General features: G+C 46.1%; 3 protein-coding genes and 1 pseudogene across 6 annotated transcripts in view; 2 read left to right on the top strand and 2 right to left on the bottom strand.

The window, feature by feature from the left end:
• The first annotated feature begins 4879 nt into the window (after positions 1-4879).
• FZD9 (frizzled class receptor 9) lies at positions 4880-7219 on the top strand. Its single transcript, XM_008981612.5, has one exon. It carries the CDS (start codon positions 5109-5111, stop codon positions 6882-6884), a length of 1776 nt encoding a protein of 591 aa, XP_008979860.2. The 5' UTR covers positions 4880-5108; the 3' UTR covers positions 6885-7219.
• A 4567-nt stretch (positions 7220-11786) lies between these two features.
• On the bottom strand, positions 11787-94575 carry BAZ1B (bromodomain adjacent to zinc finger domain 1B). Of its 3 annotated transcripts, XM_078355033.1 has the most exons (20): positions 94094-94575; positions 79804-79920; positions 78725-78869; positions 71265-71466; positions 66465-66586; positions 62527-62724; positions 50376-52077; positions 41503-41641; positions 40676-40809; positions 37657-37762; positions 36896-36994; positions 34748-34925; positions 31435-31617; positions 23467-23614; positions 22168-22315; positions 18816-18928; positions 15266-15411; positions 14085-14188; positions 13547-13917; positions 11787-13058 (listed from the first exon to the last, which is right to left on the bottom strand). In XM_078355033.1, exons 1-19 carry the CDS (start codon positions 94198-94200, stop codon positions 13560-13562), a joined length of 4449 nt encoding a protein of 1482 aa, XP_078211159.1. In that variant the 5' UTR covers positions 94201-94575; the 3' UTR covers positions 11787-13058; positions 13547-13559. The 3 variants fall into 3 exon arrangements, with proteins under 3 accessions (XP_078211159.1, XP_035136005.2, XP_035136014.2); XM_035280114.3 differs by having other exon boundaries at positions 11787-13917; XM_035280123.3 differs by lacking the exon at positions 62527-62724 and having other exon boundaries at positions 11787-13917.
• LOC118149254 (ubiquitin-conjugating enzyme E2 N pseudogene) lies at positions 84196-84889 on the top strand (annotated as a pseudogene). The gene has a single exon (XR_013528958.1). The product of XR_013528958.1 is annotated as a ubiquitin-conjugating enzyme E2 N pseudogene (transcript).
• Positions 94576-111684: 17109 nt separating the features above from the next.
• BCL7B (BAF chromatin remodeling complex subunit BCL7B) overlaps positions 111685-121896 on the bottom strand; it is a 24451-nt gene continuing 14239 nt past the window's right edge. Inside the window, exons 3-6 of the mRNA XM_035280105.3 lie at positions 118483-118579; positions 115207-115377; positions 113405-113484; positions 111685-112720 (exon numbers count right to left, since the gene is read on the bottom strand). Of these exons, the coding sequence (XP_035135996.1) occupies positions 112628-112720; positions 113405-113484; positions 115207-115377; positions 118483-118579 (441 nt within the window). The 3' untranslated portion in view covers positions 111685-112627. The remainder of the gene's footprint in view (positions 112721-113404; positions 113485-115206; positions 115378-118482; positions 118580-121896) is intronic.

Genomic DNA, 121896 nt, shown 5'->3' with positions numbered 1-121896 from the left:
GGCGCGGCCGTCACCATGGTGACAGGCCTGGCATTCCATGGCCCCTGGGGCACCCTGCCCACCGAGGCTGCCAGAGGAAGCCCCCCCCCCGACACTTCTCCACCCTGGCAAGGTGGACGCGGGGGCCCACAAAACCTGGCTTTTAGGCCAGCCCCAGCAGTAAGAGGTTGCTAGCAGCCTGAGCCTCCCAAGTCTGTGGGAAGGGAGCCACACCCTGCATCCTGACAGCTGGGGCTCAGGAGGTGGGGTCACACATCACTATCAACCAGGCACCTAGGCCTCTTTGGGGCCAGATACAAAGAGAAATAATATGTTTTATTTGTTTGTTTGTTTTTTGGAGTGAGGGGGTCTTGCTGTGTTGCCCAGGCTGGTCTGGAACACCTGGGTCCCCACCTTGGCCTCCCAAAGTGCTGGGATTGCAGGCATGAGTCATCGCACCCGGCCAATATGTTATTTCTTGATGTTATTCCATGGCCTTTAAACAGTGACTGGCATGGGGCCGAGGGAGGGCACAGATGCAGAGGCCACAGTGTGCTGGACAGATGGGCTGGCCTGGACCCTGAGCCCACAGAGCCTCCAGCCCCGACCAGGAGGGATGGGGGCTGCCCCTGGGAGGTGATGCTTCAATCTCCCAGCATCACCAGATGCTGTGTGGGAGGGGCTGTGTGGATGCCCAGATGTGACAGAAGAGGAGAAAGGCCGTCAGAGCTGGGGAAACAGGCCAGGCAGAGGCCTGGAGACATCACTTTGCTGGGTGTTTCTAGGAAGGAGTAAGAGTGGCGTGTGGGGGTAGCAGGAACTGAAGAGGTGGAGAGGGGGGCTCTGCTTGAAGGAGCTTCCACTGCCATCCCTAAGAGCACACACTTTATTCTGGCCAGCTGCCACTCAAGTGTTGGGACCCACCATTATCATTGCCCAGGTGATCAAAGCTCAGGCTGGCCTGCCTGCCTTCCTTCCTTCCCTCCTTCCCTCCTTCCTTCCTTCCCTCCTTCCTTCCTTCCCTCCTTCCCTCCTTCCCTCCTGCCTTCCCTCCTTCCCTCCTTCCTTCCTTCCTTCCTTCCTTTCTTCCTTCCTTCCCCCCTCCCTCCCTCTGCCTTCACTCCCTTCCTCCCTCCCTCCTTCCCTCCTTCCTTCTGTCCTTCCTTCCTTCCCTCTTTCCCTTCCTCCCTCCCTCCCTTCCTCCCTTTCTCTCTCTCTCTTTTTTTGCCTAGAGACAGGGTCTCACTCTGCTGCCCAGGCTGGAGAGCAGTGGTGTGATTACGGCTCACTGCAGTCTCCAGGCTCAAGCAATTCTCCAGCCTCAGCCTCCTGAGTAGCTGAGACTGTAGATGCACACCACCATGCCTGACTTTTTTGTTTAGTTTTATGTTTTAGAGATGGTGGGGGTCTTGCTATGTTGCCCAGGCTGGTCTCGAACTCCTGGGCTCAAGTGATTCTCCCACCTTGGCCTCCAAAAGTGCTAGAATTACAGGCTTGAGCCACGGTGCCCAGCCTGGGTCCCCTAGGGCCACAGGTACCACACTTCTGCCTTGCCTCCTCGGGAAGTTCAGGACCTCCCACGGCCCCTGGGGGCCTGAGTGCCCCTGTGTGCTGGACACAGGGCTGGCTGCATCTCTTTGGTGAGTCTCCTTGGTGCCCTGTCTCTCAGGTCCTCTTGAAGAGTGAGGAGCTGTGTGGATGCCCAAGAAGGCATGTCCCCTGCCTGGTCCCCTCCCTGCTCAAGCACAGCCTCAAGGGCCACAGCACCAGCACCCACCCGGCCCCCCGAGCACCCACCGGGCCCCCCTGAAGCAGCACCACAGCCATCCCTAGCAGCGGGGGCCAAGGGCAGGAGCAGACCCGGCTCATTCGAGCTGAGCAGTCTCGCAAACCAGTGCCTGCCCACCACGTCTCAGGGTTCTGGCCATCTCTCAGCCACCCACATGTGTCTGGGAGCCCTGGAGGCTTCCACCGGCATCTAATTACAGAGATGTGTGGGAAACGATGGCCCTGTTTTCTTACCATCACCACCACTGCTGCTGACCCCTTCCAGAGTCCCCACCACAGGCTGGGCTCTACGGCAGGCAGGTGTGGCTGAGCTGGGCCGGCTGGGCTGGTGCCCTGCCTCTGGTGGTGATAACAGGCAGCCTCTTGCAATGGAGGAGGCTGGATGCCAACCTTGACCCTTACGAGCTGCATCATCCTGGGCAAAATACTTTGAGTTTGCTGAGCCTCAATTTCTCATCTGTAAAATGGCCACGGGGTTCCTTGCAGCTAAGTGCTCACGTGAAACAGTACTCAGTGCTCATGTGAAATGGTGCTAAGTACTCACGTGAAACAGTACTCAGTGCTCATGTGAAATGGTGCTAAGTGCTCACGTGAAACAGTACTCAGTGCTCATGTGAAATGGTGCTAAGTGCTCACGTGAAACAGTACTCAGTGCTCATGTGAAATGGTGCTAAGTACTCACGTGAAACAGTACTAAGTGCTCATGTGAAATGGTGCTAAGTGCTCACGTGAAACAGTACTCAGTGCTCATGTGAAATGGTGCTAAGTGCTCACGTGAAACAGTACTCAGTGCTCATGTGAAATGGTGCTAAGTGCTCACGTGAAACAGTACTCAGTGCTCATGTGAAATGGTGCTAAGTGCTCACATGAAACAGTACTCAGTGCTCATGTGAAATGGTGCTAAGTACTCACGTGAAACAGTACTAAGTGCTCATGTGAAATGGTGCTAAGTGCTCACGTGAAACAGTACTCAGTGCTCATGTGAAATGGTGCTAAGTGCTCACGTGAAACAGTACTCAGTGCTCATGTGAAATGGTGCTAAGTACTCACGTGAAACAGTACTCAGTGCTCATGTGAAATGGTGCTAAGTGCTCACGTGAAACAGTACTCAGTGCTCATGTGAAACATTCTGTGTCCTCCAGATGTTTCCAGGCCAAGGGAATAGGAACAGATGGGTGGAAGGGGGATGGCCTTCTCTAAAGAGTCCCAGATCAGGGTCCCTTGCCCCTTGTGTGGCCTGCCGGTGGCAATTGGATTTCACCCACGGAGCTACCCAGGAATCGTGGCAATGTCTAAGCAGGTGCCAGGGGTCTCCAGGGGGCAGCCTAGAGAGGGTGATGGTGCCACTCCCCAGAGGAGTGCAGTGGCCGTGTGAAATGAGTATGGGGTCCGGAACAGACAGTCACGAATGGAACACTTAGCAGCTCTGTGCCCTTGGGTATGTCATTCCTCTCTGAGCCCCAGTTTCCCCATCTGGGAAATGAGGATAGCGTGGCATTCCTGGATTGCTGAGAAGATACAGTGAGGTCAAATGTGCAGCATGATCCATCAGACTCAGGCGCCCCACACATGAGTTGTTTATTCTCTTTTTTCCCCCCTTTATTATTTTCCTCAGGCCAACCTCGATGGCTCACGCCTGTAATCCCAGCACTTTGGGAGGCTGAGGTGGTTGGATCAGCTGAGGTCAGGAGTTTGAGACCAGCCTGACCAACACAGAGAAACCCCGTCTCTAGGAAAAATACAAAAATTAGCCGGGTGTGGTGGCAAGTGCCTGTAATCCCAGCTACTTGGGAGGCTGGGGCAGGAGAATCGTTTGAACCCGGGAGGCGGAGGTTTCGGTGAGCCGAGGTCATGCCGTTGCACTCCAGCCTGGGCGACAAGAGCAAAATTCCATCTCAAAATAAATAAATAAATAAATGTTTAACTATTATTATTTTCTTTTTTAGAGATGAGATCTCACTATGTTGCCCAGGCTGGTCTCAAACTCCTGAGCTCAAGTGATCCTCCCGCCTCGGCCTCCCAAAGTGCTGGGATTACAGGTGTGAGCCCCGTGCATGGCAGAATTGTTGATTTTATCAGTAGGATTGTCTGCCTCCACTACAGAAAAGCAAGCTGAGGCTCAGAGAGGAGCCCCAAGTCACATACACCCAGAGGAGAGGCCGAGGCTGCATTTGAGCTGAGTACAAAGCAGAGGCTTCCACTCGTGGGAAGCCTTAGAAATGGACTCCCCTACTGGGAACAGTGGAGCATAACTGTAATCCCAGCACTTTGGGAGGCCGAGGACGGTAGGTCACCTGAGGTTGGGAGTTCGAGACCAGCCTGACCGAAATGGAGAAACCCCCTCTCTACTAAAAATACAAAATTAGCCGGGAGTGGTGGTGTCCGCCTGTGATCCCAACTACTCTAGTGGCTGAGGCGGAAGGTCGCTTGAGCCCGGGAGATGGAGGCCGCGGTGAGCTATGATCGCGCCACTGGACTCCAGCCTGGGAACGGAGACCCTGTCTCTAAAAAGAAATAATAATTAAAAATAAAAATAGTCTCCCGGCTGGGCGTGGTGGCTCACGCCTGTAATCCCAGAACTTTGGGAGGCTGAGGTGGGTGGATCACCTTAGGTCAGGAGTTCCAGACCAGCCTGGGCAACATGGTGAAACCCCATCTGTATTAAAAATACAAAAAAATTAGCCGGGCGTGGTAGCGCGTGCCTGTAATCCCAGCTACTCGGGAGGCTGAGGCAGGAGAATCGCTTGAACCCGGGAGGCGGAGGATGCAGTGAGCCGAGATCGCACCATTGCACTCCAGTCTGGGCGACAAGGACTAAACTCCGTCGCAAAAAAGCAAAAAAGCCTCCCGCCTAGAGTAAAATGAGGAGACCAAGTATGAGAGTGTGGGCACGAGGACTTCCCGCGGCTTCGCCCAGGCAGCAAAGGAAGGGGAAGAACCGAGTGGAAGCAGAAGGCGAGCGGGCAGGCACCCACCAGGCTCCGCCCCTCCCCGCGCTCCGCGGGGCCGGGAGACACGGCGCCTTTAAAGCCCAGCGGGGGCGTGTCCCTGGGCGTGTCCGCCCGGAGCCCCGCCCCGGGGGCTGGTAGCCGCGGCCCCCGGAGGCTGCGCCGGCTCTGGCTCGGCGGCGGCTCGGGTGGCAGCGGCGGTGGCGGCTCGGCGGGCTCCGCGGCTCCTGTCCCTCGGGCGGCTGCCCGCGCGCTGCCCAGGGCGCCCGGACACACGTGGCTGCTCGGCGATGGCCCGCGCCCCACGACGTGGCGAGCAGGCACCGGGGCGCGGGACCGCTCGGCCCGAGTGAGCCGGGGCCGCGCTCCCGCCCTCGGCCCGCGCCGCCCGGGATGGCCGTGGCGCCGCTGCGGGGGGCGCTGCTGCTGTGGCAGCTGCTGGCGGCGGGCGGCGCGGCGCTGGAGATCGGCCGCTTCGACCCGGAGCGCGGGCGCGGGGCGGCGCCGTGCCAGGCGGTGGAGATCCCCATGTGCCGCGGCATCGGCTACAACCTGACCCGCATGCCCAACCTGCTGGGCCACACGTCGCAGGGCGAGGCGGCCGCCGAGCTGGCGGAGTTCGCGCCCCTGGTGCAGTACGGCTGCCACAGCCACCTGCGCTTCTTCCTGTGCTCGCTCTACGCGCCCATGTGCACCGACCAGGTCTCGACGCCCATCCCCGCCTGCCGGCCCATGTGCGAGCAGGCGCGCCTGCGCTGCGCGCCCATCATGGAGCAGTTCAACTTTGGCTGGCCGGACTCGCTCGACTGCGCCCGGCTGCCCACGCGCAACGACCCGCACGCGCTGTGCATGGAGGCGCCGGAGAACGCCACGGCCGGCCCCACGGAGCCCCACAAGGGCCTGGGCATGCTGCCCGTGGCGCCGCGGCCCGCGCGCCCTCCCGGAGACCCGGGCCCGGGTGCGGGCGGCGGCGGCACCTGCAAGAACCCGGAGAAGTTCCAGTACGTGGAGAAGAGTCGCTCGTGCGCGCCGCGCTGCGGGCCCGGCGTCGAGGTGTTCTGGTCCCGGCGCGACAAGGACTTCGCGCTGATCTGGATGGCGGTGTGGTCGGCACTGTGCTTCTTCTCCACCGCCTTCACCGTGCTCACCTTCCTGCTGGAGCCCCACCGCTTCCAATACCCGGAGCGCCCCATCATCTTCCTATCCATGTGCTACAACGTCTACTCTCTGGCCTTCCTGATCCGCGCGGTGGCCGGGGCGCAGAGCGTGGCCTGTGACCAGGAGGCGGGCGCACTCTACGTGATCCAGGAGGGCCTGGAGAACACGGGCTGCACGCTGGTCTTCCTGCTGCTCTACTACTTCGGCATGGCCAGCTCGCTCTGGTGGGTGGTCCTGACGCTCACCTGGTTCCTGGCGGCTGGGAAGAAATGGGGCCACGAGGCCATCGAGGCCCACGGCAGCTACTTCCACATGGCTGCCTGGGGCCTGCCCGCGCTGAAGACCATCGTCATCCTGACCCTACGCAAGGTGGCCGGGGATGAGCTGACCGGGCTCTGCTACGTGGCCAGCTCGGACGCAGCAGCGCTCACGGGCTTCGTGCTGGTGCCTCTCTCCTGCTACCTGGTGCTGGGCAGTAGCTTCCTCCTGACCGGCTTCGTGGCCCTCTTCCACATCCGCAAGATCATGAAGACGGGCGGCACCAACACAGAGAAGCTGGAGAAGCTCATGGTCAAGATTGGGGTCTTCTCCATCCTCTACACGGTGCCTGCCACTTGCGTCATTGTTTGCTACGTCTACGAACGCCTCAACATGGACTTCTGGCGTCTTCGGGCCACGGAGCAGTCATGCGCAGCGGCGGCCGGGCCTGGAGGCCGGAGGGACTGCTCGCTGCCGGGGGGCTCGGTGCCCACCGTGGCCGTCTTCATGCTCAAAATCTTCATGTCGCTGGTGGTGGGCATCACCAGCGGCGTCTGGGTGTGGAGCTCCAAGACTTTCCAGACCTGGCAGAGCCTGTGCCACCGCAAGATGGCAGCTGGCCGCGCCCGGGCCAAGGCCTGCCGGACCCCCGGGGGCTATGGCCGTGGCATGCACTGCCACTATAAGGCTCCCACCGTGGTCTTGCACATGACTAAGACGGACCCCTCTCTGGAGAACCCCACACACCTCTAGCGACACAGGCCTGGCGCGGGGTGGCTGCTGCCCCCTCCTTGCCCTCCACGCCCTGCCCCCCTCCTTCCCAAGACAGCTGACTAGCAGCTGCCCAGCTGTCAAGGTCAGGCAAGTGAGCCCAGGGGGCTGAGGACCAGGGAGGGTACCCCATGAGCCTCATGTCCCCAGCTCTCCTAACATGGGGGCTGGGCCAGGCTGAGTCCCCTCAGGGTCCTAGGAGAGGATATGAAGAGGAGGGGGCAGAGGGGGCATGGTCCAGCCGGAGTTTATTTAATGATGTAATTTATTGTTGCGTTCCTCTGGAAGCTGTGACTGGAATAAACCCCCTCGTGGCACTTGCTGAGTTCTCTCTGGCTGGGAAGTGGGGAGGTAGGAGGGTGAGGGCCCTGCAGGAGTCTCCCTTGTAAGTGGAGCTGGTGGTGGGTACTGGCACCCCCCAATCAGGAGGAAGTCCCCCCGGAACAGCTGCAAGAGTCCCAGACACCGTGCATGCGTGTTTTCCCCTCCCTCCCGTCTCTGATCTTCCAAATGGAGACAGGGACGCTTCGGGATTTTCAGGGAATCTCCCAGGGTGACGCCAGCACCTCTGGCCCCAGGAGTCCAGTTTGAGGCTGTGACTGAGTTTTCCCTCTCTGGGGCCTTGCTTTTCTCATTGGTGTGGAAAGTGAGGGCATCAGCCTGTGTCAGTATTGTCACGAACGCCCCCTCCCTGGGGCCTTGGAAGTTTGCCCATCAGGGCAGCCCCAGCCTGCTCCCTGGCATCTCCAGGTGGGGCGAAGATGAGGCTGGACTGGTCTGTGGCCCTCTGGGTAACACAGATATGTACGTGGAGCTGGGAAGCCTTTGAGTAGAGTGGGAATTGGGCCCCCAGCTCCGAAGCTTGTCATATTTGAGGCGCTGATGGCAGCGGTGGGAATGAGGCAGCCCAGTGTGCAGAGCTCCACACTGGGGCAGGGTGTGGGGAAAGGCTGCATGTCCCATCCGCATGCTGCAAAAGCTTAGGCTCCTAGGGCCTGCCCTGTGTCTGGAGGTGGGTAGCTGGGCATGTGTGGCCATCTGGAGACCCCTACTGGCTTTGGGGTGAGACCCCAGGGCCCCATCTTGGCTGCTGTGACTCCAGCCAGGTGAGGGTCTTAGTTACTGTGTGTAGTAGGCAGCCAGGTCGGTATTTGGTGTCAGTGCCAGGAGATCCCAGAGGTCCAGCCCTGCTGCCAGCTTCACTTTAGAGCTACCAGGAGGCCCCAGAAGGGAGGCGCTCAGGTGTCAATGGTGAGGCAGAGCCCCAAACCCAGGGCCTCTCAGGCTGGAGCCCTGTGCCCTACCCCAACCACCAATCCCACAGGGACAAGAAACATCCAGTGAGAAGGAAACAGGTTGGGTCAAGCTCCCAGGAGACAAGACCATCATGGGCTGAGGGGTTTAAGGGGTATCCCTCACTGCAAGGAGCAGTGCTGCCCCGGGGAAGCTGGCAGCCCGAGCACCTGTTCTTAGGCTATTTCACCGGGAATGCCCTCTCCATCGAAATCCTTCCCTCCTGGCAGAGCATACATTAAGTCCCTGTGTGCCTTTTACCAACAGAGCCAAGTGACCCTACCCCCCTTGTAATGCTGCACGGTTTTTTTGGTTTTTTGTTTTTAATTTGAGATGGAGTCTCACTCTATTGCCCAGACTGGAGTGCAGTGGCATGATCTCGGCTCACTGCAACCTCTGCCTCCCAGGTTCAAGCAACTCTCCTGCCTCAGCTACTCAAGTAGCTGGGATTACAGGCGCCCGCCACCATGCCTGGCTCATTTTTTGTATTTTCTTGTAGAGACAGCATTTCACCATGTATGCCCAGGTTGGTATTGAACTCCTGGCCTCAAGTGATCCACCCACCTCGGCCTCCCAAAATGCTGGGTTTACAGGCACGAGCCACCCCGCCAGGCTGAGTGGGAAACAATGCGCTTGTTGGAGGCAGTGGTGCCCACACTAGAGGCAGAGGCTACAGGGAGCTGGACTCACAGGCAGTGGGAGGGAAGATGGGAAGGGCCTGCACCAGGACGGGCAGCTGGAGCAAGCGAAAGGATTCCAGACTTGGGAAGAGCAAGGCATGCAGGGGGTGGGAAAGGCAGGGGGTTGGGGGGAGGATGAGCGTCCCAGGGTGCCCACCCAACCCTTCTTCCTTACCGTCAGTGGCCATGTCCTGCTCAGCAGACATGAGCCTGGTGCTGGTTTCCAGGACAGCTGAGATGGGAGCGAATAGGGGCAGTGCAGGGTCAGGACAGGCCCCAGGGGGTTCTGCTTTGAGGCCAGGACCTGGGAGGGAGGGCAGGGCCCTACCAGCCTTCTCAACCTTGGAAGATGCTATGGAAGTAAGTCCCAGGCCCTGGAGGAAATGGAAAAAGGAAACACAGGCCTCCCATGTGATCCTGCTCACCCCAAGTTTTGGAAGAAGTGTTTAGATGGCTTGGTCGCCAGAGCTCATGACCAGGCAAGTTTGAGGCCAAGCTGGGAGTTGAACCCAAGTCTGCCTCCAGAGTTTTTGTGATTTCCACACCAGGGATCTGATTAGGTTCTGGTGGGGAAAGGCAGGGTGTGTCTTGGTGAAATTACGTCCCCAGAAGCTGGGCAAAGCAGGTGGGGAGGAGACAAATGCCCCTCCCACTGCCAAACCTCCCCCTATGTCCATTAAGGAAACTTCTAGGGCCAAGCAAAAATACTTTGAAAACCCACAAGCGCTGGCATGTGCATCGCGTGTCTGGGCCGGGGCCTGCCCCTTAGTGGCCCTGGTGCCCAGCATTTGGGTTTTCAGAGAGCAGCACACCACACACCCGCAAGCCCCTTGAAAGGGTGAACCTATCCCTGTGGGGTGCATGGTGGGCCCCAGATCCTCCTGTTCCCAGGAAGTTGCCCCCTCAAGGAAGCAGCTCCTGGACACGGCAGTCAAGGCTGGGAGGCCCAGGGCCGGGATTAGGAGTGTGGTTAACAAGAGATAGGCTCCTCAGTGTCCTGCTAGAGACACCCTGGCCCCTGGCCAGCAGGAAGAGGTGCCCTTTCTGAGTGGCTCTGTTGGAATCCAGATGTCACCTCACTGCCAACCAAGTCCACTGACCAGGTCCCCTCCCCAAAGACAAGATGTAAGGAGAAAAAAACTGTGCGGGTCAAGGACAGGCCTCAGCTGACTCCCAGAAGCCATGACTCAGACCTGTCCTCAAGAGATGCAGTTCCCACACCCCCATTTGCAATATCAAAGTGAAGTGGCTGCCCCACAAGGCCACAGCCCTTGAAGGGAGGCGGCAGCTGAGAGTGTGCTGAGACCAGGACATGACCAGAGGTCACGATCCCAAGGTGGTATCCTAGTGTGTGCCTGGGAAAATTACTGGAGGAGCAGGACTTCACAGAGGAAGGCTGGGAGCCCCAAGTGTTACCGTCGCGATGCAGAAAATGTCCAGCAGGCGCACGGCTCTCTTCTCCAGAGGTGGAGGGCTGGAGTGGATGAACTGGGCAAATTCAATTTGCTGTTGGGGCAAGCCCACTTCCTCCAGGCAGGACGAAAACCCCTAAGTCCCCTGTGTAGGCCCTGGCTTGAAGCCCATGCTTACCAAGGCCGTAAAGCTGGTCAGCAGCAGAACCTGCACCCAAGGCTCAGGCCTCAAAGGCTCTTCCCATTTCGCCAGCTTCACCTGGCTCAGCTGGTCAGGAACTGGCCCTTTCTCAGTAACTGGGCCCAGGACAGTGGCTCAGCAAAATCTCTGTATTTCATCGGCGGGTGGCTGCCAAGCAGCACCCTACGCACATGAACCAGTTGGATTTTTTTTTTTTTTTTTAAAGAGAGGGGTCTCGCTATGTTGCCCAGGCTGGAGTGCAATGGCTATTCACAGGTGAGATCCCACTACTGAGGAGCACAGGAGTTTTGACCTGCTCCATTTCCAACCTATGCTGGTTCACCCCTCCTTAGGCAACCTGGTGGTCCCCTAGTCCCAGGAGGTCACCATATTGATGCCGAACTTAGTGCGGACACCCGATCGGCATAGCGCATACAGCCCAGAACTCCTGAACTCAGGCGATCCTCCCACTTCAGCCTCCCGAGTAGCTGGACTATAGGCACGCGCCCCTGTACCTGGCAAACCAGTTGGACTTTAAAAGATATATGAGTGGCCGGGCGCGGTGGCTCAAACCTGTAATCCCAACACTTTGGGAGGCCGAGACGGGTGGCTCATGAGGTCGAGAGATCGAGACCATCCTGGTCAACATGGTGAAACCCCGTCTCTACTAAAAATACAAAAAATTAGCTGGGCACGGTGGCGCGTGCCTATAATCCCAGCTACTCAGGAGGCTGAGGCAGGAGAACTGCCTGAACCCAGGAGGCAGAGGTTGCGGTGAGCCGAGATCGCACCATTGCACTCCAGCCTGGGTAATGAGCGAAACTCCGTCTCAAAAAAAGAGATATATGAAGGCACAAATAAAACCAGATTGGCCATGTGGCAGAACCATCAAAGCCGAGTGCATGGGAATTCTACTTTTTCACTGTTTCTGTGTGTATATGGAATTTTCTTGAGGCTGGCTGCACCGGCTCATGCCTGTACGTAGGCACTCTAGCCTAAGTACAAGACTCGATCTTAAAAAAAAAATTCCTTGAAAAAGGTTTTAAAATGGCAGGAGATTCCCCTTAGTGAAGGCTTAAAAACTATTTTTACCCTAATTCCTAGTTTCAAATGAAGTTTTTCAGGGTTTAAGATGACGACAAGGCAAGGAGAGGCTTGGAGGAGTCCTTCTTTCTATGGTTAAGAACACTGAGAGGCTCTCTGACTAGAGGCCAAGCCTTCAGAGGACCTGGCTCCAAGAGTCAGTGGGAAAGCAGCACTTGAGACAACACTACCCACCCCACCCAAGACAGAACACGAAGAAACAGCCACCAGATTGTTTCTTCTGTATAAACACAAGTACATGAGGTTTATTTGAAACCAATTTATTACAAGTTCACCCTTTAATGGGGCCCTTCCTCCTTGAAGACAAAAAAAAATTCAGGTGTCACTGAAGTGGGAACATAGGATTCTCACTATGAACAAGAACAGACTGGATCTAGAAGAGGCAGGGGAAGCTGGCGGTGGCAGGGGTTATGAAGCTATGATGTCAGTGCCAACTCCATGCCTGTAGAAGGGACGGTAAACTACCCGCCAGCCCTGAAGCAATCCCCGCCGTCCCTGGGCAAGGAGGACGGGAGAAGCAGGGGCCACACTCCGCAGTTTAAGAGACGCATTATTCTCGTGTTCTAGGAGTTGCAGTCCCCTTGGTGGACTGTATTAAATAGGTACAGAAGAGCTTAGGTGCTCAAATTTTCCAAATTCAAAGTCAATAAAAAAGAAAATTAAACCCTGTTTTGTACTTTTATCAAAATCCATCATAAAAGGGAAAGAAGACTACAAAGTTTTGCCTAAATATAACAACTAGAGCTAGATTTGTTATGGGAAGGGGCTCTCAGAGCTTCTCTGCCGCCCTCTCCTCCCAGCCCCCACCAACACTGACCACTGGAATCTTCAGGTTCTCGCGGAGTTCCCAGTCTGAGGTCGGAACAGGCATGGGAAGCAGCGGACGCAGCACCCCCCGAGCCGCCCCCTGATGTTGCTGCTTGCCTCAATGAGCCTCCAACCCAACTGCTCTGCAGGAGAGTGGACGGGCTGAGGGAGAGGACGGGGAAGTTGGAGCAGACACGTTATCGTAGAAACTGTACTGTACATGTGCCAAAGCGAGATGTCAGAGTATCTTACAAGATGTTCTTTATACAATATCACTGCTGAAACAAGCAACTTTTAATAACTAGAAAAGTCAATTAAAAAAAAATTAAACATTTAAATTCTTCCTGCTTTTCTTTTCTTAAACTCTCCCCTAAGAGCCTGTCTGGTATGAGGGCGGGCTGGGCTCCAACACCCCTCTGGCCAGACCCATCAAAGTGAAGGTAGGTTATATGCATGATTATAAGCAGGACTCCAGTCTCTTACTGAAGTGCCTTCATTTTGTTTTGTTTGTTTTGTTTTGTTTTCGGGGGCGGGGGAGGTTGTCACTAAGAAGGGGAGATATTCAGGAATGGCTCCAGGATATGTCCCTTTACTCTGCCAAGGTCAACTCAAAAAACCACACCTGTTTCATGATGCTGGTGAATACAGAATTCTGTATGGCACTCACTGATACTGTCACCTGAGAGGAAGATGGGGGAAGAGACAGAATATGGGCTTAAAGAAACAAGACTCTATATAAATACAGATTAAAAAAGAAAACTCGCCACCATCTCCCGTCGGCCTGATTAGCCCTGATCTTGCTACGTAACACAGCGATCCCTCCCCTGGAGACCAGAGGGGCTTGGCACTGTGGTAGAAGCCAGAGTGGGAGAGGCCTCAGAAAAGAAGGCAGGAGCAGGAACTGGGTTCACCAGAAAAGCTAGCCCCTCAGGCTCCTCCTGCAAACTCTCAGAAGGGAGGGTTACGGCCCTCTTCATCCCAGAATATTTCTGGACAAAGACCAGCAGCCCACATTAAGCCCTCCAAAGAGCTTTTGGAAATAGCATACGCTTGGGGTGACAGGCGCTTCCGGACTCCCTGCAACCTCCTCCGAGTTTTGGTCTTCCTCTCTGGCCTCCCTCCCACCCTCCCTCACTGTTCCGCTATCCCCCACCTCAGCTCCCTTACCACGGCCCTGCCTCTACTTCTTCTGTCTTCGTCCCCTGGACTGTCCAGCGGGCTCTGGCTCACTGTCCCCTTCATCTTCAGCAAGCCTATCAGGAAACTTCTTGCGCTTCCTGCGGACATACGGGTGGCCAGGAAGGTGTTTATGCAACAGAGCCACCAGACACTGTTCTGTCTTCGCCATGCAGCTCAGCACGTGGCTGCCGCGGCAGTTGTAAACCTCAGCATTGGTAAACACTTGCTTCATGTCAGTAAGAAACTCCTGCACAGAGCGGTAGCTCCCACAGGAACACTTGCTCTGCACGGTCTGAAAGTCCATGGGCTGCGTGATCACATCGTAGTAGTCCTCGGCCTCGTCTCTGGTCACGGGCTCCCTGTGGAGAAGAAGCAAATGGAGAGAATCTGCACAGCCCTGATGGCAGCAGCCCTGTCACTAAGACACGTCTTGATGGGCTTGGCTGAGAGACCCTCAGGGGCTCTGGAAGCTTTCAGAACCTGACAGGCCACTCCTCTCCCCTGCGCCTGAGAATACAGTGCTCACCTGAAGGGCCAGCTGAAACGGTACTTCACGATCTTGTGGAGGATCTCTTCACACTTCTGCAGCTCCAGGCTTTGCCTCCGGGAGCTCCGCTTGCTCTGAAGCACCTGGCAGGAAAGAAAGAACAGTTTTATTACAGATTCAAGACAGGAGAAAGAGTGGACAGGGCAGAAAATGACTGTATCTGCTCAAAAAAGGAAGACAGTTCAACTATTTCCTGAAAGCAGAGGGGCTGAAACCTGACCTTCAAGTCAGGGAGCACCCTCAGCCCATGAGGCCTGCATCTTCCCAGTGGTCCACTCGCCTCCCCTGGGGGCATGTTGATCCAAGCAGCAGAGAGCAGGCAGCAGTGGTCATCGTTCCCACCAGTCCTGCTGGAGGTCTGCTGGAGGGGACCACTGTTCTTCTCAGAGAACAGGTGGACCTGGGGTTACAGTGACACCATGGAAGGGCATGGACACCTGCACCAATTCTGTGGGGGTAAGGTGCCTCTGGGAAGAGAAGCAAGAGGCTCAATTCCCTTCCTGGGCTCTTCCACCAGACATGTGAGGACATGTGAGCGCTAAGTGGCTAAGCAGGAAGGGGCGGGCTCTCCACTCCAGGTAGCCATAACAAAGCTGTGACTCACAGCAGAGGCCACAGAGCCCAAGGGGTGAAGGCTGGGCCAACACGAGCATCCTCTCAAGCCCTTTGATCTCTAGAGTGGCTTGCCTTAAGCCCCCAACTCCAATTTCATCTGTCAAAACAAGCACCTTTTCAAGAGTTTCTTTTTTGTTCTTTAAAGCTCAAGTGAGATCTAAAAACTACTAAAATTACATTGGTTAAGGAGCAGAGGGGAAGGTAATGTCCCTCCCATAACAACTGTTGACCCAACAGTGAGTGAGGCTCCAACATTGCTGACATTCCCACGATGAAGACCCAGCCCCTCTGGGCCCACTGGAGACACATGGATACTATTTTTAAATCCTTAATAAGTTGCGGGCTGCCTGCTAACTAGTCTGTAGGCTACAGCAAGGGAATGCCGGACATAGCTGTTCCTTACAAGCCCACCCATCTGCCTCCCAAGTTAGGGAGCAGGAAGGAGGGGGAGGCTCCCATACCATCTGTTGCCTGATGAATTCCTAATGTTACGGTTGGGAATAAAAAACAGAAAGGTTAGAGGAGGGATGATAAATAATTCTCACCAGCTCATCCACCTCAGCATCATCCACAGGTGGTACCTTCAGCTGAGCCTTCTTGGTAGAGTGTGGCTTCTTACCCGGGCGCCGGCCTGACCTTGCTGGAGGGGGGATGACGCTGAGCTTGCCCCGGATGGTCTTTCGAGGTCTCACTGAAACAAAAATACAGATTCAGCACAGAACAACTGAAGGTGAAGGGAGGAGAATCTTCAAAATAGGGACAAAGGATGCAGGGACGATCTGGACAAGAAAAGCGGTGGCTTCCTTTGGTTTTAAGGTGCTGTTGCTATCTTCTCTTGCCTCACCTAACAGGACACTAACAGGCAGCAGCAGCAGCAGATGAAGAATGGGTATCTTTCATCCACTGCCAAAGCCCTTGAGAAGGCCAGGCCCTTCAGTACTTCTGTCCTGCCCGCACTCTGCACGGTTACTCCCAGCCACGAAGCCCCTGCAGGAATCGACTGTACACTCTGAGAAGTAGAAGCCATCTGCTAATAGGTCAGCCTGAGTAAGTGGATGTATCTACATGTGAGAGGGAACTGGTTTGTAAAATGGACCCTGTGTTGTAACCCCTAGAGTTACTCTACACTCATCATCAGTATATTTTCAGAGAAAAGCTGGTCCTTACATGAAAGGCCACAAGGCTGCCTCATTAAATACAATTTAGAGCTAGTCCCCTCCATAAGAGCCCTGCCCAGGGTACCCAACGAGAGAATAAAGAATACAGGCGGGGCATAGTGGCTCACTCCTGTAATCCCAGCACTCTGGGAGACTTAGATGGGTGGATCACTTGAGGTTGGTAGTTCAAGATCAGCCTGACCACCATAGTGAAACCCCATCTCTACTAAAAATACAAAATTATCCGGACGTGGTAGCACATGCCTGTAGTCCCAGCTACTTGGGAGGCTCAGGCAGGAGAATCACTTGAACCTGGGAGGCAGAGGTTGCGCCACTGCACTCCAGCTTGGGCAACAAGAGCAAAACTCCGTCTCAAAAAAAAAAGAATACAAAGGCAGTGAGATGACTTGTGTCTCAGGTTTACAACAGGTGCTCAACGTCAAGCCAACCAGCATTCCTCAGTGAGCCCGGGGAAACAACACTGTAAGGATTAGCTCCAGGCTTTCCACCACCTTCCCTCACCAACACCCTGGGGAGTGGGCAGATGACACTGGACACAGATAGGGGTCTAGAGAGGCCGTGACAAGAAGAATCAAGAAACACTACTTTCCATTCTATTTCTGGACCACGAGAACCCTTCCTTGGTTACTTTAGGGTCTCTCGCTCAAGCCCAGGCCAGTAAGAAACAGTAAGAAGCTGACGCTATGTGCTAGAGCTTTCAGCTGCACCTGGGAACCACATCTTTGGTGGTCTAAAAGATGGAGCTGACAGAAAGCTCTCAAATACCTAATACTTCCTAGATCCATCTGGCAAGGAGAGGTCACAGAAACCTAGAAAAACAATTCCTTGGAAAGAGAGCTACAACGCAGAAGTGGAAAGCAATCACTAGCTTAAAAATAAACAGAATCAGTATAGTACCGTATTCTATAGTACTACAGAATCTGCTCTCAGAAAAACCAGGCGCAGTGGCTCACACTTGTAATCCCAGCACTTTGGGAGGCCAAAGGCAGGAGGATCCCTTGAGCCCAAGACTTCAAGACCAGCCTGGGGAACACGGTGAGACCCTATCTCTACAAAAAAGCCGGGCATGGCGGCACATGCCTATAGTCCCAGCTACTCAGGAAGCAAGAGGATCACTTGAGCCTGGGAGATCAACTGCACTCCAGCCTGGGCAACAGAACAAGAGCACCATCTCAAAAAAATAAAAAATGTTCCCAAACAAAGGTGTGCCCAAGTCACAGACTCTGACCAACAGAAGATGACATCCTTGAATGCAGGATTGGTGGGCCATTTGTTCACTTACCCTAGGATACCTGAAAAATCAGGCCCAGTCAACAAACAAAAAGTCAGCCAGAATGTGAGAGATTAAGGTGTCCCAAATTACACCTCTGCAGAAAGGGGAAGGGTAGGAGAAAATGTGCAAGCCCAAAGTCATTGGGTTTTAGTAGTCTCACTGCAGTAAGTCTGGTCATGCCAGGCATCTTCTGTCTCACTCTTTGTATCAAGTAAGACCATTCCGAGCTGCTACAATCTTGGGAACTGTACCACTGCTTCAAAACTTCATCAAAATTCTGATCTGTGATCTGTTTTCTACCAACCTATAAAGAAAGGTATATTAGGCTGGGCGCGGTGGCTCACGCCTATCATCCTAGCACTTTGGGAGGCCAAGGTGGGTGGATCACCTGAGGTCAGGAGTTCATGACCAGCCTGGCCATGATGGTGAAACCCCACCTTTATAAATAAATAAATAAATAAATAAATAAAATAAAATAATAACATAAAATAAATTTTAAAAAGAGAAAAGTATATTGGCCCGGCACAGTGGCTAAGCCTGTAATCCCAGCACTTTGGGAAGCTGAGGCAGGCGGGTCTCGCTGTGTTCCCCAGGCTGGTCTTGAACTCTTGGGCTCAAGTGATCCTCCTGCCTTGGCCTCCCAAAGTGCTGCGATTACAAGTGTGAGCCACTGCACCTGGTTTTTCTGAGAGCAGATTCTATAGTACTATAGAATATGGTACTATACTGATTCTATTTTTAAGCTAGTGAGCTCAGGAGTTTGAGACTAGCCTAGCCAATATAGTGAAACCCCATCTCTACTAAAAATACAGAAATCAGCCGGTGTGGTGGAAGGCACCTGTGATTTCAGCTATTCGGGAGGCTGAGGCAGGAGAATCACTTGAACCTGGAAGGCAGAGATTGAGGTAATCTGGGATCATACCACGGTACTCCAGCCCAGGTGACACAGTGAGACCATCTCAAAAAAAATGTATTCTGGAAAGAGGGAAGCTGTTAAGAGAAAGGCTCTGACTGGAGGACAGTAGCCACGAACACGACTCTCCAGCAGTCATGAACATGAGAGAATGAGCATGAACACAAAGGGAATGCCTTTGTTCCTAGCGGCACCTACTGAGAACACACCTGAACTTTCCTAACATCCTCAACTTAAGCCTTCAAAAAAGTCACTCATCTCTTCTCACACCAGCAAAGCTACAGCCCTGCACAGTGCAGGGAGGAGAAAGTCACTGTAACCAGAGAGAAGTCACTCTCTAAGAGCAGCAATACAGCAACGGCCAGAAGAGCTGTTAGGAGACGGCAAGGGGCCTAGCTCTCCTTCCCCATCGTCCCCACACACCCGGAAGCTTAGATCCAGCAGCCTTGTCAAAAACATACTTGGGTCCATGAATTCTACTAAATCTTAGAGCAAGTGGGTTCATGTTACTGAGATCAAGCCACCTTCCTTCCTACCAGGCAGAAAGTTAAACGCCATCTTGAAACCCATTTAAACCCGTGGCAGCTAAGTTACGCCACAGTCACAACATGAGAGAAATGGAAGGGAGCAAGCCGGCCCCGGCCACACTGCCTACTGCCAAGCCGCCCTTTCCAAGCGCTCCAAGTTTAGAAGACTGTGAAATCAACTACAAAGGCAAACAAAATACTTACATCGCAAACCAGCCACCTCATAATCTTCTTCCTCCTCCTCCTCTTCCTCCTCCTCCTCTTCATCACTCTCATCATCTTCACTGTCCTCAGAAGCAGACTCTTCAGTATAATTCCTGTGGGTAGAAAAAATAATAATATAGGGAACACACTTGTAGTCCAAAGTGGTCCTAAGAAGGGCTCTAGTCCCGCAGGAATCAGGAAACTCTCTTCACAGACTAGTTGTACCATATATGATACTACAGGGAGGGAACCTGAATCTAAGCCAGGAGAGTCTTTCACAAAAATGAAAAACCAAGTTTCAATAGCATGCATCCCTCTGACAGGCCACAAACAGTTTGGACAAGATACCAAAGGCAACAGAAATCAAACCCAAAATGCAATCCTACCCTTCCCCACACAAAGCAATACAAAACACTATCTCTTTTGTCTCACAAAAAGAACCAGGTAACACATCAGGTACTAAACGCTGTCCCCACCTCTGAGGTGGATTGAAAGGAAAAACAGCCTAGACAGGTGTGACTTCGCCTTGACGGCCCCTTCCAGGGGCTGGAACAGCTTGCAGATGACCGTAACATCAAAGCAGCGGTAATCCAGCTCAGAGCAGCTGGTCCAAAGCCCCACCATTCAGAGCAACATGTCTCAAAGTGCAGCTGGGATGGACTGGGAAAGATCCTGGTCATACTGTGAAAGTGGGGTCAGGATCAAACAGCCCTGCCCTTTAAAAGGAAGCCCAGGGCTGGGGGTGGTGGCTCACACTTGTAATCCCAGCACTTTGGGAGGCTGAGGTGGGTGGATCACCTGAGGTCAGGGGCTCGAGACCAGCATGACCAACATGGAGAAACCCCGCCTCTACTAAAAACACAAAATTAGCCTGACCTGGATGCTCATGCCTGTAGTCCCAGCACTCAGGAAGCTGAGGTGGGAGAATCGCTTGAACCCAGGAGGCGGAAGTTGTGGTGAGCCAGGATCTCACCACTGTACTCCAGCCTGGGCAACAAAAACAAAACTCCGTCTCAAAAAAGAAAAAAAGGAAACCCAAGCCAGGATGCCTACAAGCTGCCCATTTTACAATCTCAAATTTCCACGTGGAAAATAACAGTATCATCTTGGCAAATCTCAGGTGTCTCCTCTTCACAAGGCCCTGTGTTTGGCCTTACTGAGACTCGAGTAAAGAACAAAGCATCACCTCTCCTCTCTGGACATTAACAATGTCATGGGAGACGGACATGTATAAAACTAACCACAGAGATAAAACACATGCACCAAAATACTACTTCAGAGAATGAAGGCTCAGCTGGAACAGAGGAGAAACCATTAAGCCTAAAGATGCAAGCACGTTTCAAAAGGGCAGTGAAATTTTAGCGAAGCCATGGGCAGTTATCCACTGGGAAATCTGGGCAGAAAATGTTCATAGTTGGGAGACAGGCAAATAGGCAAGGATGAACAATAAACAGACTGTAACGAGCACACAAATATGGGCTCTAAAGCTGATAAAACCCAGACTGGTACTGTGTAAGCCTCAGAAGCAAGGCCAGGAGTCGGCCTTTATTCCAGAGGCAATGGGAAGACTGGAAGTTTGTGATCAGAAATGTGAGCAGATCGCTGCCTTGTGCACAGCATTTTGGTATCAGAACAGCTGGAGGAATAAGAGGGGAGAAGATGTCATGTAAGAAGGAGGAGTTGAGAAGTCACCAAAGGAGCCCAGGTGACAGATTTAGAAGGGACAAATGACAGCAAAGACCATGGAGAATGGAGAGCAAGAAACCAGATCATAAACCCCCCGCTGTGGGTCTCAGCAACTCGGGTGGCAGGAGAAGTGGCAGCGGCCAGGCAGCCCAGCTTCGCAAAGGCATTTGGCACGCCACAGCCCACAGGCACCCGGCACACACCTCCCCGCCGCCAGGATGCCAAAAGGAAGGTCAGCTCCACCCCACAAGGAAGAACCCAAGAGATCGGCGCAGTTGTCAGCAAAACGTCCTGCAAAAAAGGTGGAAGCAAAGCCGGAAAAGGCAGCAGTGCAGAGTCCAGCCCCTGACAGAGCAGGAGAGAAAGAAGCCAGGTCTGGTTAACACCATATGCCGTGTCTTAGCAGTGGTCCCTGTCTCCCTTCTTGGACCATCCAGAGGAATATTTTTATCAACTATTTTGTAAGTGCAAGTTTTTAGTAGCTCTAGAAACATTTTTAAGAAGGAGAGAATCCCACCTCATCCCATTTTTTAAGTGTAAATGCTTTTTTTCAAGAGGTGAAATCATTTGCTGGTTATTTTTTGGTACAACCAGAAAATAGTGTGAGATATTGAATCATGGGAGGCTTTGACTGTCTCAGGTGTCAGCTTAACACTCCACAGATCGTGAGTTTTTATATCCTATGATACAAAGCATATTAATGACGATATGGAGTCAGTCCTGCACTGAACGTCTCAAGTATTTTAAATTACTCCTATTCCCGAGCTGTTTTGTAGCAGAATTGTTTCCTAAAGAAAACCACTCTGACCGCGGCTCTCCCTGTCAGAGCTGAGTGCGCTCTGTAGTGTCTCTGGTGTGGTCGCCCTGTTTTCCTAATAACCGTGTTACTGTGCTGTGAAGATGAAACATTTGCACATGCAGTGCACATGCCAGCCAGTTGTGAACTGTTGGGACGTGTGTAGCAGCTTATTAATAAGACACAGGTACTTGACAGCCTCCTAAAGAAAATTTCCTTCCAAATTGTAAGCTGGAAAGTCACTGGAATAACTTTAAAAGAGAAGTACAATACATGGCTTTTTAGATTTTTGTTATGTATGTTAAGAATTTTGTACAAATTGAAATGTCTGTACTGATCCTCAACCAATAAAATCTCAACTATGAAAGAAAAACAAAGACACTGGATCATAAAACATCTGGGCATTGGACTGATACCATGGCAAATTAACAGAGAAGCCAGAGGAGGGAGAGACATTCATGTCCAAGCTGACACCCAAGTTCTACTCGTGACAGGGAAGAAACACATTCTGTATGGGTAAGGAAGGCAATGAGATTTTTAGTAGTGGGTGATTGCAGAAGTAATCATGAAGACACAGGAAGTGGGCAACAGGCAGCTAAAGGCAGAGAGATTTCATTACTTGAGAAGGAGGTATGGTCAAGAAGACAGAGAAAGTGGCTGGCAGTGAAAACTAGCAATGTCAACATTCAGCTAAAATTAGATCAGAGCCCTCTGAGCTCCTACTGAAGAGCTCAGTGAATGATCAGGCTCTGTACCCAAAAGATGAACTGAAAGCTCCTGAGACTCATTCTGTTTGAATAACGCAAGCTTAATTATAATAGCTATTCATATTTATTCCTTTTCATCATTTTTAAAAGAAAAGGTTCTCACCTGCCACGGGAGTTGCGCCTAGCAGTAGCGGGCTGGCAAGCTGGGCACTGCCACTCACCATCTGGTACTTCATAGAGGGCCGGCCTCAGACAAAACAGGTGGAAGGCTTTATTACACTCATCACACAAGATCAATTTGTCATCCTCACCTGCAAAGAGATAAAGTGAATACAACTGTTGGGAGCACAGCAGCAGTCAATGAGCTGTAAGGAAGAGGCAACCAGCCTACAATTCACGGCACACGAGAAGACATGTTCCATAGAGTGCTACCCAGTTGTTTTGTAAATGCAGTCATTTTCTATAAATAAAAAAAAAAACAAAAAACTAGCATAACTCAGACTACAGATAATTTAGGAATCAGGTCTCCTAAATTATATCCCGAACAAAATCTCCCCATGGCTAAGACAGAATAGTTAGCAATTACGAAGAGGCACAAAAAAACCCCAGTGAGAGCAGAATATTCTGCTGCTCTTTTGACCTCCTCAAACGTTTCCTAACTTATGCCTGACGGGTTCGCACTCTCATTTACTTATTATTTTTTGGAGACAGAGTAAGACTCTGTCGCCCATGCTGGAGTGCAGTGGTGCGATCTCGGCTCGCTGCAACCTCCACCTCCCAGGTTCAAGCGATTCTCCTCCCTCACCCTCCCAAAGTGCTGGGATTATAGGCGGGAACCACCGTGCCCAGCCCCTGATGGGTTCCCTGAAACCATGTGGTTTCCTTACATTTGAAAAAAGGGTCACACGAGTCAATTTAATATGGTCCTTTCTCCCTCCAGCCTTCACTGTAGAGCAACTGAACGCTTTACAGCAACTGGCTTTGTGCAGATCTTTTCACCTCTAACCTAACTCAGAAAATAACTCTAGCCACTCAGAAGCCAATCACTAGGGGGCTTCTTGCCATGAAGTTCCTTTTACACAGACGGGACTGCATGCCTCCCACTGTACAAGGACTGCCCCCTGCTGGAAGCACATAACTTACTTCACAGATGACTCCAGTTCTGAGCCAATTAAAGGATTTAAAACTAAACTAACCTAATTTTGTTTTCCGTAGAAAATCTGAAGACTGAAGAGATCAATTGCTTTTATTTTATGCTCTAAACTGAGGAACAAAGGACCTGCTCTGATTCCCGGGCATGAGATTTCAAAGACTGGGATTTTATAGACCTTCAGGAGAGTAAATCTATACTACCACACTTTCATTCTGTGTACACAAATTCCTTTGGGTAGAAATGAAGATCTTGAAAATAGAAATCCTACTCCCTAATATACCCACATAAGCAAATTTGATCTAAACATACTTTTCTTACGACAGACTTTGCACCTAGCATTTTCTGCCGACATATCCCACTTGATACAGGCATCAAGCATCCCAAGCAGCACGTGCATCCTGGAGAAAGTCTGAGCTTCCCGGATTGCTGTCTTCCATTTCTCCAGTGCAGATGCAACCTAAACAGAGACCAAACCAGGCCAGCATTACTACAGTGACCAAAGACACAGAGAGAGAACTAGGAACAGGTGACAGTATGAGAGAATTCTGAGGACACTTGCCCTCTACGACCTCACCAGTCTAAACCATTTATCTTATGGAAGAAATCCAGGCTCCAAAGGGTGAAAAAAACTTGCCAGAGGTCACGTGAAGATGCGGTGGGAGTGGGTAAATGACTGGGAACAGCCATCTTCTAGGGAAATCCTCTTAAAGACTCAATAGACTTTTAAAACAGGATTGCCTGTATCTGTAAATGTGATGATCCAACAAGTTTATACAGCTAATAAAACTCTGATTTAAAAGATAATCAATAGCCTACCACAACACCACCAATCCAATACCACAGCTGGAGTTCACTGCCCTGCCCTAAGTAAAGAGATCCTTATAAATGAATGAATCTCCTAAAGGAAAAGAGCCAGTTATCCTGGAAGGCCCTGGGCTTTAAAATACAGGTGCCAAGGGAGAAAGAAAGTTGAGTGAGTTCCGAAGCAGGTACTACACAGATTGGGTGAGGGATGAGGATAATGGGGCTGCTTCTTCTCTTTCCTGTAGAGAATCACAGGGAGCCTTGTGTGTATAAATGTACAAATAGCAAGGATAAGTAATATAAACACACACACTCAAATCTACATTTCAGAAGCTGCTCAAGTTCTACCAGAAACTGACTCGTTCCTTACTCCAACCTCTGCTGTAGATATTTCAACATCTGCTTTGAAAAACAGCAATCTCCTTCCTTACTTCTGCAGAGCTCCTCAGTAAAATTAAGGTCCATAATCACAGCTGCCTTGCTGTCTTCTCCCCTGATAAATGGAGAGCTGACAAACACTACCGTAGACTCTTTTCTTGAAAGGGTAACTCAAATATTTTCAATGGGATGTAAATGTAAGAATTTTAGGTTCAGTTCTTAAAAAGTGCTTGAGAACTGGCAGGGAATGATGACAAATGGGCTTTGCTGTCCTCTAGTGGACACCACACGTAGTGCAAACAGTGTGAAAGAAAACAGCCATGGGCAGTCCTGCTTTTTACCTCCTATTTCCTATGAATTATAAAATCTGAGTAGACAATAGCTCATCTGACCTCATTACACCTTTTTTCAAACTTGAAGATATTTTGAGAACAGGCTTATTGAACCTCGTTTTTTAAAAAACCGATTTTCAGTAGTATCATACAATAGGTAGCCCTTTGTAACTGGCTTCTTTCAACTGAGCCTGTTCCTAGGTTCATTCACAAAGCATGTAACAATACTTCAATCAATTTTACTGCTGAACAAGATCCCATTGAATAGATATTTCACATTCTATTCATCAATTCATCAACTGATAGATATCTGGGTTGCTTCCATATTTTGGTTATTTGGGAATCATCCCATCTTAAGATGGTTCAGACCTATGACTTCACAATGGTGCAAAAGTGATATACATTCGGCCGGGACCAGTGGCTCACGCCTGTAATCTCAGCACTTTGGGAGGGTGAGGTGGGTGGATCACAAGGTCAGGAGTTCGAGACCAGGGTGACCAGTACAGTGAAACCCTGTCTCTACTAAAAATACAAAAAGTAGCTTGGTGTGGTGGCAGGCACCCTGTAGTACCAGCTACTCAGGAGGCTGAGGCAGGAGAATGGCTTGACCACGGGGAAGCAGAGGTCGCAGTGAGCTGCGATCATGCCACTGCACTCCAGCAAGGGCAACAGTTCGAGACTCCATCTCAAAAAAAAAAAAAAAAACTGATACACATTTAGCAGGCTCCTCAACTTATGATAGGGTTATACTCAGATAAAACCATTGGAAATCATAAATATGTAAGTCATACAATGGGTTTATTGGGACACAGCTCCATTCTAAATTCAGGAACATCTATCATCAGGTTGTCAGGACAAAGACCACCAAAGTAAACAATCAAACAAAACCCAGGATTTGCCAAATGATACATCGGTCTTTTCTATTTAATTCAATAAAACAAAATAAGCATTAAAAATTGAGATCATCCACTACTACAAAAAGCGACTTGAGAAAGAATCCATTTTTATTAAGGAAACTGAATCCCAGATAAGAGACTGATAAAAACTCATGCAATCGCCTAGTGCCAGCTGAAAAAACTCTGGCCCTTGCTAGGTAGAAACCTTCAAAGCAAAGAGCAGTGGAAAATTTCAAAGCTGAAGTAGAGTTGACCTCTGGTGGGAACCACAGGGCACAATGTCATTTTAATGCATAACATTGCTGAACTACTTAGCAGGCAACCTAGATGTTTTCCAAGAAACTCTTCCATGCTTTCCATTTATGTACTGTGTCTGGACCTGCAAAGTTCTCCTATTTTCCTCTCTAACTAAGCTAAGAATAAGTCTAATCTGACAAATTAAAATGAGTTTACTTCACTGTGGGGCACAGTACTCAAGAAGTTAATGAGAATCCTACAGTGACAAGTGAGTTATCAATGAGAAGAAAGCGCTGTTGCAGGAAAAGAAATGGACAGGACAGATGTGACTCTTGGACAGGTCACATCAAGACTCCTCCGTATTGAACTTGAGTTAAAAAACAAAACCTACAAAGTAGTAAGACTAAAACTTATACCTGATGGGAAGAGATTTAGCTAAGGAGACTAGTTAACTGTTTAGTCTTAAGACATCACCTAAAAGGTCACTTAGGTGCTATTATACAACCATTTAAAATGAACACATGGACAGATGTGGTGGCTCCTGCCTATAATCATAGCACTCTGGGAGGCCAAACCAGGTGGATCACTTGAGCCCAGGAGTTCAAGACCAGCAACATGTTGAAACCTTGCCTCTACAAAAAAAAAACACAAAAAACAACTGGGTATGGTGGCACACACCTGTGGTCCCAGGTATTTGGGAGACTGAGGTAGAAGAAACACCTAAGAGTTTGAGGCTGTAGTGAGCCCAAGATCACACCACTACACACCAGCCTGAGTGACAGAGTGAGACCCTGTTATTCATTCACAAATAAAATAAAATGAACATAGGCTGGACATGGTGGCTCATGCCTATAATCCCAGCATTTTGGGAGGCCAAGGTGGGAGGATCACTGGAGTCCAGAAGATGAGACCAGCCTGGGAAATGTAGGGAAGCCCCATCTCTACACAAGAAAAAAAAAATTAGTCAGGAATGGTGGCAGGCACCCGTAGTCCCAGCTACTCAGGAAGCTGAGGTGGGAGGATCACAAACCTGGAGTTTGAGGCTGCAGAGAGCCATGATCTTGCTACTCCACTCCAACCCAGACAACAGAGTGAGACCCTGTGCCAACAAGTAAAGAAAAAAAATTTTTTTGATATGGAGTCTCACTCTGTCCCCCAAGCTGGAATGCAGTGGCGTGATCTCAGCTCACTGCAACTTCTGCCTCCCAGGTTCAAGCCATTCACCTGCCTCAGCCTCCCAAGTAGCGGGGACTATAAGCGCATACCATCACATCTGGCTAATTTTTTGTATTTTTAGTAGAGATGGGGTTTCACTGTGTTAGCCAGGATGGTCTTCATCTCCTGACCTAGTGATCTGCCTGCCTCGATCTCCCAAAGTGCTGAGGTTACAGGTGTGAACCACTGAACCTGGCAAGAAATTTTTTTTAATAGAAGAAACAGAAGGTGAAAACTAAATCCCAGCAAGATGACATACCACATAGTAAGACTGTAAGCTTAAGTCATAAATTAAACCTTTATCTAAACTGAATTTCCTTTCTCTACACTGCTTACCTCTTACCCAAAATTATCTTCCCCATATCATATACCAACCTCAGCCTCAGAAAGAAATGTAGAGGGAACATGACAACTATGTACAAATATCTGATAAGCTTTGGAAAGAACAGTAGACTCACTTTATGTAAATGTGGAGGACAAACAACCAGGTGTCAGTGACAAAAGAGGTCAATTTCGGTTGAATCTGAAAAGGCCTATGCCGTCCCTCCCATGACCTGATCCAGTCCTACACATTCTTCAAAACCCATCCTCTCTTCCTGCTGGGAAGTCTTCTCTGGGGTGCCCTGGGCATCCCTCACAGTGGGCCTCAGTACTGCTCTTTCTCGTCATTACTGGTCACACCACAGCAAGCATCCCTTGCCTGTCTCTCACACTCAAACTGAGTTCCCTGAAGGCAAGAACTTAAGGCTTTTTTTTTTTTTTTTTTTTTTCAGACGAACTCTCGCTCTTTCGCCAGACTGGAGTGCAGTGGCAAGATTTTGGCTCAGTGAAACCTCCACCTCCCGTGGTCAAGCTCTTCTCCTGCCTGAGCATCCAAAGTAGCTGGGACTACAGGAGTGTAACACCAGGCCCAGCTAATTTTTTTTTTTTTCCAGTAGAGACGGGGTTTCACCATGTTGGCCCGGATGGTCTCAATCTCTTGACCTCATGATCCACCTGCCTGGGCCTCCCAAGTGCTGGAATTACAGGCATGAGCCACCGTGCCATGCCCCGAACTTAAGGCTTTTTTACTCATCTCTATACAGCCTCCAAACTGAGGAGTGACTGGCAAAAGCAGGCCTTTAACAGATCTTTGTGGAAAAAAAAAAGAAAAAGAAAAAAAAGAAGGGAGGGAGAGGCAAATATAAATTTAGGGACAAGTATTCTGTACTAAATAATGGTTAGGAACTCTCCCAAAACATAGTGTTCTCAAATTCTTTTCTTCACAAGTAATCTTAAGCAGAAATCTAATACACAAAACAGGCAAAAATGGAGCTGCTAGTTATTTTAATAAGCTTCACATTCATTAATAATAAAGAAATTAAAAGACCAAATGCAGCAGGGTGAGGTGCTCATGCCTATAATCCCAGCACATTGGAAGGCCAGGAGAGTGGATCACTTGAGCCCAGGAGTTCAAGACCAACCTGGCCAACACAGCAAGTCCACCTCTATACAAAAAATTTAAAAATTAGCTGGGCGTGGTGGCACTCGCCTGTAGTCCCAGGTACTCAGGACAGGCTGAGGTGGGAGATCACCTGAGCCCAGGAGTTTCAGGCTGCAGCGAGCCATGACTGCACCACTGCACTACAGCCTTGACAACAAAGTAGAGACCCAGTCTCTAAAAAACACAATAAAATAAGAAAAGAGCAAATATAACATCATATGATAGATCTGGGTGGACTAACGGGAGAGAAGGGACAGATGCCCAGGATATACTGGTAAGTGAGAAACTGAAGAATATTATGCACAGGATTCCATTTTGTAAAAACTCCAACACATCTTTGTATATACAAAAAAGGACACCAAACTATTAAAAGTGACACCTTGGGCAGTGAAACTAGGGTGGGAGTTACATATTTTACTTACCTCTCATTTTATTTACTTACAATAAAGCATGCTACATTTAAAAATAAAAAGTAAGAAAACTGGATATCTAATATGAAAAAAATTAAGCTGAAGCCTTACCTTCTACCATTCACAAAAATAAAATCAAATGGATCAAAGACTTAAATGTAAAAATCAAACTGTAAAATATTTAGAAGAAAACGAGAGAAAGGTTCATGATACTGAATCTGGCAATGATTCCTTAAATATGACATTAAAAGTGGAGGCAACAATGAAAAAAAAAATAGGTTAACCTAGACTCCATGCAAATGAAACGCTTGTATGCAAAGGACACTATTAACAGAATGAAAAGGCTACCCATGGAATGGGAGAATATATTTGCAAATCATATATCTGAAAAAGGATTAGTATCAAGAACATATAAAGAACTACAAGTCAACAACAACAAAAAACCCAGGTTAAAAATGGGCAAAGGTCTTGAATATACATTTCTCCAAAGAGGGTAGACAAATGGACAATAAGCACATGTAAAGATGTTCAACATCGTTCATTATTAGAGAAAAATCAAAACCACAATGAGATACGATTTCATATCCATTAGCATGGACACTATTAAAGAAACAGAACATAAATACTGGCAAAGGTCCGGCGCAGTGGCTCACACCTGTAATCCCAAATATGGTAAACACAGACATGATGTAATAAATATATTTGGCCTTTCTCACATCCTAAAACCTTAATAGAAGTGTCTTTTGTTATTCAGAGGAGCCCCTTTGGATCATACCTAAATTTATGCTAATGAGGTAGCTTTTGGTAAGACTCCTAGTTATGGGGCTGGGCTGGTCACCAGAAAGACCAGACGATTTTAAAGCTGGAATGTTCAGCCCTAACCACAAGCTCCTGAAAGGCAGGAGGAGGGGAAGACTTGGAAATTAAGCTTTACAAAGATACTGGAACAAGATTTTATTAGCTTCCAGTAACACGCTTGGAAGCTAGGAGGATGGACCATAAGCCCCTGCTCTGCTACATTCCTTGTTCCATGCATCCATTCCACCTGGCTGTTCCTGAGTATAGCCTTCAAAATGACCCAGTAAACCTAAGTAAAATGCTTTCCTGGGTTCTGTCAGGTATTCTAGCAAATTATCAAACTTAGGAAGAGGGGCCATGAGAATCCTCAATTTATAGATAATACGGGTGGCAATGTGGGACTTGTGACTGGCATCTGAAGTGACAAGTCTTGTGGGAGGCAGCGCTTTAACTTGCAGATCTGACACAAACTCCAAGTAGATAGAGTCAGAATTAGACTGAATTGTAAGAGTAGCTGGTGTCAGAAGTGTATGAAAAAGTTTTAGAGACTGAGGGTGATGGTTGCAAAACAATGTGAATACACTTAATGCCATAGAATCATACACATGAAAGTGGTAAATTTGGGCTGGGTAAGGTGGTTCAGGCCTATAATCCCAGTACTTTGGGAGGCTGAGGTGGATGGGTCACTTAAGTCACGAGTTCAAGACCAGCCTGGCCAACATGGTGAAACCTCGTCTCTACTAAAAATACAAAAATCAGTTAGGTGTGTGGCACACGCCTGTAATTCCAGCTACTTGGGAGACTGAGGCACGGAAACTGCTTTTGAACCTGGGAAGTAGAGGCTGCAGTGAGTCAAGATTATGCCACAACATTCCACCCTAGGTAATAGAGTGGGATACTGTCTCCAAAAAAATAAATAAATAAATTTGTATGTTATGCATATTTTTACTATAATTAAAAAAATATCTAAAGCAAGCATGGCTGGGCGCAGTGGCTCATGCTTACATTCAAACTTTGAGAGCAAGGTGGGAGGATAGCTTGGGGCCAGAAATTCAAGGTTACAGTAAATTATGACTGAATCACTGCACAGCAGCTTGCACAAGAGCAAAACCCTTTCTCTAAAAATTAAATAAATACATTTTTAATTGTTTAAAAGACATCACCTCCCTGTTAAAAAAGAAAGTCTGGTAAAGGTGGGAAGGCCACATCCACTGTGACCACCATCTACTGACCAAGAACCAGGGCGGCACTCCACAGACCACTGCAAAAACCAGAGGTGGCAGAAAGTGATTTTTAAAAAGGGGAGGTGGGCGGGGATATAATGGCTCACACCTGTAATCCAGCACTTTGGGAGGCTGAGGCAGGCGGATCACAAGGTCAGGAGTTCAAGACCAGCCTGACCAACATGGTTAAAACCCCATCACTACTAAAAATACAAAAATTAACTGGGTATGGTGGTGCGTGCCTGTAATACCAGCTACTCAGGAGGCTGAGGCAGGAGAATCACTTCAACCCAAGAGGTGGAGGTTGCAGTCAGCTGAGATTATGCCACTGCACTCCAGCTTAGGCAACAGAGCGAGACTCCACCTCAAAAAAAAAAAAAAAAAAAAAAAGAACGCTCACTCAGGGCACACTGCTCACAATAGCTAAAATAAACAGGGTTACATTATTTTAAAACCAAATCACATTCATCTACACAATCATAAACAACTTAAATAAAATACCTTTGCTTCTTCTACCATTTTCTTTTCTTCATCCACTTCCTCAATTTTTGCTGAATCTTCACTTTGGAGTTTTCTTCTCTTTTGCTTGGGAGCCATGAAGCCTTGGAGAAATTTCTTTATGACACTGGCCTGAAGGGCAATCACACACTCACCAAAATCCTTCAATTTCTCCAATGAAATGACCTATAGAAAGGGATTTTAAAACGAGACTGAGAGAAGGCCAAGAGGAAGAATCTATCTTCAATTACATTCAAATCAGTCTAGACTCAAATGCCACATAACATTTATTTAACAAAATCAAGAGCCACATACCATCAATTTAACTGTGCTCTTCAGTTCACTGCATGGCTTATGCATTTAAAACTACTTGACTGGTCAGGTGCGGGGGCTCACGCCTGTGTATTCCCAGCATTTCTGGGGGCTGAGGTGGGCGGATCACCTGAGGTCAGGAGTTCGAGACCAGCTTGTCCAACATGGCAAAACCCCGTCTCTACTAAAAATACAAAAATTAGCTGGGCGTGGTGACACGTGCCTGTAATCCCAGCTACTCCACAGGCTGAGGCAGGAGACTCACTTGCACCTGGGAGGCAGAGAGTGCGGTGAGCATAGATCACATCGCTGCACTCCAGTCTAAGTGACAGAGCAAGACTCCATCTCAAAAAAAAAAAAAAAAAATGGCAGGGAGGGTACCGGGCACAGTGGCTCACGCATGTAATTCCAGCACTTTGGGAGGCTGAGGCAGGCAAATCACCTGAGGTACCAGCCTGACCAACACGGAGAAACCTCATTTCTACTAAAAAGACAACATTAGATGGGCATGGTGGCGCACGCCTGTAATCTCAGCTACTTGAGGCTGAGACAGTGAGCCAAGATCACGCCATTGCACTTCAGCCTGGGCAACAAGAGTGAAACTCTGTCTCAAAAAAAAAAAAAAAAAAAAAAAAACTTGACTATTTCCCTTTTCCCAATGAAGGGATCCACTAAATGTTAGAAGCTCCCCCCCCTCCACTTAAAGGAGTTACATAGTTGATTCATTCAATAATGACTAAGTGTCTACTATGTGCAAACTTCACATCTTAATGCGAAGACACACTATGGAAGTAAAACAAAAGAAACTAAAAATTTTACTTTCTTAGTGTGTCTTTGCATTAAGATTATAGTTTCCAACTTACTATATATATTTTTTACTTTTTTGATATTTGTAACTTGTTCGCAGCATGTAACTGTATGTAAGGTAGTATGTTTTACACACTTGATCTCCTTTTTCTTTTTAAAGAGACATGTCTCACTGGGTCATCCAGGCAGAAGTGCAGCAATCACAACTCAGTGCAGCCTTGAACTCCTGGGCTCAAGGGATCCTCCTGCCTCAGCCTCCCAGTAGCTGGGACCACAGGTACATGGCATCATGCCTGGCTAATATTTTTAAATTCTTCTTAGGGTCTCACTATATTGCCCAGGCTGGTCTCAAACTCCTGGTCTCAAATGATCCTCATCCTTCACTGATCTCTTAAGCTTCACATCTCCCTGATAGATGAGAAAACAGAAGTTAAATCACTTCATCAAAATCATGCACCAAACCAGGTGTGGTGGCACATGCCTGTAATCCCAGCTCCTCAGGAGACTGAGGCAGGGGTTTCAGGCTACTGTCAACTATGATCTGTGAACAGCCACTGCATTTCAGACCGGGCAACACGAAAAGACCTATCTCTTAAAAGATCAATTAATTTAAAAATACAAAGAAATAAAAAATGTCCTTATTAAACACTATCTTGTCAGTCACACAAAACATGCCAATTAGAAGATAACATTCTAATAGTCGCAAAGAAAACAACGAAAAATTGTAACCCAATATCAGCAAGATATAGGCCTGAATTTGGCACAAAGCAGGCAATTAGTGAACATTTGCTACACAAAAAAGTAAACATGTAACATTTGAAACCTACAAGATCCTTTGGGTTCAATAAATCTTTAAAAAAAAAATCATTAAGAACCATAAAGATGTTTAAATCCCTTTCCCCGGCAAATGTACCAAGAATTCATCACGAGATTAATTAAAAATAAAAATATGCATATGTAAGATACACATATAATTTGCTTATTCTAACAGCAAAGGAAAACAGACTGAAACAGTTGAAAAGTACATATAAATTAGTAAACATGGCATGCGGGGGATGCGAATTAGACTGTTTATAAAGTCACGGAACTGTAAGTACACACGTTGGCTGGGTGAGGTGGCTCACACCTATGATCCTAACACTTTGAGAGGCCGCGGCAGGAGGATCTCATGAAGCCAGGAGTTTGAAATCAGCCAGGGCAAAAGAGTGAGATTTTGTCTCTACAAAATTTTGTGTGTTTGTGTGTGAGACAGAGTCTCGCTATGTTGCCCAGGCTGGTCTCGAACTCTGGGGCTCAAGCAATCCTCCTGCCTCAGCCTCCCAAAATGTTGGGATTACAGGCGTGAGCCACTATGCCCGGTCTCTACAAAAATTTTTTTTTTAAATCAGCCAGGCATGGTGGCTTATGCGTGTAGTCCCAGATACTTGGAAACCTGAGATGGGAGAAACACTTGAACCCAGGAATTTGAGGCTGCAGTGAGCAATGACTGTGCCACTGTACTCCAGGCTGGGTAACAGAGGGGACTTCATCTCTTTAAAAAGAAAAAAAAGACAACATGTCATAGTGCATGAGGAATTTGAAAAGATCCACAAATATTAGTATGTCTAGAATTATGTGGACTTATTGATTTAAAGTCAGCAAAATAGTTTACAATAATAACTGATGGATATTATTCACCAATCACTGATACCTAAACCTACCTGATATGGGTTTTGGGGTCTTTTGAACAAAAGTTTCACCCACACCACTTAAGGGTCCCTCTGACCAATAAAGGACAGGACCGTAATGACAGCCCACTGGACAACATGAGTGATGTCCAACATAAATAGGGTGTGAAGAACGGGCAGGTGCATGGTACACAAGCATGCTTCACACCTGACAGCACAGGCATGGCGAGGGCAAGATGTTAAATGATGCTCTATGACTACTGCTCTACAACCAGTTTTCATTCACCTTAGTAGCGAAGTTCTGCTCATACCAAGGTTGTAAGCCAATTATTAACTTTTTCTTGATGCCAGCAAACAATGACAAGGGGAAAAAAAACACAGGTATTTTTGGTTCCATACATGTCTTTCAAGACAAATCCAAACATCTGATTCCCATGGTCATGTTGGGAAGTCGAGAACAACATCAGGGACAATTACAGACTGAGTTTCCAGAGTAAGAACTTTCGAAGGGGATTTTCTACTATTCTTACCCGGGCTTCGAATTCCGATGTTTCTTCCACATATCCAAGTCCTCCTTTTTGTAACCTTGTTGCAACTTCAATGAGATCACTACGAAGAAAGTTTAAAAGCTCCTGGTTGCCATCACAGGATTTTAGGCCCAAATTTGGCTTCCGAGCTAGATGAATAGAGTGAATAATGTCCTGGTACCTAGAGAGTCGGGACAAGAGAAAAGGGGAAGAAAGAAACTTTTGAAGATGTACCTTAAATTTCAATTACTTGAAAAACGTGTTTTATTTCTAGAAAACTTACTTAGGTCTCTTTCACCTCTCCTTGCCTTTTTTTTTTTTTCATTATTTCTTTATTTTTCTCTGAGACAGGGTCTTGCCCTATCACCCAGGCTGGAGTGCAAAGGTGCCCTCACAACTCACTGCACCCTCAAACTTCTGGACTTATGCAATCCTCCCACCTGAGTCAAAGCTGGGACTACAGGCATGCGCCTCCACACCTGGCTATTTTTATTTTTTGTAGGAATGGGGTCTTGCTAAGTTGCCCAGGTTGATCTCAAACTCCTGATTTCAAGTGATCCTCTCCCCTAGGCCTCCCAAACTGCTGGGATTACGGGTGTGCGCCATCACACCAAGCCACTTCTAAGCTTCTAATGGAAGGATTCAATCTTCATATTTAGTGAACAAAACAGGTCCTTTCAGTTGAACACACGCATGTATTAAATATCCTGCCCAAAGAGAAGGAACATCATAGAACTATATTCCTTTGTGGATCTTTTGTTTTTCTTAATTTGCCTAGACATGTATATTCAGACAACACGATTCTGAATACAATTTTAATTAGTTTACACATTAAGCAGTGGACTAACATCAATATAATGTACCTATTTTCCTTCGCAAAAGTCTGGCAATGGTGTAGAGTATGTACTGAACCATATTTTCCTTCTCTCTTCCATCACACCTAAATTCAACCATGAAATTGAGCACAGAGTCAGAAATGAGAGGTGGCATTAAGCCAAAATCTTGTCCTGGCTTTGATAAAACTAATGTCTACAACAAATATGGCAGCTGCAAATTTAGATGGAGTTGATGCTACTGTGTAGACAGAAGATGGTTTTTTGCTTCTTTTTAATTCATACGGCATAAAAGTCACCAACTTGAAGCACGTCCTTCGGTGGTTTTTATGCTGTAGAACCACAACTATCTAATGCCAAAACACTGCATCACCCCAAGCAAAAATCCTTACCTGTTAGCAATCAGCACTCCCAATTCTCCCCTTCCCCCATCCTCTGGCAACCACGAATCCACTTCTGTTTGAAACCGATTTTCCCATTCTTGATGTCTTGTGGAATCATATACCACATGGACTTTGATGTCTGACCTCTTTCACTTAACATAATGTTTTCTAGATTCATCCAAACTGTAGCACAGAACAGTACTTCATTTCTTCTTGTGGCTAAATAATATTCCACTGTTTGAATATACTAAATTTTGGGAGTTTTTTTGTTTCATTTTGTTTGAGACAGTGTCTCGCTGTCACCCAGGCCAGGCCAAAGTGCAGGGGCATGATCTTGGCTCAAAGAACCTCCGCCTCCTGAGCAAGTGATCAACTCAGTTCAGCCTCCCAAATAGCTAAGACTACATACACAAGCTACCACACCCAGCTAATTTTTTTATTTTCTATAGAAACAGAGTTTCCCTATCTTGCCCAGGCTGGTCTCAAAACTCCTGGATTCAAGACATTGGCCTGCCTTGACCTCTCAAAGTGCTGGGATTGCAGGTGTGAGCCACCCCCCCCAGGCCTGGGTATATACTAAACTTTGTTTATCGATCTCATCAGTTGATAGGCACTGCCATTGTTTCCATCCTTTGACAGAACATTTCTGGACACCTATCCATCTGGGCCTACATCTACAAGGCTGTCTAACAACCATGGAGCTCACGGCTCGGTACTGGCACGTGACCTTTAGTGCATAATCCTGCTACTCTCTATACAGATGGCCAAAGGTATATTTTTCCAACAAGCATAATGTGACAAGAAAATGCCAGGCAATATGAACAAAAAACGGTTACACACATTAAAAAAATTTTACTTTAATAACTTTAATGAGTAAGGGGGGGGAACCCTCAGATATCTATATCTAATGCTAAAGAGAAGATGAAACTCCTTACCTCTTCTCTAGTCTCTCTTTAAGTTGACTTTCTCTTATTCCCTGAGGGTGAAGACAGTTTAGCAACTCATCCAGCTCCTTTTGACTATCACATAAAAACCTGTAGGGGAAAACAGACCTGAAACCTCTGAAAAAAAAAAAAAAAACAAACTCAAACACTAAGCAAGTGATCTAGAGTTGGTGGTGGGACTTAGGAGAACAGAATTCCAAATGTGTTCAGAGTCTAATATCCAGAAGAAGAATAAGTAATTTACTATTTCCATGATGGCTAATGTTAATTCTGTCCTAGGTCTTTGGAGCCAAAGTTAATTGGCATACCTGTCTCTTTCTCTTCAGAGAGTAAACCTATACCCAAAATTCAAAACTGAAAGGCCAAGCTCGCTGCCCAAAAGCAGAGTTGCATACAAAGGAAACTATGCATACCATTTTTATTAATAAAATTTAATTAAGGAAAATCTTATATACCTCTATTCCCAATCATATTTAAGCTACATTTCGACTGCTTTGTAAGATCTATCACATAATATACAAAGTTGTATTATGAGGGGAAAAACCAAAATTCCAACCCTTAAAAAAACAAGTATCATCTTAACAGAAAAAATCAGTTCTGCTAATCCAAGAAGTTTTGATATCCAAAATATCAAAGTCACACAAAGCATCCTGAGCACCTAATTATTAACTCGCTGGCATCACCATACCAAAACTTTGTTCCTTAACATTTAAAAGAAAAAGAAAGAGCAACCAGATGAATGCTCACATTACCATAGGTTCTGTCCTTGTTTAGGTGTGGTTGTCTCTACAGCAACTTCTGTTGCTGGTCCATGTTGTGTGTTCATGCTTGCATTTTTACCTAAGTTTGCTTTCTTACCTAAGAAAAATGTAGACATTAGGTTGACTTACAGAAAATACCCAGTTGCTAGTTTCAAACCTAAGCAGTACTCACTGCCAAACTCAACAATTTATAACAACACAGATGCTTCCTGTGAAATGTATCAAATGTATCTTCATGTATAATAGATGCTAATTTCTCTTAAATATCTTAAACACAGCATGTTATCTCAGATATTTGCTCTCTGAAGTGGAATTGTTGCACCATTCCAAAGTTTAAGAGTACTGCAACTTAGAATGACGAATGACTCAATATCTTTATATCAAAGCAAAATAAAGAATTTACTCCTTTTACATGATGTTAAGAGCAAAGGCATCTGTAGTAAAGCAGAGGCAACAAGAATACATAAACACTACAGACTTATCCTTGGAGGTTTCAAGAGTCAAATGACACAACTAACTTTTTTGTAAATCTGTTCCTGTACATTGATACATGACTTTAACATAGATATACCTTAAGCCAGTTTATCAAAGGCTATTTTAAATCATCACAGTATTTGGTTTTTGTTTTGTTTTTTGAGATGGAGTCTTGCTCTGTCACCCAGGCTGGGAGCGCAGTGGTGCAATCTCAGCTCACTGCAACCTCCGCCTCCCCAGTTCAAGAGATTCTCCCTACCTTAGCCTGTTCCGACTAGGCTGGGATTATAGGCATGCACCACCATGCCTGGCTAATTTTTGTACTTTTATTAAAGATGGAGTTTCACCATGTTGGCCAGTCTGGTCTCGAATTCTTAACCTCCACTGATCTGCTCGCCTCCCGAGTGCTGGGATTCTAAGTGTTAGCCACCACACCCGGCCAGTCATCACAATACTTGAAGCCTTACTTCATCCTATGATCGTTTCTCTTCTCTTCCCCGTTTTCCCCACTTTAACCTGAAACATGTCTGGAATACTAACACATAACCTTGTTTAGTCTTTCATGTTGGGTAATTTTATTTTTTGAGACAGAATGTTGCTCTGTCACCCAGGTTGGAGTGCAATGACACAATCTTGGCTCACTGCAACTCCTGCCTCCTGGGCTTAAGCAGTTCTCGTGACTCAGCCCGCCAAGTAGCTGGGACTACAAGCGCCCACCACCACACCCAGCTAATTTTTGTATTTTTTTGTAGAGATGGGGTTTCGCCATGTTGACCAGGCTGGTCTTCTCAACTCCTGAACTCAAGTGATCCACCTGTCTCAGCCTCTCAAAGTGCTGGGATTACAAGACATGAGCCATCACACCCAGCCTCAGTTGGGTTATTTTAAAAAGAAACTGCTATTCTGGAACTGGAAAACACAAAACAACACCTACCAGGACGCTCTAGAAGTAAAGGGTCTGGGTTCTCAATCTTCTCTCAGGGCGCTTTAACTGTGTAGACGTTACTTTCAAGAACTGCCACCAGGCTTTTGGAACACATTATAAAGTAAAATTCCTTCATCCTGCTGGAATGCCTTCCAAATCTAAACATCCAGAATCCACAGATACTGCTCTCCATGTAACTGCCCTCACCTGAGTATTTATAACGTCTGCCAAAACTAGATTCTTCTACTAAGTGACATAATCTATGCTCAATACAACATGAAAACACCTTAAATTTGAAGGAATGTTTATTTTTGTAAATCAGTAGTATTCTTCTTTAACAATTTTGTGAGTTTCAAGTTTGAGTTAGAAATTTCTCTAAAATGAAAAATTACTTTTAAAAAAAGATTTATCAAAGAAGCACAATAATTTAGTCTTCAGGAACCAATTTTCTTTTTTATCTTTATCTCCCACATGACACCAACACATAAGCCATTTTCATTAGGTTACAGACAGCAGAACTGGAAGGAAGCTTATGGATCATTGAACCTAGTGGTTCTCAATGGGGAGGGAGCACTACTGCCTGCCCGGGGAAATCTGGCAGGATCTCGAGACATACTTTGTTCTCACTACTACCACCTACTGGCTATGTAGAGGGAAGCTCCTAAATAAACCACAAGGCGAAAGTCAGCTCCCAGGACAAAAAACTATCTTCCTCATCAGTATCATGGTGGAAGAAAATAAAAAAGATTCATCTGGCCCAAAACGTCAGTAACACTGAGGTTGAGAAAACCCAACCTAACCTAAGCATCTTATTTTTTTAATTAAAATTTGTTTCTTTCTTGAAATATACCCAACATACATACTTTAAGAAAGAATATGAATATATATTCAGAAAATTATTCAGTATAGGTTTCGGCTTCATAAACACTGAATAAATTAACTTTAAAAGTAGAAGAAGATGGTCAGGCATGGTGGTTCACGCCTGTAATCCCAGCACTCTGGAGGGCCAAGGCAGGTGGATCACCTGATGTCAGGAATTCGAGATGAGCTTGGCCAACATGGCAAAACTACTACTAAAAATACAAAAATTAGCAAGGTGTAGTGGCACACAACTGTAGTCCCAGCTATGTGGGAGGCTTAGGCAAAGAATCACTTGAACCCAAGAGGCAGAAGTTGCAGTGAGCCAAGACTGCACCATTGCACTCTAGCCTGGGTGACAAGAGTGATATTCCATCCCAAAAAAAAAAAAGGTAGAAGAAGAGAAAATGTAACACTGCCTTCTTAGCCCCTATACCTCAATTTTAGCAATTCAGGCACCTATGATGGCTTCTAAGGGACAGTTTTGAAAACTTCTATAAAATCTAATACCCAAATACCCTACTATTCAAGCTCTTTATCTTCTCACACTACGCTTAGAACAAAAGTAGTAATCAAATCTGGGTTTCTTTCCTTCTCTCTACACATTTCACATCTACCCACTTAACTCAAACATACCTAAGATCAAAATACAGAAATTTTGCAAATGGAAAAGGGGACAGAGGAAGGGCAGTCCTTAATGCTGAGCCCACTTGAGCAGGGTGAAATAACTCACAGATAGACAGAGATACTCACTGCGGGGACAGTAATCCTCATCAGCAGAGTCTGTGTGCTCTTTACAGTGATAGTTGAATCGGTAGTCAATGCTGTCATGTACCCAACCTTTTTCAATGAATAATCCTGGAACTTCATCAGAGAAGAGCCAGTATCTACAAACCACAACCAGTATTAATAAGAATCAACAGATCAGGATTGCAGGAGAATTTTACTCCTGGAGATTAGAGTATCACTGAGCATTCAAAACCACGTTTACAGAATTCTTCCTCTTCAGAACTCTAGACAGATAAAAACTGTAAGGTAAATCAAAGCATATAAGAAATGTTAAAACTGGAGACTAGTTTAATGTCTGTAATTTTTATAACTGCTCTCTTTTTTTAATGGAAATGGGTGGCTATGTTGGCCAGGCTGGTCTTAAACTCCTAGCCTCAAGCAATCCTCCCACCTCAGCCTCCCAAAGTATTAGGATTACAGGTGTGCACCACCACAACCAGCTGTAATTTGTGTAACTACTAATATTTCTCTTCTTTAGGTTTCACAAAATGTACGCGTTTAAAACCTACTGCCATTTTTAAAGACTTGTATTTGGATCACACTTCAACTGTCACCATCATATAAGCTTCCTACTTGTGGTATCTTCAAGGGCAGGAACATTCTCACTTAACTTTGCAACTCTAGCATTTGGCACAGTTAATATTCAACAATCATCAACAATTCTGTTTCCAAACACAATCGGAAAACTCAAGAGAGAAGCTTGTCTATTCTTGTACTTTAGGTAATTTTCGTTAACTAACAGCATTAAAAATAGTCCTGGAAGAAAACAAAAATTAGGTTTAGGAACTGACCTATTATGGTTCCGATCTGTACCGATAGGAGTCCTGCGCATGACCAGTTTGGCCTTGGCAATCCCTTCCTGGAAAGCTTTCTCAGCAGCTGCTTTGTGCCTCCGTATTCGTTCTTCTTCAGCTTGGCGCTCCAGTTTCACTGTTAAAGGTAAAAAGACTCAGTAAGATATTTTCCTAGTAATTCCCACTTTCAGATTAAATATGGAGTAAAAAGTGCCTCATGTATAGTAGTTATCCAATCCTCTCCCTAACTCTAATCTGTTATAAGAAATGATATGTGGCCAGGCATGGTGGCTCACTCTTGTAACCCCAGCACTTTGGGAGGCCAATGGGGGCAGATCACGAGGTCAGGAGATGAAGACCATCCTGGCCAATATAGTGAAACCCTGTCTCTACTAAAATACAAAAATTAGCTGGACATACTGGCACATGCCTGCAACCCCAGCTACTCAGGAGGCTAACGCAGGAGAATCGTTTGAACCTCGGAGGCGGAGGATGAAGTGAGCCAAAGTTGCGCCACTGCACTCCAGCCCGGTGACAGAGGGACACTCTGTCTCACAAAAAGAAATGATATGTAAGGCAGCAACTTCTACATAGTCCTCCTGCATTCCTTGAATTTTGGTGACATCTCATCCCTCAACTCAATGCAAAATCTTTTAGCTCCAAAATATCGCTTTTTGTTTTTTGAAACACTCTTGCTGGCTGGAGTGTAGTGGGGCGATCTCGGCTCACTGCAACCTCTGCCTCCCAGGTTCAAGCGATTCTCCTGCCTCAGCCTCCTGAATAGCTGGATTACAGGCAAACGCCACCACGTCCAGCTAATTTTTGCATTTTTAGTAGAGACGGCGTTTCCCCATGTTATCCAGGCTCGTCTCAAACTGACCTCAACTAATCCACCCATCTCAGCCTCCCAAAGTGCTGGGATTACAGATGTGAGCCACCACACCTAGCCAAAATATCACTTAATGTATTTTAAACAACCCTGAAGAAACAGTTAACAGCTCAGAAACAGGACTAACTGAAACATCTTCTAGTTGTTTTGAGGACCTACAGGATCCTCAAAACGATCACAATAAATACAACTAGTAAAGTAACTATTTCAAAATAAAATATACTTCAGTCCTGAGGAATCTGACAGGAATTTGGCTTAACAGCCCTGATGACAAGAAAAAAATTCAAAAACAATGGCAGGGGAGTACTTGGGGATAATAATTATTTTACATTGAACACCTATTTTTCTAATTGTTCAGCAAGTTACTGTTAATGATAAAAATGTTAATTTATTTCTGATCATTCATTAATTAGGTTTATTCTATTCAGCAAAAATTTCCCTCAACAACAAAAGAAGCCCACTAATTTTGTCTTGTTTTTCCATAATCGTCACAAACCCTGATACCATAGTGTACAGAACAATGCTATTTACAATGTCACCATTTTTTAAAATTGTTTCTTTTTTTTTTTAAAGATAGGGCCTTACTATGTTTGCCCAAGCTGGTCTCAAACATCCGGGCTCAAGCGATCCTTCTGCTTGGTCTCGAACTCCTGACCTGAGGTGATCCGCCCACCTCGGCCTCCCAAAGTGCTGGGATTATAGGCATGAGCCACCACTCCCGGCCAGTTACAGTTTCTTCATAGGTCTGGGTTTTTTTGGTTTTTTTTTTTTGAGATAGAGTCTCACCCTGTCACCCAGGCTGGAGTGCAATGGTGCAATCTCAGCTCACTGCAACCTCCGCCTCCCTGATTCAAGGGATTCTCCTGCCTCAGCCTCCCAAGTACCTGAGATTACAGGAGCGTGCCACCAAGCCCAGCTAATTTTTTGTATCTTTAGTAGAGCTGGTTTTCACTATGTTGGCCACACTGGTCTCAAACTCCTGACCTGGTGATCTGCCCATCTTGGCTTCCCAAAGTGCTATGGATCACAGGCATGAGCCACTGTACTTGGCCTCTTCATAGGTCTTTAAAATGGTAAGTACAATGGCCAGAGATGGTGGCTCACACCTTTAATGCCAGCACGTTGGTAAGCTGAGGCAGGCAGATCACTTGAGGTCAGAGTATGAGACCAGTCTAGCCAACATGGTGAATCACCATCTCTACCAAAAATACAAAAATTAGCCAGGCATGGTAGCAGACATTTGTTATCTCAGCTACTCAGGAGGCTGAGGCACAAGAATAGCTTGAACCTGGGAGGCAGAGGTTGCAGTAAGCCAAGGTTGCACCACTGCACTCCAGCCTGGGTGACAGAGCAACACTCTGCATCTAAATAAATAAATAAATACATAAAATGTATACATTATATGTGCATACTCAGGCACAGTATACATACATATGTGAAAATATTTCAATGGCCTTAAGCAGTGTAAACTAAAATCTGTTTTAAAAGAAACATACATTTCCTAATGAAAGAACTATTCAAGCCGGTTGTGGTGGCTCAGGCCTGTAATCCACACATTAGAAGGCTGAAGCGGGAAGATCGCTTGTGTTTTGGGGTTCAATACCAGCCTCCACAAATACAAAACAATTAGCCAGGCATGGTAGCACAAGCTTGTAGTCCCAGCTGCTCAGGAGGCTGAAACAGAAGGATCACCTGAGCCCAAGACGTCAAGGCTGCAGTGAGCTGAGACCAAACTGCTGTACTCCAGCCTCGGTAACAGAATGAGACCTTGTCTCAAAAGAAAATTTAAAAGTAAATGTTAAAAAAGAACAAGCTGGAAGATTCACTTTCCTATTCTGCAACTCATTACAAATCAAAGTAATCAAGACAGTGTGGCATTAACATAAAGACAGACATACAGATCAACGAAATAGAATTCAGAGTCCAAAAATAAGCCAACGTATCCTAGAGTCGTATCATTTTTGACAAATGTGTCGAAGCTATTTCAAAAAAATGACACTGGGACAACTGGATAGCCACATGCCAAAAAAAAATAAAGCTGGACTTTTACCTTACACTATAAAAAGTAGCTGAAAATAAAAGACCTAAATTTAAGAGCTAAAACTGTTAGACATTCCGAAGAAAATAGGAGTAAATCTTCATGACCTTGGATTTGGCAATAGATCCTTAAACCTAACACTTCTATGAGCAACAGAAGAATAAATAGATAAAATGAACCTCATCAAATTTTAAAAACGTTTGTGTGTCAAATGATACTAGTAAAAAAAGTGAAAGGACAGGCTGGGCATGGTGACTCATGTCTGTAATCCCAGCACTTTGGAAGGTAGACGGATCACCTGAGGTCAGAAGCTCGAGACCAGCCTGGCCAACATGGTGAAACCCCATTTCTACTAAAAATACAAAATTAGCCAGGTGTGGTGGCGAGTCCCTGCAATTCCAGCTACTCTGGAGGCTGAGGCAAGAAAATCACTTGAACCCGGAAGGTAGAGATTGCAGTGAGCAGAGATCACACCACTCCACTCCAGCCTGGGCACAAAAAAAGCAAAACTCAGTCTCCCAAAAAAAAAGTGAAAGGACAACACACAAAATAGATGAAAATTATCTGTAGACTGGGTATCTAACAGTGAATTGTATCTAGAATATATAAAGAACTTGTACAACTGAATAAAAAGACAACTCAATTTAATAATGGGCAAATGAACTGAATTAGTATTTCTCCAAAGAGATGCCGGTGGGCAGGAGACACATGAAAAGATGCTAAACATCATTAGCCATCAAGGAAATGCAAATCAAAACCACATTGGAATACCATCTCACACCCACTAGGATGACTATCATCAAAGCCAGAACCTTTAATTCACTGCTGGTGGGCATGTAAAATTGTGCAGCCACTTTGGAAAACCGTCTAGCAGTTTCTCAAATGGTTAAACATAACCATATGACCCAACAATTCCATTCCTAGGTATTTACTCAAGAGAAATGAAAGTGTATATGACAACACAAAAACTCACACGCGAATGTTTATGGCAGCATTATTCTTAAGAGCCAAAAGATGAAAACAGTCTAAATGTTTATCAAGTGATGAATGATAAACAAAACATGGCATACCTTTTGGGTTTTCTTTTAAAAATGTTTTGGGCCGGGCACCATGGCTGGCTGGGTGTGGTGGCTCACACCTGTAATCCCAGCTCTTTGGGAGGTTGAGGCGGGCAGATCACCTGTGGTCAGGACTTCAAGACCAGCCTGGCCAACATGGTGAAATCTTATCTCCACAAAAACATAAAAATTGGCCAGGCATGATGACATGCACCTGAAATCTCAGCTACTTGGGAGGCTGAGGCAGGAGAATTGCTTGAACCCGATACGAAGGTTGCAGTGAGCCAAGATCATGCCATTGCACTCCAGCCTGGGCTAAAGAATGAGACTCCATCTCAAAAAAAAAAAAAAGTTTTGGAACTAAATAGAGGTGGTCTATTTTGTGACTAGCTTCTTTCGCTTGGCATAATGTTTTCAAAATTCATTCATGCTGTAGTATGTAAAACATTATGCTAAGTGAAAGTCACAAAAGACTACCTATTTATTATACAATTCCATGTACAGCAAACATCTAGAATAACAAATCTATAGAGACAAAGTAGACTGGTGGTTGCTCAGGGCTGGGGAGGATGGGCAAATGAGTAATGACAGTTCAAGGGTAGGTGGTTTCTGAGATGATAAAAATGTTACAAAACTGACTGTGGCAATGGCTGTACCTTATCTGTGATTCTACTGAAAACACTACATTATATACATTTAATTATACCGTATGTCAATTATTTCTTAATAAAGTTGCTTTTTAAAAGTTCATATTTGATGGTGCCATCAAAGCCCCAAATTTTCAAGTTCTTAAATCTTAAAGGACAGATTACTTACCAGAGTTGGTGACTGTGCTAGGGGCTTCAAATATCCTGTCAGTCAATTTTATGGCAATCTTAGCAAGCATATGAGGAAAGTAAGGCATGGATAAGTAACCAGCCCAAAGGAACACTGCACAGCTAGTCAGAGCCGGGACCTAGTTACATATCCCCCACAAAGGAACACTGCACAGCTAAGTCAGAGCCGGGACCTGGTTACATATCCCCCACAAAGGAACACTGCACAGCTAAGTCAGAGCTGGGACCTGGTTACATATCCCCCACAAAGGAACACTGCACAGCTAAGTCAGAGCTGGGACCTGGTTACATATCCCCCACAAAGGAACACTGCACAGCTAAGTCAGAGCCGGGACCTGGTTACTTATCCCCCACAAAGGAACACTGCACAGCTAAGTCAGAGCCGGGACCTGGTTACTTATCCCCCACAAAGGAACACTGCACAGCTAAGTCAGAGCCGGGACCTGGTTACTTATCCCCCACAAAGGAACACTGCACAGCTAAGTCAGAGCCGGGACCTGGTTACTTATCCCCCACAAAGGAACACTGCACAGCTAGTCAGAGCCGGGACCTGGTTACTTATCCCCCACAAAGGAACACTGCACAGCTAAGTCAGAGCCGGGACCTGGTTACTTATCCCCCACAAAGGAACACTGCACAGCTAGTCAGAGCCGGGACCTGGTTACTTATCCAGCCCAAAGGAACACTGCACAGCTAAGTCAGAGCCGGGACCTGGTTACTTATCCAGCCCAAAGGAACACTGCACAGCTAAGTCAGAGCTGGGACCTGGTTACTTATCCCCCACAAAGGAACACTGCACAGCTAAGTCAGAGCCGGGATCTGGTTACTTATCCAGCCCAAAGGAACACTGCACAGCTAAGTCAGAGCTGGGATCTGGTTACTTATCCCCCACAAAGGAACACTGCACAGCTAAGTCAGAGCCGGGACCTGGTTACTTATCCCCCACAAAGGAACACTGCACAGCTAAGTCAGAGCCGGGACCTGGTTACTTATCCCCCACAAAGGAACACTGCACAGCTAAGTCAGAGCCGGGACCTGGTTACTTATCCAGCCCAAAGGAACACTGCACAGCTAAGTCAGAGCTGGGACCTGGTTACTTATCCCCCACAAAGGAACACTGCACAGCTAAGTCAGAGCCGGGACCTGGTTACTTATCCCCCACAAAGGAACACTGCACAGCTAAGTCAGAGCTGGGACCTGGTTACTTATCCCCCACAAAGGAACACTGCACAGCTAAGTCAGAGCCGGGACCTGGTTACTTATCCCCCACAAAGGAACACTGCACAGCTAAGTCAGAGCTGGGACCTGGTTACATATCCCCCACAAAGGAACACTGCACAGCTAAGTCAGAGCTGGGATCTGGTTACTTATCCAGCCCAAAGGAACACTGCACAGCTAAGTCAGAGCTGGGACCTGGTTACTTATCCAGCCCAAAGGAACACTGCACAGCTAAGTCAGAGCCGGGACCTGGTTACTTATCCCCCACAAAGGAACACTGCACAGCTAAGTCAGAGCTGGGATCTGGTTACTTATCCAGCCCAAAGGAACACTGCACAGCTAAGTCAGAGCCGGGACCTGGTTACTTATCCAGCCCAAAGGAACACTGCACAGCTAAGTCAGAGCCGGGACCTGGTTACTTATCCAGCCCAAAGGAACACTGCACAGCTAAGTCAGAGCTGGGATCTGGTTACTTATCCCCCACAAAGGAACACTGCACAGCTAAGTGAGAGCCGGGATCTGGTTACTTATCCAGCCCAAAGGAACACTGCACAGCTAAGTCAGAGCTGGGACCTGGTTACTTATCCCCCACAAAGGAACACTGCACAGCTAAGTCAGAGCTGGGATCTGGTTACTTATCCCCCACAAAGGAACACTGCACAGCTAAGTCAGAGCTGGGACCTGGTTACATATCCCCCACAAAGGAACACTGCACAGCTAAGTCAGAGCTGGGACCTGGTTACTTATCCCCCACAAAGGAACACTGCACAGCTAAGTCAGAGCTGGGATCTGGTTACTTATCCAGCCCAAAGGAACACTACACAGCTAAGTCAGAGCTGGGACCTGGTTACTTATCCAGCCCAAAGGAACACTGCACAGCTAAGTCAGAGCTGGGACCTGGTTACTTATCGCCCACAAAGGAACACTGCACAGCTAAGTCAGAGCTGGGATCTGGTTACTTATCCCCCACAAAGGAACACTGCACAGCTAAGTCAGAGCTGGGACCTGGTTACATATCCCCCACAAAGGAACACTGCACAGCTAAGTCAGAGCTGGGATCTGGTTACTTATCCCCCACAAAGGAACACTGCACAGCTAAGTCAGAGCTGGGACCTGGTTACATATCCCCCACAAAGGAACACTGCACAGCTAAGTCAGAGCTGGGATCTGGTTACTTATCCCCCACAAAGGAACACTGCACAGCTAAGTCAGAGCTGGGACCTGGTTACATATCCCCCACAAAGGAACACTGCACAGCTAAGTCAGAGCCGGGACCTGGTTACTTATCCCCCACAAAGGAACACTGCACAGCTAAGTCAGAGCTGGGATCTGGTTACTTATCCCCCACAAAGGAACACTGCACAGCTAAGTCAGAGCTGGGACCTGGTTACTTATCCCCCACAAAGGAACACTGCACAGCTAAGTCAGAGCTGGGATCTGGTTACTTATCCCCCACAAAGGAACACTGCACAGCTAGTCAGAGCTAGGACCTGGTTACATATCCCCCACAAAGGAACACTGCACAGCTAAGTCAGAGCCGGGATCTGGTTACTTATCCCCCACAAAGGAACACTGCACAGCTAAGTCAGAGCCGGGACCTGGTTACTTATCCAGCCTAAAGGAACACTGCACAGCTAAGTCAGAGCTGGGACCTGGTTACTTATCCAGCCCAAAGGAACACTGCACAGCTAAGTCAGAGCTGGGACCTGGTTACTTAACCAGCCCAAAGGAACACTGCACAGCTAAGTGAGAGCTGGGACCTGGTTACTTATCCAGCCCAAAGGAACACTGCACAGCTAAGTCAGAGCTGGGACCTGGTTACTTATCCCCCACAAAGGAACACTGCACAGCTAAGTGAGAGCTGGGACCTGGTTACTTATCCCCCACAAAGGAACACTGCACAGCTAAGTCAGAGCTGGGACCTGGTTACTTATCCCCCGCAAAGGAACACTGCACAGCTAAGTCAGAGCTGGGACCTGGTTACTTATCCAGCCCAAAGGAACACTGCACAGCTAAGTCAGAGCTGGGACCTGGTTACTTATCCAGCCCAAAGGAACACTGCACAGCTAAGTCAGAGCTGGGACCTGGTTACTTATCCCCCACAAAGGAACACTGCACAGCTAAGTGAGAGCTGGGACCTGGTTACTTATCCCCCACAAAGGAACACTGCACAGCTAAGTGAGAGCTGGGACCTGGTTACTTATCCCCCGCAAAGGAACACTGCACAGCTAAGTCAGAGCTGGGATCTGGTTACTTATCCCCTACAAAGGAACACTGCACAGCTAAGTCAGAGCTGGGATCTGGTTACTTATCCCCTACAAAGGAACACTGCACAGCTAAGTCAGAGCTGGGATCTGGTTACTTATCCCCTACAAAGGAACACTGCACAGCTAAGTCAGAGCTGGGACCTGGTTACTTATCCCCCACAAAGGAACACTGCACAGCTAAGTCAGAGCTGGGACCTGGTTACTTATCCCCCGCAAAGGAACACTGCACAGCTAAGTCAGAGCCGGGACCTGAAGCTAGCTCAGTCCATTCCCAAGTTCTTTGTTGTTTCCACTATGCCTATTTGTGGATTTGGTCTTTTATTAAACCCAGAAAAGATGCCAATATCACATTAACTTATTAACTAATCAGAATGCCAGGCTGAACACTCCAGCTAAACTATGAAATTATCAACAGAACTAAGAAAAAATAAAATACATACCAATAGGTGCTGGGTTACTACATAGAGAAGTAAGTAAGCAAACAGATTCCACCATCAGCTCAGTAATTTCCTTTCTTTTACCATCTTCTACAGAGCTCCCCTTTGTTCTCGCATGAAATTTTACCTTTCATTTCTCTTTCCTGGATTTCCCGTTCCTTCTTAGCTTGAATGGCAAGCAATCTTCTGCTCTTCACAGCACTAATCATGTCTTCAGCTTCTGTATCCACTTGGGGCTCACCCTTCACAACTTCTTTTTTCCTATCGGTTTTGCCTAACCCATTCTCCACTTTTCCATTTTCTTTATTTTTGGCTTCCATTTCTTTCCGTTTCTGTTTCTCTGCTCTCTTCTTATCATTTTCTTCCTTCAAAACAGCAAGCCGCTCCTTCCACAACTCTGCAGACATCTGCTGTCTGGTCTCCATGTGGTCTTGCACTGAGTATGTCATGAGGATCCGGTGGCACAGTGCTGTCAAGATCTGTAGCTTCTCTTCTGACGTCAGCTCAAAAAATTCAGAGGTCTCCAGCTTTTCTAGGAACTCATCTTGTACCTCATTATCCTCAAATGCAGCTGAATCTTTATTGTCATCCGTGTCTGAGCCCTCACTTTCCTCCTGAACATCAGATCTACGCAAGCAGAGCCTCACCAGCTCTGAAACAGAATGCAGCGTCAAAGGGATTTCTGACAGCTTCATTCCCAATTCACCATAGTCTTCTGCTATCTCATCTTGTAGTAGGGTCTGTAAGAGGATGACCAACACCCTATTAAGATATAAGAAGCCACCCTTATCTGCACTCAAGGCTTCCATAAGGGACACAGCAGTAATAGGATACTGAGCATCTGGTAAGAGTAGCCCAGAATAACAACTCAAGAACTCCACCACCATGGCCACATCCCCAAACAGCGTGTTGGGCAGTCCTTCAGGGGTATCCACCAATCTGAATGCTGGAAGGTTTTTGCCAGTTAACTCTTGGTCCTCATAACGCTTCTGTTTTTCTAATCTCTCAAGCATTTCTTTCTCTCTTCGTTCTTTGGCTTTTTCCTTCAACTTCTTTTTCAGCTCCTCCCGTTTCTTTTTCAAATATTCTTTCCGTTGCTCTTCAGACATAGAAGCCCACCTCTTTTTGTGCTCTAGAAGTTCATATCGTTTTTGAACAAGACTTCGCAATTCTTCTGGGAGACGAGCTCTGTCTTCACTAGAGAGAAGACGAGCTGTTTTGGAGATAACACAGGACAGGGCGCTCCTCTTGTCTTCCCTGTCTTTGTTTTCTTTGTAGTAGGCAATTAGGTGTAGGGCTGCAGGGGGCAGATGTTTATGAGGTTTACTAGAGGACCTAGGTGTACCCCCAGAGTTCCGTGGGGCCCGTGTCATCTTTTGCGTGCCTTTGGCCATATCCAACAAAGTCATCTGCTTCATTTTGGTTTTAGGAGTCTTCAGTCCTTTTTTGGGAGATTTGGAATTCCCTGTGGACTTCTGTCCATTCAGGATGCCTTTGCTTCTGCCCTTTGCCTTCAAAGGCTTGTCACTGTGCTTCCCTGGTTTCTTGGCAGCTGGGCCTTTTTTAGGAATGTGAAAGTTAGCGTGCAGCTTATTGGGCGACATCATCTTCATCACTTCTTCTAGATGGTCTTCGGGAGATCTGGAATTCTTTGAGTTCTTCACTTTGAGTGGTGAGCCACTCAATGACTTTTTCAAGTGTACATGACACCATAACTTAGGGTTTAGTGGTGAACTCAGAGAAGGGTTGTCTGTCTTAGATTTCTTTGAGGGCTTCCTGTCTGGGGATCCAGTATTCTTCCTCTTAGTAGAAGGGTTGAGAGTCATATACTAGAATTTAAGAATAGGAGCAAAATTAATTTGAAAAACTAAAACTAACTTAAAGAAGCAACATTTAAGCATCTTAAAGGCTCTCTTCCCCAGTTATTCAGGTAAAGCTACATAGTCTTATACCTTCACAGAAACTGTGTCCCTGAAAAAAACAAAGAAATAAATGTTAGCTAATGTTTTTGCCATGTCAACACAAAATTCCCTTGATATCCAGACTTGATACTAGACATTTTTGCTATGTAACTAGTTCTTTGTTTATATATATTAATGGTTCTTAAATAGTTTAACAAAATCTGTGAACCCCTCCACCAGAAATAGTAGACAAAAACTATGCATACAGTTTCAGAGAATCCATCCATGGATCCCAGATTAAAGATGTCTGCTCTACATCTTTAAAGATCTGAAAAGTTTAAAAAGCACTGTTCCTGAAACAAGACTAATTTTCATCCTTTCACTATTTGTTCTTAGGCAAGGCATTCTATGCTTTTAAGTAGAAATGATACCATTTTAAGTACTTTTGTCTAAACTCTGAAGCATATTTTCTAATAGAAGCATTGGTGAGCCTAAGAACAACATGAATACTGCTCACAGAAAAAGATGCCTCCTGACCTGGGCCTCCTGGTATCTCAAACTCCCCGCTGTCCTCACCCCAGGCTTTTGAAAACTCATTCTAGGCGGGCGCAGTGGCTTATGTCTGTAATCCCAGCATTCTGGGACGCTGAGGTAGGCGGATCACTTGAGGTCAGCAGTTGGGAGACCAGCTTGGCCAACATGGTGAAACTCCATCTCTACTACAAATACAAATATAGCCAGGCATGGCTTGGTATGGTGGCTCACGCCTGTAATCCCAGCACTTTGGGAGGCCGAGGTAGGTAGATCACCTGAGGTTGGGAGTTAGAGACCAGCCTGATCAACATGGAAAAACCCTGTCTCTACTAAAAATACGAAATTAGCCAGGTGTAGTGGTGCATGCCTGTAATCCTAGCTGCTTGGGAGGCTGAGGCAGGAGAATCACTTGAACCCAGGTGACAGAGGTTGCAGTGAGCAGAGATTGTGCCATTGTACTCCAAACTGAGTAACAAGAGCAAAACTCCATCTCAAAAACAAAAAAGCCAGGTGTGGGGGCACATGCCTGTAATCCCAGCTACTCAGGAGGCTGAGGGACAAGATCGCTTGAAGCCAGAAGGAGGTTGCAGTGAGCCGAGATCACGCCACTGTACTACAGACTGAGGGACAAAGCAAGACCCTGATCTCAAAACAAAACAAAACAAAACAAAACAAAAGTCATTTCCATGATTAATTTCACATCATTCTCTCTTCGAACATACCCTCTTATTTTCCAAATCCACTCCCTCTAGTCCCACAACTCTGCAATCCTTCAATCTCACCAGAACCTTAAATCCATTAATTTTATCACATTTCCACACCCTAACCCCCTTATCTTGTTTTACCCAGATTAAATTTTAAATTTTAGTTAACCATGATAATCAATCTCATATAAACTTATAGTTTCCTTGCCTCTCTCTCTCTCTTTTTTTTTGGAGGTGGGTGGAGACAGAGTCTGGCTCTGTCGCCAGGCTTGAGTGCAGTTGCATGATCTCAGCTCACTGCAATCTCCACCTCCTGGGTTCAAGTGATTCCCCTGCCTCAGCCTCCCGAGTAGCTGGGACTACAGGGTGCACCAACACGCCCGGCTTTTTGTTTAGTTTCACCATGTTAGCCAGAATGGTCTCAATCTCCTGATCTAGCGATCTGCCCACCTTGGCTCCCAAAGTGTTGAGATTATACGTGTGAGCCACCCTGCCTGGCCTTGTTTCTCTTATTCTACTATATCTACTTGGAAAAATCACAACCCTGGATTAACTCACTCTATGTATTCCTGGCCTGCATACGTTCAGCTTAAACATGACTAAAATAAAAGATACAATAAAAGTGAGTGGTCTCACTTTAAATTCATTGCCAGGCACCTCAAACAGGTCCTCCACCTCACGCAGCAAACACAGCGTATTCCCTTAGTCCACCCCAGTTCCCACTTTCCCAGATACACATCTCGCGTCCTCAAACCTCCCACGCCCCATCTCCATCATACACAATCAGTTAATAGGTTACAGTCTAGTCCATCTGTCACGATACCACTGCTTCTCTTTTTAAATGTATATTAAAAAAAAGAAAAGACCAAACTCTATGAGTAGAATGCTTTAAAAAACGTAATTACAAAGAAAACAGCCTGACAGCTGAGATGCAAACTAAATGAAATAACCAAGCAATCCAAAACACAGCCAATTTCAGAGGAAAACTTTTGCTACAAGTGATAAGAGAAAAGACAAGATAAACCCTAGAATACTTGATTTTTATTACCAAAAGCAGCTAAGCATATCAATGCCACTCACAGATTTGACGAACATCCAGTTTTTGAGCAGAAGGGACTAACCAGGAAAGAGCAACATGTAAAGAAGTAGTCTAATGACAAGTCAGTCAAGCTAGTTTGAGATGAGACGACGGTCAAGAAAGCAGCTAAGGACTACTGAATACTCAATTACGAGCCCCTTAAAAGAGGGTACGGGGAAATGGCTACGGTGAGATAAACCCCGGAGATCACACAGTAAAACACCTATGCTCTTGTTAGGAGAAAAGCAAACAGGTTTAGTAAAATTAAATAAACTGTACAGTATAATGCCAATTAAGATTTTTTTCTGAGCAGTCGTCCCGCTCTGACTCCCAGTCTGGAGTACAGTAGCACAATCTTGCAATCTTGGTTCACTGTAACATCTTCGCAGGCTCAAGCGATTCCCCTGCCCCAGTCTTCCAAGTAGCTGGGATTACAGGCCTGCGCTGCCACACCTGGCTAACTTTTGTATTTTTAGTAGAGACAGGGTTTCACCATGTCGGCCAGGCTGGTCTCCTGACCTCAGGTGATCCACCCACCTTGGCCTCCCAAAGTGCTGGGATTACAGGCATGAGCCACCCAGCCAGGCCCCACTTAAGATTAAAACACTAAAGATATACTGAAAAACGAGTCCAGAGAACCATGGCAACACAAAGAGGAAAAAAGTATGGCCTGCACTGAGTAGGATATACCTAACAAATCCCTCTTTTGGCTAGGCTCTCTCACTTTAAAAGGCCAATTGGCCTTTGAAGAGTTCCAGGCAACTGCAGGTTATTGTTCCTCTGCTGGACTTTTTGTTGCCTGATTAAATCTGGAATGTGCTGTTCCCCAATCCCCAATAATCATTCTTAGAGTGGGCTGACAAAGAGGCTTTATAGCTTTACAAGATATAAACTCTGTCCATGACTCCAGGAATACTTTCCCTAGATGCAGAATTTCCTCATTCTAGTTTCCCAGAACTCAACTTCAAAATGCCATGAAGAATAAGCCAAGATAACTTAATTAAGACTCCATTCTCCTCGTGGACAGTTAATACTATCAGTACTCCAAAGACAGTACGTCAGAGGCCATCCTACAAATTACAGAGCAAGACCCATTATTACCCTGGCAGGAAATAAGAAAAAACGTATGCCCCAAAAAGTTAACAACCGTCTTCAGCCAACCTTGGAAAATCTTCAGAGTCTAGACATACAGACTGACATTTTTCCTAATGCTCAGAACAACAGGTTATATAAAGTTATCCTAAAATGAAATTTATCAATTAAAAGGAGACTAAGTTTCATTTTTAGCACTTTAAACAGGTATGTTTTAATAGGGTCTGTTACAGTTACTAGGACACTTCTTTATTTACTGTATAATTCTGTTTTTAAAAAAAATCACTCACATTTTGCATAGGGTTCTTTAAACTTCTTCCACTTAGAAGCATATAATATGAAGAAATGACATAAGAAAGAGGTGGGATGGCTTAGCCATGAGGGTCTAGCAACCCGTTTTTATTCTTAAGATGTGTTTTTGTCCAAGCCACACCATGTTTGTTTTTCTTAAAAATGAAAGAAATGAACTCACCCAACCCCCTCCCAATAGGCCGGCTCCCGGCATGAGCAGTCCTTCAGTAACTGGATCATCTCAGCATGGGGCATGCTGGGCAGTCACAGCCAAATGGGAGCCGGCATGGCTGGACTCAGGGGGATCTGAAAAAGTATAAAACCACTTATATGCTAACAGCGCTCCCTATCCCCAATTCAGCACAGCTTATCTACCAGACTAGCAGATAGAGAGGGAGAAGAAAGGACACCTGGATTACTAGTAGTATAATTTTTGGCAAAGGCCCTTCCTAATTACTAAATCGAAAAAAAATTTATGACTATCTTGGCAACATAGAAGGTTGAAAGGTAAAGAGAGGGCCGGGCACGGTGGCTCACGCCTGTAATCCCAGCACTTTGGGAGGCCGAGGCGGGTGGATCACGAGGTTAAGAGATCGAGACCATCCTGGTCAACATGGTGAAACCCCGTCTCTACTAAAAATACAAAAAATTAGCTGGGCACGGTGGTGCGTGCCTGTAATCCCAGCTACTCGGGAGGCTGAGGCAGGAGAATTGCCTGAGCCCAGGAGGGGGAGGTTGTGGTGAGCCGAGATCACGCCATTGCACTCCAGCCTGGGTAACAAGAGCGAAACTCCGTCTCAAAAAAAAAAAAAAAAGAAAGGTAAAGAGAGTGTACACAATTTTACATTTGTTCCTGGCACTTGAAACACAGCACAGTATCTGTCTGCAACTCCCGTTTCTTGAAAAATCTCATTCAGATGATGAATATGACTTAGTAATAGGCAATGTAGTCTAGGCAGCAAAACCCTACATTAACAAACATTGGCAATGTATCTTCTGACTCTTATCTAACTGTTCTCATTCACCCGGGGCAACATGTTAGAAGTTTGAGGACAACACTCAAATAATGGGCTTGTCTCAATTTCCATATGCCTTTATTAGCAAATTTGCAAAATCTGTTACTAGAAAATATATTTCAAGTGTTTTCAAAATAATATTTACCTTTCATGATTTTTCAATCTTTTTTCTTCTAGCAAACCACTCCTTCAACAATATAATTTACCTTTTAAAGTACTTCTGTTCTAATCCCTAACTCATAAACAAACTTTTTTCCCCCTTCCAAACAGGGTCTCATTCTGTCACACAGCTTAGAGTGCAGTGGCGTGATCACAGCTCACTGTAACCTGGACATCCTGGACTCAAGGGATCACCCTGCCTCAGTCTTCCAAGTAGCTTAGACTACAGGCACATTCTACTACGCCCAGCTAACTTTTTGTATGTGTAGAAACAGGGTCTCAAACTCACGGGCTCAAGCAATCCTCCCACCTCAGCCTCCCAAAGTGCTAAAATTACAAGCATGAGCCACTACACCCGGCCATAAACAACAAAAAAACTTCAAGAGAGAGATGTTATTTAAAGAAAAATCAGCCGGGCATGATGGCTCATGCCTGTAATCCTAACACTTCAGGAAGTCAAGAGGGGAGGATGGCTTGAGCCCAGGAGATTGAGACCAGCTTGGGTAACACAGCGAGAATCTATCTCTGCAACAAATTAAAAATAAAAATTAGTTGGGCTTCGGAGTGCATGCCTGTGGTTTCAGCTGCTCAGGAGGCCAAGGTGGGAGGATCACTTCAGCCTAGAGGTCAAGACTCCAGTGAGCTTTGATTGCATCACTGCACCTCCAGCCTGGGCAGAGCAAGATCCCGTCTCCAAAAATAAAATAAAATAAAATAAAATACTAGGAGTAATGGACAAAATTATGTCATTGCCTTCTTATATGATGCACAGAGAAGAATACATCAATTCTTATGTCCAAATATTCATAACTTGAATGTAATCAAGAAGAAAAAAACAAAATAAAGAGCATTCTACAAAATAACTGGCTTCCATTATTTGAAAATGCCAAAGTTTTGAAAGACAAAGAAAAGCTGAGGGTCTGTCCCAGATTAGAAGAGACCAAAGAGACAAGTAAATGTAACACATGTGACACATGGTAGCACAATGAATCCTATTAAAGCAAAACGAAATTGTTTTTTAGTTAAAAGATTACAGAAGAATTGAAAAAACGTGAGTAAAAACTACAGATCGTAGCATAATTTCAATGTTAACGTCCTGATTTTGACAACTGTACTGTAGTTATGTTGGAAAATATCCTTGAATTTTTTATTTTGTTTTGTAGAGATGGAGTCTCGTTATGCTGCCCAGGAAGGTCCTCGAACTCCTGGCCTCAAGCAATCCTCCCACTTCAGCCTCCCAAAGTGCTAGAATTACAGATGTGAACTAGCAAATATCAGTGTTTTGAAGAAATTCATATTCCAGTATTTTGTAAAACGGCATCCAGTCTGAAAAATTACTTGGCTCAGGAAAAAATAATTCATGTGTGTGTGTGTATAGAGAGAAGAGGCCAGATGCAGTGGCTCACGCCTATAATCCCAAAACTTTGGGAAGCTGAGGCAGGAGGATCACATGAGTCTGACCAGGAGTTGAAGACGAGATGGGCAAGGGTGAGACTCCATCTTTACAAAAAATAAAAAGCACAAAATTTAGTTGGGCATGGTGGTGAGCACCTATAATCCCAGCTAGTCAGAAGCATGAGGTGGGAGGACTACTTGAGCCCAGAAATTCCAGGCTACAGTGAGCTATGATCATTCCACTGCACTCTTAACCTGGGAGACAGCGTAAGGCCCTACCTCAAAAAAGAGAGAGAGAGAAAAAATGAACAAATATGATAAACGTTAACATCTAAGGAAATCTAATTAAAGAATACATGGAAATTCAGTAGTGTTTTGTCAACTCTTCTGTATGAAATTATTCAAATAAAACATTAAAATGTATTAAGAAAAAGAGTAAACTCGTGCAGGATTCCAAATGCCTTAAAGTGTTATTTTCCTCTCAAGTCTCTAATCCAAAGGCTTCCCTACTAGAATTTATCAGTCTAAAGTAAGAGCTCAAACATGAAGGAGAGACTAACAAAACAGGGCTGCAGTGTATCATAACTAGAAGAAAATGAGCGGCAGATTTCGTCTCAGATGACAATCACCACCCAACTGCCTTGGTAAATCATTCCTCCAAATCACTGGGCCTACAAAAATTATGCTACCCCTAAAACCCAAATGTCAGTGGCATTTTTCTCCAACAAATGGAACTTCTTCAAGAAATGAATAGCCAGTTACTTATTATACTCAACATACTATGCTAAACATTGTAAGATATAAAATAAGCAAGACAGTTCTTATTCTTAAGTAATTTATATTCTAGAAAGAATCTGGAAAACCACAATGATTCTCATCATCATCACATCAGGTACTCAAGTAACGATCCAAAATTCCTATATCTTTACATAATTTTCCTCTCTCCCACGTAAGCCCTTCCTATGGGTCCTTTGTTAAAACAATTGCTCAGATCTCTCTCTCTCTCTGAATACAATAAATATTCAGTGCCTGATAGAATACTATATTCTACAAAAACCAAAGAGTATACAGAGAGAAAATATGCCATGCCTTTGGATGGATAGATCCTATGTGATTAACTTTCATCCTCAATAAATTATTTTAAATTTCTTCTAGACAAAGACTCCAAAGCAATGTTTTAGGTTCTACTTAACATCTGTGTAATTTACTGTTTCACCTTGGCTAAGAAGCCAAAAGTCCTGATTTTATAAATAGGAAAAACATAGCTTATATGCAAAAAAAAAAAAAAACAGAAAACAAATCAGTGACATGTCAATAGTAGTGGGAAATAAAAAAATATTATTTAAGGTAGGGAAAACAAATGATAAACCTGAGTATACACCTTTAACTTTGTAGACTACTATACTATTTTACATGAGTCTTAAGTTTTCTGAGTAAAATCAAAGCATTTCCTAGTCCCAACCTGAATGATAGCCAAAGTTCATAACATTAGTAATTTAAGCCCTCAGTAGAAATTTTGAGAGTAGCTAATTCCTTCAGAAATTGCCCTTCAGGTTATGAGTTCCTAGAATTCTAGCCTCTCTCTCCTACAAAAACTGCTCATTAGCTGGGCGTGGTGGTGCGTGTCAGTAGTCCCCAGCTACTAGTGAGACAGTGGGAGGAGAGTCACTTGAGCCCAGGAGTTTCAGGCCGCAGTGAACTATGACTGTCCCACTGCACTCCAGCCTGGGCAACAGAGCAATAGTTTGTCTCTAAATTAAGAAATAAGTGTGGATCAGCTTTCATGTCTTAGGAAACTCAAAAAATATTTTACCCATAAAAATAGTGTTTCACATTATTCACGTACTTGAATCACTAAAAACTAAAATACGTAAAAGACAGTCATAAGATCAGAAAAGAGGAAAATATTTAAGGACTCAAGTATTCCAAGAATTAGTCTAAAACCCATTTAGAGATGGCTTTATAGAGTTCTCATATAGTTAAAATAGTAATGTAAAGACCACAGAAAGCTGAATCATGGTTTCAAACTCTGTGGCAACAAAATGACAGCGAACTCACATTTCTCCTCAGTAAACAAAAACAAACATCTGAGAAAAAACTGTACTTCCATGGAAAATTTAGTCCTGATTTAGAAAAAGTCAACTAATTCCCAAACTCTTCCTTTTAAGCAAATAATAAAACTTTAGACCAGGCATGGTGGCTCACGCCTATAATCCTAGCACTTTGGAAGGCCAAGGCAGGTGGATTACCTGAGTTCAGGAGTTGAAGACCAGCCTGGGCAACATGGTGAAAACCCGTCTCTACTAAAAATACAAAATATTAGCCAGGTATGGCAGCATGTGCTTCTAGTTCCAGCTACTCAGGAGGCTGAGGCAGAAGAATTGCTTGTAACTGGGAGTTGGAGGTTGTAGTGAGCCAAGATCATGCCACTGCACTCCAGCCTGGGTGACAGAGAGAGACTCCGTCTCAAAAAAATAAAAAATAAAATAAAATAAAAATTTAAAGAGTATAAAAAAGACACCACTTATCTTGTTGGTCTAAATAAGAAAATCTGCCAGGTGTGGCGGCTCACGCCTATAATCCCAACACTTTGGGCGGCCAAGGCAGGCAAACTACCAGCCTGACCAACCAAAAATGCAAAATTAGCCGGGCGTGGTGGCACATGCGTGTAATTGGAGCTACTTGGGAGGCTGAGGCAGGAGAATCACTTGAACCCCGGAGGGAGAAGTTGCAGTAAACCAAGATCGCGCCATTGCACTCCAGCCTGGCCAACAAGTGTGAAACTCCGTCTAAAAAATTAATTAATTAATTAATTAAAATAAAATCTGCTAAGTGCTAAAACTATGACTGGAGGTCTCTACTAATATTTTGGAGAAATAAAATCATTTTTCAATATGTTTTGTCACCATAATCAACCTAAGATAATTGAGCCAATTTAGTTGTTATGACTTAAGATGTCCTTATATTTTCATAATTAAATGAAATGGGGAAAAAAGAAATCCTGGAAATGTGACACAGTTCTAATGGATCAAGGGCCCTTTTCTGGTTCTATTCCGGCCCAGAAACCAAGAAGAAAATTATCAACCAGCATGCTGTGTTACATTTACCAATGAAAGAAGCATTAAGTACTTTTAAAGCCTACATTTAAAAAAAACACCTTATCAAATAAAGCTTGAAATGGAAAAGAAAATCCGAAGTCCTAGGCCAGTGTCTTAAGTCGTGTCATCAGTTTCTGTTGGTTCTAATTAGACTAGGCCTCAGATTCCCCATCAGTAAAATGAAATGTATATAGATACCATATAACTTCATAAAAATATTCTGAGGAACAAATGAGATGATTTTTGAAAATTACTCCTTCTCAGCTGGGCATGGTGGCTCATGCCTGTAATCCCAGACTTTGGGAGGCCAAGGCAGGCAGATCACTTGAGGTAAGGAGTTCGAGACCAGCCTGGACGATGTGGCAAAACACTATCTCTACTAAAAATACAAAAATTAGCCGGTGCCATGGCATGTACCTATAATCCCAGCTACTCAGGAGGCTGAGACATGATAATCACTTGAACCCAGAAGAAGGAGGTTGCAGTGAGCCAAGATGGTGCCACTGCACTCCAGCCTGGGTGACAGAGTGAGACTCCATTTCAAAAAAACAAACCAAAAAATTACGCCTCAAGAGGAAAATGCTAGGTTTTCCACTAATCTATCACACACAGTGCTCCTCATTCCAGGTTCTTTTCAAGGCTATCAATACATGTGATCATCTTGTCTGACATGCAAAATCAGTTTTCATTTTTAGTAACAGGTTAACAAAATACTTTTTGTATTTACACCATACCTCATTTCAAAAAGGATCTGAGGCACAAAAGCACATGTATACAGATTTTTTTTTTAAATTATGCTAGCATAATAAAAAATAAATTGAACTGGGGAAGATTTCAATATGGCCTCTCCCCTACTAGCCTCACAACACAACCCATATGAAACCAGATACACCTGAAAATTTTTCAATTCATTATCTGATGTTAAGAGTTCAAAACCTGCTATACATATACTGGAGCCACCAGAGAAATAATATTTTATCCTGCTGTCCAAAAATTAACAGTGACCTTACCTTGTATGGATCAAGTAAAAAGTCACTGAACTTGCTGGGCAGAGAATATTTCTTCACCAATTCATCTTCTACCACCCAAGGTGCATTTTCACCAGTACCAGCTCGCAATGCATTATGCCGTATAAAGTATCGAACTATCTCCTTATTTGGTGGGCGCTCTGTACGAATCAAGCTGTCTGCTGGCACATTACTGATGATCTAGGTTAAAATAAATAAGTAACTCACCACTGGGGTAAAAAGTAATTACCCAAACGGAGAACATGCAGTATGTGTTTCTCTCCACAAAAATCAAATTCCATCTTTATCAAAAGGGCTATAAATTAGAAAGAAGAAAATATAGGCCAGGCATGGTATCTTACACCTGTAATCCTATCAGTTCAGGGGGCCAAGATCTGAAGGTTGTTTAGAGACCAGGCTGGGGAATATAAAAAGACCCTTCATGTACCAAAGTCAAACTATGCCAATAATCCTAGCTATTGGAAGGCCGAGGCAGGAAAACTGCTTGAAGCCAGGAGTCTGAGGCTGTAGTGAGCTATGATCACACCAATGCACTCCAGCCTGGACAACAGTGAGACCCTATCTCTTAAAAAAAAAAAGAGAGAGAGAAGAAAGGAGAATAATTTTCAGAGACAGAATGTCAATTTAAAAATATCCTTAGACAATCTGTCAATATGTATCCAAGTTTTCTAAAAATATGTATACTCTTTAAGGAATTCCTCTCTTTAAGAATTTATCTTAGGAAGTAAATAGACAAATTCATCATCAAATGCTTCTAATAGCAAAAAAGTGGGGAAGGGACTGAGGGTTATCACCTAAAGGTACATCAATAAGGAATTTTAAAATGAAAATATGTACATATAACGGACACTGCAGTCCTAAAAAAAAAAGTTTCACAATCCAAAGAAATTCATCAGAATCATCTGGGGTGCTATTAAAATGCAGATACTTGGGCCTTGATACACGCATAATGAAACTTATGAACCTCTGGAAGCAAAGATTAGGAATCAACATGTTTATCAGCTCCCCTGGTGGCTATCACACACACTAAAATCTGAATACTGCTTTGGAAGAAAATGTAATGACATTACAAATGCTTAGCTTACAACAACAAAAAAAAATTAGTTATAAAATAATATGGATGGAATATTTCTACTTTTAAAAGTAACTTAATACCAGGAAACAGAGATGGAAAGAAAAGAAAAAATTTTAAAAAGTCACTTAGGAGCTAACTACCATTTACTAAATCTATATTCACCAATTATCTCTGAGAATGAAATTAGCTATCAACTCATTCTTATTTGCATTTTCTTTCTTCCTATAACCAACACTTACTATTTATGAACAAAACACTTACACTCATCAATAAGAATACAAGTGAAACTTAGGGAAGTGGTTGAGACTAAGCATGTCTTAATCAGCTACATTGCTGAAGAAGAAGAAACGTGATGAAAACTGTATTTAACGATATCCAATTTTCAAATCTAAAAAACATCCTAGGCCAAGCACACTTGTAATCCCAGCACTTTGGGAGGCGGTGGGGGTGGATCACCTGAGGTCGGGAGTTCGAGACCACGACACATGGTGGAACCACTTGTCTACTAAAAATACAAAATTAGCCAGGTATGGTGGCGCACGCCTGTAGTCCCAGCTACTCGGGAGGCTGAGGCTGGAGAATCAGTTGAACCCAGGAAGCAGAGGTTGCAGTGAGCTGAGATCATGCCATTGCACTCCAGCTTGGTTTCCAAAAAGGAAAAAAAATCCTAACAACACATCCAAGGCTTCTGATCACGAACCATAAAACCAATAGTCAAAATGAAATGGGACTTGTCAACATTCCGAGGCCTGAACAAAACAATGCAAATAAAAAAGCAAAAGACAGCCGGGCACGGTGGCTCACGCCTGTAATCCCAGCACTTTGGGAGGCCGAGATGGGCAGATCACGAGGTCAAGAGATTGAGACCATCCTGGCCAACATGGTGAAACCCTGTCTCTACTAAAAATACAAAAATTAGCTGGGCATGGTGGCGCACGCCTGTAGTCCCAGCTACTTAGGAGGCTGAGGCAGGAGAATTGCTTGAACCCGGGAGGCAGAAGTTGCGCCACTGCACTCCAGCCTGGTGCCTGGCGATGGAGCAAGACTCTGTCCCAAAAAAAAAAAAGCAGCAAAAGACTGGGGTTATAACCCTTCCCAATCTCATTTAATGAATGAGGAACTTTGACAGTTATTAAACTTCTCAGGTCTTAGCTCTTTCTTCTGTAAAACGGTTATGTCTGAAGTGTGCACTGCCTTCCACACCCAGTCCCCATTCACTTCTTTCCATTTATAAGATTCTACACATACGGACGGTGTAGGAATACCCAAAAATAACACTCCATATTTCTTAGAATCTAAGTTCCAATCAGCAAAACCCACTTTTTTTTTTAAGATGAAGTCTTCCTTGTCGCCCAAGGCTGCAGTGCAATGGTGAGATCTCAGTTCACTGCAACCTTTGCCTCCCCAGTTCAAGCAATTCTCCTGCCTCAGCCTCCCAAGTAGCTGGGATTACAGGTGTCCACCACCACACTGGGCTAGTTTTGTATTTTTTAGTGGAAACAGGATTTCACCATGTTGACCAGGCTGGTCTTGAACTTCTGACCTCATGCCATTCGCCTGCCTCAGCCTCCCAAAGTGCTGGGATTACAGGTTGAGCCACAGTGCCCAGCCCAAAATTTATTTTACATACCATCAAGAAGAAAATTTTTGCCAATTGATTTTAACTTACATCCTGATTCCGGACAAGGTTAAAAAAAAAAAACCTGAACATCTTACAATAAATATAGTACTAAGTTAATACGAGAGTATTTATTATTGTAGGTTATTATTAGCTTGTAGTTTTATAAGGCTCCTTGTAAAACCACCATGCAGAGTTGACTCAACTTCTGAGTTTAATTATACTAACAAATGACTGCTCTACTTTTAACTGGGAAGAATGATTTCCTTAGAAAGTCCGTAATTGCTGGGAATAGATTCTTACTTTTCAAACCGGGTTTGAAGCTCAAATGTAAATTATTTATGCCCTGGTAACTCCTATAAAAAAGAGAAAAAGTAGACGGGCGCAGTCGCTCGTGCCTGTAATCCCAGCACTTTGGGAGGCCAAGGCAGGCAGATCATGAGGTCAAGAGATCAAGACCATCCTGACCAAAATGGTGAAACCCCGTCTCTATTAAAAAAAAAAAAAAAAAAAATTAGCTGGGAATAGTGGTGCACGCCTGTAGTCCCAGCTACTCAGGAGGCTGAGGCAGGAGAATTGCTTGAACCCAGGAGGCGAGGTTGCAACGAGATCGTGCCACTGCACTCCAGCCTGGAGCCTGGCGACACAGCAAGACTCTGTCTCAAAAAAAAAAAAAAAAAAAAAAAACAAAAGAGAGAGAGAGAGAGAGAGAGAAAGTGCCAGGCACAGTGGCTCACACCTGTAATCCCAGCACTTTGGGAGGCTGAGGTGGGTGGATCACCTGAGGTTGGGAGTTCAAGACCAACCTGACCAACATGAAGAAACCCCGTAGCTACTAAAAATACAAAATTAGCCAGCCATGGTGGCAGGTGCCTGTAATTCCAACTACTCAGGAGGCTGAGGCAAGAGAATCACTTGAACCCGGGAGGTGGAGGTTGTGGTGTGCCAAGATCATGCCATTGCACTCCAGCCTGGGCAACAAGAGCAAAACTCCATCTCAAAAAAAAAAAGGAATAGCATGCTATCTTCTAGGAAAGGAAAAAATATATAATTTACAATAACTTGAAATCATCAATTACTATAACCAGAAAACCACTGAGTCTGTTGTACAAAGACATTCATTTACATTTTTCTTTAGCACATTTTCTCCAACAAAACCAACCCTATGATATTTTCTTAAAGAACATCTATCACATGTAAAACGTTTAATATAAAGTGTCAACTAACCTTATCTTCATTTTGTAGTTTCACGTCATATTTGTGAGGCAGAAATTTTGGGGGAGCCCATTTCCGTTCTCCTTTTTTTAATGAAGTAGGGAGTTTGCGTGGCGATCTACGTGCTCTGTCATCTAGTCAAATCATAGAAAATTAGTGGAAAACATGATTATATTAATTATATTCATTTGTTAACGATAGTCTTAACTGAACATCTGCTCTTCAGTAGAACTGGGTGGCATAGCACAAAGATGAATCATAATGTCCTTATCTTCAAAGACCTTAAGTCTGAGAAGAATCAGCAAGTAAATAACTACAATGTGGAAAACAGTACACAGAAGTTGGTAAAGAAAAACTATGAGAATACACAGAAGAAATATCTAACTTATTCTGGAAGGTAGGTAGAAAGATGAGCAAGGTGCTCATGGCTTGGGCCAGGTGCAGTAGTTCACGACTGTAATCCCAGCACTTTGGAAGGCCAAGGTAGGCAGATCCCTTGAGTCAAGAGTGAGAGACCAGCCAGGGCAACATGGTGAAACCCTGTCTCTACAAAAAATTAGCCACGTGTGATGGCACACACCTGTAGTTCCAGCTACTTGGAGGCTGAGGTAGGATGGCTTGAGCCCAGGAGGTCAAGGCTGTAGCGAGCCCTGATCTTGCGAATGCACTGCAGGCTAGGAGAGAGTGAGACCCTGTCTCAAAAAAAAAAAAAGGCCGGGCATGGTGGCTCATACATGTAATCCCCACCCAAGGCAGGCGGATCACAAGGTCAGGAGTTTGAGACCAGCCTGGCCAACACAGTGAAACCCTGCCTCTATTAAAAAAAAAAATATATATATATATATGTGTGTGTGACCTGTTCTAAGATTGCCAGCAATGAGGTATGGTTAAACACGATATATCCTAAAGTCATAATGATTTAAAAAGGTAAGCCAAGGCCACATTAGAAAGGGCCTTGTACACCATTTGAAGAGATGAGAACTTGTCTTGCTAGCACTAAGGAACCAATGCCAGACTGTAACTACGGTACATTTTGGAAAGATCACTGGTTTGAAAAAAAAAAAAAAATTCGGCAGTTAGAAGATGAATATAAAATGGTGCCCATCACAGTGGCTCATGCCTGTAATCCTAGCACTTTGAAGGGCTGAGGCAGGAGGATCACTTGAGGTCAAGAGTTTGAGACCAGCCTGGACAGCATGGTGAAACCCCGTCTCTGCTAAAAATATAAAAAAATTACCTGGGCATGGTGGCACACACATGTAATCCCAGCTACTCAGGAGGCTGAGACAGGAGAACTGCTAGAACCAAGGAGGCAGAGGTTACAGTGAGCTGAGATCATGCCACTGCACTTCAGCCTGGGCGACAGAGCAAGACTGTCTCCAAAAACAAAAACAAAAAAAGAAAGATAAAAAAGACAAATATAAAATGGGAAGGTGAGACGGATGATAAGGAAATCAGAAGATACAATGCTAAACATCTGAATAAGGCAGGGCACGGAGGCTCACATATGTAATCCCAGCACACTGGGAGACTGAGGTGGGCAGATCACCTGAGGAGTTTGAGACCAGCCTGGCCATTATGGTGAAACTCTATCTCTACTAAAAACACAAAAAATTAGCCAGGGATGGTGGCAGATGCCTGTAATCCCAGCTACTCGGGAGGCTGAGGCAGGAGAATCGCTTGAACCCAGGAGGCGGAGGTTTCAGTTACCTGAGATCGAGCCACTGCACTCCAACCTGGACAACAAGAGCAAAACTTGGTCTCGAAAAAAAAAAAAAGAATCCTATGGAAAAAAATCGAAGGAAAGGCAGGGAAAAAAGGAAGTGAACATAACAGTTGGAGCACGAAGAGACAGTAGTATCAAGCTAACAGATATGAGTGACCAACAGCATTAAATGTAACAGATGCAGCACTATTAACAATAGCAAAGACATGGAATCAACCTAAATGCCAATGATGGACTGGAGAAAGAAAACGTGGTAGACATGCACCGTGGAATATTATGCAGCCATAAAAATGAATGAGACAAAAAAAAAAAAAACAAAATAAAAAAAAAAAGAATGAGATCATGTCCTTTACAGGGACATGAATGACGCTGGAGGCTATTATCCTTAGGAAACTAACACAGGAACAGAAAACCAAATTACCACACATTCTCACTTATAAGTGGGAGCTAAACGATGAGAACAAATGGACACATAGAGGGGAACAACACACACTAGGGCCTTTTGGAAGGTGGAGCGAGGGAGAAGATCAAGAAAAACAACTAATGAGTATGTAACAACTCTGCACTTCTACCACTAAACTTAAAATTGAAAAATAAACAAAAAATAAATATTAATAAACAAATATAACAGAGAAGTCAAACACAGGGCAAGGAGAAATCTCTGCATTTGACCATTCAGAGGACACCTGTCAACTTATTAGGAACTGTTTCAGGAGTATAGAAGCAGAAGAAGGACCACAATAAAACTGAGGTTCAGAACGCAGAGAGAACATTCCTAACCAAAACATTTCTCAACCTCAAGGAGTTACAAGTAATGCCCTTATTATCAAACCTCAGTATCAAAAAGGAGGGAAACTGGAAAACACAGATGTTGGCATTCACAATAGAGCAGGAAACAAAACTGAAGTATCAACAACCTGGAGTAGACCAACTACAAGGACACTCTCAAAAGCTTCAAACTACATTAAGAAAGTACCTCAAAAACTATCTGCACAAATCCAAAGCATCTAGAGACACAACACCCCATTCTAATGCAAAGTCTGCAACACTGAAACAGTGAGCTAACGTTACTCGATCCTCTCATACTCATTCGGAGAGAGGCCATGCACACCAAACACTTGGTGGACCCACATTTTTGGAGACAACAATAATTGAGCGCAGTCAAATTCTTTATTAATGAAGGCCTCAGAGGCTCAACGGTCTTCCCAGCAAGCCAAATCTCAATTCTTCAACTTTAAAAACATTATTGTGGGGTGGGAATTTAAAAATAAATAAAAATAAAAACATTATTGTTTGAGTGTGTCCAGGTTCCTGGGATATCATAAGTTTCAGAATTTTACCTGCTCCCAGCTCAGAGGGACTTACGATTACAAAACATGGAGAGAAGAAAGTGCAACTCACCCTTGAACAGCATGGGGGTTAGAGCTCTGACCTCTCCTCCTCTACAGTCAAAAATCTGTATATACAGCCAGGCACAGTGGGTCATGCCTATAATCTCAGCACTTTAAGACGCCGAGGCCACGAGGAGGTCAAGGCTACAGTAAGCTGTGACCATAACACTCCATTCCAGCCTGGGGGCAACAGAGACCCTGTCTCAAAAAAAAAGAGGCCATCGCCTGAGCTCAGGAGTTCAAGACCAGCCTGAGAAACATAGTGAGAACTGATCTCTACCAAAAAAAAAGGAGCTACAAAAATTAGCTGGGTGTGGTAGTGCCTACCTGTAGTCCCAGCTACTTGGGAAGCTGCAGCAGGAAAATCACTTGAGCCAAGGATGGCGAGGCTGCACTGAGCCATGGCTGGACCAGCCCTGCTGACAGAGCAAGACACCTCATCTTCAAAAAGGCAAAAAAGGACCCTAAGACCATTAGCAACTTACTAGAGAGATGAACTAGCGTCACATAAAATGACTGAGCTCATTACAGAAGCAACAGGAAGTCACTATGAAATGATTACAGTAGTACAGTATATACTACAATTCATTGTATTTGGTTATTATTTCATACTGAATCTTCACATTTCTCGACTGAGAATGGTGTCATATGCGGTCTGCTGGTGTAAGTTTTGATAAATTTTAACTTTTTATATAACAGATTTCTACATGTATTTTATGGTAGTAAATGATAAAACAGACTAGTATCTACATGTATTTTATGCATTTATGACATACCTAACTTTTTGGGTTTTTTTCAATATTTCTAGGTTACGTGGTTCGTCTCTGAGTTTCTTCAAACTGTCACAAGCCTCCAAAGAATTTTCCCATACTTTCATTGAAAAAATCTTGAAACGGACAAGTGCCATTAAAAAAAAAAAACAAGAAAAAAAATCCATTCATACGTGGACCTGTGCAGTTTAAACCCACGTTATTCAAGGGTCAGTCATACCTAAAACCAACACATTGGCTTACACACTGAAGAGCAGTAAGTGTTAGAGTCATTTGCTCCTCCTACCTGGATCACCCACCAACGCATACATACACATTTCCTTTTTAAGACGAAAGGAAAGCCAACTTTCCTCGCCATCTTGAGTAGCTAGCAACGTGAACACAGATTTTTTTTTTTTTTTTTGAGACAGAGTTTTGCTCTTGTTGCCCAGGCTGGAGTACAATGGTGTGATCTCAGCTCACTGCAACCTCTGCCTCATGCCTAGTGATTGTCCTGCCTCAGACTCCCAAGTAGCTGGGATTACATGTGCCCACCACCATGCCCAACTAATTTTTGTATTTTTTAGTAGAGACGGGATTTCACCATGTTGTCCAGGCAGGTCTCGAACTCTTGACCTCAGATGATCCACCCTCCTAGGGCTCCCAAAGTGCTATTACAGGCATGAGCCACCACGCCCAGCCCTGCACACAGATTTCTAAGCAACTAGAGGAAACGACTTCCCAATGGTCTTAATTCTTTAGGGAGATGTAAGCCTTGATTCATGTTGTAGACATTTCAGTTGTTCTATGAATCATAAATGAACAAAATCATGTCTATATAAAAACTCAATCACACATTTAGTTGCTAGAGAACCCTAAAAGATGTGTTCCTACTGAAATAAATAGGATTGCATAAAGCACTAAGAAAAACTAGTGTCGAACATACTAATACTCTCTCTCCTTCCTTCTTCCTCTTTTACAACTGTCTCCTTCTTCTGATGGTCCTGAGCAATCTGACTGGAATTCTCCTTGTCACTTGATGGAGAATCACAGGCACCGTCAGATTTCTTCTCAGTGGCCTCTTCGTCCACTTTCTCCAAAGGATGAATCTTCACAATCTTCACCTTGAGCATTTTCTCCTTCCCAACCTATAAAGGAGATAGTAGAGAAAATCAGAGATAATAAGTAAGGACCAGAAACCTGAAAATAAAGTTTACAATATATCATCCAATATACATGCCCCCTCACCTAACAAAAAGTGATTGAAATAGTAAATATCTAAGTACAATGCATTTTTTCCAACTTTATTTCTCAGACTACTAGGTTGAAATATGGCACCCTAAAAACTGAAATGATCACAATCTAGGTTCAGGATTCATGTACTCTGCCAATTATACAAACCCAAAGGGCAATCACTGTACCAGCCTAAAATATGCAAATACAGGTCAAGAACTTAAATTTTATTTATTTATCTATTTATTTTTTGAGACACAGTCTCTCTGTCACCCAGGCTTAAGTGCAGTGGCATGATCTCGGCTCATGCAACCTCCACCTGCTGGGTTCAAGCCATTCTTCTGCCTCAGCCTCATGAGTAGGTGGGACTACAGGCATGTGCTTGAACCCAGCAGGTGGAGGTTCAAGCATAGCTAATTTTGGTACTTTTAGTAGAGACGGGGTTTCACCATCTTGGCCAGGCTGGTCTTGAACTCCTGACCTCATGATCCACCCGCCTCAGCCTCCCAAAGTTTTGTTGTTGCTTTAAAGAAACAAGATTTTGCTTTGTTGCGGACGCTGGCCTTGAACTTCTGGGCTCAAGCAATTCTCTTGCCTCGGCCTTTTAAGAAGCTGGAACTACAGGCACACACCACACACAGTCCATGTCTACCTTTTAACTGAAATGTTTACACTATTTATGTTTAATATAATTACAGATATATTTAAGGTTTATTTGCTTTTCTATTCAGCCTCAATAAAACTAAAAACTGCTCTTCAAAATACACTGTTAAGAAAAAAAAAAAAAGAAAACAAAAACAATGGCCAGGCATGATGGCTCATGGCTGTAGTCCCAGCACTTAAGACCAGCCTGGGCAACATAGTGAAACCCCATCTCTACAAAAAATACAAAAACCTTGCCAGGTGAGGTGGTGCACACCAGTGACCCCAGCTAATAGGGAGGCTGAAGTAAGAGGGTCACTTGAGGGTGGGAAGATGAAGTGAGTCATGATTGCACCACCTCACTCAAGCCTGGGCAACAGAGTAAGACCTTATCTCACAAAATAAAAATAAAAAAACCTCTAGAAAGTTTTCCAATGCTCACAAAGAGTTCAAACCAGGCAGGGTACAGTGGCTCATGCCTGTAATCCCAGCACCTGAAGTCAGGAGTTCAAGAGCAGCTTGGCGAACATGGTGAACTCCATCTCTACTGAAAATTGAAAAAATAGGCTGGGCGCGGTGGCTCATGTCTGTATTTCCAGCACTTTGGGAGGCCGAGGTGAGTGGATCATCTGAGGTAGGGAGTTCGAGACCAGCCTGACCAACATGGAGAAACCCCATCTCTACTAAAAATACAAAAAATAGGCCGGCATGGAGAAACCTGTCTCTACTAAAAATACAAAGAATAGGCCAGGCACGGTGGCTCACACCTGTAATCCCAGTCCTTTGGGAGACCAATGGATCACCTGAGGTCAGCAGTACAAGACCAGCCTGGCCAACATGGCAAAACCTGTCTCTACTAAATATACAAAAATTAGCCAGGCATGATGGCGGGTACCTGTAATCCCAGCTACTTGGGAGGCTGAGGCAGGAGAATAGCTTGAACCCAGGAGGTGGAGGTTGCAGTGAGCTGAGATTGCACCATCTCACTCCAGCCTGGGCAACAAGAGCGACACTCTACCTCAGAAAAGAGTTCAAATCATTTTTGCAAAGTAAGCCTTATGACAAAACAAAAACAGAGTTCAAACCATGACCTAACCTCTGAGACCCCACAAAAGATCTAGACCTTGGCCACGTGATACTACCCTTCCCACCATCCTCCCTCATGATATAGTCTAGCCACATGGATTTTTTTTCTCTGTTCTCCCAGCACAATGGTTTTCCAAATACAGGACAGAAGTAGTTTTGTCATCCCTCTTTTCCTTTCCCCCAGACATATGGCAATGTCTGATTTTCACAACTGAGAGGGTGCCACTGGCATGTAGTGGGCAGAGGCCAGGTATGGTGCTAAATACCCAACAATATACAGGACAGCCCTCACTAGAACCATCTGGCCCAAAGTCTGTAATGTCAACACTGGGAAGTCCTGTTCCTGACCATCCAAGTTCCCTTTTGCTTAAGGGCCCCCACACACCCAGTTCTCTCCACCTGAAATACTCCATGCCCCTTCCCCCATGGATATATCCTACTAAACGTTTAGGTTTCACCTTAAATGTTGCTTCCTCAGCCGGGAGCAATAGCTCATGCCTGTAACCCCAGCACTTTGGGGATCATGGCAGGTGGATCACAAGGTCCAGGAGTTCAAGGCCAGCCTGGCCAACACAGTAAAACCATGTCTCTACTAAAAATACAAAAACTAGCCCAGTGTGGTGGCACCCACTTATAGTTCCTGCTACTCGGGAGGCTGAGACAGGAGAACTGCTTGAACCCTGGGGCGGAGGATTTGCAGTGAGTTGATTTCCTGCAGTACTGATGAGTTCAAACACATTTTCATGTTTATGGACATATATACCACCTCATTATCTCTTTCCTTTCCTCAATGTTTTTTTGCTATGCTGCCCACGCTGGAGGACAGTGGTGCGATCACAGCTCACTGTAGCCTTGAATTCATGGGTTCAAGCGATCCTCCTGTCTGTCTTCTAAGTAGCTGAGACTACAAACATGCACTACCACGTACAGCCAATTTTTGTTATTTTCTGTAGAAACAAGGTCTACCTATGTTGCGCAGGCTGGTCTGTAACTCCCAGCTTCAAGCCATCCTCTCACCTCAGCCTCCCAAATACTGGGATTACAGGCAGCAGCCACTCAGCCCATCTTTCCTCAAACATTTCTTCTTTCACCTTGCAGATGTGTGCAAAATATTTTGGTTTTGCCACTTCAAATCTATTTCCATCCTTCTCTACCTGGCTCTATGCTTACACAGGCTGACCTTTACAGCCTCCACCAAGACTCCCATTGCCATCTAGATTTTGGCAAGTTCAGTTCACAGGAGCATGAGCAGAAAACCAGAAGACGAAAGCAAAGTGTCGCTGGGGTGTTTATTCCCAAATGCCTCCCTAGAAGACTGGTTATAGTTTTCTCTCACTACCCAAGTATTCTTCAACAACAACAGCCTCTCTGTTCTAGCTCCTGCACCCACTCCTTCCCTGTGTTTCCTTGGGGTTTAGAAATGATAAAGTCTTAAATGAAAGTTGCCAGGAAACGTTTTTTAAAAATGATAAAGTTTCCCCTAACTGCTGATAGGTATGAGGTACTTAATCTTTCCTTGTTAAGTTTTCCTTGACCCTGATCAGACTGCTGTCTGCTGTCAACAGCCCCTTTGTTAAACTCAATTCAATTACATTTGGGTATGCCATCTGTTTCCTGCCAGGACACTGACTGATATAAAGTATGTTATGAGAACCCAGTAGTGGCCAGCCACGGTGATTCATACCTATAATTTCAGTATGTCACAAGGCCAAGGTGGGAGGATCACACGAGCTCAGGAGTTTGAGACCAGCCTGGGAAACATGGCAAGACACCACACCATCTCTTTATAAAAAATAAAAAACAAGCTGGGCACGGTGGCTCACACCTATAATCCCAGCAATTTGGGAGGTCGAAGCAGAGGGATCACGAGGTCAGGAGATTGAGACCATCCTGGCTAACTCAGTGAAACACCGTCTCTACTAAAAATACAAAAAATTAGCCAGGCATGGTGGCACACACCAGGAGTCCTAGCTACTCCAGAGGCTGAGGCAAGATAATCAGTTGAACCTGGGAGGTAGAGATTGCAGTGAACTAAGATCGCACCACGGCACTCCAGCCTGGGCAACAGAGCAAGACTTCATCTCAAAAAATATATAAATAAATAACTTAGCTAGGTATGGTGGTAAGTGCCTACAGTTCCAGCTACTCAGGAGGCTGAGGCTGGAGGACTGCTTGAGCCTGGGAGGTTGAGGCTGCAGTGAGCTATGACTGTATCACTGAACTCCAGCCTGAGAGACAGAGTGAGACCCTGTCCCAAAAGAAAAAAAACAACACATAGAGGCCAGGCATGGTGGCTCATGGCTGTAATCCTAGCACTTTGGGAGGCCGAGGCAGGTGGACCAGCTGAGGTCAGGAGTTCAAGACCAACCTGGCCATCATGGTGAAATCCTGTCTCTACTAAACATACAGAACTTAGCCGGATGTGGTGGCAAGCGCCTGTAATCTCAGTTACTCGGGAGGCTAAGGCAGGAGAACGGCCTGAACCCAGGAGGGAGAGGTTGCAGGGAGCCAACCAGTCTGGGCAATAAGAGCAAAACTTAATCTCAAAAAATAAAAAAATTAAAAAAAACACAAATAAACAAAACCCCACTGCCAGACATGACAAATAAAAAAGAACTAGCCAGGGGTACGAAGGGGTCAAAGGAAATCCCCTCAACAAAGAAAGAACAAGAACTTCGAAACCAGAGAGAGAGCTGTGAATCTTGGTCCCATCGTGTACTGGCTATTGTAGCACAAACTGCTACTCATCTGGCTACCGAGCTATTCCCTCCTTCTTCTCTCTTGCCAGCCTGTCTCTTTTGAGACTTAAACACAAAGGAAGATACTCTTTCTCAGCCCCCGCTGCAGCTCTGGGTGGTTATGTAAGCCAAAGTCTAGCCAGTAACATATAAAGATAAAGGGTGACGCTTTCTATTTTATGCTTCTAGAAAGATTTTTCCAGATATGCTTCTGGAAAGATTTTCTTAGCCTGCTTTGGTAAGTATTCCCTCACTCTGAAGACAGTTACAATTTCACAACCAAGAGGCAACAAAGCTAAGGGCCAGAACTCAACATACTGAGAAGAACAGAAGAGAAAGACAAAGTCTAGGTCCTTGACAGTAATATTCAACCTCTATGCCAAACTTCGAAGTAACTACATCTAAGACTTACTATGTGAGATAACCACATGTCCTTTTTGTTTAAGCCAGTGCTACTAAAAGTGTTGTGCCTCAAGTGACCGCATCATCACTACCCTGCAGTGTTAGAATTGAAAACGTTAGGTCCTATCCTAGACCTTCCGAACTCTCAAGGAATGGGCTGAAGACGGTTCAAGCAATTCCCCCACCTCAGCCTCCCAAGTAGCTGGGTCTACAGGCATTCGCCACCACACTCGGCTAAATTTTGTATTTTTTGTAGAGACAGGGTTTTACCATGTTGGCCAGGCTGGTCTCGAACTCCTGACCTTAGGCGATCTGCCCACCTTGGCCTCCAAAGTGCTGGAATTACAGGTGTGAGCCACCATGCCCAGCCAAAATAATGTATTTTCAGTAGCTAAGTATTACACTAAAGGTTGAGAACTAAGGGCCACTATTAGAATTTCACTACATATGGCTGAAAGAACTCTTAACTAATATGTATCAACCACGACATACCATTCAGATATATAAGGCTGCCTACCACCTCAAGATTTTTGTGCAAATTCAGCAAGACATTATGTAAAGAAATTAGCCCAGTGTCAAGTACATACAGATAGATATTTAACAACTGTTTACTTCTTTCTCCTGAATCTCACTTTCAGCTCTCACAAGATTACATAGGGATTGCTTTAGTATCAGGTATCACTTTATAATAGTTATCCTTTAGCTATTTTGACTGGATAATTAAAAAACAAATCTAAGTAGAAAAAGAAAAAAGTCACCTCTCATTATAGTGAGGACTTGGATTAAACATGTCTGAAAGTCTTTTAAACATAGTAAGAATTATGTGCTCACTTTGCCAGCACATACAATGAAACTGGGATGATACGGAGAACATGAGCATGGCCACTGCATGGGCGGAGCACAGTGGCTAATGCCTGTAATCTCAGCACTTTCGGAGGCCAAGGTGGGAGAATAGCTCAGGAGTTAAAGACCAGCCAGGGCAACATGGTGAAATCCAGTCTCTATAAAATATACAAAAAATGAGCCAGGCATGGCCAGGCACAGTAGCTCACACCTATAATCTCAGCACTTTGGGAGGCCAAGGTGGGCGGATTACCTGAGGTCAGGAGTTCAAGACCAGCCAGACCAACACGGAGAAACCCCATCTCTGCTAAAAATACAAGTTAGCCAGGCGTGGTGACGGACGCCTGTAATTCTAGCTACTCAGGAGGCTGAGGCAGGAGAATCACTTGATCTTGGCAGGCGGAGGTTGCAGTGAGCCAAGATCACGCCATTGCACTCCAGCCTGGGCAATAAGAGCAAAACTCTGTCTAAAAAAAAAAAATTAGCTAGGCATGGTAGTACACACTTCCGGTCCCAGCTACAGGGAGGATGACATGGGAGGACTGCTTGAGCCCGAGAGGTGGAGGCTGCAGTGAGCCGAGATCACGTCACTGCACTATTACATCATGGGTAAAGAGTAAGACCCTATCTCCAAAAAAAAAAAGAAAAGAAAAGAAAAATCAAAACCAAAAAGGCAAAACAGCATTATCAAAAAAGTATGAAAAAGACAAAGCAAAGAGGATGCACTCACTAATCCAACTAAGTACAGCAATTATCACAATACTAAAACACTTAGTGATGAATGGGGTTCAAGGCCAGGAGACTGCATATGCCTGCGTGTAGTCCCAGCCACTCCGAAGGCTGAGGTGGAAGGATGACAAGCTAAGCCGTCCAAGGCTACAGTGAACTATGACTACACCACTGCACTCCAGACTATGGGACAGAACAAGACCCTGTCTCTAAACAAATAAATAAATAAAAATAAAATGTAGTCCTTAGAACACTTGATATTAACTACTAATATCAAGTATTAGGCTGGGCGCGGTGGCTCACAACTATTACCCCAGCACTTTGGGAGGTCAAGGTGGGTCAATCATCTGAAGTCAGGAGTTCAAGACCAGCCTGACCAACATGATGAAACCCCGTTGCTACCAAAAATACAAAAACTACCTGGGCATGGTGGCAGGTGCCTATAGTCTCAGTTACTCAGAAGGCTGAGGTGGGAGAATCACTTGAACCCAAAAGGCCAAGGCTGCAGTGAGCCAAGACAGCATACTGCGTTCCAGCCTGGGCAACAGAGCAAGACTCCACCTCAACACACACACACACAAACACAAACACACACACACACACAAGTATTAACATCAAGTGTTAATACTTGATATTAAATATAACAATTTTATATACACAGAAATGTGTTCTGTAATCTACGTTGGCAGCTCTAATTCTGATGGTAAGTCAATAGAAACAAACAGGCACTCACCTCAAAGTCACACTCTTCTCCCACAGCATATTTGGTCATGATCTCCAACCAAGCAGTATCCACTAACTTCTCTAAGGAGGCTGTGTTATGGTGAACCATTTCCAGGACAAGCTTTTCATACCAGGCAGGAAACTCCTCCTTCAAACTAAATAAATGTTATTAGTTATCAAGAAAGCACAGAAAAACTTATCCAGAGATTTAATTCAAGTCAATTCAAAGAATGGAGCAGAAACACTTAAAGTCCTGGTAAATACCTTTCTTTTCCAAACATTTCTCGCTGTCACCAAGGCTGGAATGTAGTGATACAATCATAGCTCACTAGCCTTCACCTCCTGGGCTCAAACGCTCCTTCTACCTCAGCCTCAGGGAGCTGGGATCAAACAAATGCACCACTGCATGTACCCTCTTTTTTTTTTTTTTTGATACGAAGTCTCACTCTGTCGCCCAGGCTGTAGTGCAGTGGCACAATCTTGGCTCCTGTAACCTCCGCCCCCTGGGTTCAAGCAATTCTCCTGCCTCAGCCTCCCGAGCAGCTGGGACTACAGGCGTGTGCCACCACACCCAGCTAATGTTTTCATATTTTTAGTAGAGACAGGGTTTCACCATATTGGCCAGGATGGTCTTGATCTCCTGACCTTGTGATCCGCCCGCCTTGGCCTCCCAGTTACTCAGGATGCTGAGGTGTGAGAATTGCTTGAACCCAGGAGGCAGAGGCTGCAGTGAGCCGAAATCGTGCCACTGCACTCCAGCCTAGGCAACAGAGCGAAACTCCATCTCAAAAATAAAAATACACTACATTTCCAGCATACTTACAAGGTGAAAGAATGGAGCAGAAACACTCAAAGGCCTGGTAAATACCTAAATAAGTGCATATTTATTTAGTTATATAATATTCCACACGCTGCTACTAACAAAATGTCATTAGGCAAAGGAACCCAGAAACCCATACAGTAAACCAATGTAGTATATTCTAATTTGTGCCCTATACATTTAAATACAAATACTGCTTTAGAGTTAATATTCGCTCCTTCCCTAACAATGTGAAGATGGTGCCAAAGGGCAATGCTTCTGTTACTTACAGCTCAGCAACTTCCTGTTCTTCCTCCCAGGCTTCCTTGTGTGTTAGCTGACTGCTTCCAGTACTCTTGCACGTCCAAATGCGCTCACTGTACCTTTCTAAGCGGGCTTCATACTCTCTGTTGGCAGCAGTTCAGGAAAACAATATGCAAGCAACAGAAACAACTAGCCCATACCCGTAAGATATTTATATATAGAAAAAAAACTGCAGTATCCTTTTTAAAATGTGTAGCATGAGAACACAAAAATGGAATCAGGGTCTTCAAGCGGAATCAGAGCCCAAAGCAAAATGACTATGACTAAAGTATAATGAGAATGGATCATCATGGGCTGGGCGCACTGCATGGGATTTATAGATTGGAATGATCATGTCTCTAACCGCATTTTGGGAGGCCACGGTGGGAAAATCATGAGCCCAGGAGTTCGAGACCAGCCTGGGCAACATGGTGAGACCTCACCTCCACGAAAAAATAAAAACTGAAAATAAGAATGGTTTCTCATCCTTTACCAAAAAAATTAGTATTTTAGTACAAATGTGATTTCCTCAATTCACCAAAGTTTTCATTACACAAGACTTAACACTGTACTAAAACTTCATAAGGAAAAGTAAAGATAAATTAAAACACAAGTCATAAGAAATAACAATGTAAGGTAAGTGAAATTTTTAGAAAAGATAGTCTGCAAGTTTAAGAATCAGTCCACTGTACCTCCATTTAAAAAAAAAAAATCGGTCTACGGTAAGATGAGATGACTAGGCCACAGTCTCACAGGCAGTTTGGAATAACCCTGAGCGTACGTTATGATCCATTTACCCACAGCCCTACAGCCCACGTTGGAAACATCTGTTCCTTCTCAGTGTTTACAAGCTTGCCCAACCTTCGGCCCAGGACGGTTTTGAATACAGCCCAATACAAATTCATAAACTTTCTTAAAACATTATGAGTTGGCCCGGCATGGTGGCTCACGCCTGTAATCCCAGCACTTTGGGAGGCCGAGGCAGGTGGATCACCTGACGTCAGGAGTTCAAGACTAGTCTGGGCAACATGGTGAAACCTCGTCTCTACTAATACAAAAATTAGCCAAGTGTGGTGGCATGCGCCTGTAATCCCAGATACTCGGGAGGCTGAGGTAGGAGGATCACTTGAACCCGTGAGGTGGAGGTTGCAATGAGGTGAGATCATCCCACTGCACTACAGCCTGGGGCAGACAAGAGTAAAACTCCGTCTCAAAGAAAAAAAAAAACCATGAGTTTTGTGTAGTTTTTTAGCAAATCAACTATTGTTAGCGTTAGTGTATTTTATGTGTGGCCTGAGACAATATTTTTTCCAATGTGGTCAAAAGATTGGATACCGCCGGTTTAAAAAATACATTTCATAAAATACGGAAGTATTCCGAAAAGGTCAGGTGTGGTGGCTCACACTTGGAATCACAGCACTTTGGGAGGCCGAGGCGGGCAAGGTCAGGAGTTTGAGACTAGCCTCGCCAACATGGTGAAACCCATCTCTACTAAAAATACAAAAATTACCTGGACGTGAAGACAGGCGCCTGTAATCCCAGCTACTCAAGAGGCTGAGACAGGAGAATCCCTTGAACCCAGGAGGAGGAGGCTGCAGTGAGCCAAGATTGTGTCATTGCACTGCAGCCTGGGCGACAAGAGTCAGACTTCGTCGGAAAAAAAAAAAAAAAAAAAGTGGCTGGGCGCAGTGGGTCACACCTGTAATCCCAGCACTTTGGGAGGCTGAGGTGGGAGGATCACAAGGCCAGGAGATTGAGACCTGTAATCCCAGCCTCTTGGGAGGCTGAGGCCAGAGATTCGCTCAAACCCGGGAGGCAAAGGTTGTAGGGACCCAAGATGGTGCCACTGCACTCCAGCCTGGGCAACAGAGCGAGATGACGTCTCAAAAAAAAAAAGGATTCTGAAAAGTACTTCTGAAATAATAGTTATCCAGTCTCTATGGTATCTCCAGTAAAACTTACATTCATTTACTAGCCACTTAAAGTCTTCGTGAGGGAGATGAGGGAAAGAAAACATCAAGCTGGTAGCATAAATACAGCAACTAACTTTCCACACAAAACCAACCAGAATTCAGCATCAGCTGGTCGCTTGCAAATTCAAATGGCAAGTAAGTAATTTATGCTAAGCAACAGATGCTATGTAAGAAAATCAACTGAGTAGAAAGTTAGCGAACAATACCTGTATATTCCAAGTGACCCGTTTTATAGCGGTTGAAATTAAAGTATTTAAACAGCTTCCTCTATAATACTACCTAACAACTAAACAAATATTCTAATTTTTGTTTTTAGAGACAGAGACAAGGCCTTGTTATGCTGTCCAGGCTGGCCTGATTTCCTGGGCTCAAGAGATCCTCCTGCCTTAGTCTCCTGAATAGCTGGGATTACAGGCTCACACCGAAGCACCTAGCTCGTTTTTATTTATTTATTTTTGACACAGGGTCTTACTCTGTCACCCAGGCTTAAGTGTAGTGGTGGGATCATGACTCACTGTAGCCTTGACCTCCTGGGATCAAGCAATCCTACGCCTCAGCCTCCTGAGTAGCTAAGACTACAGGTACACACCACCATGTTCAGCTAAATTTTTTAACTTTTGCAGAGTTGGGTTCTCACCAAGTTGCCCAGGTTGGTCTTGATCTCCTAGGCTCAAGCAGTCCTCCTCTCTCAATCTCCCGAAGTGCTGGGATTACAGGTGTGAGCCACCGTGCCCGACCTCATGTTTAATGAACATAGATGCTTGGTTTTCCAGGGTTTTAATCAGCAAAAAGGCAAACAAGAACAAACCACAGGGAATCCAAAATAGTAACCAAATAGTATAAGCGTCTTTGTTCATTGTGGATCCTTCTCCAGATCTGTTAAAACTGAAGTAATAAGTCCACTTCCTTAGCAGGGCTGATGCTAACATCTAAGTGATTACATAAAATACACAGTATGAGTAAAAGCCTGAGCCAGACTTCCACAGACAGCCAGGCAAATCCAACCGCTGAAAAATGTTCAAGCCTACACCCAGAGAAGAGCAACAGAATGGCTTCCATAGGGCATTATCACAAGGCAGTTTTGCCTGCTACACTAGGGGAGTGGAGGGGATGGGTAGTAAAATAAGGATAGAGAAGGAATCAGTAAGTGGACGGATTTAAACTTGCAAAAAGCTTGGTAACATTCTAACACACTATTTACCCAAATTTAAGAAGCTCCAGCAGGCATAGTGGCTCAGGCCTGTAACCCATCATTTGGGAGGACAGGGTGGGAGGATCCCTTGAGCCCAGGAGTTCAAGACCAGCCTGAACAACATAGCGAGACTCTATCTTTACAAAAAATGATTAAAAAAAAAAAGAAACTCACTGTGCCATCAGAGAGAATGTAAGAGAAACTACATTGATGAATATTTCTTTTTTTTTTTTTTGGAGATGAAGTTGTGCTCTGTCGCCTAGGCTGTAGTGCAGTGGTGCCATCTTGGCTCACTGCAATTTCTGCCTCCCAGGTTCAAGCGATTCTCCTGCCTCAGCCTCACGAGTGGCTGGGACTACAGGCATGTGCCACCAGGCCCGGCTAATTTTTATATTTTTAGTGGAGACGGTTTCACCATGTTGGCCAGGCTGGTATCAAACTCCTGACCTTGTGATCCCCCTGCCTCAGCCTCCCAAAGTGCTGGGATTATAGGCGTGACCCACTGCCAGCCAACGAATACTGCTCTCTTAAAGAGACAACAGTAAGTTTTCATTATTACAGGTTGAGGATTCCTTATCCAAAATGCTTAGAACCAGGAGTAGTTTGAATTGCAAATTTCTTTCAGATTTTGGAGGATTGGCATTATACTTACTACTTTAGCATCCCAAGCCCAAAAATCAAAAATCAAAAATGCTCATTGGAGCATTTTGGGGATCATCTTGAGGCTCAAAAACCTTCAAATTTTGGAGCATTTCTAATTTGTGGATTTGGGATGTTCAACCTAGAGCTGTTACTTTAAAAAGTAGGAGTCAGCCAAGCACAGTGGCTCACGCCTGTACTCCCAACACCGTGGGAGACCAAGGCAGGAGGTGAGGAATTCGAGACCAGCCTGGCCAAAATGGTAAAACCCCATCTCTAAACAAAACAAAACAAAAAAAAACCCATCTCTACTAAAAATTAGCCAGGCGTGATGGCATGCACCAGTAATCCCAGCTACTCAGAAGGCTGAGGCAGGGGAATTGCATGAACCTAGGAGGCAGAGGTTGCAGTGAGCTGAGATCCCAATATTACACTCCAGCCTGGGCAACAAGAGTGAAACTCCATCTTTTCCATTTGACCTCCCAAAGCCTCAGCCTCCCAAAGTGCTGGGATTACAGGCATGAGACACCGGCAACAAAACCCCATTTCTACAAAAAAAAAAAAAAAAACAAGAAGGACGAGACCAGAGGCCGAACTCGGGTTCTGACAAGATGGCCGGGCTGCCCTGCAGGATCATCAAGGAAACCCAGCGTTTGCTGGCAGAACCAGTTCCTGGCATCAAAGCAGAACCAGATGAGAGCAACGCCCGTTATTTTCATGTGGTCATTGCTGGCCCTCAGGATTCCCCCTTTGAGGGAGGGACTTTTAAACTTGAACTATTCCTTCCAGAAGAATACCCAATGGCAGCCCCTAAAGTACGTTTCATGACCAAAATTTATCATCCTAATGTAGACAAGTTGGGAAGAATATGTTTAGATATTTTGAAAGATAAGTGGCCCCCAGCACTGCAGATCCACACAGTTCTGCTATCGATCCAGGCCTTGTTAAGTGCTCCTAATCCAGATGATCCATTAGCAAATGATGTAGCGGAGCAGTGGAAGACCAACGAAGCCCAAGCCATAGAAACAGCTAGAGCATGGACTAGGCTATATGCCATGAATAATATTTAAACTGATCAGATCATCAAGTGTGCATCACTTCTCCTGTTCTGCCAAGACTTCTTCCTTTTTGTTTGCATTTAATGGACACAGTCTTAGAAACATTACAGAATAAAAAAGCCCAGACATCTTCAGTCCTTTGGTGATTAAATGCACATTAGCAAATCTAAAAAAAAAAAAACAAAAAACAAAAAACAAGAAAAAAAAAACAAAAAATTAGCTGGAAGTGGTGGCACAGGCCTGTAGTCCCAATTATTCAGGGATCTGAGATAGGAGATCACTTGAGCCCATGAGGCAGAGGTTGGAGTGAGCTGAGATGGTGCCACTGCACTCCAGACTGGGCAACAAAAGACTGTCTTAAAAAAAAAAAAAGACTGTCCAAAGGGAACACTTTCCCTCCCTCCACACACAACTCCCCCAACCCTGCCCCCGACACAAATAAAGAAATAAACACCTGTTCCTCTTCCAGGGTTCTCTATTTCAGAGAATAACACTATAATCCAGTAGAAAACCAAACATTATCCTCGACTCTTCCCCAATCAATCACCAAATCTTGTCAAATCCACATCATTGGCCGGACACGATGGCTCATGCCTATAATCCCACCACTTTTGGAGACTGAGGCAAGCGTATCACCTGAGGTCAGAAGTTCCAGACCAGCCTGGCCAACACAGTAAAACCTCATCTGTACTAAAAATACAGTAATTAGCCTGTGTGGTGGTGCGCGTCCATAATCCTAACTGCTTGAGAAACTGAGGCAGGAGAATCGTTTGAACCCGGGAGGCAGACGCTGCAGTCAGCTGAGATCAAACCACTGTAATCCAGCCTGGGCAACAGAGCAAGACTCTGTCCAAAAAATAATAATAATAATAATAATCATTTGTCTCTGAAATCTATCCATTGTGCTTTTTCTCCACTTCAAAGGCTAGTAAGTTTATTCAAACCATTATCTACTGCCAAGATTTTTTTTTTTTGAAACAGTCTTACTCTGTTGCCCAGGCTGGAGTGCAGTGGCACGATTTCAGCTCACCACAACCTCCACCCCCCACGTTCAAGCGAATTCTCCTACCTCAGCCTCCCAAGTAGCTGAGATTACAGGCATGCGCCACCACGCCCTGCTAACTTTTGTGTTTTTAGGAGAGACAGAATTTCACCATGTTGGCCAGGCTACTCTCAAACTCCTGACTTCAAGTGATCCACCTGCCTCAACCTCGAAAAGCGCTGGGATTATAGGCATGAGCCATCAAACCCAGTCACCTACCTAGACTACTGTAATAGCCATGTCACCGTCAAGATGCTGCTAGTCTCAAGACTGGAGATCTATTCTCAACACTGCAAGTCAGGTGCAGTGGCTCACCCCTGTAACCCCAATACTTTGTGAGTCTGAGGCGGGCAGATCACTTGAGGCCAAGAGTTTAAGACCAGCATGGCCGACATGGTGATATCCCATCTCTACTAAAATTACAAAAAAATTAGCCAGCTATGGAGGTATGCGCCTATAATCCCAGCTACACAGAGGGCTGAAGCAGGAGAATCACTCAAGCCCAGCAGGCAGAGGTTGTGGTGAACTGAGATCGTGTCACTGTACTCCAGTCTGGAGAACAGAACAAGACCCTGTCTCAAAAACAAAAATATAAAAACAGTGCAGCCACAGTAATCTTTCTAAATCTAAAAGCCTGTTTCCTTTCATATTCGAATTTTTCAAAAGCCTCCACTAAATTTAAAGCCCAGAGGAAACTCCTCAGCCCACCTCACAAGTGCTAGTGTGATGCCATCCTTTCCGTTATCTCTCACTACTTACTAGGCAACTCATCCCCAATCCCACTTCTCCACTCTAGCCAGTGTGAACCTTTTACGTTTTAAAAATCAAAAACCTTCGGCCAGGTGCAGTGACTCATGCCTGTAATCCCAGCACTTCGGGAGGCCAAGGAGGGCAGATCACTTGAGGTCAAGAGTTTGAGGCCAGGGTGGCCAACATGGTGAAACCCCCGTCTCTAATAAAAATACAAAAATTAGCCAGGCGTTGTGGTGGACGCCTGTAATCCTAGCTCCTTGAGAAGCTGAGGCAGGAGAAGTGCTTGAACGAGTTGCAGTGAGCTGAGATACCGTCACTGAACTCCCACCCTAGGTGGCAGAGTGATAATCTGTCTCAAAAAAAAAAAAAAAAAAATCAAGAACCTTCAAACTCACACAATCACGAACTCATCACACCTTCCTTGCCAAGAATACACAGTCCTCTATTATTCATCTAACTAAATTCTAATTATCCTTTAGATCTCAAAAATAACTTTTCCCAGAAAACATTCCTTGAACCTTCAAATGTGATATATTGTATTAGTTTCTAACTATTCACCTCCTTTCCATAAGAGGATTTTACATCTCCACCCACTGCCATGTGGCTTGTTTGCAAGGTCCCTGAAGAGAAAAATGTACTTCTCTTCCCCATTAACATTAAGCCTGACCACGTGACTTGTTTCGGCCAATACATGTAAGAAGATGTAATATATGTCACTTCCGGAAAGAGGCTTAAAACCTCATGACGTCTTCTTCTAGCTCTTTTTCTTTTTTTTTAGACAGAGTCTCGCTCTGTCGCCAGGCTGGAGTGCAGTGGTGCAATCTTGGCTCACTGCAACCTCTGCCTCCCAGGTTCAAGTGAATCTCCTGCCTCAGCCTCCTGAGTAGCTGGGATTACAAGCAAGCACCACCATGCTCAGCTAATTTTTCTTTTTTGTAATTTAGTAGAGACGGGGTTTAGCATGCTGGTCAGGATGGTCTTGATCTCCTGACCTCATGATCTACCCGCCTCAGCATCCCAAAGTGCTCGAATAACAGAAGTTGAGCCACCGTGCCCAGCCTCTTCTAGCTCTTTCTCTGTGCCACTAGAAAGGCATGTCACACATAGGGTCTACTCCTCCAGCCTTGGTCTTCTTTTTTCAAGGCAGGGTCTTGCTCTGCCACCCAAACTGGATTGTAATGGCCCCATCTCGGTTCACTGAAACTTCTGCCTCCTGGACTCAGGTGATCCTCCCACCTCAGTTTCCCAAGTAACTGGGACCACAGACAAACGCCACCATACCCAGCTAATCCTTCTATTTTTAATAGAAACAGGCTTTTATTCACGATGTTGCCCAGGCTGGTCTCAGATTCCTGAGCTCAAGCAATCCACCTGCCTCAGCCTCCCAAAGTACTGGGATTTCCAGCACGTGACACCACACCAGGTGTCAGCCTTAGTCTTAAAATGAGAAAAATGTGGCAAGGTATGGTGGCTCACACCCATAATCCCAGCACTTTGGGAGGCAGCACTTAATGGAAGGAGTTTGAGACCGGTGTGGCAAACATGGTGAAACCCTGTCTCTATTAAAAATACAAAAATTAAAAAGAAAAAAAATATATAAAAATTAGGCTGGGCGAGATGGCTCACGCCTATAATTCCAGCACTTTGGGAGGCCGAGGCGGGCAGATTACCTGAGGTTGGGAGCTTGAGACCAGCCTGACCAACATGGAGAAACCCAGTCTCTACTAAAAAAATATAAAATTAGCCGGGTGTGATGGCACATGCCTGTAAATCCCAGCTATATAGGAGGCTGAGGCAGAATTGCTTGAACCCGGGAGGCAGAGGTTGCGGTGAGCAGAGACAGTGCCATTGCATTCCAGCCTGGGCAACAAGAACAAAATTCCATCTCAAAAAAAAAAAAAAAAAAGCCAGACATGGTAGCGGGCGCCTGTAATCCCAGCTACTCTGAAGGCTGAGGCAGGAGAATCCATCGAACCCAGGAGGCAGAGGTCTCAGTGAGCCAAGACTGTGCCACTGCACTCCAGCCTGGGCAAGAGTGAGGCTCCATCTCAAAAAAATAATGATAATGAGAGAGAAAAATGTGGTTTTCCTTTTTATTATTTACTTTTTGGAGATGGTGGTCTCAGTATGTTGCCTTGGCTGGTCTCAAGCTTCTGGGTTTAGGGAATCCTCCAGCCTTGGCCTCCTGAGTAGCTGGGACTACAGGCACTCACCACCACATTCCATTTTTACTTTTTTCCTACCATTTTTTTTTAAATATAAGAGTACTACAAAATGTTTAATTACATGTGGCTGATATTATACTTTTGTTGGACAGCATTGACTGAAACCTAAGGTATACATCTCAGAAAATGTATTCTGACAGTATTAACTCAAAATTAATTGACTAGTCAAATTAATTTTAAAAATCTGAGGTCAGCACAGTGGCTCACACCTGAAATCCCAGCACTCTGGGAGCCCAAAGAAGGTGGATCACCTGAGGTTAGAAGCTTGAGACCAGCCTGACCAACATGGCAAAACCTCGTCTCTACTAAAACTACAAACATTAGCTGGGCGCCAGTAATCCCAGCTAATTGGGAGGCTGAGGCAGGAGACTCGCTTGAAGCTGGGAGGTAGAGGTTGCAGTGAGCAGAGATCATGCCATTGCACTCCAACCTGTGGGACAGGGCAAGCCCATCTTTAAAAAAAAATCTGGCCAGGCACGGTGGTTCATGTCTGTAATCCCAGCACTTTGAGAGGCCGAGGCGGTTGCATCACAAGGTCAGGAGTTCAAAACCAGCCTGATCAACATAGTGAAGCTCTACTAAAACTACAAAAAACATAGCTGGGCATGGTGGCAGGTGCCTGTAATCCCAGCTACTAGGGAGACTGAGGCAAGAGAATGGCTTGAATCCAGGAGGCGGAGATTACAGTGAGCTGAGATTGCGCCAATACACTCCAGCTTGGCAGACAATGCAAGACTCCATCTCAAAAAAAAAAAAAAAAAAAAAATCTGAAACTGAAATTCCTACAATCCCTAACAATGGCTCTTTTAAAGTTATGTAACTCTTCTTGTAATTACTTTAACTTATATTAAGAGAAAGTAAAGCCACACACAGTGGCTCACACCTGTAATGCCAGCACTTTGGGAGGCTGAAGCAGGAGGATCACTTGAGGCCAGAAATTCAAGACCAGCCTGGGCAACTTTACAAGACCCCATCTCTACAAAAGGTACAAAAATCAGACAGGTGTGGTGGTGCGCACCTATGATTATAGCTACTCAGGAGGCTGAGCGGGGAGAATCATTTGAGGCTGCAATGAGGTATGACACACCACTGCACTCCAGCCTAGACAACAGTGAGACCCTGTCTCAAATTAAAAATAAGAAAAAAAGGGAAAGCAAGAAAAAAAATGAAAATGAAAAGGCAAAAAAGCCCATTAGAAGGATACTGAGTCAGCTGCCTCTAAATCCTATTTCAGATTTTAGGTTACCAAAATAAGTCACTCACTCTCAAATAACCTCTCAGAGCAAATGCCAATTGAGGTTTTTATGTTCCAGCAACTGCTGCAAATATAATTGCAGACAAAATGTCAAAGCAATTCTCCAAAGGTTGTGTAAGCTATAAATGATAAGATATCTCCAATCCTAGGCTATCTCATTATGCAGCTACTTTGCCATCAGCTACCTCCTCATCACAACATGCTGCTGCTTTGTTCTCTTCAGCCTTGCTTCGATTGTTTCTTTCAATGAAGTACTTGATAACCTGAAAGGAAGTGGCCCAGAAAAGTATAGAGTTAAAAAAGCGTAACTGTAACCTAAGAGTTCTAAGTCAGAAGATGGCAAATAGTGAGCCAACTCAAGATTTGCTTTTTACCCAATTTTCTCTCTTTGGACCAAACTGTCTTTCAGTTAAAAACAAGCCTAATATGGCATAATGTGTCAAAGAATGTATAAAAAGCAACGTAAGGGCTTAGTGTCCCAGCCGTCCAGGAAAACCCTGCCTTACCACTTAACTCTGTCTACAGCTACTCAGCTCGTAATACATGCTCTACGACAGGCGCAGTAGAACTTGCCTGTAGTCCCAGCTACTCTAGAGGCTGGGGCTGGAGGATCTCTTGAGCCCAGTTCAAGGCTTCCCTGTGCTACTACCATTTCATCTGTAAACAGCCACTACACTCCAGCCTGGGCAACACAGCGAGACTCCATTTCTTGAACAAAAATATGCTCTAGTCACACTTGTCTAAAGCCAGATTAACAGTATGAATAAAAGCCCCTCATTATCATACCCTCTATAAATTCTCACATAATGATGCTACAAAGGTCATGACCTGTTTCTAAAGCTTTAGAAACTATGACAGTTGAAGCAACACAAAAATACTAATCTACAGCAGGATGCTTATAGCTTCAATTCCTGCCTAAAACCTACCTTGACTTAAATAAAGTCGGTGTCACATCAAGAACTGATTCTGATAAAGTTAGTCTTTTCCAGGATCTAGTGTCCTGCCTGTGGTACTACTCTAGGAAGTAATGTACTATACAAAGCCACAGTACAATCAACATAATCACCAATATCTAACGCCTAGTCATTAAATGTGGGCATTACTCACAACTTCCACTAAGTTTAATGAAGATTTACAATATACCTCCAAGAAAATACCAACACACACCTTTAAGTCAGTAAAATATCACACAAACTTCTGTGATACATGCAATCAAAAGGTAGGTATTAAAAGAAAATTAAAGTATCAAGTCCTATTAAAGACACCACTGTAAATATAAATTGAGAACTGGGAATACTGCTTCAAAGGCAGCTGTTACCACCACATATTTGTTCTCCTCTGTGAAACCACTAATAGCCTAATAAAGAAATGTGCCTATCTGCCAACCATACAGTACAACTGTTTAAAAACCATCCTCAAAGTGCTTCCACTTGTACAACTTCCCAAAGGAGCAATTTCCCCCAATATAAAATATGCTTTAAGAACTCTTTCATTAAAAGGGTTCTAAATACCAGTATGGGAAATTTAAAAATGAAGAATGTTTATTAAACACATACCACTTAAAGTGTTCCAGGTTTCAGTTGTCAGTTGTTATCATCAGGAGAAACTCTTCATATACATATTTCAATAACTTCATTCAGTAATATGAAAAAGCCTGTGTTGCCAGTCTGAAATTAACTACCTACAGCCATTTTTTACATAGCTCAGTACCTGTTATACACTTAGAACCTGTCTCTTCTCCATGGCATGTTTCTTATACTATGCTAAAACCAGACCTGAGAAATTATCATCTGACAGTGGGTGAGCATCCATCAAAGCTCAGAACATTAATGACATTTGAAAAGGACATGTTGGTGGAGCGCAGTGGCTCATGCCTGTAATCCCAGCACTTTGGGAGGCCGAGGCGGGCAGATCATGGGGTCAAGAGATCGAGACCATCCTGGCCAACATGGCGAAACCCCGTCTCTACTAAAAATACAAAAAAAATTAGCTGGGCGTGGTGGCGCGCACCTGTAGTCCCAGCTGCTCAGGAGGCTGAGGCAGGAGAATAGCTTGAACCTGGGAGGCAGAGGTTGCAATGAGCTGAGGTCGCGCCACTGCACTCCAGCCTGGCGCCTGGTGATGGAGGGAGACTCTCAAAAAAAAAAAAAGAAAGAAAAGGACATGTTGGATTCTTACAAGTTGCTACTCCACTAACGTTTCAAATGTTATTAAAAAGTAGGGTACTGGCCAGGCACGGTGGCTCACCCCTGTAATCCCAGCACTTTGAGAGGCTGAGGCGGGTGGATCACCTGAGGTCTGGAGTTCGAGACCTGCCTGGCCAACATGGTAAAACATCTGTCTCTACTAAAAATACAAAAATTAGCCAGGCGTGGTGACTGGTGCCTGTCATATCCCAGCTACTCATATCCCAGGAGGCGGAGGCAGGAAAATCGCTTGAATCCGGGAGGCAGAAACTGCAGTGAGCCGGGATCGCACCACTGCACTTGCAGCCTAGATAACAGGAGAGAAACTACAACTCAAAAAAACAAACAAAAAAAAGGGGGATACCTTTAGAACAATGTAGTATTTGGTATAGCTAGAGGAACTTCTCCAAAGCATTCCAAGTCTTCCGCTACAAGAACAAGACGACCACCCCTCAGGCCACTGTGCCTTATCTTATACCACACTGACAAAAAAGTGAGATAATATTTAAATTAATTAAAAGTGAAGGCGTAACATTCCACCTTCTTCTCTTGATTGACTGACAGGCATCAGGCAGGAAGAGCGCTGGATTCTACTCCTAACTCTTTATTATGTGACCTTCAACAAGTCAACCTCCACTCTCTGGGCCAACTTGGGGAACCAAGCCCCAGTACCCGACCACCTCCAAGATCCACTTCAGCTCCAAGAGACTACAGCTCTATTTCTCCAAGAGCATTCCTCCAGCATGGACTCATTTTCCAGGTCCCTTTGCGTGTATACTCCCCACAAAAGGACACTCAGAAATTGCACTCCACACTCACAAATTGCACGCCAACAAGAATGAGATTATCTTCTAACGTACTGCGTTAAAGTGAGAATCAGGGAGAAATGAAATAGCTCTCAGAGACGCTTCCTCCTATACAGAAACAAGCAAGGAAGTAAGGAATCAAACCTTTCGAAGAGACAGGGCTGAGAAGACTCATAGCACATAGCCTTCACGCCTAAAGCTTTCAGTCTCAAAAAAAAAAAATTGATTCCAAAACCTTTTTTTTTTTAACAGATAAGCCTCAAAAACGATTCATGTGGCACCCATTAAAAAAAGCAAATAAAGGCTGCATAACTTTTCGCTAAAAGATAATGCTTATGCAAGAAATCTTAGTCACTACGAGAGGATGCTTCCTTTTCAAAACGACAAATTTCGTGTTCCTAAAATACAACATAAAAACTCCAGGTACGTCGTGATATTTTTATTTCAATCTCACTTTTAAGGCATGCCAATCTCCTTCTAAACCTGCAGAATGTTAAACCTGTGTGTGCCCGGGGAAGGCAGGCATCAGCTCACCCAGCCGCAGTTTTTCCCTTCCCTTTGCTCTAAGTGGGCAATCGCATTCCCAGCTTCCAGCCCCCGGGTCCTGTCAGTTCGTCCCCGGCCTAAAGTTCCCTCGGGAGAAGAAAAAATGCCAGCTGTCCCCGCAGAGACGGGGATAAGACGCAGTCGAAGACTTGCACACGCCGCATCACGAGGCCGCGCGGGTACAATTTCAAAACTTAAAACTGCAGGATTCATTTAAATTTAGAAAAAAAAAAAAAAATTGTGGAAAGCAAAGCAAGAAATCCAGCTCCCCCTCCCCACGCCTCCTCCTCCCTCCCGGATCCTCGGGCCCTAAAGCCAACCCGGGGGCGGTCATGGGGATGGGGGGTGCGCTCCGCGCCGGCGGGGCCCCGGGGGCGGCCGGAGCTGGCCCTTCTCCCTCCAGGGCCGGCGCGCGCCCCCCCCCCCCCCGCCGGATCCCCGGGAAGGATCGGCGGGCGCGGGGTGAGACTGGGCGTCCAGGCCCGCGGGCGGCCGGGGCGCGCTGACAGCTGCCCCGGGCGGCGGATGCGCGGCCGACCCGGCCCCGCTAGCCCCTGGCCCTTCCCCGGCCCGGCCCGGCCCGTGCGACTGGAGAAGGATACTCCCGGGTGCGGAAGGCCTCCTGAGTGTGCGGGATGGTGAAGAGCGGCTCCTCTCCGGGCAGCGGCTTCACCAGCGGGAAGGGCTTGCGGCCCAGGAGCGGCGCCATCGCGGCGGCGGCAGCGGCGGCGGCGGCGGGGGGGACGGGCGGCTACTGGGGCCGGCCCCGCGGCGCAACACTAGGCCCCGCGGCCCGGACCAAGCGCCAGGCGCCCGAGGGAGGGGTGGGGGAAGGGAGGGGTGAGAGGGCGGCGCGAACTCCGGCTCCCTTACCGCCGGCGCGGCCGCGCGACAGCCATGGAGCGGAACGCCAGGGCGCAGAGCTCCCGCACACACCGCCGCGCCTCCCAGCAGCCCCCAGCCGACCTCCGCCTCGGGTCCCGGCGGCCGGCAGTCACGACTCCTCCTCAGCGACACCGGAGGAAATTATTGAAAAATGGCGGGAGATTCCCCTCCTCCCCCCGGCCCGGCCAACGCACACCCTAACTTGCTCCCCCGTGGCGCCGGTGTCGAATGCTCCAATAGGCGGAGAGCTGGTCAGCGCTCACAGCCTATTGGCTTGGAGGAGCTGCCGCTCCGCACCTGGGTCCCGCCCCCCTGCCCCTGTCGCGTAGTTGAGTTGCAGCGCACTAGAGGGCAGTCTGAAGAGGTGAAAGGTCACGTTATGTAAGCGCCGGTGACAGGCGTGCGAGCCTCGGGCGGCGGAGTTAAAAGTAGCGGACAGAGGAGGACGGAGAGGCCGAGAACTCAAGGAGGTCAAGCTTGAGAGGCCCCCCTCGCATATACAGGCACGGCGCCATCTGTCACCGACGGCGACACCGACATCCGGGCACCACTGTCCGTGTGGTGCGCCGGAGGGGGAGGGGGAGCGCGCGGCCAGGGGCTTTGTCTTTCCTCTTGGGCTCCGCCCCCTTCTTAAAGGCGCCGCGCTCAGCCACGCCCGGGGATGCGCGGGTGGGGCTGGGCTGCAGGGAGGGGTTGGCGGGAAGTGGCCCCGGGAGCTTCCCCGAGCAAAGGTTCTGCGGAAGGACAACTTGAGCGCCAGCTTTGCTCACCCCAAAGTTAACTTCTGGGCGAGAGTATGGTTGAGATCAGGGTAGAAGTATACTGCTTGTTTCTAGGGGTTTGCTGGAAAGTAGAATATAGAAGCTTCTTTGGAAAAATAGATTGAAAGATGTACCTATTAAAGATACATCCTGCGTGGGCACAGTGAGTCACCCCTAATCCCAGCACTTTGGGAGGCAGAGGCGGGAGAATTGCTTGAGGCCAGGAGTCGAGACCAGCCTGAGTAACATAGCGAGACCCTGTTTTATAAAAAATAAAAGGTAGGCCGGGCGCGGTGGCTCAAGCCTGTAATCCCAGCACTTTGGGAGGCCGAGGCGGGTGGATCACGAGGTCGAGAGATCGAGACCAACCTGGTCAACATGGTGAAACCCCGTCTCTACTAAAAATACAAAAAATTAGCTGGGCATGGTGGCACGTGCCTGTAATCCCAGTTACTCAGGAGGCTGAGGCAGGAGAATTGCCTGAACCCAGGAGGCGGAGGTTGCGGTGAGCCGAGATGGCGCCATTGCACTCCAGCCTGGGTAACAAGAGCGAAACTCCGTCTCAAAAAAATAAAATAAAATAAAAGGTAGATCAAATTCATTTAGTATTCACTGGCACCTACAATGTTCTGAGCTGTGTGCTGAGTATCATGGGAGGAAAAAGAAGTGGACGTGGAGATTGCACTCCCCCCCAAAAAAACCAACAACAACAGAAAGAATCAGTTCTGGGCGGGCATGGTGGCTCACATCTGTAATCCTAACACTTTGGGAGGCCGAGGCAAGTGGATCACCTGAGGTCAGGAGTTTGAGACCAGCCCGACCAACATGGTGAAACCCCATCTCTAGTTGGGAGGCTGAGGCAGGAGAATCCCTTGAACCCGGGAGGCGGAGGTTGCAGTGAGCCGAGATCGCGCCATTGCACTCCAGCTTGGGCAACAAGAGCGAAACTTCATCTCAAATAATAATAATAATCTTGAGAGGGAGGCCGAGGCGGGTAGATCACCTGAGGTCAGGAATTCGAGACCAGCCTGACCAACATGGAGAAACCCCGTCTCTACAAAAATACAAAATTAGCTGGACATGGTGGCACAGGCCTGTCATCCCAGCTACTCAGAAGGCTGAAGCAGGAGAATCGCTTGAACCGGGGAGGCAGAGGTTTCGGTGAGCCAAGATGGTAACTGCACTCCAGCCTGGGCAACAAGAGTGACACTCAGTCTCAAAAAAAATAAATAAACAAAAACAATAATCGCAGCTCTGTATCAAGTGTGCAGTAAGAAAATAGCAGTAGGCCGGGCGCAGTGGCTCACGCCTGTAATCCCAGCACTTTGGGAGGCCGAGGTAAGTGGATCACGAGGTCAAGAGATCGAGACCATCCTGGTCAACAAGGTGAAACTCTGTCTCTACTAAAAATACAAAAAATTAGCTGGGCATGGTGGCACGTGCCTGTAATCCCAGCTACTCAGGAGGCTAAGGCAGGAGAATTGCCTGAACCCAGGAGGCGGAGGTTGCGGTGAGCCGAGATCGCGCCATTGCACTCCAGCCTGGGTAACAAGAGCGAAACTCCGTCTCAAAAAAATAAAGGAAAAAGAAAATAGCAGTAAGTGTGTCTGGAGTGGGAGAACGTTTCAGTTACATAGTCCAAAATTTGTTTGGCTTTCCTGTACAATCAAAAACACACTAATTAAATTCTCTCCCTATGAAACTGTCTTTCTTGGTTTAAAGAACTTCCCTGGCCCCAGGGTGTACCTTCTCAGCCTGTCCTTCAACGGGGCCAGACTGCGAGGTGTCCCTAAATGCAGCCAGACCCATTTCTTACCTCAAGGGTATCCTATTCGCACTACAAGGTCTAGGTCAGAAGCTACCTTTGTGAAGTTTCCTCTGATCACCTAGCAGAAAAGAGAGCTCCTTTTCTCCCAGGAAGAGTAGAAGCCTTCTGAGAGCACATGGCATTTGAGTTAATTGCCAAAAGACAGGAGTTCTCTGGACAGAGAAAAGAGGGATGAACATTCTAGACAGAGCAGAGTGAAGACTGGAAGTTCAAGATCGTGTACCCAAAATATGAGGATCTGAGGCAGAAAATACCAGATGGGAATGGGAAGGGAAATGACAGTCCTGGTAACTCTGTAATGGCTGAATCGAAGTGCCTACTACTTAGAAAGGAACGACAAAGCCCAGCATGGCGGCTCACACCTGTAATCTCAGCACTTTGGGAGCCTGAGGCAAGAGGATACCTTGTAGCCAGCAGTTTGAGACCAGTCTGGGCAACATGGCAAAACCCTGTCTCTCTCTTTTTTTTTTTTTTTCCACTATTGCCAGTAATGGCTGTAAGCAACCCTGTCTCTACTAAAAATGCAAAAAATTAGCTGGGCATGGTGGGGCATGCCTGTCATCCAAGTTACTTGGGAGGCTGAGGCACAAGAATCTCTTGAACCCAGGAGGCAGAAGTTGAAGTGAGCCGAGATCGCACCACTGCACTCCAGCCTGAGCAGCAAAGCAAAACTCTGTCTCAAAAAAAAAAGATAAAACAATTCAGTATTTCAGAAAAGCATCTCATTTTGCCCATGTGAACTGGGCACCATAATCATTTCAGCACTTGGATCTGCTGTGGGCTGGAATCCAATCCTGGTGGTGGTGAACATGGGACCTGAGATGGGAAAATCGGCGATGGGCTTGGTTTCAGCCGTGTGAACTACTACCCTGGAGAGCCATCCAGAACACAGCCGGAAATTCCGAGGGAGGAAGTGTGAGTTGGAGGTGGGGCTTGGTGAGGACAGCACTAAACTTGAGCTTCAGGAGCCATATGGAGCTTATGAAGAGACCCCAAATAAAGAACAGTGCTCGCCTCGGGGAGATGGATTTATGGTTTGGCGTTTTGTCTCGTTTGAGACGAGAAATTGCACTCTCACCCAGGCTGAAGTGCAGTGAGGAGATCATAGCTCACTGCAACCTGGATCTCCTGGACTTGAGTTCCTCCACCTCAGCATCCAGAGTAGCCGGGACCACAGACACACACCAGCATGCCCTGCTAAGTATTTTCTTTTTTGTAGAGATGGTGATGGGGATGGGGGTCTCACTGTATTGCCCAGGTTGGCCTCGAATCCCTGGCCTCAGCCTCTCTCCTCAACCTCTCAAAGTGGTGGGATTACAGGCATGAGCCACCCCGCCAGGCCTAGAATTACAATTTTTTCTACTTTTTTTTTAATCCCCTTTTTTTTTTTTTGAGATGGAGTTTCATTCTTGTTGCCCAGGCTGCAGTGCAGTGGTGAAATCTCAGCTCACCACAACCTCCACCTCCCCAGTTCAAGCAATTCTCCTGCCTCAGCCTCTAAAGTAGCTAGGATTACAGGCATGAGACACCACGCCTGGCTAATTTTGTATTCTCAGTAGACATGGGGTTTCTCCATGTTGGTCAGGCTGGTCTTGAACACCTGACTTCAGGTGACCTGCCCGCCTCAGCCTCCCAAAGTGCTGGGATTACAGGCAGGAGCCACTATGCCCGGCTTTTACCCCTCTTTTTTACTAGAATTGCAATTGATGCGATTGTCTTCTTTTTATCTTTCTGTATTTTATGATTATATTTTTATAATGACTCTGTACTGGTTTGTTTTTGAGACAGGGTCTCACTCTGTTGCCGAGGCTGCCGTGCAGCTGCACAATGTCATCCCACTGCAGCCTCTACCTCTGGGGCTCAAGTGATCCTCCCACTTCAGCTTCCCGCTGGGACCAGAAGCATGCACCACCATGCCCAGATCTTTTTTTTTTTTGTATTTTTGGCAAAGACAGGATCTCACTGTATTGCCCAGGCTGGTCTCAAAATTCTTGAGCGCAAATGATCCGCCCACCTAGGCCTCCCAAACTGCCAGGATTACAAGCAAGAGCCACCACACCTGGCTCTTTTTCTTTTTTTATTTTTTAATACATTGAAAAAAATATTTTAGGCCGGGCAAGGTGGCTTATTCCTGTAATCCCAGCACTTTGGGAGGCCAAGGTGGGCAGATCACGAGGTCAGGAGTTCCAGACCAGCCTGGCCAATATGCTGAAACCCTGTCTCTACTAAAAATATAAAAAATTAGCTGGGCATGGTGGCAGGCACCTGTAGTCCCAGCTACTCGGGAGGCTGAGGCAGGAGAATTGCTTGAACCCAGGAGGCGGAGGTTGCGGTCGCGCCGTTGCACTCCAGCTTGAGCGACTGAATGACAGGATGAGATTTGGTCTCAAAGCATATATATATTAATAGAGACAAGTTCTCACTATATACTTCCTGGGCTAGTCTCAAACTCCTGCCTCCTGGGCTCAAATGATCCTCTCACCTTGGCCTCCAAAAATGCTGGAATTTACAGTCAGGAGCCACCACACAAGGCCCTGATTTTATTTCTCTTAATGGCTTCACCTTCCTCTGGCTGGAGGCTCAGCCTTTGACCTCTTTCTTAAGCTCCGCAGCCTCAGGGCATCCAGATAACATCGATTCCAGCAGCCTAAAATGTTGGACTGTTTCCCCCTCCTGCTGTTCCTCAGCACCTGCCTCAGGCCTTTGTTATTTCCACCCCAACTTGCTGTGATACTGACGCTCTGCTTAAAAAATGCTTTCAGTTGCATTCATATTATGTGTTCTCATGGGAAAATGAAAACAGTTCCAAAAAGAAACATGTATCAGTGTGCAGATGGATGGATTTTTAAAAAATAAAAAAACATAGTTCCAAAGAAAATCAAATAGTCCTACAAAATGCAGCCCGGCCACACTCCTCTACCCACTTCCTGCTCCCCTGGGGCATCCATTTTCTTTTTTCTTTTCTTTTTCTTTTTTTTTGAGACGGAGTCTTGCTCTGTCGAAATGCTGGAATGCAGTGGCGAGATCTCGGCTCATTGCAACCTCCGTCTCCCGGAGTTCAAGCGATTGCCCTGCTTCAACCTCCTGAGTATCTGGGACTACAGGCACGTGCCACCACGCCTAATTTTTTGTATTTTAGTAGAGATGGGGTTTCACCATGGCCAGGAGGGTCCTGATCTCCTGCCCTCATGATCTGCCCACTTTGGCCTCCCAAAGTGCTGGGACTATGGGATTACAGGCGTGAGCCACCTCGCCCCACAGGCATCCATTTTCAATTTGTAAATAACTCATATACTGCTATTTTCAGTTTTTTCTTTTTCTTTTCTTCTTCTTCTTTTCTTTTTTTTTTTTTTAAAGGAATCTAACTCTCTTGCCCAGTCTGGAGTGAATGGTGCGATCTCAGCTCACTGCAACCTCTGTCTCCTGGGTTCATGTGATTCCCCTGCCTCAGCCTCCCGAGTATCTGGGACTACAAGTGCTTGCCACCACACTTGGCTAATATTCGTATTTTTAGTAGAGACAGGGTTTCACCGTGTTGGCCAGGCTGGTCTTGAACTCCTGACCTCAGATCCACCTGCCTGCGCCTCCTAAAGTGCTGGGATTACAAGTGTGAGCCACTGCTCCCAGCCTAATTTTTTTTATCTTTTGCAGAGATAGGGTCTCACTATGCTGCCCAGGCTGGTTTTGAACTCCTGAGCTCAAGCCATCTGCCCACCTCAACCTCCCAAAGTGCTGGGATTTTAGGCATGAGCCACCCTGCCTGGCCTAGTTTTTCAGTTATAAATATTAGCTGTTGACTTTCTTCAGTGGAAGATGAGGACTTAGTTCCATAAACACCATACACATATGCAAACATATTCCCAAAAGAATTACATTGCAATTGGCTAAATCAGCATGCGGTGTATAACTTATGATTATGCATTATTCACAGATGATTCTCGTGGTAAACTCATTACATTTCCTTTCTTTTCTCTGGATGACTTCAGTCTGTTTATGTTTTTTTTTTTTTTTTTAAGACAGAGTTTTGCTCTTGTTGCCCAGGCTGGGTACAGTGGCACGATCTCGGCTCACTGTAACCTCCACCTTCCAGGTTCAAGCAATTCTCCTGCCTCGGCCTCTGGAGTAGCTGGGATTACAGGTGCCCGCCACCACACCCGGCTAATTTTTGTATTTTTAGTAGAGATGGGGGTTTCACCAGGTTGGCCAGGTTGGTCTTGAACTGCTGACCTCAGGTGATCTGCCCGGTTTGGCCTCCCAAAGGTCAAACAGTTGTGAGCCACCGCGCCCAGCCCTCGGTCTGTTTTCACTGAATTTTCTTTGGACCTGTCGCCTCTCTTCTGCCCCCACAGTGACAGAACTGTAACTCTTCTCTCAGTATACGCAGACACATCCGGCGGGCAGTGTCCTTCCCATTTGTCTCCCTGCCTCCCCTCTGTTTCCTCTCCATAGTATCCAGCACACTGTGTCACTCTAATGTTTACAACTTCCAATGGTTGGCTACTTAAAGCCAACAAAATGAAACCACACTCCGGCCTAACCTTCGAGGCCCTCCGCAATCCATCCTCCATCTTGGTACTTCTTCCTTCAGGCTCCTTATTCCATCAAAACCTAGATTTTATCTAGGGTTTTGTTTCGTTTTGTTTGAGATGGAGTCTCGCTCTGTTGCCCAGGCTAGAGTGCAGTGGTGCGATCTCAACTCACCACAACCTCTGGCTCCTGGGTTCAAGCGATTTTCCTGCGTCAGCCTCCAGAGTAGCTGGGATTATGGGCACCTGCCACCATGCCCAGCTCATTTTTGTATTTTTTGTAGAGATGGAGTTTCACTGTGTTGGCCAGGCTGGTCTCGAACTCCCGACCTTGTGATCTGCCCACCTTGGCCTCCCAAAGTGTTGGGATTACAGGCATGAGCCACTGCGCCCAGCCTATCAAGGTTTTAAAATAGTACGCCAGCCAGGTATGGTGGCTGTCGTGTGTAATCCCAGCAACTTGGGAGGCCGAGGCAGGAAGGAGGATTGCATGAGCCTGGAAGTCTGAGACCAGCCTTGGCAGTATAGTGATGTCCTGTCTCTACAAATTTTTAAAATTTACCCAGGAGTGCAGCAAACCACCATGGCATGTGTATACCGATGTAAAAATCCTGCATGATCTGCACATGTGTGGGTAACTCCCCACATGGGCACCAAGGAAGGAAAGCCGTGCAGACCACAGGCACAATTAGTGCTTGAAGTATAACTTACTGCTTACTTATATCTAGCTTATATGTATAATCATACTTAATTCCATATATTCTTATATATAGCGTATATATATATATATATAAAACCATACTTAGTTTTATATAATCTTTCTATATAATCATATAATGGATTGTAGTCAGAGCTGTACTGACACATTTAGTGCTGATTTATACAATCTTTCTATATAATTATATAGTAGTTTGTAGTAGGAGGAATGGCTAGAGCAGTCACAGAACAGAAGCTGTCCATGGGAAAACAGCCAGACCAGGACAAGAACCAATGACCCAGGCGGTAGCGCCCCTGCCTGCAAAGGCACACATTATATGGCAGGTCAGAGCCTAGACGGCAGCACTCAGTACCCGCTGCATGGCCGGCTGGGAGCGAGAGTTATTCCCCCTGAAAAGGACTGGCCATACCTTGCATCCAGTTCTTGTGGAAAGTAGGCCTTGGGGCCTGAGATCCCACGAACAGCCGAAGGAGAAGAACCCCTCTGGTGTAATCGCGCCGTGGTGGCTGTCCACCCTCTCAGCTTTTCTCACTACCGGGCTGGCTCAAATCATCCCCCTGTAAATTACCTTAGAGAAGAGCACACTCTGTCAGCCCCCACTGCGTTGGCTTACAGCATCCTTCTATGGGAGTCCTTTGAAGTCTCCAGCCCCCAGATAAGAAGTGTTGCGCACGGCACTTGCTGCACACAGCTCAGCTCCTTGCACCGGTGACCTCGTGGGGGGTGGACCCCTTTTGCGCACGACCCTCTACTGCTGTGCACGTCAAGGCCCCCTACTGCGCACAGCGCACCTCTCTGACTAGGTGACTTAATGGGGTGGCCCCCTCGCTTGCTACTCACGTGATTATGTATGCCCTGTCATTAAGACTATAGATGGCCTTACTCACGACCCTTCCCCCTGCCTTGTACCTAATAAATACAGACACTTATGGATGCTTGGGGCCTCGCCTGTCTCTGCTTGTAGGTGTCGTGGCCCCCTGGGGCCCAGCTGCTCTTTTCCAGTCCTTCTGTGTCCTGTCTCTATTTCTCGGATCCTTCGACTCAGCACAGCAATAGGGGACACCCCACGACCCTGTCGGGCTGTGGCCCTACACACATGTACCCCAGAACTTTAAGTGTAATAATAAAAAAAAATTTACTGAGATGTGATGGTATGTGCCTGTAGCCCCAGCTACTCAGGAGGCTGAGGTGGGAAGATCACTTGAGCCTGGGAGGTCAAGGCTGCAGTGAGCTGTGATTGCACCACTGCCCTCTAGCCTGGATGACAGAGTGAGACCCCGTCTCAAAAGGAAAAAAAAAATTTAAAATTACTCATCCCTAAAAAGACCCAAGGCTCCTTAAAAAATGGCTGGGGCTGGACAAGACCAAAGTGAGTCTGGGCTGGGTGCGGTGGCTCAATCCCAGCACTTTGGGAGGCCAAGGCAGGTGGATCACCTGAGGTCAGGACTTCAAGACCAGCCTGGCCAACATGGTGAAACCCCGTCTCTACTAAAAATACATGGTGGTGCATGCGCCCCCATGCCCGTAATCCCAGCTGCTTGGGAGGCTGAGACAGGAGAATCGCTTGAACCCGGGAGGCGTAGGTTGAGGTGAGCCGAGAGAGCACCACAGCACTACAGCCTGGGTGGTAAAGTGAGACTCCATCTCAAATAGTAATAATGATAAAGTGACTCTGGGACATTTTGTACCTGACAGTAAGGATAATGATAATATCATTATTATTGGGATTCTAAGGAGAATATGATTTTTAGGATGATAAGGATACTATCATTATTTTTAGGATGATAAGGAGAATATTATTTTTAGGATTATAACGATAGTATTATTTTTAGAATTATAAGGATAATATTATTTTTAGGATGATAAGGATACTATCATTATTTTTAGGATTATAAGGATAATATCATTTTTAGGATGATAAGGAGAATATCATTATTTTTAGGATTATAACGATAATATCATTTTTAGGATGATGAGAATATTTTTAGGATTATAAGGATAATATCATTATTTTTAGGATGATAAGGATAATATCATTATTTTCAGGATTATAAGGATAATAATGAAAATCAAAAGTGAGTCTGGGACATTTTGTACCTGACAGCACTCAAATCTTGGTGCAGAAATGTCCAAGGGCACAGGAGCTAACTGGCCCAATCCAGAACAATCTGGACATTTTTATATTTATATGTTTAAAGACAGAGTCTCACTGCGTCTCCCAGGCTGGAGTGCAGTGGTGCAATCTGGGCTCACTGCAACCTCAGCCTCCTGGGTTCAAGCGATTCTTCTGCCTCAGCCTCCTGAGTATCTGGGTCTACAGGTGCACATCACCATGACCGGCGAATTTTTGTATTTTTTGTAGAGATGGGGTTTTGCCATGTTGTCCAGGTTGGGCTCAAACTCCTGAGCTCAAGCAATCCACCCTCGTCGGCCTCCCAAAGTGTTGGAACTACAGGCGTGAGCCACCATGTACGGCTGATAAATTTCTTGGGTGTGATTTGGTAGTCTGATTGTGTTAGGGAATGTCTTTGTTCATCGGAGATAGAAGCTCAAGAATTTAGGGGTAAAATGTCTTAGTCTGTTCGTCCAGCTCTAACGAAATCCCTGAGACTGGGTAATTTACAAGGAACAGAAACGTGTTTTACTGTAGTTCTCGAGGCTGAGTAGTCCAAGATCGAGGTGCTGGTTCCATTGTCTGGTGAGGGCTGCTCTCTGCTTCCACAATGGTGCCTTCATGTTGCAGTATCCTTGTGGGGAGGAACCTGTATCTTCACATGGCAGAAGGCAGAAGGGCTACAGAAGCCTTTTATAACGGCCTTACTCCATTCATGGCGGACCCCTCATGGCCTAATCACCTCTACAAAGCCCCACCCCTTAATATGCTCACAGTGGCAACACCGGAATTTTGGAGAGGACACATTCAGACCATAGCAGTGTCATGACAATTGCAACCTATTTTCAAGTAACTAAGACAAAAACCTAGGGGGGGAATGTGCATAGGCTGGGCACGATGGCTTATGCCTGTAATCCCAGCACTCTGGGAGGCAGAAGTAGGAGGATTGCTTGAATCCAGGAGTTTGAGACCAATATAGTGAGATTGGGCAATATAGTGAGATCTCATCTCTACAAAAAATTTTTTTGGCTGGGTGCAGTAGCTCACGCCTGTAATCCCAGCACTTTGGGAGACTGAGGCAGGCGGATCAACCTAAGATCAGGAGTTTGAGACCAGCCTGATCAACATGGCGAAACCCTGTCTCTATTAAAACTACAAAGTTAGCAGGGCGTGGTGGTGCACGCCTGGAATCCCAGCTACTGGGGAGGCTGAGGCAGAAGAATCGCTTGAACCCAGGAGGTGGAGTTTGCAGTGATTCGAGATTGCGCCATTGCCCTCCAGCCTGGGCAACAAAGAGCGAAACTCCATTTCAAAAAAAAAAAATCTCTTTTTTTTAAATACTAGCTTAATACTGTGGCATGTCCCTGTAGTCCCAGCTACTCGGGAGGCTGAGGTGGGAGGATAGCCTGAGCCCAGGATTCGGAGGTTGCAAGTGAGCTAAAATTGTACCACTGTACTCCACCCTTGGAACGAAAGGAGACTCTGCCTCAAAAAAAAGGGGAGGGTGGGGAGTATTGAGATACAAAGTAAATGTGGCAAAACGTTTCTGTGTCTGTTTTTTGAGAAGGAATCTCCCTCTGTGAACAGGCTGGAGCATGGCACAATCTCAGCTCACGGCAGCCTCCGCCTCCTAAGTTCAAGCAATCCTCCTGCCTCAGCCTCCCGTGTAGCTGGGATTACAGGTGCCCACACCATGCCTGGCTAATTTTTATATATTTTTTGTTTTTGTTTTGAGACGGAGCCTCCCTCTGTTACCCAGGATGGAATGCAGTGGTGCAATCTTGGTTCATTGATGGCAATGAGAGTGAAACTCTGTCTCAAAAAAAACCCTGAAAATTTGTATCCAAATTTTTCAAGGCCTAACTCAAACATCACCTATTCTATAAACTTTCTTCTTTTGTTTGTTTGTTTTTTGAGATGTCTCACTCCGTCGCCCAGACTGGAATGCAGTGGCTTGATCTCGGCTCACCGCAACCTCTGCCTCTCAGGTTCAAGTGATTCTCTTGCCTCAGCCTCCCGAGTAGCTGGGATTACAGGTGCCCACCATGCCTGGCTAATTTATGTGTTTTTGGAAATGTGGTTTCGCCAAGGTCTCAAACTCCTGACCTCAGGTGATCTGCCTGCCTTTACCTCCCAAAGCGCTGGGATTACAGGCATGAACCACCACACCCGGCTCTGTAAACTTTCTATGATCTCAAAGTCTGCACGACCCTCCTCCAGACCCTAATGTTATTGCACCTTCACCACCCCTCATGGCTCATAGTCCTCTCCACCTTCTCTACTGCATCTGACCGTAAGCTCCTTAAAGGCAGAGACCACGTGTTTACCAGTTGTACTTTACAGAGGACCTACCAAGAATATGTTTGCAACAAACACAGTTGTCCCTTTGTGTCCACAGTTTCAACCGATAGTGGATCAAAAATACTGGGCTTGGGAGATGCGGAACATGGAGAGGGATAGGGAGGGCCTTCTGTGGAACTTGAGCATCTGCAGGATTTGGTATCCACCAGGGCCCTGGGACCAATCCCCTCCAGATACCAAGGGACAACTGTATTTGTAAAATATTTTTATTTAGCTCTTTCCCTAAGCGGCCTGACGTAATCTGTGAAAATGGTTCGCTATTCGCTTGACCTGGAGAACCCCACAAAATCATGCAAATCAAGAGGTTCTAGTCTTTGTGCGTGTTGACCTTAAGAACACTCGTGAAACTGCCCAGGCCATCGAGGGTACGCCTATACGAAAAGCCACGAAGTATCTGAAAGATGTCACTTTACAGAACGGTGCATACCATTCCGACGTTACAGTGGCGGAGTTGGCAGGTGTGCCCAGGCCAAGCAGTGGGGCGGGACACAAGGTCGGTGGCCCAAAAAGTGCTGAATTTTTGCTGCACGTGCTTAAAATTGCAGAGAGTCACGCTGAAGTTAAGGGTTTACACGTAGACTCTGTGGTCACTGAGCACATCCAAGTGAACAAAGCACCCAAGATGCACCGCCGGACCCACAGAGCTCCCGGTCGGATTAACCCACATGTGAGGTTTCCCTGCCACACTGAGACAATCCTTGCTCAAAAGGAACCGATTCTTCCTAAGCCAGAACAGGAGGTTGCCCAGATGAAGTAGGTACCTCAGAAGAAACAAAAACTTACGGCACGAGAGTAAATTCAGCATTAAAATAAATGCAATTAAAAGGAAAAAATTATTTATTTATTTATTTATTTATTTTGAGACAGTCTCGCTCTGTCACCAGGCTGGAGTGCAGTGCCGTGATCTCAGCTCACTGCAGCCTCTGCCTCCCGGCTTCAAGCAATTCTTATGCCTCAGCCTCCGGAGTAGCTGGGATTACAGGTGTGTACCACCATGCCTGGCTGATTTTTGTATTTTTAGTAGAGCTGGGGTTTCACCATGTTGGCCAGGCTGGTCTCTTAACTCCAGACCACACCTGGCCGATATTTTTATTTTTGTTTCATTATTATTTTTTTGAGGCTGGAGTGCAGTGGTTGGATCTCGGCTCGCTGCAACCTTCGCCTCCCAGGTTCAAGCGATTCTCCTGCCTCAGCCTCCTGAGTAGCTGGGACTACAGGTGTGTGCCACCATGCCTGGCTAATTTTTTTGGAGACAGAGTTTTCCTTTCGTTGCCCAGTCTGGAGTGCAATGGTGTGATCTCGGCTCCCCGCAACCTCCACCTCCTGGGTTCAAGCAATTCTCCTGTCTCAGCCTCCCGAGTGGCTGGGATTATAGGCATGTGCCACCTAGTTTTTTGTATTTTTAGTAGAGATGGGGTTTCACCGTTTTGACCAGGATGGTCTCGATCTCTTGACCTCGTGATCCACCGCCTCGGCCTCCCAAAGTGCTGGGATTACAGGCTTGAGCCACCGCGCCCGGCCCTGTTTCTATTTGCAGCCCTGACCTCCGGGGCTCAGGGAATCCTCCTGCCTCAGCCTCCTGAGTACCTGGGACCAGAGGTCTGTGCCTCCACACTCAGCTAATTAAAAAAATAAATAAATAAAGGGCTGGGCACAGTGGCTAAGGCTTATAATCCCAGCACTTTGGGAGGCCGAGGTAGGTGGATCATGAGGGCAAGAGATCCAGACCATCCTGGCCAACATGGTGAAACCCCGTCTCTACTGAAAATACAAAAAATTAGCTGAGTGTGGTGGCGTGTGCCTGTAGTCCCAGCTACTCAGGAGGCTGAGGCAGGAGAATCACTTGAACCCAAGAGGCAGAGGTCGCAGTGAGCAGAGATCCTGCTACTGGACTCCAGCCTGGCAACGGAGCGAGACTCCATCTCAAAAACTAAATAATAAAAGAAAAAAAAATTATTTGTAGGGATGGAGTCTCCCTATGTGCCCAGGCTGGTGTCAAACTCCTGGACTCAAGCAATCCTCCTCCTCAGCCTCCCAAAGTGTTGGGATTACAGGCATGAGCTCCTGCCCCCAGCCCATTATACTTTCCTTTGCTTAAACACATTAAAAGAGTTATGTTGGCCAGGCATGGTGGCTCACACCTATAATCCCAGTACTTTGGGAAACCAAGGTAGGTCCAGCCTGGGCAACATAGTGAGATCTTGTCTCTACAAAAAAAGAAAGAAAAAGAAGACATTTTATAAACAACATACAATTACATTATCTCATTATCTGTAAAATTACTTTAACAATTTGATTTTTATTTTTTCAATACAAACAGGGTTTCACCATGTTGGTCAGGTTGGTCTTGAACTCCTGACCGTGTGATCTACCCACCTCAACCTCCCAAAGTGCTGGGATTACAGGTGTGAGCCACCACACCTGGCGACAATTTGATTTTATATGTTTTTTTTTTTTTTTTTTTGAGACAGGGTCTCCCTCTGTCGCTAGGTTGGAGTGCAGTGGCATGATCGTGACTCACCTCAGCCCCTGAGTAGGGGGTGCTATAGGCATGCACCAACATGCCCAGCTAATTTTTGTTTTTGTTTTAGGGATGAAGATTTGCCATGTTGCCCAGGCTGGTCTCAAACTCCTGGGCTCAAAGATCCAAAGTGCTGACATTACAGGCATGAGCCGCTGTGGCTGGCTGTTATATTTTTATTTTAATTTTTTTTGAGATGGAATCTTGCCCTGTCACCCAGGCTGGAGTGCAATGGCACGATCTCGGGTTCCAGCGATTCTCCTGCCTCAGTCTCCTGATTAACTGGGACTACAGGCGCACGCCACTATGCCCAGCTAATTTTTGTATTTTTAGTAGAAACAGGGTTTCACCATGTTGGCCAGGATGGCCTCAATCTCTTGACCTCATGATCCACCCTCGTCGGCCTCCCAAAGTGCTGGGATTACAGGCGTGAGCCACCTCACCTGGCCTTTAAAAATTTTTTTTTGTTGTTTTGAGACGGAGTTTTGCTTTTGTTACCCAGGCTGGAGTGAAATGGCGCGATCTCAGCTCACCGTAACCTCCGCCTCCTGGGTTCAGGCAATTCTCCTCCTGCCTCAGCCTCCCGAGTAGCTGGGATTACAGGCACGCGCCACCGTGCCCAGCTAATTTTTTTTATTTTTAGTAGAGACGGGGTTTCACCATGTTGACCAGGATGGTCTTGATCTCTTGACCTCGTGATCCACCCGCCTCGGCCTCCCAAAGTGCTGGGATTACAGGCGTGAGCCGCCGCGCCCAGCCTAAAATTTTTTTAATGAGAGTGTCTTGCCGTGTTGACCAGGCTCGTCTCACTTCCTATGCTAAGGCTAGGCTCCTGCCTTGGCCTTCCAGAGTGCTGGGATTACAGGCCACTGCACCCAGCCCTATTTACATTTATTATTTTTTTTGAGACGGGGTATCGCTCTGTTGCCTGTGCTGGAGTGCAGTGGTGCACTGCCACCCTCCACCTCCTGGGTTCAAGCGATTCTTCTGCCTCAGCCTCCTGAGTAGCTGGGACTACAGGCGCGCACCACCACACCCAGCTAATCTTTTTTTGTACTTTTAGTAGAGATGGGGTTTCACCATGTTGGCCAGGCTGGCCTCAAACTCCTGACCTCGTGATCCACCCGCCTCAGCCTCCCAAAGTCCTGGGATTGCAGGTGTGAGCCACTGCGCCCAGCCCCATTCACATTTTTTTAAGAGATAAAATGGAACAGTAGAACTTGGACTATAGTCTCGCCCCTGTGAGAAACGAGGAGAATCACTGTGGAGAATAAACAGATGTGCGGCTGCCAGGGCCTGAGGGGAGGGGAAGATGATGGAAGATGCTTACGACATGAGGTTTCCATTTGGGGTAAGAAAGTTTGGAGCTGGATGGTGGGGACTGCTCAGCACTGTGAATGTACTCAGTACTCAGCACCACTGAACTGCACACTGGACAACGGTGACAAAAGTAACTTTTGGCCAGGCGCGGTGGCTCACGTCTGTAATCCCAGCACTCTGCGAGGCTAAGGAATTTGAAACCAGCCTGGCCAACATGGTGAAATCCTGTCTCTACTGAAAAGGCAAAAATCAGCTGAGTGTGATGGCAGGTGCCTATAGTCCCAGCTACTGGGGAGGCTGAGACAGGAGAATTCCTTGAACCTGGGAGGAGGAGGTTGCAGTGAGCCGAAATTGCACCACTGCACTCCAGCCCTGGTGACCGAACGAAACTCTGTCTCAAAAACAAACAAACAAAAACCCACAAAAAAACAAACCTTTCATATGTCTTTTACATGTGGGGAAAAAAAATTCATGAATCCCTCTGAACTACTTGAACCACTGGAAGACACATCCATGGGTTGCATTTGGTGTATACAGGGGCATAATTTTTTTTTGAGATTAAGTCTTGCTCCGTCACCCAGGCTGGAGTGCAGTGGTGCAATTTCGGCTCACTGCAACCTCCTCCTCCCAGGTTCAAGGAATTCTCCTGTCTCAGCTTCCCGAGTAACTGGGACTACAGGCACCTGCCATCACGCACAGCTGATTTTTGTATTTTGAGTAGGGACAGGGTTTCACCTTGTTGGTCATATTGGTCTTGAACTCCTGACCTCAGGTAATCCACCCACCTCAGCCTCCCAAAGTGCTGGGATTATAGGCATGAGCCACTGTGCCTGGCCTGGTTGTTATTTTATAATTTAAAAATATTTAGATAGAGACAGGGTCTTGCTATGTTGCCCAGGCTGGTCTCAAACTCCTAGCCTCAAGTGATCCTCTGGCCTCGGCCTCCCAAAGTGCTGGGATAAGAGGTCTGAACGCCCAGTGAAAAGTGTAATTTGAACTATGTGACAGCTTCAAAGGGAGGCAGGAAATCACTGTCATGAAGCCCACGAGGTGGGAGTCAAAGGATGGGTGGGCCCAGCCCACAGTGACCCCACAAGCACTCAACCACCCCCCACCCTGCCCCCAACCTTCAAGAAGGAAGCACTCAGATACCAACAGGACGTATTTCAAATAGTTTAATTTTAAAAATATTCTATTCAGTGCTAAAATATGTCTTCACTCACTGTTGCCCATTTCCATTTTCTTAAACTTTTTTGAAACAAAAAATAAAATCACAAAGTTCAATTCAACATGCAGATTTCAAAGAAAAGGGAGCTTTCTAGAAACCGAGCTGAAGGAGTACTGTGGGGGATGGGTACTGTTGTCAGAACCTCAAATTCTTGCTGGGGCAGTTTGTGGCAGGAGGCAGGGATGCTGGAATGACAGTACAGGTGAGAACAGAGAAAGCTGCATGTGTGCGGACATGTGTGCTGAGGGCAGGGGACGGCGACGGTGGGCACAAAGGACTGTCAGCAGCTAGGGTGCCTGCCCACGAGAGGCAGGACCACCTCAGGCATGGGCGGAATTGCCAGGACAGCAAGAATCTAGACAGACCCTGCCCTCGTGGAGAAGAGCCCTTCCCTTCGCTCCAACGTCTCTACACAGTCCTCCTCCAGCAGCAGCCTACAGGGCCCCCAGCCCTAGGGGAAAGTCCAGGAGTCCACAGTCTTCATTCAAGTTCAAGTAACCCTAGGCACTCTCTCTTCTGGAGGGCGCCTTCCACATCTCTCTTCTCAAGGAAGCTGCCAGCAGCTCAGTCCAGAGGTTCTGGAGCAGAGACTGCTGCCTGGAGGTGACAGATGAATCCTGGGGTGGCCAATGCTCCAGCCAACTTGGGGTGCAAAAGATGTGAGTGCTCCTCTTCTCGGGAGCAAGAAGACACAGGTGCAAGGGACGGGAAGATGACGTGACAGCCCCAAATCCTATGCCAGCCTTCCAGCCCGGAAGGCTCATGTGTGCAGGCTCTCGACCCCAGTGCTTGCCCTTTCCCCAGCAACACAGCGCAGCCAGAACCAGAATGCAATAAATAGAGGCAGGGCCAGGAGGCGGAGGGCTGTGACGGTGCTAGCTTTCTGACGCCGTCTGCGGCACTGTGGGTTGGTCCACACAGAAGCGCTTCAGGGGTGGGGCACCTGAGTCTTCCTCCTCTTCGGCGACCTAGAAGAAGGCAGAGCATGGAATAATGACAGAGCCACCCCTCCCAACCAGAGCCTTACCACCCACCTGAATTATAATAGGATGCCCAACCTGCTCCTTCTCACAAATGATCCATCTTCCTCCCCTGCCTGCAATCCTGGGACTCCAGTTTCCAGCACTGCAGATACAATCCCACATCCACAGTCTTTCCTGTTTTTTGTCTTAGGAACTGGGAAGCCTGGCTGGGCACAGTGGCTCATGCCTGTAATCCCAGCACTTTGAGAGGCTGAGGCAGGCAGATCACTTGAGCTCAGGAGACCACCCTGGCTAACATGTGAAACCCCATCTCTACTAAAAATACAAAAATTAGCCAGGTGTGGTTGCAGGCACCTGTAATTCCAGCTATTCGGGAGGCTGAGGCAGGAGAATCAATTGAAGCCAGGAGGTGGAGACTGCAGTGAGCCAAGATCACACCACTATACTCCAGCCTGGGCAATCCCGTCTCAAAGAAACAAACAAACAAAAAAACCGAAAAACTCGGCCGGGTGTGGTGGCTCATGCCTGTAATCCAAGCACTTTGGAGGCCAAGCCAGGCAGATCACCTGAGGTCAAGAGTTCAAGACCCCAGCCTGCCCAACATGGTAAAACCCCGTCTTAAAAAACACACACACACACACAACTGGAAAGCGCCGAGTGACTGCTTACCTGTGTCTCTAGTGGAACTGGTTCTTCCTTGGTGAGGGTGGGAGGTTCGTCAGCAACTTCCGAGGAGGGCAGGGAGGGCTCTGAAAAGGCAGCAGGGTCAGCCCGAGGGCAGAGCCCCCCTAAGGCCTGGACCTGGGGGAGCTTCCTTAGAGCGGTGTGGAAGTGGCTTGGTGGGGAGGAGAGAACACTGGCCTGGGAAGCGAACATTCACTCAGGGCCCGGCTGGACCAGGCCACAGCCATGAATGGTGGAAGGGCAAAATATGGCTAGACTGCAGAGGGCCCTCTCTACTGGGCTGGAGACATCTGGAACCAACAAAGCAGCTCATCTTGTCATCCTTCAGCCCAAACATCAAGACTCTAACTCAATCTCCCACTTTTCCGAGAGCTGCTATGATGACTCGATGAAGTAATAAACACAGGAGCTAAGAAGAGCGCGTGCTGAATAGCAGAAACGCAATATTCACGACAATTGGCACTTCCCATGGAGAAACAAGTTCCATTTTATAGTCGGCTGTTCAAAGGTCACAGCACAGGAGAAGTTAACAAGGGCCTAAGACACATCTACTTACCCACATTCTAACAAGAAACCTGGGTCAGGCGTGGTTGCTCACGCCAGAGAAGCTCCAGCTACTCTGGAGGTTGAGGTGGGAGGATCGCTTGAACCCAGGAGTTCAAGACCAGACTAGGCAACAGAGTGAGACCCCATTTCTACAAAAAATTAAAAGATACCCAGGCATGGTGGCACAGGCCTATGAGTCTGAGGCAGGAGGATCACTTGACCCCAAAAGTTCAAGACTGCAGCGAGCTAGGATTCAGCCACTGCATTCTAGCCTGGGCAATAGAGTAAGACCTTATGTCTTTACAAAAAACAAAAGGAAAGGGAAAAAAAATTAGCAGGATATAATGAAGACAGCATGAATTGAAGTTAGAAGGACTTAAAGTGACATTCATTCCAGGGCCGGGCGCAGTAGCTCACACCTGTAATCCTAGCACTTTGGGAGGCCGAGGTGGGTGGATCACCTGAGGTCAGGAGTTCAAGACCAGCCTGGCCATCATGCTGAAACCCCATCTTTAAAAAAAAAAAGGTTAAAAAAAAATAAAGTGACATTCATTCCAACAGTTACTAGACTAGCTACGTGATGATCTTAGACAAGCAATTTAACTTTTTTTTTTTTTTTTTTTTGGAGACAGTCTCACTCTGTTGCCCAGGTTGGAGTGCACTGGTCTGATCTCAGCTCACTGCAACCTCTGTCTCATGTTCAAGCGATTCTTCTGCCTTCGCCTCCACAGTAGCTGGGATTACAGGCATACGCCACCATGCCTGGCTAAATTTTTTATATTTTTAGTAGAGATAGGGTTTTGCCATCTTGGCCAGGCTGGTCTTGAACTCTTGGCTTCAAGTGACCCACCCACCTCGGCCTCCCAAAGTGCTGAGATTACAAGTGTGAGCCACCGTGCCTGGCCTGACTGAACCTTTCTAAGCCTTGAACCTCCATTTTCCCTCATCTGTAAAAGAAGACAGTAGCTGCCACCGTGCAGACTTTTGAGGGAACTATACCAGGCGTCAGGTACTCAAGCTCCTTTCACAGAGCCTGGCACTCAACTCCAATGCTTCTTTTCTCCCTTCACTCTGCGAAAGGGTGAAATAGAGTCACTCCTCAAAGTATCCCAAGCTGTGGAGAAACGGCTTGATGCCGCCTGGCTCTAAGGCGTTCTCTCGGACCTTGTCCTCTGAAGATGAGAAGCAGCAGGAGCAGGAGCAGAGCCCTGCTAGGACACTCCGGGCCAATCGCGACTCACCCTCCAGGATCTCCTGACCCAGGGTTGGGGGCTGGGAGTCGTCTGTGCGGAAGTCGGACGTGTGTGCCGGGCTCAGGGACTCACTCTGCTGCGGGCTGGGGCTTGAGTTGGTGCTGCTGTCCACCTTGAGCTGGTAGGCGTCAGACACAGAACTCTGGTTGCTGTTTTCATCTGAAAACCGAACAGAACAAAGGCAGCAGCTGAAAGTGGCCATTTTCCTCAAGAGGAACTCTGGACAGAGCCATGGACCTGGCACCACTTTAGGCAGCCAAGGATACAGGTGAGCACAGTAATCACTGTGCCCAGCCTACACGACATACAGTCTAAACACCAGAGGCAGCCAGAATCTTTACGTTTCTGCAATATTACACTTCAAGAAGGTCAGGCGATGCTTATTAAACCCTTCTTTATTATCCACCGATTAAAACTTACGGAAGGGAGGGGTGTAGCCGTGTCTCTGCTCAGTACTTCCCAATCCTTCTCACATCACAGATGTGTAGAAAGTGACATTTGTCAGGCACCCGGGGGCATCTGAAGGACGTGGTGGTATCTGAAGGTGGTGAGCTCGGCTTCAGCTGCCTGACTGCCCCAAGGACTGATGGATTAACACCTGGGAGTTCTGCCTGAAGGCTTAAAGTCACCACCTAAATTCAACACTTAAGAGTCACCAGGCCAGCACAGTGGCTCACACCTGTAATCCTAACACTTTGGGAGGCTGAGGCAGGTGGATCACCTGAGGTTGGAAGTTCAAGACCAGCCTGACCAACATGGAGAAACCCCTGTCTCTACTAATACAAAAATTAGATGGGCATGGTGGCACATACCTGTAATCCCAGCTCCCAGCTACTTGGGAGGCTGAGGCAGGAGAATCGCTTGAACCTGGGAGGCGGAGGTTGCGGTGAGCCAAGATTGCATCATTACACTCTAGCCTGGGTAACGAGAGCAAAACTCCTTCTCAAAAGCAAAAAAAAAAAAAAAAAAAAAGGCTGGGCACGGTGGCTCATAGCACTTTGGGAGGCTGAGGCAGGTGGATCACCTGAGGTCAGGAGTTTGAGACCAGCCTGGCCAACATGGCGAAAACTGATCTTTACTTAAAATACAAAAATTAGCCGGGCATGGTGGTGCGTGCCTGTAATTCCAGCTACTATGTGGGCTGAGGCAGGAGAATCACTTGAACCTGGGTGGTGGAGGTTGTAGTGAGCCGAGATCATGCCACTGCACTCCACCCTGGACAAAGAATGAGACTCTGTCTCAAAAAAAAAAAAACAAAAAACAAAGTAAGAGTCAACAATGCCTTCCTCTGCCTCACCTCCAGCAGCTGGTCAACAGACTGTTTCCCGCTCCTGCTCTGTATCACTTGCGTTCATTCCTTCCTCTCCTACTGCTTTAGTTCAAGCCTCGTCATCTTCAGCCTGGCCTCCTGCCGCAGCCACCTAACTGACTGGCCTGCCTCCAGTCTCGGGTCCCTTAAACTGAAATGCACACCACTGACAGAGGGACCTGTCTAAACCCTTCGATGCTCCCCTGCTGCCTAAGGGAGAAATGTCATACGCAGTACTTCTTAGGACAGGCACGATATGACCTTGTCGCAACATAGAGAGTCCTTTCTGATCTCCGGCCTCACTGCCTGCTGTTCTCCCATAAGCATCCTCGGCTCCAGGCAGGCTGGACCCTAACCCAACAGCTTCATCATGTATGGGTGCTTCTGCCCAGCTGTTCCTTGGCTAGGCTGCTTTCTCTTGTCCTGGAAAGTCCAGATCTCCCAACACAGCTCCCACATCGCTTCCTCAGTGGACTCCTGGCTTGCATGGGTGGAAATGACCGCCCGCTCTTGTGCTCCCGTGATAGCCTGTGCATGCCTGCGTTTATCACTGTGCACACATGCATCCTCCATGAGCCTCTGTGTGGACAGGCTCTGTGGCTCCCTTGTCCGTGACTCCCAGTGCAACGCACAGTACCTACACTACATACAGCAGGAGCTCATTAAGTGTTTGCTAAATGAAAAGGAGGAGATGGTGGCCAGACTGAGGAAATGGAGCCTCATGTGTCTCCCAGAGCTTTCTGATTACTGAACACACACACGTTGGTGTCCTTTCCCACAGCACATGGCTGACCTTGGTGGGGCCTGGGAAAGAGGTGGGGAAGGGATAATGACATGCAGGGTTAGCTCCAATCTGGTTTTGAAGAGAAAGTCATAAGCTTACTCTAGTATTTACTCCTAAAAAGACCATTAATACCCACACTAAAGGGAAGCAGCATTTTGTGACAAAATGAACAAAACTGCCATTTTTGAGCTTAGGCAAACACTGTTCCTCCGAGCGCACCAGCTTCCTTAAAGTGGGGTCGTAACTGCCTGGTTTATATCACGGGTGGATACATGGAGAAAACTGAGAAAGTAAAGTAAAGGGCTTCGTAGACGGTGCCCAGCAGGTGGGTGTAGAAGGCAGTCTTATGACTACAGTGCCGACAAGGTGGGATGGGCTCAGCAGGCAGAACTTGTCCTAACACTGGAGAGGCAGAAGCTTCGCCTTTGGGTAGCCTACTCTAAGCCACTAGCATTAAACACACAGTCTAGGCCGGGTGCAGTGGCTCATTCCTGTACCTTAAGAGGCCAAGGCCGGAGGACTGCTTGAGACCAGGAGTTCAAGACCGGCCTGACATAGCCAGACTCTGACTCTACAAAAAATAAAGTACAATCTAAGAAAAAGCTTCTGATTTGGACAACCAGGACCTGACACAGAGTCTGTCACTTACAAGTTAAGTAACTTCAACTCTCTGAGCCTCAGTTTCCTTAACTGGAAAATGAGGATACCATTTCCTATCTTGCAGGGCTATCGTGAAGCTCAAATGCAAAGATTTAGGTCCAGTGCCTAGCAAAATACCCGCAAAACAGCAGGCACTGAAATCAAACACAGAATTTTTGTTTTTGAGACAGAGTCTCAGTCGCCCAGGCTGGAGTGCAGTGGCGCGATCTTGGCTCACCTCAACCTCCATCCCCCGGGTTCAAGGGATTCTCCTGTCTCAACCCCCCAAGTAGACAGGATTACAGGCACGTGCCACCATGCTTGGCTAATTTTATGTATTTTTAGTAGAGACTGGGTTTCACCATGTTGGCCAGTCTGGTCTCAAACTCCTGACCTCAGGTGATCTGTCCACCTTGGACTCCCCACTGCTGGGATTACAGGTGTGAGTCACTGCACCCGGCCAATTCTTCTTATTAATGCATTCATTCAAGTTTTTGTTCTCCTGCAAGGAAGATACAAAGATGCAACTCACCCTGAAATTCAAGGAGGAGAGAGGAATTGGCTGAGACATCAGAGGGAAAGCCATTAGGTTCTCGGGCTGCTGAACTGTTCGATTTTGACTTTTCTTTCTAGAAAAGGAAAAAAAGAGAAATATGACAGAGCCGAGCAGGAGACTCACAGAGAGGGAGGAGGGGCTGTGTGTAGACACAGAGGTCTGGCTTAGGACTGAACAGAAAGAATGGCAGCAGCATGAGAATCCAAGGACTCAAGGAAGAACAGAATCCTGGACAAGGCGTTTCTCCTCAAGACTCAGGAAAATGAACCTTCCAGCAAGAATATCATGAGTCATAAGCAGCAGGCAGACACATACACCGTGACTAGAACATCCCATGGTATCCCTCTTCTGCTCTGATCAAACTGCTTCGGGCGACCCTTCTCTATACAAATGGGCAAGAAATACAAAACACTCATTTGAGAAAGATTCCTGTTTCAGCAGCAGAGTGGGGAAAAAAGTGAGAGAAGAAGGAACTACATGTAATGCAGACAGTGAAGAGACAAATGGGCCCGGGTTAGCTCTATTCCTGATCCGTCATCCTCATTCATTCAAAATGATCACCCCAGCCAGGGGCCTGTAATCCCAGAACTTTGAGAGGCCGAGGCAGGTGCATCACCTGAAGTCAGGAGTTCGAGACCAGCCTGGCCAACATGGTGAAATCCCATCTCTACCAAAAATACAAAAATCAGCTGGGTATGATGGCACATGCCTACAATCCCAGCTACTTGGGAGGCTTAGGCAGGAGAATTGCTTGAACCGGGGAGGTGGAGGTTGCAGTGAATCAAGATGGCACTACTGTACTCCAGTCTGGTTGACAGAAGCTCCATCTCTAAATAAATAAATAAAAATACAAAAATTAGCCAGGTGTGGTGGAGTGAGCCTGTAACCCAGCTACTCTAAAGGCTGAGGCAGAAGAATTGCTTGAACCCAGTGGGTGGAGGTTGCAGTGAGCTGAGATCACGCCACTTCATAACAGCCTGGGCGAAAGAGCGAAATTCTGTCTCAAAAACAAAAACAAAAACTGCCCCCCCCAACAACAAAAAAATACCAAAAACCAAAATGATCAAATGATCACCGCATGTCTATCTTTACTTATAACATTTTTTTTCAAGAAGGATGTAGGTTATAAGTGCAGGGCAATCACAGCAGGACAGTGGGCAGGTAACTGCCAGCTTGCAACAAGAAACCCAAGGGCCAGGCATAGTGGCTCATGCCTGTAATCCTAGCACCTGGGGAGGCCAAGGCGGGAGGATCACTTGAGCCCAGGAGTTTGAGACCAGCCTGGGTAACAGAGTGAGACCCCATCTCTACAGAAAACAAAAAATTAGCCACATACGGCAGCACGTGCTGGTCGTCCCAGCTACTGAGAAGGCTGAGGCGGGAGGACCACTTGAGCCTGAGAGTTCAATGCTGCAGTGAGCTACGATTGTGCACTCAAGTCTGGGCAACAGAGTTAGACCCCATCTCCAAAAAAAAAGCCCAGAGTAAATCCAAACATATGCAAATGAGAGCATCTCAAAAGCCAAAAGTTTAAATCTCAGTAGCCTCAAATTTACCAGTTCAGGCTGGGTACGGTGGCTTACACTTGTAATCTAAGCACTGTGTGGGAGGCTAAGGCCATCGGATCACAAGGTCAGGAGTTCAAGATCAGCCTGGCCAATATGGTGAAATCTCATCTCTACCAAAAAATACAAAAATTAGCTGGACGTGGAGGCATGTGTCTATAATCCCAGCTACTCAGGAGGCTGAGGCAGGAGAATTGCTTGAACTTGGGAAGTGGAGGTTGCAGTGAGCCAAGATCTCGCCACTGCACTCCAGCCTGGGTGACAGTGAGACTCTGTCTCAAAAAAAAAAAAAAAAAAAAAAAAGATGGAGATCATTTCAACCTAAGGTGGAGGTTGCAGTAAGATGAGATTGTGCCACAGCACTCCAGCCTGGGCGACAAAGTGAGACCCTGTCTCAAAAAAAAAAACAAAAAAAGTTGTTTTGAGGAAGAAGCAATTGAGGCAATTTGTTATGAAAAATATAACCGCTCAAATAAAAACGAAGTGAGTGAGTTTAACTGCAGTCTGTACAACTAAAGAAGAGATTATTGAGCAAAACTGAGTTAAAACTCAGAATGCACCAGGAAAAGGTAAGAATGAAACGAATGAGAGAAAAGTGAGAAACAGAGGAGGTGCTTGTGCGTGGTGCTCACTCCTGCCATCCGGACACTGTGGGAGGACAAGGCAGAAGGATCACTTGAGCCCAGGAGTTCAAGACCAGCCTGGGCAACAAAGCGAGGCCCTGTCCCTACAAACAATTTAAAAGTCAGCAGGCATGGTGGCACGTACCCGTAGTCCCAGGTACTTGGGAGGCAGAGGCATGAGGACTGCTTGAGCCCAGGAGTTCAAGGCTACAGTGAATCATCCTCTTATCACTGTATTCCAGCTTGGCTCTGGAGTGAGACAGTCTCAAAAAATAAAAAAAGAAAATAAAAAGTAACATTACAGGATACTGTAAGAGAATTCCACAGAGATCAAAGATAGAAGAAAGGCTAGAGTTTCCAGGAAGCCAAGTGGACCACCCACAAAGACTCAAGAATGGGAATAACATCACATTTCTCAACATCGACACTGAATGTACAATTCAGTGATAGCTCTGAATGCTGAAAGGAAATGACTTTGAACCTAGAATTTCACGTACATGCAAAATCATCAATTTTAAACCTGAAAGTAAAACCAAGATGTTTTCAGAACATTTTCCACACAAAGGCCCTCTTTGACAATCTCTTGAAGGATGTATTTTAGCAAAAAGGAAAACACATGTAGGAGAAAACAGTATGAAGTAGGTGCACGAGGCATGGCGCGGTGGCTCAGGCCTATAATCCCAGCACTTTAGGAGGTCGAGACAGGCAAGTCATTTATTTTTTTTTTGGCGGTGTGTACAAAGGGCAGGGACTTAGCAAGTGACTTGAGGTCAGGAGTTCAAGACCAGCCTGGCCAACATGGTGAAACCCGTCTCTACTAGAAAAAAAAGCCAACATTATCTGGGTGTGGTAGCATGTACCCACAGTCCCAGCTACCTGGAAAGCTAGGCAGCAGAATCACTTGAACCCAGGAGGCAAAGGCTGCAGTGAGCTGAGATCATCCCACTGCACTCCAGCCTCCAGCCTCCAAAAAAGAAGTAGGTGCATGAAATTTTAGGCAAGGCTGGGCGTGGTGGCTCATGCCTATAATCCTAGCACTTTGGGAGGTGGAGGTGGGCGGATCACCTGAGGTCAGGAGTTGGGAGACCAGCATGGCCAACATGAAGAAACCCTGTCTCTACTAAAAATATAAAAATTAGATGGGCATGGTGGTACATGCCTGTAACCCCAGCTACTTTGGAGGCTAAGGCAGGAGAACTGCT

The sequence above is a fragment of the Callithrix jacchus genome, chromosome 2 (assembly GCF_049354715.1).
Source record: "Callithrix jacchus isolate 240 chromosome 2, calJac240_pri, whole genome shotgun sequence".
Lineage (NCBI taxonomy): Eukaryota > Metazoa > Chordata > Mammalia > Primates > Cebidae > Callithrix > Callithrix jacchus.
This window is presented reverse-complemented; position numbering and strand designations above follow the sequence as displayed.

Coding starts and splice junctions, on each gene's coding strand:
- FZD9 (XM_008981612.5), top strand. CDS start 5,109: ATGGCCGTGGCGCCGCTGCGGGGGGCGCTGCTGCTGTGGCAGCTGCTG.
- BAZ1B (XM_035280114.3), bottom strand. CDS start 94,200: ATGGCGCCGCTCCTGGGCCGCAAGCCCTTCCCGCTGGTGAAGCCGCTG. Junction 18,929..22,167: donor AGGCGCAACTCCCGTGGCAG/GTGAGAACCTTT, acceptor TTCTACCCACAG/GAATTATACTGAAGAGTCTG. Junction 15,412..18,815: donor TGAGGTGGCTGGTTTGCGAT/GTAAGTATTTTG, acceptor TTTTTGTTTCAG/TGAGACCTCGAAAGACCATC.